At 43.8% G+C, this 103,406-nt stretch overlaps 2 protein-coding genes and 4 long non-coding RNA genes across 6 annotated transcripts; 5 read left to right on the top strand and 1 right to left on the bottom strand.

Annotated features, from left to right (window-relative positions):
• The first annotated feature begins 15,268 nt into the window (after nucleotides 1-15,268).
• LOC146699526 (uncharacterized) lies at nucleotides 15,269-16,274 on the top strand. The gene is made up of 3 exons (XR_014922928.1): nucleotides 15,269-15,608; nucleotides 15,695-15,807; nucleotides 15,939-16,274. It is a non-coding gene; the product is annotated as an uncharacterized LOC146699526 (long non-coding RNA).
• A 4,101-nt stretch (nucleotides 16,275-20,375) lies between these two features.
• On the bottom strand, nucleotides 20,376-67,553 carry LOC146699522 (collagen alpha-6(VI) chain-like). The gene is made up of 39 exons (XM_085472497.1): nucleotides 67,465-67,553; nucleotides 62,334-62,921; nucleotides 60,865-61,422; nucleotides 58,021-58,635; nucleotides 57,138-57,695; nucleotides 56,352-56,903; nucleotides 55,509-56,081; nucleotides 53,329-53,886; nucleotides 49,533-49,891; nucleotides 48,802-48,880; nucleotides 47,941-48,083; nucleotides 47,361-47,453; nucleotides 46,699-46,752; nucleotides 46,086-46,157; nucleotides 44,308-44,334; nucleotides 44,157-44,201; nucleotides 43,253-43,306; nucleotides 42,979-43,041; nucleotides 41,599-41,664; nucleotides 40,140-40,193; nucleotides 39,946-39,981; nucleotides 39,805-39,867; nucleotides 35,201-35,263; nucleotides 34,857-34,919; nucleotides 32,611-32,673; nucleotides 32,478-32,528; nucleotides 31,937-31,972; nucleotides 31,758-31,820; nucleotides 31,615-31,677; nucleotides 31,003-31,038; nucleotides 30,891-30,927; nucleotides 30,724-30,735; nucleotides 29,964-30,457; nucleotides 27,264-27,360; nucleotides 25,706-26,347; nucleotides 25,548-25,632; nucleotides 23,590-23,735; nucleotides 22,622-22,669; nucleotides 20,376-21,179 (listed from the first exon to the last, which is right to left on the bottom strand). Exons 1-39 carry the CDS (start codon nucleotides 67,541-67,543, stop codon nucleotides 21,004-21,006), a joined length of 7,464 nt encoding a protein of 2,487 aa, XP_085328623.1. The 5' UTR covers nucleotides 67,544-67,553; the 3' UTR covers nucleotides 20,376-21,003.
• LOC146699525 (uncharacterized) lies at nucleotides 33,389-34,121 on the top strand. The gene is made up of 2 exons (XR_014922927.1): nucleotides 33,389-33,711; nucleotides 33,798-34,121. It is a non-coding gene; the product is annotated as an uncharacterized LOC146699525 (long non-coding RNA).
• On the top strand, nucleotides 38,044-39,374 carry LOC146699524 (uncharacterized). The gene is made up of 2 exons (XR_014922853.1): nucleotides 38,044-39,112; nucleotides 39,198-39,374. It is a non-coding gene; the product is annotated as an uncharacterized LOC146699524 (long non-coding RNA).
• LOC146699523 (uncharacterized) lies at nucleotides 63,098-66,002 on the top strand. Its single transcript, XM_085472496.1, has 2 exons — nucleotides 63,098-63,484; nucleotides 63,896-66,002. The coding sequence occupies exon 2, from the start codon at nucleotides 63,900-63,902 to the stop codon at nucleotides 65,745-65,747; it is 1,848 nt and encodes a 615-aa protein (XP_085328622.1). The 5' UTR covers nucleotides 63,098-63,484; nucleotides 63,896-63,899; the 3' UTR covers nucleotides 65,748-66,002.
• A 7,046-nt stretch (nucleotides 67,554-74,599) lies between the features above and the next one.
• On the top strand, nucleotides 74,600-75,259 carry LOC146699521 (uncharacterized). The gene is made up of 2 exons (XR_014922926.1): nucleotides 74,600-74,984; nucleotides 75,192-75,259. It is a non-coding gene; the product is annotated as an uncharacterized LOC146699521 (long non-coding RNA).
• The last annotated feature ends 28,147 nt before the right edge of the window (nucleotides 75,260-103,406 follow it).

The raw sequence follows: 103,406 nt of genomic DNA, 5'->3' as shown, positions 1-103,406 counted from the left end.
AGTAGAATTAACAGTATTGTAGAAATTCATTTCACCGAAACAATAACGTGGCGCACAGTGTGACGTCAAAAAAGGCGCACACCTTTGACGCTGCGTTTTTTTCCGTTTTTCTCGTCCACACGTAAACGCAAAAACTGAGTTTTCAAAAATCTCCACCCTGGCCGGAGTTTTTAAAAATCTCCGTTTTCAGTGACCGAGAACGCCGTTTACGTGTGGACAGAAGGTGCAAACGCATAGAAAAATCTGCGTTTTCAAGAATACCCGGGTACGTGTGGACGTAGCCTGAGAATCACAACATTTAATTAAATACAGACAATTCTGAACAAAGCACAGTTTGCCTGCTGAAGAAGTGTACGTAGGACTATAACGTAGAATTAAAAGTCAAAATGCCTTAAATAAATTCTGTAGAGTGAAGTTAAATAACTACGGTCACATGAAAGTTTCTCAGGGCTGTGTGTAGTGCTGAGAAACCGTTCTTTAGCCACACAGCGCACCTGACCGACAGCCTGTCAGCGATCAGGTGTCAGTGCAGTCAGACGACACGCAAAATAACACAGATGAGTTTGTCTGATATTCTTGATGCGTCTCAGAAAATATTAAAGATAAATATAAATCAAGTTGGCGCTCAGCCCAGCAGCTAGATTTATATTTAAAAGACACAAATCTAATCTGGACATTTACAAAAAACGAAACAGCCTGCCTAAACCAACAAACGAACACTTCCAGGACGTTCGCTCTTATCTGAAGCAAAGAATTCCAGCAGTATCTTCCCTCTGAAGACAGATTAATGAGAGGATGATGTATCCATACACCAGATATTTGGCTGAAATGCTGCTCAGTAAATCACTGACTCCACGTTGAACTCGGTCATCTACTTTTACAGACCAGTTTCTGATCATCTCGGTCTTTGATGGCAAAGCTGTGTGAGCTTAGCAGCTGCAGGGCACCGACATGTTCATCGGCCTGGATCTCCCTGAGCTGTCCAGCACCATGACCAGCCAGCTTTATTACAAATAAATTACACAACAGTGAAACTAAAGATGTGAAAGTTAGCACCATCCAAACACCATGATGCACAAGCATCGTGGTGTTTACTACTCATGGTATGAGCATCAGTCGTTACCGTAACAGACGGCACAGCTCTTGACCCTCCTCAGGTCAGCAGCCGGCTCCTGTGGCCTCCTCAGCACCGTGAAGATGGAGTTTCCTGTGTCGTCAGCCTGAGAGGAGACAGCAGCTACCGTTACCGACCGCTTCGCTCGTTCATGACAAACAGAATTCCTCTTCGGTCCATCTGTCTTGTATGTGCTTTATAACTGACAGCCATGAGAGAAGGCTTCAGGCACCGCAGCTGTTTCTTCCTGTTGTACACTAACTTCTGGCTACACACTGTAAACATAACTGGAGCCGCACAGGGAGACTAAGTGCACAATGAGCTGGAACGACTTTGTGCTTTGCCGGCCAAACAGGCTGGGAAAAAGGCCCTCACATCATGTGCTGAGAAGAGTTTAAAAAGGGGATGATGACCTTTAATGAAAGATTGATAGAAAGGGTGTGATTAAGGGTGGGTCTAACTTTTGATTAAGAAGTTCCTAGCCAAGGTGTGTGTACCATCCCTCACTTTCTCACTCAGATCCACTCCACACTGATCATGTCAGAGACACTCCTCACTTTTTATCACTAAAACATGGTTTATGATGCTTCGTCTCTTCAGTGACACTTGTGCTTTCTTTTTCTAAATCTCAGATGAAACATTGGAGTTTATCAGCCGCTGTTAAGCCAAACTCGCCTCCATCGCCTGATTAATCGCAGGAACGTTCTAGTTACAAATGACTTCTGTTACTCAGTAAAATCCTACAAGCAGTTGGAGACATCCGTCCAAAACAACAGTTTCAGATAAAAAGGTGCAAATATGTTACTCTTGTCCCGATGATCTCAGTCAGTCGGCATCTGTGGACAAAGTCTTTGCACTGTGCTCACCATGTTTGTTCTCACTAAGAGGAGACGTACGTACCGTGTGAACAAGCTGTGTGAAGCAGAAACATATTCACTTATCACAGCGCAGTCTAAGGAGCTTGGAAAGAAAAGCGTGTGGACTTCTTTAAGTTGCTTGAAGACGTTTCACCATCCGAGAAAAAATGTGAAACATTGGCATCCTCGAAAGAGTGACCTTTGACCTTTAGATGCAGATGGACTGCTGAGTCTTGTCCTGTGGAGGTGGCTCTTCTATGTTGTGCCATGCGCTTGTGAAGTGGCTGTTTGGTCTCTCCAATGTAGAGGTCTGAGCATTCCTCGCTGCACTGTACAGCATACACCACATTGTTAAGTTTGTGTTTTGGCGTTTTGTCTTTCAGGTGAACCAGTTTCTCTCTGAGCGTGTTGCTGGGTCTGAAATACACTGGGATGTTGTGCTTGGAGAAAACTCTCCTGAGTTTCTCTGATACACCGGCTACATAGGGGATGACAATGTTGTTGCGTCTGTCCTTCTTATCCTCCCTCGCTGGTGTCTGGTCTTCTTTTCTGTGCCTCTTTGCTGACTTTAAGAACGCCCATTTAGGATAGCCGCAGGTTTTGAGTGCTTCCTTTACATGTGTGTGTTCCTTCTTTTTTCCTTCAGGCTTAGAGGGAACATGTTCTGCCCGGTGGTGTAGGGTCCTGATTACTCCAAGTTTGTGCTCCAGAGGGTGATGGGAGTCAAAGAGGAGGTACTGGTCCGTGTGTGTGGGCTTCCGGTAAACTTCGATGTTGAGGTTGCCGTTCTCTTCAATGTGCACAGCGCAGTCCAGGAAAGGCAAACAGTCGTCCTTTGTGTCTTCCCTGGTGAACTTGATGTTTTTATCCACAGCGTTAATGTGCGCAGTGAAGGATTCCACTTCGTGTGTCTTGATTTTGACCCAGGTGTTGTCCACATATCTGTACCAGTGGCTGGGTACTCTTCCTTTGAAAGAGCCAAGAGCCTTCCTTTCCACTTCCTCCATGTAAAGGTTGCTACAATAGGTGACACGGGGGAGCCCATGGCACAGCCATGTTTTTGTCTGTAGAAGCTTTCGTTGTATTTGAAGTATGTAGTGGTGAGGCAGAGGTCTAACAGTGTGCAGATCTGATCGGGGTTGAAGTTGGTCCTGTCCTCCAAGGAGCTGTCTTCTTGTAGTCGTTTTCTGACAGTCTCCACGGCCTCCGTGGTGGGTATGCAGGTGAAGAGAGAGACTACAGAGACTACTACAGGGGCAGGGATAGCTCAGTAGGTAAAGTGGTCGCCCCATGATCGGAAGGTCGGCGGTTCGAACGGCTACCCTGAGGTACCCCTGAGCAAGGTACCGTCCCTACACACTGCTCCCCGGGCGCCTGCTTAGTGGGCTGCCCACTGCTTCACTGAGTGAATGGGTCAAATGCAGAGAAAAACAAGTAATTTCCCCATGGGGATCAATAAAGTATCCATTATTATTATTATTATTATTATTATTATTACATCAAAGGACACCATGGTTTCATCTGGATCCAGGGTAAGTTTCTGGACCTTGTCGGTGAAGTCGGTGGAGTTCTTGATGTGGTGTGGGGTGTTCCCCACGAGAGGTGCAAGGATGGTAGCAAGGTGTTTAGCAATGTTATAAGTGGCTGAGTTTATGCTACTGACTATGGGTCTGAGTGGGACAGCTTCCTTGTGGATCTTAGGAAGTCCATAGATGCAGGGTATGGCATCCCCTGGGTAAAGGCGGTGATATGTAAGGCGGTCAATGATTTTGTCCTTTTCAAAGTCTTGAAGGCAAGGTAGCTCCTTTGACTACGATGACCTGGATGACTGAGAACCTTCACAGATATAAACAGTTTGTGTTTTCAGTCTTCTTTTTGTCTGTGTAAACTATATCCATAAAATATTCAATTAAATATTTTGAATAAAAAACTTTGAACTTTGGACGCCCCAGGACAGGAAGCCCCAGAGTCTCCTCTGCTGCTGAGGGTAAACTCATCCGAGCCACCAGCCTCAGATTAGAGCCCAGATAGATGCCACACAGAGCTCCAGTAGCAGACAAATCTCTACAAGTTCAGAGGAGACTGTGTGAATCAGGCCTTTATGGTCAAATAGCTGCTGAGAAACCACGACTAAAGATTTGTTTGGACCAAGAAATACAAAGAATGGACATTAAACCAGTGGACATCTGTGCTTTGGTCTGATGAGTCCAAATCTGATCGCTGAGTGATGGCAAAGGGCCAACAAGAGCTCAGCATCTCTGGGAACTCCTTCAAGACTGTTGGAAACCATTTCAGGAGACGACCTCATGAAGCTCACCGAGAGAATGACAAGAGTGAGCGAAGCAGTAATCACAGCAAAGAGTGGAAATTATGAATAGTCTACATTATCAAACATGTTTTGAGTTATTTCACACTGTTTTGTTTACTAAATAATTCCATATGAGTGTGCACTCGTATTTTTGATGAGAATCTACAATGTAAATAGTTGTGAAAATAAAGAAAAACCATTAAATGAGACGTTAAATTCCCTACCAGCATTGCTCTGGGTCCCTGTGATCCAGAATTACACCTGGATCTCCTGGTTGGCCCTGAAACAACAACAGATTGGTCAAAACATTTACGAACCATCTGCTCTCATATGTTAATATGTGTGAACGGAATAATAAACTGGGAACTTGAGATACAGGGAGCGTTATGTGCTGTTGGCTTTCTCTGTTGTAAAGGAACAGGAAGTAGTTCGACGTCATTTAGATGAAGATACAGAAACCACTTTCTGACTGAAGAGAGTCCGATGCAACAATATTCAATTTGAAAAACCTACAAACACAGTCACTTTTACAGCTGGGTGCCATAGGAAGTGATGTCACGACCTCCAGCTGGCCCTGGTTCCCCAACTGGTCTATGTTTACCCTGCAGGAGGAACAGCTCACACTCTGTTAACATCATGAGCAGTGATACTGTTTAAATCAGTCACTATAGGCTTATCTGCACCGGTGAAGTGACGCACTCACCTGAGATCCTGGAAAACCAGGCATTCCTTTGGGTCCTGGTTCGCCGCCGTTCCCCCGGCTCCCTGCAGCAACATTAATGCCTGATTACGAGTGTATATCCTTGTCATCAATATGAATGAATGACAATATTTAAAGTTGCGTACACACACACACACAGCTCCAGTGAATTTCTCTGGAAGTCTCTTTATGAGCCAAGTCCAACAGCTACACCACGCTGGAGTTAAACACATAACTGATGCCAAGGATCATTATTCATGAGAACTCTGTCTACTCGGCCAAAAACGACTGAAGGACTAAGTGTGTGCAGCTGCTCTGAATGAGCCTTTAGTGTTTGCTTCCTGGATGAGAAGTAGAGTAAAAAAGTGGTTAGAGATAGAAGTTTATATATCCCACAGGGACGTGATTAGGAATATGGGACCAAGGTCGTTTACAGCGCTCACTGGCTCAAAATGTGTTTCCGTGCTTGGGATTCGCTGGGTACTACAGGCCAAGCCACTCAACAACCTCACATGTGGATACCCATCCACTCACGAAAGCTCCAGAAATGAGACTTCTAAGAGCTCACAGTTTGATCCCAAGCAATCTTTGGTTCCAGGTGGAGTCCTGAATGCCACTTGGCTTTTGATACTCTCATTGACAAACTTAGCACTGCACCAGTTCTAGGTTTTGCTGATCCGGCATTGCCTTACATCTTCCACACTGACGCCAGTACCTCCGGATTGGGCGCCGCCCTTTACCAAGAGCAAGAGGGGAGACTTAGGGTGATAGCCTATGCCAGTAGGGCATTGTCATCCAGTGAAAGTCGTTACCCAGCTCACAAGCTTGAAGTTTTGGCACTGAAGTGGAGCGTGACAGAAACATTTCATGATTACTTGCATGGAGCAAATTTTACAGTGGTCACGGATAACAACCCTCTTACCTATATCTAGACATCAACAAAGTTGGATGCTACCGGCCATCGTTGGCTGGCTGTATTTCTACATTCTCGTTCAAGATACAGTATCGAGCTGGCAAGCAAAAACCTGAACCTGCTCAGAAAGATGAGGCACTAATAATCAGTTTGCTCAACAACATCTCTCAAGCAACAGTGATGATGAAATATCAGCTGAAGTCGCTGATGCGATTTGCCAAAGCTGTCAGGACCCAAGCTGAGAATAGTTTGGTCGAATCCCTGTCCATCAACACAGTGCTTCCTGAGAATTACTCAGAAGATTCCCATGGACTTCCTGTTATTTCCACCATATCTATTTATCAAAAACAGACAACCGATCCAACTCTCCGGGAGGTTATTCACCAGTTGGAGTCAGGAGAAAAGGTTCCCCCAACAGCCATGGAAGAGCTTCCTGAAATTCTCCGTAGAGAACTGAATAAATTGGAGCTGATTGATGGTATTCTCTATAGGAAGAGCTCAGTGGCCAGTGGATCTAAGAGCAGACCACAGCAACCTCCAGGTCCAAACTACTTGAAGGACTGTTTTGAGTTGACTGATATTTGTTGGATAACAAATGTTTTGAAGTTGTACAATCTGTATATTGCAGTTGAACTGTTTGTTAACCCAAAATGTGATGTCCACTGTTAAGAAGAAATTACCTGAAGTGCCTCAATGCTGTGCTTTATATTAATAAGTGTTGTGTAAAGTGCTTTGGGTCCTTAGGGACTAAGTAAAGCGCTGTACAAATGCAGGCCATTTACCATTTTACCCAACATGACAACACACCGCCAGCTCTACGTCAGTCATCTGTTTCCACCCCCCTCTCACACTGACCACTAGTAGTCTCCTCATGCCATCAGGGAGCGTTTGATTGGTTGTCGCTTACCAGCCAATTCGGTGCAGTGAAAGAGGTCGTGTTTCGTCACAAGCAGGGATGAACCACCAAGGAGCTGGTGGTGGACTTCAGAAGGGGTCAGCACAGAGACTACAAGCCCATTATCATCAATGGAGCTCCAGTGGAGAGGGTGCAGTCCTTCAAGTATCTTGGTGTCCACATCGTTTTTGTTGCTATAGATCATTTCTGCTTCAACAGCTGGAAGATGTTTTCTCTGAACTGTACTCAGGCTTAAAGTCTTCATTATTATTACAGGTGGACGGAAAACACAGTTAGCTGTGTGTGTGTGTGTGTGTGTGTGTGTGTGTGTGCGCTGTGTGCGTGCGTCTGCGTGTGTGTGTGTGTGTGTGTGTGTGTGTGTGTGTGTGTGTGTGTGCTGTGTGTGTGTGTGTGTGTGTGTGTGTGTGTGTGCGCTGTGTGTGTGTGTGTGTGTGTGTGTGTGTGTGCGCGCTGTGTGCGTGCGTCTGCGTGTGTGTGTGTGTGTGTGTGCGCTGTGTGTGTGTGTGTGTGTGTGTGTGTGTGTGTGCGCTGTGTGCGTGCGTGCGTGTGTGTGTGTGTGTGTGTGTGTGTGCGCTGTGTGTGTGTGTGTGTGTGTGTGTGCGCGCTGTGTGCGTGCGTCTGCGTGTGTGTGTGTGTGTGTGCGCTGTGTGTGTGTGTGTGTGTGTGTGTGTGTGTGTGTGTGTGCGCTGTGTGTGTGTGTGTGTGTGTGTGTGTGTGTGCGCTGTGTGTGTGTGTGTGTGTGTGTGTGTGTTCTACCTGACTGTGACTTGTCTCCTGTCTTCAGTGTTGTTGATGCTCGTCCGTCCCGCCTGCTCCTGACTGAACGCAGAGCAGAAGAGTCATCACAATATTTTTCTGGATGATACATTTTAACAGCCAACATCAGTTTACAGTCAGAGGTGCATCGTCCCATTGAAGCACACAGACTCGATGATTTGAATTATTGTCTGCTAACACTTTAGTGACTGAGAACCATGACAGGCTTTTAAAATGCAGCTCTATGATGTCCCCCCAACAATCCTAGCTCGGCCACGCTTATTGAAGAGAACACAAGTGTGGTTTAGAAGCTGATCAGATTTATCAGACTTGATTAATAAAAGCTGACTCTGCGGCTACGTCCACACGTACACGGGTATTTTTGAAAACGCAGATTTTCCGTTTTCGTTTAAAAAAATAATCCCGTCCACACATAAAGGCAGAAATGAAGGAAAACGCTGCTATGAACATGCCAAAGCAGCAGGTGGCGCTAGATTCCTAACCGTGCAGAAATGTTGGCCAATCAGAAGTCTAGAAGCCTCGGTGGGAAAAAGTAAACAAAGCTGGGGCATAGAAGCAGAACCGAGTCGTCTGTGTGGAGGGACAGTAACTGTGTGTATATGTAAGCATGTAAACACTGCAGAGAGTAGAATTAACAGTATTGTAGAAATTCATTTCACCGAAACAATAACGTGGCGCACAGTGGGACGTCACAAAAGGCGCACATCTTTGACGCTGCGTTTTTTTCCGTTTTTCTCGTCCACACGTAAACGCAAAAACTGAGTTTTCAAAAATCTCCACCCTGGCCGGAGTTTTTAAAAATCTCAGTTTTCAGTGACCGAGAACGCCGTTTACGTGTGGACAGAAGGTGCAAACGCATAGAAAAATCTGCGTTTTCAAGAATACCCGGGTACGTGTGGACGTAGCCTGAGAATCACAACATTTAATTAAATACAGACAATTCTGAACAAAGCACAGTTTGCCTGCTGAAGAAGTGTACGTAGGACTATAACGTAGAATTAAAAGTCAAAATGCCTTAAATAAATTCTGTAGAGTGAAGTTAAATAACTACGGTCACATGAAAGTTTCTCAGGGCTGTGTGTAGTGCTGAGAAACCGTTCTTTAGCCACACAGCGCACCTGACCGACAGCCTGTCAGCGATCAGGTGTCAGTGCAGTCAGACGACACGCAAAATAACACAGATGAGTTTGTCTGATATTCTTGATGCGTCTCAGAAAATATTAAAGATAAATATAACTCAAGTTGGCGCTCAGCCCAGCAGCTAGATTTATATTTAAAAGACACAAATCTAATCTGGACATTTACAAAAAACGAAACAGCCTGCCTAAACCAACAAACGAACACTTCCAGGACGTTCGCTCTTATCTGAAGCAAAGAATTCCAGCAGTATCTTCCCTCTGAAGACAGATTAATGAGAGGATGATGTATCCATACACCAGATATTTGGCTGAAATGCTGCTCAGTAAATCACTGACTCCACGTTGAACTCGGTCATCTACTTTTACAGACCAGTTTCTGATCATCTCGGTCTTTGATGGCAAAGCTGTGTGAGCTTAGCAGCTGCAGGGCACCGACATGTTCATCGGCCTGGATCTCCCTGAGCTGTCCAGCACCATGACCAGCCAGCTTTATTACAAATAAATTACACAACAGTGAAACTAAAGATGTGAAAGTTAGCACCATCCAAACACCATGATGCACAAGCATCGTGGTGTTTACTACTCATGGTATGAGCATCAGTCGTTACCGTAACAGACGGCACAGCTCTTGACCCTCCTCAGGTCAGCAGCCGGCTCCTGTGGCCTCCTCAGCACCGTGAAGATGGAGTTTCCTGTGTCGTCAGCCTGAGAGGAGACAGCAGCTACCGTTACCGACCGCTTCGCTCGTTCATGACAAACAGAATTCCTCAACGACTGAGGGAAGACGACAAGCAGCTTAAAGAAAATGATGTTTTATTAAACTTTCCCTCTTCGGTCCATCTGTCTTGTATGTGCTTTATAACTGACAGCCATGAGAGAAGGCTTCAGGCACCGCAGCTGTTTCTTCCTGTTGTACACTAACTTCTGGCTACACACTGTAAACATAACTGGAGCCGCACAGGGAGACTAAGTGCACAATGAGCTGGAACGACCTAATTGGTTAAATATGTTGTTTTTTTATTTATAAGTTGTGTACACAGGAACAAGAATAACTTGTATTTAGCTTACCTGGCATTAACATTTTAATATTATTTTTGTGATTTCTTGTTGACCCTGTTTATTTAATACAGGCCAGGTGACCCTTTTGGGTTTAAAAAGGATGGCGAGCCGGACTCGTTTTGATACAGATGTGTGTTATTTATGGGGAACATTTTTTGATTTGAGAACCTATATTGCTTAATATAAGCTACAGGATTATTTAGTTGTGTTTGTGCACCCCAACTGGCTTTTTCTTTGTTTTGTTGAAATACATGATACCTGCAAAAGCTTTTGTGTTGTATTTATTAATTATTGACAATCAACTCCAGTAGCCGTTCTTACATCTTCTGATTAATAATAGCCCGATATTTAGCTTAATACCTGATATGCATTCATTCATTAGCGCTTTGTTAGTGTTACATGAGCATACCGTCACGATAGGACTCACCTGTGGCCCAGCAGCACCTGGGTGGTTCTCGGGTTCCTCTCTCACCAGGTGAGTCACATATCTGTGCACAGTAACAGACCTTCTCACCACCGGGAGCTCTTCTTCCATTACGACCCTGCACAAGAAAGAAAAACATGAATCAAATGTATTTATTAACAGCGTTGTAAACCAGAGCGACCCTGTGCGTCACAAAAAAGGTCTTATAAAATCTTTAAAGTTGTATCTGTGCGATTAAGGCAACAGATTAAAATGTGACTGAAGACTTTCAGCTTCGGTTTATCAAAGGTTTTATTAACTGTTCAGGGATGTCAGACAGTTTCATGCACAGCCTCCAATTTTCAAAAGCTTTAAAAGCAATTGGAAAAAAAACACAATTCAATATAATTAAATAATATATTTATATTAATATAAATATAAGTTTTTAAACTTGGATGAAAATCCAATGACTGCCTGATGTCTGTAGAGACATCCAGGGACAAAACCCAAAAAACTTTAATTGTTAGTGCTTTTAATTGACAGGATTGTGTGCTGGGATTATGTGATCAATATGTTTTAGTCTGCACTTAAAATGAGCATTTGAATTAAAGTTGACAGCCTGTTCATTATTTACAGTCTTGCTGTTGTTGGGGGTGGGGAGGAGTGAGCAGGGTGAGTAGAGGAGGTGTCAGAGGTGGAGCAGCAGCAGTGGGGGTGGGTGAGGGTTGGAGACCGCCTCATGATGAATCAAACCTGTTGAAGTAATGATTCAGTTTGTTTGCCCACCTCGAGATGGCTCTGAGGCCCCTCCAGACCTCACCAACGTTGTTCTCTCGAAGCTGGTTGTCCATCTTCTGCCTGTAGCTGTCCTTCCCTTTCCTTATCAGTCCCCTCAGCTCTCTCTGCACCCTTTCCAGCTCCTCCTTGTCTCCAAATTTGAAGGCCCTCCTCTTCTGCTTGAGGACGGCTTTAATTTCTGGGGTAATCCAAGGTTTGTGAAATGTATTTATGTATTTATTCAAACTGGTATAATGTATACTGTGGTGGAAGGTTGGGATTTAAGAATTTACCTGAAAGTGGAATAATGGTTTAGTCTGTGACAGCTGAACATATTTAAGGCTGTCATTAGAGGGTTGATGTGCTGTGAAGAAGCTCGACAAGTGAATTGTTTGTAAGGAGCTGTATGGCAAATAAATACTTATTGTTCCACTACACTTGCCTTGGTCCATCTTACTGTGTTTCCAGCCGCTAAGGGCCGCCCTGTTACAATGCTCAACTGAGAGGAACACCGGCGGCAGACCCAGAACCAATGAGAGAGATTATATAGATCCGCTTGCCCGGGAATGTCTTAAATGTTCACTCCCCCAGTGCACGAGCTGAATGTGGAGTAGCAAAAGGGTCCAGCAATCAGTGATTAATGACACAGGTTTGATGCTACACTGGTACAACGAGCTTTACAAATACTCTGTGAAAGCTGCCAAAAACACTGAGAACAAACAAAAAGGCCCATGAATAAAAACCCTGTCAGACCGCAATACTTCACATACTCAAGACCAGTTATGTAACTAAATGAAAAACATCAGGAAACTCTTAAACAAATCTGTTTATACAAGAGGCCAAGTGCTTTGTAACTGCAAATCAGCCTTCATGTAACAGCATGAACGAGATGTCGTAAGTCTGATGAGCTCACCAGAATCATCTCCAGCATCCATCACTGATCCAGATGGATGTAGAAAAATGAACCTTACAGTTCAGCCCCAACATTTAACACTATAAATAACTGAGACCCCCAAAAGCTGCAGTTCGTCTAATGTCCACCCGATGCTCCTAAAACGAGTCTCCTTACCAGCAGACACCTTCTCGTGCAGTTACCTCTGATCCCCTAAAACTCGACCATAAAGTCGTGGCTTCAAAGGACTACTCCACCAACCAGTGGGTGATGTCATGGTCACTACTTCCATGTTTTACATGCAGAGTATGGATGTGTCTTACCAGTGTCCCTGGGCTGCCGGGGTCTCCTTTGGGTGCTGGTCTGGTGCCGTCGACACCCGGGGTGCCCCGTCAGACAAACAAATCCAGAGTCGTGTTCGGTTCTTGAGCTTCCAGCTGTTTGTGGAGCTGCTGTCGGCCTTCTGACAGAAGAAAGAGCAGATTTTACATTTTTACTGACATTAAAGACATTTAAGTTTCCTTGTATCTAGTCTGGTCACGTGTATGTTATCTTTCCATTTAGTTATTTTACTTTCTGTGTTTCGTCCTTTTGTCTCCTCGTGAAATCAGTCGTGTTTGTTTAATATCGAGTTCCTGCTCATTACTCCTGATTTGTGCCAGCTGTGTGCACAGCTGTCTGCCTGATCACCCTCACTGTCCCCTTCAGCGGTTTCTAGTTTTAGTGTTTATTCCCAATTACATTTAAGTAAGAGTAAAGCTGCCCTTTCAGTTTCTTATTTTGTGATTTTTGTTTACTCTTTTCTTTGTTTGGTACTTTGGATATTAGACTCAAACTGCTCGCCTGCGTCATCTACCAGCAAAGTCCTGCAGTAGTCCAGAGCTCTCCTATACCCCTGGGAGACTCGTAGTGCAGCCTAGATTCCGGCTAAGAGGTGACCGTGCTTTTGTCCTGGCAGCCCCGAGCTTCTGGAACAATCTTCCTGCTGCTATTCGCGCCTCTAATTCCATCTATTCATTTAACACGCTGTTAAAAACTTGGCTGTTTGACCGAGTGTTTTCAGCTAGTTAGTGCACATCCCCTATATTTTATCCTATAGTATTTATCTTCTACTGATGCTCCACTGTATAAATACCCCCACCTTATATTTATACTCAGTAATTCTCTTTTAAATTATATTCTGAAGTTTTATTGCTTATTTTATCTGTACTTTTTAGGGTTTTTTGGACTCCTATATCTTATATTCTAACCTTGTTGTGAAGCACTTTGATGTTTAAATGTGCTATAAATAAAGTTGTATTGCCTGCGATGCTGTGGTAGATATATCAATATCATATCATATCAAACATCCTTGAAAGAGTAGTTGTCAAACAGCTAACAGATCATCTGCAGAGGTTTATTTGAAGAGTTTCAGTCAGGTTTCAGAGCTCATCACAGCACAGAAACAGCTTTAGTGAAGGTTACAAATTATCTTCTTATGGCCTCTGACAGTGGACTCATCTCTGTGCTTGTCCTGCTAGACCTCAGTGCAGCGTTCGATACTGTCGACCATAATATCCTATTAGAGCGATTAGAACATGCTGTAGGTATTACAGGTACTGCACTGCAGTGGTTTGTATCATATCTATCTAATAGACTCCAGTTTGTGCATGTAAATGGAGAGTCCTCTTCACACACTGAGGTTAATTATGGAGTTCCACAGGGTTCAGTGCTAGGACCAATTCTGTTTACATTATACATGCTTCCCTTAGGCAGCATCATTAGAAGACATAGCATACATTTACACTGCTATGCAGATGACACCCAGCTCTATCTGTCCATGAAGCCAGATAACACACACCAATGAGTTAAACTGCAGGAATGTCTTAAAGACATAAAGACCTGGATGGCCGCTAACTTTCTGCTTCTTAATTCAGATCAAACTGAGGTTATTGTACTCGGCCCTGAAAAGCTTAGAAATATGGTCTCTAACCAGATTCTTCCTCTGGATGGCATTACCTTGGCCTCCAGTAACACTGTGAGGAACCTTGGAGTCATTTTTGACCAGGACATGTCCTTCAACGCACATATTAAACAAATATGTAAGACTGCTTTCTTCCATTTGTGCAACATCTCTAAAGTTAGAAATATCCTGTCTCAGAGTGACGCTGAAAAACTAGTTCATGCATTTATTACTTCCAGGCTGGACGACTGTAATTCATTATTATCAGGAAGTCCTAAAAACTCCCTGAAAAGCCTTCAGTTAATCCAAAATGCTGCAGCAAGAGTCCTGACAGGGACTAGAAAGAGAGAGCAGATTTCTCCTGTTTTGGCTTCCTGTTAAGTCCAGAATTCAAAATCCTGCTCCTCACATACAAGGTCTTAAATAATCAGGCCCCATCTGATCTTAATGACCTTGTAGTACCATATCACCCTATTAGAGCACTTCGCTCTCGCTCTGCAGGCCTACTTGTTGTTCCTAGAGTATTTAAAAGTAGAATGGGAGGCAGAGCCTTCAGTTTTCAGGCCCCTCTTCTGTGGAACCAGCTTCCAGTTTGGATTCAGGAGACAGACACTATCTCTACTTTCAAGATCAGGCTTCAAACTTTCCTTTTTGCTAAAGCATATAGTTAGGGCTGGACCAGGTGACCCTGAATCCTCCCTTAGTTATGCTGCAATAGACGTAGGCTGCCGGGGATTCCCATGATGCACTGGGTGTTTCTTCTTCACTCACTATGTGTTCACAGACCTCTCTGCATTGAATCATATCTGTTAATAATCTCTGTCTCTCTTCCACAGCATGTCTTTATCCTGTCTTCCTTCTCTCACCCCAACCAATCACAGCAGATGGCCCCGCCCCTCCCTGAGCCTGGTTCTGCTGGAGGTTTCTTCCTGTTAAAAGGCAGTTTTTCCTTCCCACTGTCGCCAAAGTGCTGCTCATAGGGGGTCATATGATTGTTGGGTTTTTCTCTGTATCTATGAAGCGCCTTGAGGTGACTTTTGTTGTGATTTGGCGCTATATAAATAAAATTGAATTGTTCCAACTTAATACCTCAGGCAGCAGAAACCCAAGAAAGAGGAGGGAGACGAGGAACCATCATGGAAGTACAGGCCCCTGCACGGTATGTACCACCGGCAGGTAGAGGAGATGGCTAATATCCAGAAATCCTACCAGTGGCTGGACAAAGCTAGACTTAAAGGGAAGCTCTAATAATATCAAGAGCTGGAGAGGATGTGGAGGGTGAAGGTAACAGTGGTCACAGTGGTAATCAAAGCACTTGGTACGGTGACCCCCAAACTAGGCAAGTGGCTCCAGCAGATCCCAGGAACAACATCGGAGATCTCTGTGAAGAAGAGTGCAGTCCTAGGAACAGCTGAGATACTGTACATAGTGATGTGACGTTCTGTATCGAGGCTTCGGAGCGTGTGTCGAGTAATGGAGGGGGCGTTTCCGCGATGCGCGTATCGAGGCTTGCTTCATTTATGGGAGGAGCTGAAAATGATGACGTCCGCAGCCTCGCTGCCCGGCTGTACCACGTGACTGGTTCATGAAGTGGTTCGAACTTTGCCGCGAGCTATGACAGCGATATAAACCCCTCAGACTTCATTCAAAATGTGGGTGTTTGATGGAGAGTTGTGGTTAGTGAGAGTTTGGAGACCGTTTGGAGGTTTATGAGAGTGAGGAGAGAAAGTCAGGAGAGAATGGAGCCAGCTAAGAAGAGGAGGATGTCCTCCCCTGTGTGGGAACATTTTGATCTTATTCCTCCCAACAAGGTATGCAAATTTCTACAGAAGATGTATTTTCATAATACTGATGGTGCAATAAAACTTATGTTAAGCTGTCGTTACTTTTGTACAAGGTGAAGTGTTTGCTATGTGCCAGGGAGCTGGGCTATAACAACAACATCCATGCTTAGGCACTACAGAGCTTTGCATGAGAATAAGAGGAACACCGATTGTGGAGCAAGACCAGGTGAGCCATCAAATGCAATGATAATATAGCATGCAGTAATGTTACTAAATGATATAACAATATTATACAACTGTTATAAGTGACGTGTGTGATATTTATATTTGTGCTTTGTCTTTATTGTCTTTCCTCAGGAGAACAATCTCAAATAGATGAAGACCTGGTCAGCATGGTGATTGAGGACTCCCAGCCATTTAGCATTGTGGAGGACAAAGGATTCAAAAGATTTGTTAAATCATTAAATCCCAGCTATGTTCTCCCCACTAAAAAGGTCATAAAAGCAGTGAAAATTTAGTTTTTACAGAATAAAATGTGAACAGGCAGGACTGAGGCTCAAAGCCTCAGTGTGTAGCTGTCCATACCTCAACGTTACAAAAGCACAACTACTGTCCACACCCCAACCACACCTCACCTCACAGTAAATGATCATTTCCATTTCAAGCATTTCCAAATAATCATTTCCCATACTGCCACTATAAATATACACAGTATACTGCATCACTACAATATACATGTTTTACACACTCCTTTTGTTGTTGACATTTACAGGCTGTGTGCAAAATGCCACACTCTTCAAATTCATGCCAGCTATTATTTTTACGTCCAGTAGGTGTCCTGCTAGAGCAAATGAAGCTTCATGAAGCTTCGCGCTGGGGTGAACCAATTGGATGAAAAGCTTCAGTGCTTCATGGGGCTTCATCTGCCCATCACTAACTGTACAGGACTCACACAGACAGGACTGGAACTCAAAACGCTGCCTTAATGCTGAAAAACCCTCATAAAAATAACTCAAAAACAAAAAGTAGAAACACTGGAACACGACAAACACACGGCATGGAGAAAGTACGACACAAAAGAGAGCAAAGGCAAACAGAGGGCTTATATACACAGGGAGTAATCAGGGAATGGGAAACAGGAGGGAGACACAGCTGGGAGAGATTAGGACTAACGAGACAGGGGCAGGTAAAACTGAATACACTGACATAGGACTGGGACTATCAAAATAAAACAGGAAATAAGACACAAATCACAAACACTCAAACGTGACACTGAAGGATAGACAGAAGGAATATAACCCATGAAACAGAAGACAGTGACTTAAACTAGAGGCCAGAACAACAAATGACACAAAGAGAACAAAACCCTTAGTGCACTGTATTGTTAATTTGAAGAAAGAAAGACAAAATCTGAGATCTCACAGTACTATTTCAGGATTAAAGAGTAAACAGTATTTCAACTTTAACCCTGAAATATTATATAATTTTATAATAATTATTATTATATAATTTATTTCATTACTGAAATATTTTTATTTTCAAAATTAACAAAAATAAAAAAGATCTTTGATTAAAGCACAAAGATCTGAGATAACAGTTGAAACAGCATGAGGGGCATAAGGCAGTGTCAGTCCATGCAACATTCATCAGGCAGCACATTCTCAATGAATCCCAATCTGAAGAGGCGGCTGCACAGGCGTGCCAAGGTAAGAACCACGCTCGTCTTTTTGGGCTGAAGCGTTAATGCCCGTCTGCTCTGACACACCGTGAGCTGCTGCAGCTCAGTCTGTAGGTTGAGCTCCACTAAAAGTCTCAGCAGACAAGCAGCTGCTTTCACAACAGACATCACAGCTGGAATCACACAAAACTGACCTGTGATCAGACATCATCAGGTGATATTTCAGGAGGAGACAGACGGTAAACTGCGCATGCAATCATTTCCTCTCTGACACAACAGGAAATTCCAAACTTCCCAAATTGACTCAGAAAAATCTGCATATTTTCTTTGACCGCAAGATCAAAGAGAAAAAGACGTGAACCCACTTACAGCTCTGCTGCAGCAGCATCAGCACCTCTGCAACCAAACAGCTGATCCAGAGCTGCAGCTCAGGGCTGCTTTTAGAGGAGGAGAGGGGCGATGGCGGGGGGGTGGAGGAGGAAAGGTGGCACCTCCTCCGGCTCCTCCCGTCATCTTCCTCATTAGAGGTGGATTTACATGTTTGACTTGTGAATCAAAAGGATTTTCTGGTCACACTGAAGCATCTGTTGTGAGTTTTGGAGAGAAAGCAACACATCGTCTGCACATAGACTGATTTTATGTTTACATTTTATGCCCTTAATCACTGTATTCTGTCTAATTGCTGCTGCTAGTGTTTCGACAAACACTGCAAACAGTGAAGGGGAGAGTGGGCATCCCTGCCTGGTGCCCCTCAGGAGACAGACGCTGGACGATGTTTGCTCATTTGTTCGGACACAGGCTGTTGGGGAGTTTTGTGTAAAGTTGCAAATAAAAATTTCCAGTTAACTCTTTAAAATGTGTGTAGAGACACGGGAGCAGAGAGCACGAGGCAGTTGGGAAGAAGACGTGGCACGAGAGCCAATGAACTGTTTACATCGCTGTAAATAAACGCACTCGTCATCATTAAGAGTCCTGCATCTGGGTCTTCACTCCCACATCCCCACGGTTGGCCAGCGCTAACCGTGACAAAGAAAGAATATTCCTTACTGTTGGGGTGAAGGGAGCGCCAAAGTTGCAAAGCCAGCATCGCTCATCTACAGTTTGATTATATTTGTGGACTGCGCTGACTTCCTGCTGTGTTGAGCCTTTCTCTCTATTTAGTCCGAAGATGAGGTCGAGTGAGTAATTTAGGTGTTCAGAGAGTTCAGTGGAAGAATGAGGCGTCGTCAACATTTGGGCCATATTCACTTACGATACACAGCTTGTTGTCAAGTATAGATCATTTAATAATTATGAATCTAATCTCTTGATCTATGACTGTGAGTACTTTCAAATCAATATTTTTATGTCTATTGCTAACCCCTTTGTAGCTCACTACATACATACAGGCTGAGAACACGTTAGGAAACCTGTGACAGGCCTGTGGGTCATGGTCTCGGTCATATCACCCAGTGTTTGGAGTTCCTTGTGTCCTTTGTCATGTTGTGTTACTATTTGTGTTTTAGGTCCAAGGTTTATTCAGTTTATTAGATTTCCCCTCGTGTCTTTGCCCTCTGTCTCATGTTCCTCTGTTTCCTGTTTTATTGTGAAGGTCTCGTGTTTCCGTGTTTGTTCCTCGTTATCCGTCTCTCATGTCAGCGTCTCCCTCATGGTTGTGTGCGTTTCCCAGTGTTCCCAGTATCGTTTTGTATTCCCTTTTCCATTCTGAGCAGTAAAGCTGTATTTTGAGTTCATGTTTCAGTGCATGAGTCTGCGTTTGGGTCCGCTCTGTGCTGCCTGCACAGTTATGTGTCTGTTGTAAGACAACGTCTGCCTGGAGTTTTTCACGCTGGTTAAATATCTTTCTGTGCATTTTTAATGGGGCAAAACTGGAATTCACAGACTAATGAATAACATCACATTTCATCTTTACAGTCTGTGCAAAGTGAGGGACATGCCTGCTTCCTGATGATGCTCCCTTTGGCTCGTAGCGCTGCTGGTGGACCGTCCTGGAGCGGTGACACCGCCGGCGCTGAAGGTCATGTGACAGCCTTCAAACCCAAAGACGCATGATTTTCTTTTACAAAGGCTGGAATCCAATAAAACAAAAAGACTTAACACAAATGAATAATCACACTAATCTTTCTTTGTATTATAGAAATAAAATAAGGTGGAATAAAATCATTACTTTTGCTCTGTGGGCCCGAGTAGTGTAGTCAGTGTTTCAGGATTGCTGAAGAATCCCACGAGGCAGAGCAGCATCGTCCTGTGTTATGTATCATGGTATTAAACCTGCTTTTTACCAACAGAGGGGGGAAACTCCTTTCAGGTGAGTTACTGTTATTACTTCTGTGCTCACATTTGGAAGTGAAATGTAATGTTTAAAGACAGCAAAGACGATTAAAACCACAACTTGTCTAATAGACACCAGTTTACTGAGCTCCAAGTCTTAAAATGATCAAATAAATAAACCATGAGACTTCAGGCTGATGGGGATGTTTGTGTTTCCATCTTTCTTCACAATAAAAAATGACCTGTGATAAAGTCTTTGAGCGTGTGATCACAAAAACATCAGATACCAGTCTGGAGGATAACTCCAGCCTTCACGATGGTGCATCCCAGTAAACGACTCTATCATCCTGTCACTGTTATGTAACTCGTTGTACAGTAAATTATCCAAAGGAAAACCCGTTAAGTTCAAAAACTGTTGTATGAAAAGACTGTTTTTAACAGGAAGCGATGGAGCTCAGAGCAGCGCAGCTTCCACTGCCGCACGCTGCAACGATCACTCGATGCAGAGACGTGTGGCGTCCCTGTGCTGCAGAGTGGGCAGCGTCGCTGCTGAGCGCTTACCAATAACTCATTTTTACTGAGTGAGGGAGCCTGGGCCTGCTGACTGCTTCTTAGGCATTGCAGCGCCACCTTGAGGCAGGAACACAGCACAGCAGTACCGTCTTTGACCTGAACGCAGAGGTTGAACCTCGCGTGACAGGATCACTGAATATTTCATATGAGCTTTAACATATCAGGTGGATAATGTTTTAAACTTTGTTGTGCTGCGTTTATCTGTTTTAATGTCAGGTTTGGGTTGTTTTCACTGAAATCCTGAAGAGGCACACAGACACGGACACATGTCGGACTTTTATCTAAACACAAACTTTTATTCAGAAACAAACAGTACAAAATACATGCAGCTGTTTCAGAGGAGCTGCTTCAAGGCGCCTGCGAGCTTTGGAAATATTTGGATTTTAAAGGCAGGTTTTAATATTTTCAACAGCAGGGGGCAGCGTTTCTTGAGCTGGCGTTGTTTTAACTTTAGTTTTTGATGTTTCTAAATTTTCTCACAGATTTTGTTTGCCCGGCTGCAGCTGCAAAGGCACTGCACCAACGCCTGGTAGAAATTTGCATCACAGTCCTGCTTCCTTTGGCATCTGTTAAACATAATTCATAAAGGTTTTAGGCATAAAATCATTTTTCAACACATTCTCGTGATGTCTTTTCTTGGAAGCATTTCAAGTATTTAAAAATGAAAATACCTTTAAAAATAGCACCCTGTGACATAAAAAAGATTATTCCATTTCAGTAAAGTAGTTTCAGAGGAGTGAACTAAACTAATCATACATGGGTGGAGGACAAGGCGGCTCCTTGTGTGTGTTTAAGTCTTTACACTTTAACTGCCCAGAACAAAACCCACTGTGGACGAAGCTGCTCTGAGGTCGCTCTGCTGCTGTGTCAGCTCTCAGTGCAGATCGGTGGCCCGGCGCCTCATCTGTGCTTTGACAGACAAACTCTCTCGCATTCTGCCTGCGTCGCAAAGCGGTTTTCGTTGCCTCCGCAGCCGCTGTACCAGAAACGGGAGCAGACGCTGCGTTTGTGGTCGAAGAACCACCTGACCGTGTAATTCACACAGTCGCCAGCATCCTTGCCGAGGAAGCAGATGCCTGCAAGAGGTGACAGGAGCGAGGAGGCAAAATCAGCTCACAGAAAAACAAACTCAATAAAACAGAACAGAAGAATAGAAGAGCCCTTTATTGTCATTGTACATGTGCAAAATTATGGGCGCTCTGCAACGGAGGAAGAAAATATATCAATAGTAAAGGGCTTCAGGAATACATAGCAGACAGATCGGGGTCAGCAACCTTTAACACCCAAAGAGCAGTTTGGACCCAGCTTGTTGTTACCATAGTTCATGGAGGAGCTGCTCACTTACGTTTGTGGATCCAAAGATCCATGCTTGGCCTGCCTGGGGTTGAAAGCCTCGATAAATCCACGGCGCTTCGGCGGGTACGGTTATTTTGAGCGATGAAGAATACTAACATATAATTTTATTTTTGTATTTCAAGATCACGATAATCTTCCAATTGCGAACTACAAGTTAAAAAAGAACCAAGACAATTAAAATACACTTCAGTTACTTGTCATTTTTTTCCAAACCACGTGGAGCCGCAGTATAAGGACTAAAGAGCCGCAGGTTGCGACCCCTGCTCTAGAGGAATGTGAGTGTGTGAGCGTCCTGAGTGATGAGGGTCACTCAGACCATGCCTCAGATTGGTGGGCAGGGGTCGGGGAAGAAGCTGTTAGTGAGTCTGGAGGTGTGGCAGCTGACTGACCTGAGGCGCAGACCAGAGAGCAGTGGGTCAAACAGGTGGGGGGCGGGGTCACCTGTGATGGCCCTGGTTTACTTGAGACAGGAGGATCTGGCGATGGCCTCCAGGTGTGTCAGAGGGCAGCCAGTGATTTTTTGGGGGGTGCTAATGACCCTCAGTGCAGCCTTCCTGCTCTCAGTCGTGGCCCCTGAGTACAAACACCTGGCAGGAGGATCACGCTCTCCACTGAGGAGGGTAGAGCAGCAGCTCTGGGCCTTCTTTGCCAGGGTGTTTGATTTGATTTTTGCAGACTATTATTAAATGCATAAACAATGAAGAGTGAACTGAACAGGAAGTCTGAGCTCGGATATCTGCCGTCTGCTCTGAAGGCTGGGAAATATCAGTCGTTGTCCTCACACGGTAGGCTAGCAGGACACTGGGCACAGTTTATGTATCGAGCTGCAAAGTGCAGCTGTGCTTCTTACTAATAACACTGTAACCTCCTGACACCCAGCACACTCGTTTATGTCCTCTGAAGGGGAATTTATTTTAGTCTGTATCTTTTGACCGGTTTGAGCTACCCCACTAAAAGACTTTCCCTCAGTTCTCGGCTGGTTAAACTGAAGTAGGCTGAATGTTTGTGGCTCATGTTTTGGTCAATGTCTCCCTATTTGATGATTGCAGACTGTAGGTGCGATGTCACTGAGATCATCTGCGTTCCTCAAACTCAGCGTTCTTCCCGTCATCGTAGCGAGGAAGAGAAAGGACAGTGTGACTGAGAGCAGGTGGATGCTCACCTGTGGACACAAAGCTGTCCAGCTGCTTCGTCGGCTCCACGTCCACATCTGTCAGAGACCAAACAGTCAGCAGGGAGTGCGAGCTAAAGCTGCAGAGCTTCAGTGAAGCAGGTTTCATTAGAGCACTTTACAACACCACAGGCTGAGTTACACCCACAGGGGAGAAATAAACAGCAACACAGACGCCATAAACAGGCCAGTGATCCGAGTGTGTGCTTGTTAATGATGTGGACTCACTGACGACTGAATGTGAACCATTCGTGGTTAAAATCTGTTTGTTTTTAACTAATTAGAAACATGTCTGTAAAGGTTCTCAGTCATCCAGCTCATCGTAGTCTGAGGAGCTTGGAAAGAAAAGCGTCTGGACTTCTTTAAGTTGCTTGAAGACGTTTATGCTTCTTCAGTTCTTACAGCAACTGGTTTAAGCCCCGGCCCAAGAGGGGACGACGGACCCCCTAATGATCCTGTACCTAATCACACGAGCCGAGGTATGAAAACAGGTGCAGGTCACAATCAGCCAAGGGTTTGGGTGAAACCTAACTCCACCCTATCATGTGATTTCATTCCCGACGCCTTAACGCCCAATCACATCCTGGGCCTTCTGACCTCAGGGAATCAGCCTCTTTGCTGATTTGATGAAAGCCCAATTAGGATAATCGCATGTTTTAAGAGCTTTCTTTACACGTGTGGGTTCACCCAACATCTTGGTTGATTGTGACCCCCACCCATTTTCACACCCAGGCAGAGGATCAATAGGAGGTCCACGACCCTCGTAGGGACACTCCCACAGGGCTTAAAAATCTGGGACGCTCCACCAGTCGCTCTGAGAACTGAAGAAGCTTCTCGGGTGAAACGTCTTCAAGAAACTGAAAGTGCAGATGCTTTTCTTTCCAAAATGTTTTTGAATGTTACTGAGCACTAATTAGTGAGTGTGTGTGTGTGTTTATGTGTGTGCGTGAGTGCTCTACCTGTGAGGTCAGCTCCTGAAAACAACCTCTTTCTTTTGCTCAGAGTGTTGATGACGCTCAGGTTTCTTGCCAAGATTCCCGTCTGCTCCTGGAACCAGTTTCTCGGCTGATCGGAAATCTCCAGCTCCCAGTCTGCTGAGCCCTGACTGGACACAGAGCAGCGGCACTCGCTGAGCCATCACAATAGCTTTCTGAATAACACGTTTAATTATTGCTGCTCCGAAACTGCTGTTTACTAACATTTATGTGCTTTATATTTCAAGGCATAGAAATACTACAGAGAAACCCAACAATCAGACGACCTCATATGAACAAGAACTTGGCAACGGTGGGAAGGAAAAACTCCCTTTTAACAGGAAGAAACCTCCAGCAGAACCAGGCTCAGGGAGGGGCGGGGCCATAAAAAACAAACTGGAGTCTATTAGATAGATATGATACAAACCACTGCAGTGCAGTACCTGTAATACCTACAGCATGTTCTAATCGCTCTAATAGGATATTATGGTCGACAGTATCGAACGCTGCACTGAGGTCTAGCAGGACAAGCACAGAGATGAGTCCACTGTCAGAGGCCATAAGAAGATCATTTGTAACCTTCACTAAAGCTGTTTCTGTGCTGTGATGAGCTCTGAAACCTGACTGAAACTCTTCAATAAACCTCTGCAGATGATCTGTTAGCTGTTTGACAACTACTCTTTCAAGGATGTTTGATATAAAGGAAGGTTGGAGATTGGCCTATAATTAGCTAAGACTGCTGGGTCTAGAGATGCTTTTTGAGTAAAGGTTTAACTACAGCCAGCTTGAAGGCCTGTGGTACATAGCCGATTATTAGAGATAGGTTGATCATATTTAAGATCGAAGAATTAATTAATGGCAGGACTTCTTTGAGCAGTTTTGTAGGAATGGGGTCTAAAAGACACGTTGATGGTTTGGAGGAAGTAATTATTGAAGTTAACTCAGAAAGATCAATTAGAGAAAAAGAGTCTAACTTAACATCAATGGTACTAAGAGTAGCTGTAGATAATATTACATCTGTGGGATGATTATTGGTAATTTTTTCTCTAATGATAAAAATGTTATTTGTGAAGAAGTTCATGAAGTCATTACTAGTTAAGGTTAAAGGGATGGTTGGCTCAACAGAGCTCTGACTGTTTGTCAGCCTGGCTACAGAGCTGAAGAGAAACCTGGGGTTGTTCTTATTGTCTTCAATTTATTTGTGAAGAAGTTCATGAAGCAATAAAGAGAAACTTATTCCAGTTAATTAGTGCCAAACAGTAAGAGATGACATTGTCTCCAGCTTATGGGTTATCTGCTTTAAGGTGTGTTTGTGTGAGCTACACAGATGTGTTGTTGATGACAAAGCTGTGTGAGTCAGTGTGAGTCTGTGTGAGTCTGTGGAAGCTGTGGCTCAGTGTGAGTCTGTGTGAGTCTGTGTGAGTCTGTGGAAGCTGTGGCTCAGTGTGAGTCTGTGTGAGTCTGTGTGAGTCTGTGTGAGTCTGTGTGAGTCTGTGGAAGCTGTGGCTCAGTGTGAGTCTGTGTGAGTCTGTGTGAGTCTGTGGAAGCTGTGGCTCAGTGTGAGTCTGTGTGAGTCTGTGTGAGTCTGTGTGAGTCTGTGTGAGTCTGTGGAACCTGTGGCTTAGTGTGAGTCTGTGTGAGTCTGTGTGAGTCTGTGTGAGTCTGTGGAAGCTGTGGCTTAGTGTGAGTCTGTGTGAGTCTGTGTGAGTCTGTGGAACCTGTGGCTTAGTGTGAGTCTGTGTGAGTCTGTGTGAGTCTGTGTGAGTCTGTGGAAGCTGTGGCTCAGTGTGAGTCAGTGTGAGTCTGTGTGAGTCTGTGTGAGTCTGTGTGAGTCTGTGGAACCTGTGGCTTAGTGTGAGTCTGTGTGAGTCTGTGTGAGTCTGTGTGAGTCTGTGGAAGCTGTGGCTTAGTGTGAGTCTGTGTGAGTCTGTGGAAAGTGTTACCTGTTCGTGTCCAGAGTGTCGCCTGGCTCTGACAGCTGGCTGCAGGTCAGTTTAAATGGGAGTGGAGGATAAGTGTTGAGTCCCTCTGAAATAAACCCGAACAGCCCGTCAGTGTGTGTCTGGTTACAGACGACAGGGAGATCTGAGCGTGCTCTTACTGTTGAGGGCGGAGAGGAAGACCCTGATGAAGCGCTGGGCGTAGCCCTGCTCGTCGGCCTTCAGCCTGTCGAGTCTGATCAGGTGCTGCTGTATCGGCACGCTGGCCAGCTCCTCCACCTCCATCCGGTTGTAACGATCACCCACCGTCACCACAAACAGCGCCACCCCCTCACACTTGGCCTTCTGGGAGATGTAGCGCAGCTTGGCCTGGTCTCTGTAGGCCGTCTTGGTGCCCACCACAGTCAGGACAGCCCTCTTGCTGCGCGGCTGGCCGGCCTTCAGCAGCACCTCCCTCAGGGTGTAGTCCAGCATCTGTCCCAGCGCCAAAGAGCCGCCCTGCTGCTGCATGTTCTGCATCATGTACGTCTTCATGTCTCCAGCATTCTGGTAGGTCTGCAGGCCGAACTCCACCTTGGTGCTCTGTTGGACCAGAGCTACTCGGGCCTGGCGGCCGGCTCGGCGGGGCTGTGGACTCACGGCCAGCTGCTCCACCACAGAGCTCAGCAGCTGCCGGGCACCGGCGTATTCATCGGCCTGGATCTCCCTGGAGCTGTCCAGCACCATGACCAGGTCCACATCCGCCTGCTGAGGCAGCACTGGTTCCTGGATGAAGGTGCACTCCTCTGCACGCCTGCAGGGGTCTGCAGAGACATCAGCAGCCACTGAAAACACCTTTATTCATCCACATACGCTGCTCGTGTATTTAACGTTAACTTCATTGTAAAAAGTGATTTTTCTCATGTATTACCAAAACTGAAACAAAAAAGTCTGATATTGTGTAAGTGTTTTTCATCCAGGGAAGGATTAGACACCTAAAGGCATAAAGTTATGTATCAACCAAAGTCTCTGTCAGTGTACAGAAGTTAAATATTTAACAGTTTTTCTACACGATGAACAAAGAAAGAAATGTGTGAAATCACAGAAAGAGTTCTGGAAGTTTTGTTTTTAACTGCAGTCGTATAAAAACCTTTCATTTGTTATTGCTTAATGACTCAGGGAGGTTTTAATCAGCAGGGAAAGTCGTAAAACTGCAGCAACTTGTTGGCGGTGAGCAGCAGATCCAACAAGTTAGAATCAAAAATGGCTTCAAGTGCACATTCAGGGCTGTGAGACTCGCAGGGGAGAACACGCATCACGTTTAAGGCCTGGACAAGTTGAATCGTTTTGTTCTCCATCGTGGAAAAATGGCTGAAAATAAAACCAGGCCAGCTTTAAAAACTCTGCACTCAGCTCTGCGGTCTCATCCCTGTGTTTCTGTCTGTGCACTCGGCCTGAAGCTACACTTGCTGCCTCGGAGTGTCGGCCCCCTTCCTTCTGTCACATATCGGTATAAATAAAGTCCCACCCCTACCTACTATCACAGTCACCTGCTGCAGAGCCGATAATGGCATCAATAAAAGTAGCCGCACGTCCTGAGAGCAGTGAGATGTGGCGATTTACATTTTTAAGAGGACTGTAAAGTCAAGCTTCCTCATATTCACTTTGATCCCACACAGCTCATCTAACTCGAACTAAAAAAGTGTGCAGTGCAGATGAGGTATGAGCATCAGTCGTTACCGTAACAGACGGCACAGCTCTTGACCCTCCTCAGGTCAGCAGCCGGCTCCTGTGGCCTCCTCAGCACCGTGAAGATGGAGTTTCCTGTGTCGTCAGCCTGAGAGGAGACAGCAGCTACCGTTACCGACCGCTTCGCTCGTTCATGACAAACAGAATTCCTCAACGACTGAAGGAAGACGACAAGCAGCTTAAAGAAAATGATGTTTTATTAAACTTTCCCTCTTCGGTCCATCTGTCTTGTATGTGCTTTATAACTGACAGCCATGAGAGAAGGCTTCAGGCACCACAGCTGTTTCTTCCTGTTGTACACTAACTTCTGGCTACACACTGTAAACGTAACTGGAGCCGCACAGGGAGACTAAGTGCACAATGAGCTGGAACGACTTTGTGCTTGCAGGCCAAACAGGCTGGGAAAAAGGCCCTCACATCATGTGCTGAGAAGGTCCCAGATGTATTGGCTCAAGTGAGAGCAAAGAGTTTAAAAGGGAGATGATGAAACCGTGGAACCCTCCAGAAGTCATCACACTGTAAGGTCTAAAAAGGAAACGGGGACACCCTGACTGTAGCATCAAGAGCCAAATGTTTTTTAATCCAAGGCAAACACTCCGATAATCTCAGGGCGCCGTTGCTGTAACAGTGCTTACTGATTTATGAAGTCCCATCTTCATCCAAACCAGATATTACGATATCGACTCCACACTCCTGTATGTTCACACTGAGAGGCATGGTAGGTTTTGTGGACAGATAGGGTGGCACGCTCGCTGCATTATTGCATCACTTCCTGCTCCTGGTGCACCACATCAGTGGTGCTTGTTCAGTTGTCTAAAGAGCAGCAACATCAGCAGTAACTGTCTGAGAAGCTGGCTCTCTTCTGCTCACTTTGTCGGTTGTCCAATTATTCCTTTGCCTCCTTTAGCACCTGGTCGCCTGGTTGTAGCTCTGGAGGCCTGGCTCCCCACAGAGCCAGCCAGGCCCTGTGGTGCTTTGCAAAGGTACTGTTGGCCTGGTTGACTGTGTCCAAAGTGGGAAATCAGGCCAGTTTGGTGACTACGAGGAGGAAGTGTAGCCTCAAACAGAAACCTTCAGTACGTTTCCCTGTGTACAGACTCCCTGGACTGCTTCCTGTGTGGTGAGTGTCGGAGAGAGAGGCTGGTCGCGTGTGTGGATTGCCTGAAGAGGAATGAGCACTTTGCCCCTGGATTTCCCTGGAGCCCTGACCCCTCACCTTTTTGTATATACACCCGGTGTGCATCAGAGTCCTGCGTGTGAGTCCTCCACCTCAATCGTAACAGCAGCTCCCATTTCATTTATTAACCTTTTCATCTACGCTAAAAAAAAGAAAAAAAAAAAGAGGCAGCACGGTGGCACGGTGGTTAGCACTGTTGCCTCACAGCAAGAAGGTCCTGAGTTCAATTCCACCATCAGGCCGGGGTCTTTCTGTGTGGAGTTTGCATGTTCTCCCCGTGTTTGCGTGGGTTCCCTCCGGGTACTCCGGCTTCCTCCCACCGTCCAAAGACATGCAGCTTGTGGGGATAGGCTGATTTGACAATCCAAATTGCCACTAGGTGTGAATGTGAGTGTGAATGGTTGTCTGTCCCTGTGTGTTGGCCCTGCGACAGACTGGCGACCTGTCCAGGGTGTACCCCGCCTCTCGCCCTATGACAGCTGGGATAGGCTCCAGCGCCCCCCGCGACCCTGAAAAGGATAAGCGGAAGCGAATGGATGGATGGATGGATCTACGCTAGTCCATGCTGGTATCAACATACTGAGTTATCCTGACCCACTGAGTCACAGCCAGACTCCTCATCGCACAGGCCGAGGAGGAGGAGTGGCAGCACTTCAGCTTATTAACCAACCAAAGACACAGTTTGAATTCATTTAAAAAACTGTTAATAAGCAGTTCTCCTTTGTTATAACAAACAAGACATAATATTTGGTTACAGATTATTACTTCAGTACTTCAGACTAAAGAAGAAACTGATAGTTGGGGTGACCCTGAATCCTTGTCGGTTGTATAAAATAATGTCCAGCTTATGAGTTTTCTGATCAAAGCTGTGTGTTTGAGCTACCCCAGGGAGTCACGCACTTCACATTCCAGGCTCTATTCTTTCTACAGAATCCAGAGTCAAGATAAAATGATTAGCAAGACACCAGAACACTTTTCTTAAAGGTAACGCAGTTTGCTACTTGATTGTTCCTGGGAAAAAGTAATTTGCTTCACTACCTGTTACATTAAAAAAAGCTGTCTCACAACCACAGTTTAGTAACATGAACCTCAGGCTGCACCAAAGCAAATCCCTAACGAGGACTCACATCTCTGAGATCTTTCTCTTAGCAGAACACGAAGCAAAGACTGATTCTACTTTAGAAACGTGAGCAGGTAGACAGGGAGGCTGCAGCCCGACTGCTGTTTGTTACCTGTGGAAGGTAAAGTCTGTCTGGGCAGCATCAGCAACAGGTTTCCTACAAAAGCTGTTTTTGGTTCCCATCCCCAGATGGTCTCAGTCAGGTTTTAAGTCAGACTAAATGAAAGATGATTTTGTGCATGATGGTGCAGTTTAAAGTGTTCAGGTTAATTCATCAACATCGTTTTTTCCAACAACAGAAAAACTATGAAACATGTTTGAGAATTCATTTGTAATGTATCGTCTAATTTTAGCATGTTCACCATGGACCTGATGGAGGCTAAATCAAACTCACCTCCATCGCCTGATTAATCGCGGGAACGTTCCTCAGGGAGATGATTGCTGGGACGATGTTCAGAGCCCGGTACTCCATAATGGCAGCAAGAATGTCAGTGTTGTCCTGAGACGCTCCATTGGTGAAAAACACGGCCACCTTCCTCACCATGAACCCAGCTCGCACTCGTTTGAAGATGTTCTGACCCACAAAGCGCATGGCGGCGCCCAGCTGGCGTTTGTTGGACGTCTTCTCTAGGGCGATGTTCTTCACAGCTTCTATCAGCGCAGTCTTGCGATGGTAGTCCTGGAAGTGGATCAGGTACTTGGTGTAGGCGCTGTATCCAACCACAGCCACGCGAGCGCCTTGTGGACAGTTGCTCTCAGCGATGCTCAAGTCCTCCAGCAGGTGGAGGAGGGCGGAGCGCTGCCTCTCGAGGGCCGTCGGAGTCACGTCGTCAGACATGTCCAAGCCGAACACCAGCTCGGTGGGGTAGGCCGGACACTGTGACTCACCTGGAGGAGGTAACGTCAGGAAGAGCTGAAGTGAAACGACCGCGGTGTTGGAAACACGCTCAGGCCGATTAACAGATACTCAAAGACGACTAGTTACAAGTTACAAAGGACTTCTGCTACTCAGTAAAATCCACCAAGCAGTTGGAGACAGTTTCAGATAAAAAGGTGCAAATATGTCCCGATGATCTCAGTCAGTCGGCATCTGTGGACAAAGTCTTTGTGCTGTACTCACCATGTTTGTTCTCACTAAGAGGAGACGTACGTACCGTGTGAACAAGCTGTGTGAAGCAGAAACACATTCACTTATCACAGCGCTCGTACTCTGCAGTTTGCTTCCACAAACGTTCGTTTTAGTTTCCATCCTCTACATAAAAACTCATAAACAAACAGCTGATCATTGTTTTGCAAACGTGTTTAAAGCGATGACACTTACCACAGTTGTCCCTGATTTTGTTGATCAGTTCGCATTCCTGAGACGACAGAAAATGTTCTTTGTAACAACATATTTATTTTAAGCAGGTGAAGCGATTTAAAGGTGGACTTACAGACAGGCCTCTGCTCCCAGGAGGACCTTTCGGGCCCTGGATGGAGGAAAAACAGAGATTATTGTAAGTTTATTTGGGAGGATAATCAAATGTGACTTTTATCTGTGGCTTCCACAGGGTGATGACCCGCTTCCTTTACATGGTGCCGGTTTTACGTTGATGTGGTCCCTCCCTGACAACGGAACAGGATGCAGCGTTACTGCTGGAGTCTGCCAGTCATGGATGGATCTTGTGTGATGTCTGTTCCTATGGACAGTGATCCCAGCAATTTGTGATGCTGTGTCATTACCAGCTTTTTGAACTGAAATCGTCCATCAGTAACCAGGACGTGCTCACAGCCATCTGCCTCCAGCTCAGATACCATCCTGCTCTGTCACAGCAACCCTCTGCATGATCTCGCCAAATACATCCATGAAACCTCTATGAGGTCTTTCTCTTTTCATCCTGCCTGGCAGCTCCATCTTTTAATATGTCCTCTGTCTAATTTAATTTAAAAACTAAATGAGCTTTTTCTTATTGAAAGATTTGCTTAGAAGATAACATCATTCAAAGAATTATTAGACGTGCTAATGAGAGTGAAGGTAGGCAGGTGAAGATGCAGTTTAAACGTACTTTGTGTCCTGGATATCCGTCACCTCCAGGCTCACCTGGCTTTCCTGGCATGCCTGAGTTCCCCTGTATGGGTCACACATAAATCACAGAAGAAGCAAAAAGCCAACGTCTCAGTGACGCGACATCAAAGAAACCTTTCTTACCCCACGACCCCGGTTCCCCTTGGATCCTGGATGCCCTTTCGGTCCCTTCGCACCGTCGTCGCCCTGAAGACAAAATGCCGTGTCTCAATCACCACAGAGTCCAACATACTTCTAGCTTACTTTGGCTGAACCACATGGTGGCATCAAAGTTTTAGTGTGTGGAAAATGGAAGGACTCACCGGTAAACCAGGGTAACCAGGAAAACCAGCATCTCCCTGTACAGAGAAAGGAAGAAGCAACGATTTCACGATTAAGACTTTCTAAAATGTTCGGCCACATGTGTAAATCTGTTTTACCCACATCATTGTCCAGCTGAACAGCACCAAAGACATCCCCATGCCTATGCAGATGATACTAAGCTGTATTTTTCCACTAAGCCCCCAAATCTCAACAGCCTCCCAGACCTCAATCACTTCACCACTGCCAGTGAAAAATGGACGAACGTTCCTTTTTCTGAATCCTGGTAAAACTGAGGTTCTTCAGGTTCTTATGAAAACTTGGGAGGGAACATTTTGGATTGTGCCAGCACAGAGCTTGGGTGCGGGTCACCAGTGACACAAACCACGGTGTATCCTGAGAGAACCAGAACATCTTCTCCTCCATCAAACGAATAGCTGAAACTAAAACCATGTGGCGTTCTTCTTACTGCTTTTCATTGTTGATGAAAACAGAATTCATTCAGTTTTTGTTGGTTGATGTCAAATTAAGGTTCAGCTCTACCTTTGAACCTTTCGGTCCTTCAGGTCCAAACCCGTCACGACCATCCAGACCCTGAACACAGAGAAAGTCTTGCATGAGATAACTGCATTGAATTACAGATATACACAAGCTCAGCTCATGTTCGGGATCCTACCGGCATTCCTCTGGGTCCTGGTGGTCCCAGAGCACCCTTCACACCTGGTTCTCCTGGTTGGCCCTTAAATAACAACCATGGACATTTCTCCATCAGAATTTACACCCCCATCCAACAAAACCCTGCCAAAATATCTTTCCATTTATAAATAAAGAGTACATTATTTACAGGCTGAATCCAGTTTTATTCACATTTTAAACGTTTAAACTGCTGCTGTGGTTTATGGCCACGATCCTGGGCCATTTGACCCAGCGTTTTGAGTTTTTATACATTTGGATGTTTATGGTTTATGTTTAAGTTCATCAGGTTATCTAAGTTCATTTCTGTTATACTGAGGTTGCTGTTGTTTATTACAGTCCCCTGGTGTCTTCACCCCGTGTGTTTAAGTCTCCCTCAGCCTTCACGTGTTTCATGTCTGCGTGTCATTACGCTTCCTGTTTTATTTTGAAGAGGTCTGGTGTCCCATGTTCATTGTGTTTAGTTTCACTTCCCCTGTGCCGTCATTGTGTTTCCGCTTCATCACCTCCTGTGTGTATTTAGTGTGTGTTTCCACTCATTCCTCGTCCAATCGTCTGCTTTGTTTCCATGCCTCTAGGTTTATGGATTCATGTCAGGTCTTCAGGTTTCTAGGTCCTTGTTCTAGTGTTTTTATATTTAGCTCACCCAGTTTAGGTTATTGTTAGTTTCTCCTTTGCCTTTTGTTTTTGTGCTGTTTACTAGTGATGTGACGTTCTGTATCGAGGCTTCGGAGCGTGTGTCCAGTAATGGAGGGGGCGTTTCCGCGATGCGCGTATCGAGGCTTGCTTCATTTATGGGAGGAGCTGAAAATGATGACGTCCGAAGCCTCGCTGCCCGGCTGTACCACGTGACTGGTTCATGAAGTGGTTCGAACTTTGCCGCGAGCTATGACAGCGATATAAACCCTCAGACTTCATTCAAAATGTGGGTGTTTGATGGAGAGTTGCGGTTAGAGAGAGTTTGGAGACCGTTTGGAGGTTTATGAGAGTGAGGAGAGAAAGTCAGGAGAGAATGGAGCCAGCTAAGAAGAGGAGGATGTCCTCCCCTGTGTGGGAACATTTTGATCTTATTCCTCCCAACAAGGTATGTACATTTCTACAGAAGATGTATTTTCATGATACTGATGGTGCAATAAAACCTATGTTGAGCTGTCTTGACTTTTGTACAAGGTGAAGTGTTTGCTATGTGCCAGGGAGCTGGGATATAACAACAACATCCATGCTTAGGCACTACAGAGCTTTGCATGAGAATAAGAGGAACACCGATTGTGGAGCAAGACCAGGTGAGCCATCAAATGCAATGATAATATAGCATGCAGTAATGTTACTAAATGATATAACAATATTATACAACTGTTATAAGTTACGTGTGTGATATTTATATTTGTGCTTTGTCTTTATTGTCTTTCCTCAGGAGAACAATCTCAAATAGATGAAGACCTGGTCAGCATGGTGATTGAGGACTCCCAGCCATTTAGCATTGTGGAGGACAAAGGATTCAAAAGATTTGTTAAATCATTAAATCCCAGCTATGTTCTCCCCACTAAAAAGGTCGTAAAAGCAGTGAAAATTTAGTTTTTACAGAATAAAATGTGAACAGGCAGGACTGAGGCTCAAAGCCTCAGTGTGTAGCTGTCCATACCTCAACGTTACAAAAGCACAACTACTGTCCACACCCCAACCACACCTCACCTCACAGTAAATGATCATTTCCATTTCAAGCATTTCCAAATAATCATTTCCCATACTGCCACTATAAATATACACAGTATACTGCCATCACTACAATATACATGTTTTACACACTCCTTTTGTTGTTGACATTTACAGGCTGTGTGCAAAATGCCACACTCTTCAAATTCATGCCAACTAATATTTTTACGTCCAGTAGGTGTCCTGCTAGAGCAAATGAAGCTTCATGAAGCTTTGCGCTGGGGTGAACCAATTGGATGAAAAGCTTCAGTGCTTCATGGGGCTTCATCTGCCCATCACTACTGTTTACCAGCCTACAATAAACAGCTCGCTTTCAGCTAATATTAAGTCTGTTTCCACTATTATCTACTCACATTCACACAGTTTGCTTCAACCAGACTGTGACACAAAATCTCATTGGGGTCATTAAAGCTTGTAGTTGGATAGGGGTTGGGTTTTGACCTCTAGCCGCGGGCTACATGGGTATTCTGGTTAAAAGCTTTCCTGAATGCAAAGAAAGGAAGCGATGTCACCCACCTTCTGCCCATTAGGGCCAGGACGTCCAGGTAGCCCTGGTTCTCCAACAGATCCATGTTCACCCTGTGGAGGAGCAGAGCTGCCACTGTTCACTCTATTCACATCATGCAAACACTGAACACTCTTTATGTTGCAGCCACTGGAAATACTTCTAAAGTCTTTAAATGTCTAAATGTTTAAATGACCTTTAAAGCAATAATAATAATAAAAAAAGCAATGTTGGTATTTTTCCTCATGCAAAACTCCCTTTAATCAGACACATGCTTCATTAGAAAAACACAATCAGTACATCATAATTGAACTCGTTGGTCAGTGCATGCATACAGCCTAGTTGATGAACGCACCTGATTTCCTGGAAAACCAGGTGTTCCTTTGGGTCCAGGTTCCCCATTGTCCCCAGCAGGGCCCTGCAGGGTCATCACAGTTTGATAACTGGTGATTATTTACACCTCTGCTCTTCCAATCAATGATGACTGATGGATAGTCTGCATAGCTGTACACTAGTAGTCATCTGTAGTGTACGCTGATAATAATATATATGTCACTACACTTTATTTGTATTGCTTCTAAAACAACGAAGTGTTGAAAAATAATAATAAAATTAGGAAATTAAAAGAACAAGAAAAAACAAGGGCGCTAGGATGTCAATCCTGGAAAACATTCCATCAAACAATAATTACAGAGCTATGACAAACACAGCAAATCAGTGCAATCTGATCAGACAGCGTGTGGTTGTCTGCATGCGCCTGCCAGAATCCTTTCTACGGCCAAACTTCATGACGTCATGCATGAAGTACATCCTAGTACAGATGCCGGGAGTCTATGTATATATAACAGGATACTGGAGTCAATTCTCTATCATCTCACACGTCGATTTAATCAGTTTCTGTTTGATGGTTATTCAGCTGTGTGACAACCCGAAGGATGCGGCCTCCGAAGGATGCGGCCTAGGTTTTGGGACACAGCTTATGGAAAGACCAGATGTTTTTCAGTCACCAGGGCCTGAGGCTAAGTAATTCACCTGGAATAATTTTGTGTGTCCCTGACCAAATGGCGTGGAACACCTGCCTTAAGAATTTGGTTGGTGTCATTTAAGCACTGTGTGCCAGGAAGAGGGAGGAGCCAACGCAGGACTCAAAACTCAAAAGAATTAACTAAGGCAGGCAAAACACCAAATACAAAAAAACGTAACTCAGACGTGAAACTAGACAACTGAGAAAGTGAGGAACAAGCAACTAAGAGCAAGGAAAAGGGGGGACACTCGCAGCAATATGGGACGATGCAACAATGGGCAAAGGCAAACGGTGGAAACACACGGGGAATGGGGGAGAGATCAAACATAATGAGGTGGGAGGAAGGAAAACAGATGAATGAAACTCAGAGACAGAACTTATACGAGAGACGTGACAGACTAACCAGGGAGGGAACAAACTAAACCAACAGGAAGTACAAATGATTACACTTGGAAGAACGAGGAAACTAAACAATAGCAAAGAGAACATAAGAAACAGAAACACTGTGTTAGCGTGACAGCAGGACGGCGTCATTCACACATCGTCACAGCCGCTCTCGTCTTAAAGAGCGCAGGATTTCATATGTTGCTTTGAGAAAACAGTCATGGTGTGGATCAGTGCAGTCATGTTTTGGGGAAGTACGATCTGACGTTGGCCACATTTCAGATCAACAGTGAGCTTATTTGTGTCTGTGTGATACCTCCTAATGCTTTAGCTCATCACATGAACGTACGGCGGCCTGAATGTGCAGACGGAGAATATCACTTTCTGTCGACGTGAACACTGCCCATGAGACTGTTATACAACATGTGTTCACAAATACACTCCACTAAATGAGAAACAGCTTTTCTTAAGTTGCTAACTTATACCAAGCAGAGCTGCAACTGCATCCTATCTGGCTTTGTGGTTTGACAGAGAAAAAAGAAATTCATGAATAGTTCCACTGAATTTCTCTGGAAGTCTGTCCATGGGCCAAATCCAGCACAAATCTGCCAAATCCAGCTGAGCGAAAGCCAAAGTGTAACCGGAGTGATGCAAAAACACAGACTAAACTGGCACCTCTCGAGTCCTGTGGGGATTTCTGCCTATTCAACTAAAACAAAACTTCTAAGGAATAATGTGTACAGTTACTGTCAATGATCCTTCAGGAATTTAATGCTAAATTCAACCAGATGCAGCCTGCGGGAGAACATTTACAGCTTACTGCCTCAGCTGTAAACTCTGTTAGCCTGGCTCTGAATCACGGCTCTTGAACAGTTGAGACTTCAATATTTGAAACAGCTTATTAGTTCCAACATATCGAGGGGTCTTACAACGCAGTGGAGATCCCTTTACAGGCCCAGCGACTTGAACATGATGCGTAGTGGTTACATACAGTTGTGGTCAGATGTTCATCACGGGCATGAATTTCAGGTCATTTTGGATTTTTAATGATTTCTTTAAACCTTTTCCAGTGTGCAACGATCGTAGAGAGTGTGCATTAGAGCAGGGCGATATGACCAAAAATATTTATCACGATATACATTTGAAAATTTGCAATAACGATATAACTGACGATATAATTGACACGAGACAAATTGAGATGAGAGATGAGATGAGATAGCCTTTATGTGTCAGTTGCAGGTCTTTTGCCCACAACCGAGATGACAGACCTTGCCGACCGTACCTACAATACACAAACCTCTCCTATCATTTCAATCCCAGCGGGCAGCCTTGTGGGGGTTTGAACAGCCGGTTCCGCTTTCTTTATTCTTTGATAAGTTAGGGCCAAGCCAGCTCCGATCAGCCAGAACCCTGTTATCATGGTTCCGAATAGGTAGATATCTTCAGCACTCAGTCTCACTCGAGCCCAAACTTCTCGTTGAGGAAGGGGTGTCAATTGCATTTAGGGACCAGTTGATCAAATTCATAATTCCTTTTTGTTCCCTCTCTGTTCCAGGGAAAAGGAATACAGAAAAAAAAGAGACTAGACAAGGACATAAGCAGGGAAGATGAGGGAGAGGAGAAAAAGTGCGTCCGCCTCCTCCGAGAGCCAAAGAAGAACTCCTCAACTTTATTAGTGCAAAAAAACAAAACAAAAAAACCTCATCAATGTGTTTTCACTTAAACAAGCAGCTGTTTTTTATCTGCATTAAAGTTATATAAACATTTAACAGTGCAAACTGACAGTTTAACCAAAAGGCGTTTCCAGTGGAAACTGGCCGACATATCCTCAGCATAACCATGTATAATATCCACAACACTTAAAAAGAGGTTATACACACACAATACGGTAACATTATGCTGAAGCACAGTACGTATCACTCTGCGAGGCTCCGCCTACGACAGCCGTAATGCTCCAACAATCCATCAAGCGGTGCGGCTTCGTAGCTTAGCAAAGTCGTACTGAAACATTTGACAGATTTTCGAGCGCCGTGCACATAAAATCGTTTTGAGGTCAGTAAACACAACCAGAGTTCATACATAAGGCGCACGGGATTATAAGGGGCTCTGTCGACTTTCAGACAAATCAAAGGATGGATTTTAAGTGCGCCGTATTTTCCAAACAACGCGGTAATAACGACGGCCCGCTAGCATGCGCTACCAAAAATAGTGCTTTGTTGTGTATCTGACGGACGAAAGCTAAACCAGTTCCACACCAGTGAAGCTGCAGCATTTTTACAAACCAGTTCTGGTTCATCGTTTCATTCAACGATCCACTTTCGCTCTTCTCCTTCTGCGTCGCCGCCATGTGCGTATGTAAACAAAGGCACAGCCCATGCGCGTTTTACCCATATTCTATCGCCATGTTTCATTTTCTTATCGTTGCCCAACATTACACCGGTGTTACCGTGGATGGTATGATATGGCCCAGCACTAGCGTGCACCAAATGGATTTTCTCTAATCCACACTGTCACGGACCCGGCTCTGGAGGACTCGGGGGTCCGTGACCAGTTTTGACTGTTGTTATTGTTGTTAGTATTATTAGTATTTGGTGATGTGTGCTTTCTCCACAATGCTGTGTTAGTCTGTGTCCCACTCGTATGTATAGGCAGGGTGTGGGTGTATACGTGTGTATGTCTGCGGGTGTGGCTGGAGGATGGAGCACAGCCACCTGCAGGCCTGATAGGTGTGGCCCTGCGAAGGACTGGCCACACCTGAAGTTCCTGCCACACCTGTTGGTGATCAGGGCTCGTCGGGGGAGCTACTTAGGAGAGTGTTGGAGCTCCCACCGGCGCGGGATCATTGAGTTATCGTACCAAGTTAGTGTGTCAGCATATGTCTGTGTTGTTCGTATATGCCCGCCGAGGGTTAGTGTTGACGGCTGCCTCTATGGTTTCCCTGCAGGAGGAAGAGTGGTCCAGAAAGGCAGCACGCACGGGGTGTGCGGAAACACAACAGCGGGGAGCACGAGCACGAGCACAGACGTCGGAGGGAAGCACGCACACGGGGTTCAAGGGAGCAACGGGGAGTTATTGTGTTTACAGTTTTTCACTGTGAATAAAGAGCACTGTTTGCATCGCAGAGTCTGCGTTTTGGGTCCTCCTTTCCCCACATCCCCACGGTCTGCCAGCCAGACCGTGACACACACAGGCTCAAATATAAATAAACATACTAATATTTGGCTAAATGTCTCAAAGTTCTTCACAGACGCTCTTGGTAGCTGTCGATAAGCTTCTGGCATAATTCTGGCTGCATGTTTGATCACTCTTTTTATCAGAACTGAGGACTTGACCAGAGGGTGTTCCCACTCTGAATGACCGTCAGCGTTCCCACAACATTCATAGTAAGAGCAGCGATGCGAGAGGAAGGCTGAGTGCGGGGAGGAGGGGTTAAACTACAGCAGAGGCAGTCGCGTCTTTTCTGAGTTAAATATATTCGGTCTCACAATTAAGGTCAACCTGCCGTGCGTCCAATCACAAAGCAGACCGTCACGACAGAACCGGACTCTCACCTGTGGCCCAGCAGCACCTGGGATACCGGGAGGGCCTCGATTTCCTTTCTCACCAGGTGACCCCTGCAAACAGAGTCAGACGTCTGTGTACAGTCACAGATATACGGTATAATCCTGATGCTGCTTCATATCGTCTTCTACCTTCTCACCACTGGGACCTCTTCTTCCATTACGACCCTGCACAAGAAAAAAATGTCACCATCATCATGCTGAAGTCTTTCTGCAGCACAGAGCAGCACCTTCCTACCCGAGTCTCTGTGTGAGGATCACTGCTCTTCATGAAAACAGCTTCTCTTAGAGAGAAACAGAAGAACGATTTTTCTGAGAAATCTCACCGGGTTTCCATCTAGTCCACTGTCACCCCCGTACCCGTCTGGACCAGGACCACCCTGTGGATTAAAAAACATTCTGATAACTGCATCCAGCCATCTGTCCTTCTGCCCGTCCATCCACAGAATTATATACTTTGGTCAAAATATTATAATTATATATTGTGACCATTTGGCCTGGCTTTCCTCAGACCGTACACCAGAGAAGGTCAGGGCTGCATGGTGTCAGTCACTGGTTGGTAATTTCAACATTTTGGTCTTTGTATCCTGAGTGAGCTACTCAGGACCAGCTCATATAGTCTTCACTCATTTGTGATGTACATCAGGTGGGCTTATTGATTTAAAAGTAAAATTAATCACATTTTATTCAGAAACACTTTAAATTAGCAACTGGAACCATAAATCCACCAAAGAGTGTTCAGCGCTCCTTTTGTCATAGACTTCTATCCAATCAGACCAGAGGACTCGCCCCCTGCCGACCAGGTTAGGATGCTTCTGTATTGGCTTCACATTCATGTTCAATCACTGGCCACATATCTGATCAGCCAATCACGTGGCACCAAATGAATGCATATAGGTGTATATGTGGCATGGTTGTTGGTACAGGACGGGTTGGTCTGACTATTCTGCTGATCTGTTGGGACTTTCCACACAATCATTTACAGAGGAAGCTCTGAAAAGACAACATGCAGCGTTAACAGCAGATCTCTGAGAGAAACGACCTCACTGATGTCAGAGGTCAGAGGAAACGTCTCTAAATCCACAACACATTAAACTTGAAGCAGATGTGTACTGCAGCAGAAGACCACACCACGCACTCCTGTCAGCTAAGAACAGAACTGACTGTCTGATCCAATGGCATCCTCTCTTCTGAAAAGAAAGTGACAGGGTGTCACATGCTCGCCCCGCGTCCTCCAGCTCCCTTCCACAGTCCGAAGGCATGCTCGTTAGGTTAACTTGTGATTCTGAAGGTATGAAGTGTGAGTATGAGTGTGAATGACTGTGTGTCTCTCTGGGACAGACTGGAAACCTATCCTCGGTGAACAACAGGCTCTGCATCCCCTGAAACCCAACAAATACTTTAGTATCAAAAACGCACAGTTCCTCTGATGCCCAGAAGAGGCAGCAGTGAGTCAGTCTCCATAGACACTCGTGTTGGCTGTAGATCAGGAGGTAGATCAGGTCATCTACTAACTGGAGGTTTGGGCAACATACTAACCCGAGCTGCTCCCTGATGCATCGTCAGAGGGTGAATGTTAGAGAGTGAAAAAGTGCTTGTGTGAATGAGGCATGTTGTACGAAGTGCTCTGAGCATTCAAGTGCTATTTTAGAGGCAGTCCATATTAAAAACGTTTACAGCCTGATAAGAAAATCAGCTTTAGTCTCTGTAGATAATTTACGGTAAACTAGTGGCATCATGGCGGCTAACGTTCAGCTTTTACATAAAGATGTGGACGTGTCTTACTGGTCTCCCTGGGCTGCCGGGGTCTCCTTTGGGTCCTGGTCTGTTGTTGTCGACACCCGGGGTGCCCTGTCAGACAAAAACAGTGTTCGGTTCTTGAAGTGGAGCTTCCAGCTGTTTCCCAGCTGCGATCAGCTGTCGGGTTTTCCGACAGAAGAAAGAGCCGATATTACAGTTTTAACTAGGGCTGTGCGATATGACCACAATCTCATATCCCGATATCTGACGTTTATCGTCCGATAACGATATAAATCACAAAAACGTAACATTTTCTGTAAAGTCTGTGAATCTCGGGCAGCTCGACTTGTGTGAAGTGTTTCCAGCTGTGCGTCGAGTGTTTTAACCGATGCATGAAACATAGACATAAGCTGTAACGGCCGCCGTTTTCTTTGTGAGTATTTATTACACGGCGTGCTGCGGGGAAAAGCCTGTTCTAACGTTGGAGTCTAAGCTTTATTTTTTAGCACCTGGCGGCTCTTTTTTGCTTCTCATCTGTAAATAATCTGCTCTTTCACGTGATTCAGTTTATTTTGAAAAGTCTCAACAGGATCTTGAGCTTTATTGTGAAAGGTTTATGTGGAACATAAACAAGCGGACACGCGATGCTGTTACCGTCGTTGTTGCAAACGACAACGCATAAAAACAGGCGCTTGTCCGTCTGTAGTGTGGTTATATTACATATAAGAGTAAGACAGAACTTTAAGAAATGAATATAGTCACTACAGTGATCAAAACCATGAAAAAATTTTGCCGTAAACACTTTATTTTGCGACACCACGAAACAAACGATAGCGTAAAATGAAAGAACGTTTTTATATCGTCATCGATATATATGGTTATATCGAACAGCCCTAGTTTTAACTGACATTAGTGACATTTAAACGTTTAAACACACAAAAACATCCTGAGAAAACATCGACATGCAGAGTTCTGTGATGGGTTTTTATGACAGCACGACGTTTGTGGATTATTGTTGTAAATAAAGTGTTTCATGAGTGAATGTAGTGTGTGATCACACCAGGCTGGAAAAGCTCTCGATAAATCCCAGCTTATTTGTATTTGTTAGACAGATCAGACGGGCACAGACAAACTACACGATCAAATATCTTCACCATAATCTTTGTATCATAAAAATATGTGCAGAAACTAAAGAGTCATTATTTCAGGACATTGTTCATATTCAGGCTGTTGAAACAGGTTTTCTTTGTAAAAACAAAAAACCTGAAATATGAAAGGTTTATTTTGCTTTAGCAGTCTGATCAACCTGAACTTGACCTGCCTCCTCCTCTTCCTCGTCCCCCTCCTGCTCCCACATATTAAATAATTAGGAAAAAAAGTCCATGTGACTGCCGACCTTTCTGAAATGAAAGCACCGAAACTCACCGGGTCTCCTCTCAGTCCCTTCTGTCCTTTCAGCCCCTTCTCGCCTCCTGTCCCCGGGATGCCCTAAAGATGATATTTCAGCCTGTCAATCAACCTACCCAGAGGTCAGAGGTCAACAGCTCACAGCTTCATTTTTACGAGCTGAAGTCAAAACACATTTAAAAAAACGAAAACAGAAACAATAACAGTAAAATGGATCAATCGTTTCATTAGGTAACAACGATCAGAGCTGATGCAGCACGAAGCAAAGAAACTTTGAGTGGTTTTTGTTTACTGGGTTTCCCGGAGGTCCTCGTTCTGCTTTCAGTCCACCGAGTCCCGTCTCTCCCTGCAAACAAAACCAGAAGAACGCGTCATCTCTTCTTCTTCCACAGTCACGTGACATAAACCATCATACTCTCCTACCATGATTTGTAAATCACTAGGATAATACAGCATGTGTAAATGTTAATATAAAGAATAATTTTCATATGTAATAATTCATTTATCTAATTTAAACTTATATGTATAATTTAATCCACAGTTGCATTCAAATGATTATATTGAACAGCAGGAGCCAGGTGATGATAAATTCACTGCTCATCAGCAGGTGTCAGCATGTCTGTCACAGCTGTGTTCAGGTGTGTGTTAACACAGCACAAGGAACAAAGGCCTCAGTCAGCAGTGGGACATTGTCCTCAGCCCAGATGTTTGTCAGGCTACATTCTGTTTCACAAAGAGGAGAAAAATCATTACAATATTAGCCTCAGCTAATGTTAGCAGCTAACATTAGCTGATGTTAGACATTAGCTACATTAGCTAATGTTAGCTGATGTTAGTCATTAGCTACATTAGCTAACGTTAGCTGAGGCTAATGTTAGCCACTCCAGGGCCTCCTTGACTCAAACCAGTGTGTCCACTGGCCTGCAGGTGCCCGACACAGAGTAACGGAGTGCGCGCTGTGCCAGGATTTATACATCAGGGAAACCAAACCCCCCTCTGGCTTCAACACAGAAGAGCCACCTCATCAGCCCCCCCCCCGCAGCTGAAGACAGCTTCAACTGTTTGTGTGTTGAAAAAAAGTAATTTTCTTGTTTTAACAATAGAAATAATTATTAGTTAGATTACTGGTTAGTGAAAAAGTAACGGTGTTAGCAACGCGTCACTGATCAGAAGGCCTCAGTCACAGATGTTCATACCTGCTCTCCATCGATGCCGTTCAGTCCATCCTCCCCGTCGTCCCCCTGCAGCGTTGGAGCACAATCAGCTGTTACGTCTCACTGCTCAATCTATGATAAACTGTCACTTCTCCAGTAAATGCAGCAGTGTCAGCAGACCTCAGTCACTCACCTTGTTGCCTGAGAGGCCTCGGTAGCCCTGCAGATACAAACAGCAGATTTAATGGTTAAAGCGCTCATGTTTGACTTTTTCAGCCCGGCTTCACAGGAATCTTTCAGTTATTTGGATTCGATTAAACGTCTGATATATTTAATATTTGTGTGATATATTTATAACAAACTATAAACAAACTTGTCAGGCTGAAGGACATCACGTCTGACACTGTGGTCAGCAGCACAGGAGCACCACAGGGAACTGTGCTGTCCCCTCTTCTCTTCACCCTGTACACCTCTGACTTCTGCTACAACTCTGAATTATGCCACATTCAGAAGTTTGCAGATGACACGGCCATCATGGGGTGTATCTGGGATGATCAGGAAGAGGAGTACAGAAGTCTGGTGAGGAACTTTGTCGCATGGAGTCACACAAACCACCTGCAACTCAACACCTCAAAGACTAAGGAACTGGTTGTGGACTTCGGGAGGTCCAGAGAAGGTCCACTGCCGGTTCAGATAGAGGGGGAGGAGGTGGAGGTGGTCAACACGTACAAGTACCTCGGGCTGTGGGTGGACAACAAACTGGACTGGTCATGCAACACAGAGCACCTGTATAAAAAAGCCCAAAGCCGACTGTACTTCCTCAGGAGGCTGAGGTCTTTTAACATCTGCAGGAAGCTCCTGAGGATGTTTTACCAGTCGGTGGTTGCTGGAGTACTTTTCTATGCTGTGGTGTGCTGGGGGAGCAGCACAGCAAAGAAGGACTCATCCAGGCTGGAGAAACTGATCAGGAGGGCTGGCTCTGTGGTCGGCATGAAGCTGGACACTCTGGTGACAGTGGCAGAGAAAAGGACATTAAAGAAACTGATGGACATTATGAACAATGCTGGGCATCCTCTGCACACGGCCATAAACAACCAGAAGAGTCTGTTCAGTGACAGGTTGCTTCTCCCCAAGACAAGAACCAACAGACTTAAAAACTCCTTTGTCCCACACGCCATCAGACTGTTTAACTCCTCTCTGGAGGGGAGAGGGAGGGGAGACAGGAGGACAAAGGAGGGGGGAACAACTAAGCTGTAGTGCCTCTGCACCTCACTGTGCAATACTTTTTGTTAATAGTCAACAGTGCAATAGACTCCATACTTGAAATGTGCAATTCATATCAGAGGACATAGTGGTGGTAGAGAAACAGAAGAAGACGGCCGTAGTGATCGACGTAGCGGTTCCCAATGACAGCAATATCAGGAAGAAGGAACACGAGAAGCTGGAGAAATACCAAGGGCTCAGAGAAGAGCTCGAGAGGATGTGGAGGGTGAAGGTGACGGTGGTCCCCGTGGTAATCGGAGCACTAGGTGCGATGACTCCCAAGCTAGGCGAGTGGCTCCAGCAGATCCCGGGAACAACATCGGAGATCTCTGTCCAGAAGAGCGCAGTCCTGGGAACAGCTAAGATACTGCGCAGGACCCTCAAGCTCCCAGGCCTCTGGTAGAGGACCCGAGCTTGAAGGATAAACCGCCCCTGTAACTCTGTAACTTCTGTCGGTGCTGTGCTTTTTTGGAAACAGAATTTCCCAGAGGAACCCACCCGAGGGATTAATAAAGTTTTATCTTATCTTATCTCTTGTTTTTCATGATAAGAACAAAAGTTAATGCTAAAAATCAGTCGTCACACAGTCTGACATGAAAAACATCTCCATGAACTCGTCTGTTCGACTGCAGCGTCATTTTCTCCACGTGATGGAGTAATGATCAGACTTCAGCAGTGCTCCTCTCAGAGGTATGACACATCGCGTACCTTCTGTCCTCTGCTTCCAGGACAGCCCCGGATCCCCTGAAGTCCAGGAAGTCCAGGAGGACCGCGCTCGCCCTGCAACACAAAAGCAAAGTCAGCGCACCTGGTTCGAGCTCTCAGTCTGCTTCGTCCTGTAGGTCCATCTTTCAGTTATCAGGTTATATGAATATTATCTCAATAATACATCTGCATTTAAGTAAAATGTAATTGCCAACTGCTTTTAGGTAGCCCCCATAAACAGGAGCAAGCAGCTGGCAATTGTAGGAAAAAAGAACTTTAACAAGAATTTTAAACTTTAACAAGAAGAACACAAACTACAAACTAGAAAATTCAAAATAAATAATTAAAAGCAAATTTTTTAATGGAAATGAATTCAGGTTTGAAGTTTTTTAATCAGGTTCAAGATCCTTTATTTGTCACATGCATAGTTACACGCAGTGAAACGTGTGCTGACGCGCTGCTCGACTGTGCAAAAGCAGAGAACATTATGTACAAATAACTGAATAAAATAAAACAATCTGGAAATTTTTACATTGAAAATCTGAAAATGTAGATTGTGCGAGTGTCTCATTTACAGCGGAAAGAGCTCGTGGTGGGATGAAGAAGAAGCACTTACACTGACTCCTTCTTCTCCCGGGAAACCCGGATGACCCCGCTCTCCCTCCTCACCCTGTTTATAAAGCAAACAGAACCATCAGAAAGAAAGCAAAGGGCTGGAAAAGCCTTCAGGACACATTTCACAACTAATTAGATTAAGTGGCAGCTGGTCAGTAACGTGATATATTAAAATGATATTTTAGTTATTAGAGTTTATGATATTTGGACAATCGTGTCATGGACACCAGAGCAGCTCCGGCTGCCGTCCACATGAACAGGTTAAAGCTCCATCGTGCAGAGAGGAGCTCGTTTAAAATGGACTGAGGCACAGTGGAAACTGATCTCAGGTCAGACCCATCCATGTGTGGATGGGTCTGTGGGAGAGGGAGCATCCGCCCTGTGGAGCTGGCAGCTGGCACATCTGGACAGGCTCCGTCAGTGCTGAAAGCTATACACAGGTATCAGAGCAGCAGCTGCTCCGTGCAGACGTGTTTTTCATGTTTGAGTGGGATGATGCTAAAGCGCAGAATGCATCTGTTGCATCAGCACGCCTGCAGTCCAGACCTCTGGCCTGCTGCTCAGTTTCATGCAATGATGAATTTTTGCAGTTGAAACGTGAGATATGTTCTCTGTGTTCTATAGTGAAACATTCCTGGTGTAAAGTTGGGGTTTCACACTCACCTTTGCCCCTCGTGGGCCTGGAAGACCACGGGGGCCTTTGTCTCCCCAACATTTGCACATCACTCCGCAGCATTCCCGGGCTGTCACGGTGCTCTGCAGTCAGACGAGGGGGCGAAGGACATACATGAACAATGCACGATCTTTGTGAAGATCTTTAAGAGGCAAACGTCGGTTACTGAACGTTTTGTCTTCAGAGAATCAGGACTCATCAAAATATTACTCGCTATAAACTTTAAGAGGAACGATTATGTCAGCAGGAAAAATGGAAACAGGGAACTGGTCCAATCACAATCCTCCCGTCAGCCGCCTCCTGAATGGCTGATGGGATTATTGTCCCTTTGATTTCTTTGTTGCTTACGTGACTTTTCTTTCAACCTACCCGCATGTTTTGCACTTGGGTCCTCTCATCTCACCTCATGACTCCTTTACTGGTTATTCTGAATAAAATTCACTCACATTTTTTACATTATATGAATAACATGAACGTGGCTCCTTTTTACTCAGACTAAAGATTAAAACTTGCTTTATTTGTCATTTAGAAAAGGTAGAAACGCACTCATGAGCAATGGGACTGACTTACAATCTGTTGGAATATGGTGCTGCCGATGCTCGGCATGCTGATTATGAGCTGATCGGTGTACCCGAATCCGCGGCCAAACTCCACCTTCTGTAGCTGAATGTGGTCAGTGCCCCTGAGAGCCACGGCCAGCAGGGCGCTGACTCCTGCAGACAGGACAACAGACTGGAACGGCGTGGCTTCACAAACACAGTGCACGTACATTTCCACTGGATCTGAATCAAGCAAACTGATTAGGTCTAGAAATATTTAGTAACTTCTCCTCGTAGATTAGATGGATCCAGTCTGATGGTGATCCAAGTGCTTCTTACCCCTCAGCTGTAAAAGGCATTGATGTGAACGCTACAGCTCGAGCTTCAAATTGATATCATAGCTGCTTCTATTAAAATCTTTGATTAGTTTGAATCTCAGTGACCTGAGAGCCACAGCAAGTCTGATGAAGATCTTGCGGATGTAATAACTTGAGAACAAGACGACGTAGGAAATTGATATCTTAGGTGTGTCTCCTCAGAGGCCGAGGGGTTGCACTAGTATTATATTCAGTTCTTTCAGCTCTCTGTCATTCTACACAAACCACTTTTTCCTGGTTGTTTAGGAAAGTTCTTGTGCTTCCGCTTGTTCTGCTCCACGGGACTTCCTCGTAGCCCAGAATTAAAATTAAAGCATGCGTTTTTATGTTTTAGGACACACATGGGACACTAGCCCATACATCTAATGTAATAACTGAAGAATTTGTGTGCTAACATCAGATCAAAGTGCATGGGGATGTCAATTAAGATGAGCAATGAAAAGTAAAGATGACACAATGAGAAAACCAGAAGCAAAGTTGGGAATGAAGTGATCTTAGTAAATGCATGTTTTTACCAGACTCTCGCAGCAGCTTTGATTCCCGCTGTAGACTCATGACGTTTTCATTGAGTCCATCAGAGAAGATCATCAAGACCTAAACGACAGAGTAAACCACGTCCGACAGTTTAATGTGGATGATGCCTCATGAAGTGGTAATGTTCAGGGCTGAACGATGAAGTCATAGCAGAAGCGCTAAACACTGCAGCTCCTCTAATGTCCACTAGAGGCTCCAGCAGTGAGTCAGTCCCCATATACTCCCGTGTTATAAACAAAGCTCTTTACCATTAGCAGTCTTCATGCTGGGTAACAGTAATTAATGTAATTGAATGTAGTGTGCAGTATTTGGCTACCCAACAGCCACGGCTGCAGTTTATGTGCTAAATTTTAACAAGATGAAAAATAGCACCGTTGCATGTTAACAACACAGGATATCAATTCAGTTACTCGGATAATTTCATGGTGAAAATGAGAACTGAAGGATTCTGAAAGGTCTAAACTAGGGCTGCCAGCGTTAATCTCCTTAAAATGACTTTAACGCCATAACCACATTAAAGCGGCAAATCTCCCTTAGCAAGTTACCGCAGATCACCCCACGGCATCAACGTGTTAGTGCGGTTAGCTCATTAACGTGTTAGCACCGTGCAGCTCACTAGCGCTAGCTCACTAACAGAGATTTGCTGCAGTCATGGTGTTAACATCACTTTAACGAGATTAACGCTGACAGCACTCATCTAAACATGTCTCACCTTGACAGTAGCCTTGGATTTGGTTTTGAACTTCTCCTTGTAGAAATTCAGCAGCTCAGAGTTAAAGTAGGTCGGCTGGGACAACTTCCAGCTCAAGACTTTCTTCAACACGTCTTCACTGAAGTCTGCAAAATTTGTATCATACAAGGCCCTGCCATCACTGTCTACCAAATGGAAGGCGATTTGGGTCTTGACCGGGGACTGGGGGACGCCAGTGCAGCACAAGTTTTCTTCTGTTGAAATATGTGAAATATGATGGACAATCTCTTCCAGGTGTTGGATGTGGTCACTGATCAGCATGTTGTTGGATCCACTCGTGTCAGTAATGTCGAATCCTATTGCAACGTCGATGGTACAATCTGAACATGGGAAGAAAAGCAGGGAAAGGATATTTGTCTTTGACCTTTTATAGCTAAAGACAGTGACATGTGGACAAGAGGGGCTCACTTATCAAACAACAGGATTAAACAATCAAAGGTACTGATGCTCATGCTGGTACTGCTAACTTTAGCCACATTAGGCAATAGAGTGGATACTGGATGATTTATGTTTACTGTGAATGCAGCACCAGCAACAGTCTTTAAATGATAAGAGGGAAAACATTAGGCATTGTGAGATCATTATGCTATTTTATGCCATATTATGGTTGAAGCTATAAGAATGTGAGAAATGGTCAGGTCACATCTCCCATCCGGATGGTTTATGCTCAAAAGTGTTTGTATGGAATAAAGAGATTGTTGATTGAGCATTTATACACCGAGTGTTGTTCTTCCTTCAGCCCACAGATCAAAAAATTGGAATATTTAACAGCATCTACAATAACAACAGCAGCTCTCGACAAACCAAGCACAAATTACTCAAACCGAAGACTGGGTGTGTTCATACTCGAGGACGTGCATTTCACTTACTAGAGTGGGGTGAATGCACGCAGCAAACCACCACCGGTAGATACTTGCAGGGCTGGACTGGGACAAAAAATCGGCCTGGGCATTTTGACTAGAGACGGGCTCACGAGGTATAGGTAAAGCCATAAAGCCTTTGAATGAAAACAAACACTGTTGTGACAGTGATTCTGGTATATATGTATCAATCTAATAAACCTACACCATCCTCCCTATTCTGGTATTCTAAACAGTACTTAGCTGAAACCAAAAGACTGCTTGGTCAAGTTAACCTCCTGAACCATCTATAACCAAGGGCATAGATTTGGCATAGACGGAAGGGACATGTCCCCACCAATATCCAGCGATTATTGAATTGTCCCCACCAATAATTTGATCTCTTCCAGTAATGAAAAACAAACCCGATTGTCTGTTGCTGTAACAGTAGTTCATGTTTAGAATAACAAATCCCAGCTCACTGACCTGATAGGGGCAATAGTGTGCCTGTATAAGAGGTGCTGGTGTAGTATAACTGAAGTAATGTTGTTAAGTCCTTAAAGTCATATTCTTTTATTGTCATGACTGCATTTGAAGCTATTTTTATTTTTGTATGTTACCTGATTTATATGGAATATGGCTGAAGTGAACTAAAGCCTAAAATACTTAGTCATTTGTTTAATAGTAATTTAACATTATATAATTCACATATAAAACTATGAATTTTAATTTTAAATGGTTTAAAAGCAGGTAGAATAGGCAAGTACATTTCTCCTTTATTTATCAAGAAGCAAAAACAAAAAGGAAAAAAAAAAAGAAACAGGGCAGGGTTGGGTGGTTGAATCATCCGTCCCCCCCAACACCAAAAACAAATCTACAACACATGGTGGAAACCTGAAATCCAGACAGAGAAGACTAGAGATGACTTACATACATTTGACCAGAGATGAGTAATACTTACTTTACTCATTACTTGAAAAAAGTAATCGGGATTACTATTGCAAAAACAGTAATTAGATTACCGTTACTTTCCTGTAGGAACGCTGCGTTACTGCGTTACTAAAACCATAATTTTTTTGCGAGAATGTCTCATGACAGTAAGCGAGTGTGACAAGCGAGTGCGACATTCGTGACAACAGCTGTGTGCAGCGTTTAAAGCGTGGAAGCACTGACCTTACTTTGAGTTTGATTCCATAAAAAGTGACAAAAACATTAGTGTCCGCTGTGCGTGGGAAGAAAACTTCTTTTTACAGTGAAAAAACCCCTAAACTTCCAACAAGCAACTCGCGGATTCTTCCACTGACCGCGGCACACCTGCACCAGGGTAAACCTCCGCCTGCCCCACTCCTGCTTTACAGGTGAAAATAGAGCAACAGGACCGCTGAGTCTTTGACTTTATTTATTTTCTGCTGTGTTTCACTTGCATCTATTTGAAAGACTGAGTGTAAACACAAAAAATATTTTATTTTATGTGCAGAAAATAGGTTTAAATGTTAAACTAATTTCTTCCAGTCAGAGAATGTTGCAGATAATTAAATGTTTGCTTGATGCATAAAGTTAAAAGATTAAAATTAATAAAACAAGTTTTAAAAAGAGACTTTTCCATTTGATTACATTTTGTATGATGGATTATGTAGAAAAAGTAGAATTGGGCTGAAAGATCTATCACGTTATCACCTATTCAGGTTGTAAATCGTGTTTTTAAAAAGTAACTAAGTAACTAAGTAATTAATTACTTTTGAAAATAAGTAATCAGTAAAGTAATGGGATTATGTTTTTGGGGAGTTACTGATTACCTTTTTCAAGTAACTTGGCCAACACTGCATTTGACATCACATGACTACTTCGATCATAAGATTCAGATAATTATTTAATAAAAACGAGACATTTTAAATGAGAATAAGAAAGAAAAGTACTTCTTTGTGCCCCCCTCTCCCTGTTAATGCCCTACCTGCCCCCCGACAACACTTTGCTAGACCCGCCCCTGCACAGTTACCAGCTGTCAGCTACTTAACTTCAACTCATCCATGTCACCTAAAAGGTAAACCTGTTTCTCCATCACCTGTTCAGCTCTGATGGTTCAGTAAGGACATCTCCTGGTTTCATCTTCATGTTTCCCTCTCACCACATAACCAAACCGACATCATGACCAGCAGCTTTACAGCTGTGGCTCCAGCAAACATCAGCTGATACTAGAAATTAATATTAAATAAATTCCAACAACAGCTGATCAAGCTTAAACGTGCTGCTGTTGTTTAGCGCAACATCTGCTGGTTTCCTCTTTCTGGTGCAAAGTGGGCGATAAACAAACAAGAGAGCCGATCAGCTGATCATTGATCAGTTTCATGATTGAAGTAGAAACGGGAGAGGGAGGGGGGAGAATGAAAGAAGAAGAGGCAGCTGTGCAGCAAAGACAGAATAACTCCAGCTTTGTGTCTTTTTCATTGTAGCTGAAGTCCGGGACAAATCACTTCCTTTTCACCTCAGTACCATTTTCTTCTCTTTGTCTACGATAAGATTGCTTTCAGAGTCGTTGCCCAAGCAAGGGGGAGGGTGCATCAACCTTCTTGGCTATAACTGGTCCAGCCCAGAGTCAATCATGACCAATAGGCTACCACCTTTCACTCTATACACCGTTACAAACAAAAATGCCCCATAAAAACGAAAAATCACCATCGGGCAGTTGCCCGGTATGCCCGATGGCCAGTCCAGCTGTGGATACTTGTCCCCTGAACTATGTGGTGTGAAAGCAGTTGCTGTTATAAATGGTGCCCCACATTACGTCACCATTTAAAATATGGAAATTGGATCTTCTGACTGTCTTGGTTTAGTCTCTCTTTTAAAGGATTCACTCAAAGATTCTCTGTTCGCCTAATTATGAAATTACTAGTCATGTACATCTCTTTTTTCCAACTTACCAATTTTGGGCTCAGTGTCACAGATTTCATCAATGATCTTTGTCTTGATATTTGCCAAGCTGTCGAAGTTCTCGACATCAAAGACCTTCTCTGGTGTGCCAGTGATCTGCAGGAGCTGTAGGTAAAAGACATCTCCAACAGCAATGGCGAATACTGTAACCCCCATTTTCCTGAGCGCTTCTGCGGCATCCTCCACGTCATCATGAGAGTTACCATCTGTGATCAACACCAGGTTCTTGGGAACACCTGTGCGGCCTCCATTTGATTCACGAAAGTAGTCCCTAATGTGATCCAAGGCTTTTCCAAGATTAGTGTTTCCACCGTTATAGTTCATGTTAAGGATATGCTCAATCAGCTTCGTCTTGTCGTTGTACGTGTTAAGGTAAAACTCATGTTTAGGATTATCACTGAACTGTGCAAGTCCGACATGTGCAAACTCTTTTCTGACATTAAAGTTGTCCACCACACTTGCTGTGAAGTTTAACATAATTGTGTGCTGGCTTTGGTTGATGCTGCTCGAGTAATCGAGTAGGAAGACCAAGTCTGTCTGGTTGCAAACTGCCAAAGAAAAAGCAAGAAAGAGACATTTGATGCCATTAATACACAACTGTGCTGTGAATTTAACACTGTGGCATCGTCAGGCTTCCATCAATCAGCCAACCAACAACCTGATGCCATCTTTGATTAGACTTTTGTATCTATTGTGACACCGGAAGAAGGGTTGACCAAAAAATTAGACATTAATGAAAAACTTGGGAAACATTAAACATACATATATTATATAATTATTATAATATATTAATCAGAATCAGCATACTTTGATTCCTAGGGGAAATTATTTTATATCATATAATATAACAAATGTCCCACGTGTGGGACTAATAAAGGTTATCTTATCTTAATATAATATAATATAATATAATATAATATAATATAATATAATATAATATAATATTATAATTGTCACAGTTTGCCAAGGCAAACTGCGTGGAGTGGATCCAGGTGCAGACATTCTCAAACTCAAACTTAACTGATGATGAACCATTTATTAAAGCAGACAGAACAGTACAAAATAAAAGGGCGAAAACAACACAAACTAAGCAATAACCTAAACTGGGTAAACTCAAAAGGAAACACGAACTATGAAAAACCCTGGCAAATAGAAATACACACAGGAGGCTAAGAAGAAGTGGGAACACACGGGGAACAGCTGACACACATGAACACAACGACATAACGACATGGAAGAGTAAAACTGAACACGATGAACACAGGAACACAAGACCTCTTCAAAATAAAACAGGAAACATAAGACGCAGACATGACAACCTGAACTTGACAAAGTAAGACAGACATGAAACACATGAAGGGCAAGGGAGACTTAGCAGGGGAGTAAGACACAAGGGGAATCTAATAACAAAGAAGTATAACAACCTAGGCATGAAAAAAAATGAACGTAGAAAACCTGAAGGGCTTAAACTAAAACTCAAAACGCTGGGTCAAAAGACCCTGTGGAGGACCACAAGAGCCACGCGCGTCGAAATAAAGATTTCTGTGCTTCAATAATGAATTGTAGAATAAATTCTGCATTTGTAAATTCATTTTGGAATTCCAATTTAATAAACTGCATTTCAAAATCCATTTCCCTTTCCTGTTCGCTCCGGGATTAGCTGCTGGATTAGCTGCTGGATTAGCTGCTGGATTAACAACTTCATTTTAAAAATCGTGCGGCTATTCAAATTAGCCACACCGTGGGATGTAAGGAGCTCTCTGATTGGTTGGACAGACCTCTCTGTATGCTCTGTGATTATAAAGGCCTTAAATTCTGTGATATATACTGTCAATGATTTTCACAGAGGTCCTAAAGTACTTAAATCTCTGCTGATAGTCTGGTTGTTTATATTTTCACATGTTTTTGTGTCTGTAGGGCTGTTTGATGACGTTTTGGACTCCACAAATACAAAATTTATTCTACAATTCATTATTTAAGCACAGAAATCTTTATTTCGATGCTCGTGGCTCTTGTGGTCCTCCATAAGACCCAGGATCGTGACAATAATATAATATAATATATAAAGCAGCTTGAGGTAATTGTTGTGCTCTGGTGCTATATAAATAAAACTGAACTGACTCAAAGACAACTAAAGGGAGCATAATAATTCCCTTTGGGACACTCTTACCTCGCTTAGTGGAATTGCAGATGACAGAAGAAATGTTCTGGTACAGAGTTTCCAAATCCTTAAAATTATCGACAAAGAAAACTTTGGATGTGTCACCACCAGCCATGGTCTCCAGCTCGTCCCTCTTTGCGTCCTGCACTCCGATACTGATGACTGTGATCCCATTTTGTCGCAGAGCATCAGATTCTGCTTTCAGTCTGTCAGAGTCTCGAGCTTCTCCATCTGTGATCACCATGAGAATCTGAGGCATTTCTTTCCGACCACCATGTTCAGCGTTGAAGTACGGCAGCGAGTATGCCAAAGCAGCACCTGTGTGGGTGCCTCCGCCTGGTTGTACCAGCTGCTGCAGAGCTTCAAGGACTTTTCCTTTGGAGTAAATTTCATTTAGAGTAAAGCTGGATTTGGGTGTGTCAGAGTAGAGAATGACTCCAAAACGAGTCAGATCTTTACCAACTGTGGTCTGGTTCACAACTGAAGCCATAAAGGTGTGCATACTTTTGAACTGTTCCTTCTTTATGCTTTCAGAACCATCAACCAGAAAAATAATATCAGCCTTTACTGTCTTTTTACAATCTGGATGAAGGAAAAAGAGAGGAGGTTAGCAAAAACAGAACTTTTTGTTGTCACAATAAAAACTAAAATAGCAAAACAAACATTTTAAAAGTCATTTTTATTTTACCAAATCAATCATTAACCATTTGTGCTGAGGTATTAATGGGTTTAATATTTTAAAAACTTTTTGAGTTAATTGACTGAATGATTTAGCACCTCCACAGACTCCACCTTTGGTTGTACCTTTTAGACAGTCACACATCACAGATGGTTTTAAACAGCCTCTCTTACCTTTCTCACAGAACTTCAAGGCCAGCTTGGTCTCTAGTTCCTTCAATGCATCAAAGGTATTCTCAATGAAGACCCTCTGCGATGAGCCACTGATCTCCGACAGTTCCTGCTTGTTAGCCTTATCCACTCCAATGGCATAGATCACCACTCCTTTGGCCCTCAGAGCATGAGCTGGTTCTCTGACGCTATCTTGGGATTTACCGTCTGTTAGAACGACCAACCACTGCTTCATCCAAGGCCGCCCTCCTCTGGCTGCATCAAAATACTGTGAGACTTCTGTGATGGCCCTGCCAGTGCGAGTGCCTTCTTTCATCTGCTCCATAACATCGATGGTGTTTAGCATTCCTTCCAGGTTGTAGTGTGTGGTGAGGTCGAACTCCAGGCGTCTGTTGGTGCTGTACTGCATAAAACCAACATGCACCTTATCCTGTCCAATGTTGGACTTGCTAATGACAGATTTCGTGAAATTTTTCATCTTTTGGAAGTCTTCCTCAGAGATACTCTCAGAACTGTCAGTTAAGAAAAATATGTCGCTTGGTATGTCTTTACAAGCTGTGGATGAAAAACAAATAGAGGTTAGTGTGGTTTTCTCTTTTTACAGTTATTTCCCTACCTAAATCTAGAATTGGCAATTTTGAACATGTGAAAGTCCCATAAAAGAAAGAGGAAATCATGTATACATCTAATCAAGTTTTTGAAATAGTTTATGGTCCTGTTCTCTATCCTCTCCTCTTATTATCTCAATGATGTGTGCTACAAAGCAAAGCCCAACTTAATTTAACTCACTTTCCGAACAGATCTCTCTGATGACGTCATTTTTGATGGTTTTCAGGGCATCAAAATTACTGACAAAAAACTTTCTCTTTGGATCCCCAGCAATCTCATTCAGCTCATTATCATTTGAGGCATTCACCCCGATGGCGTAGATGATGACCCCCTGCGCCCTCAGTTCTTCTGCAGCATCTTTAACTTTATCTTGGGATTCTCCATCAGTGATGGCGATCAGGTACTCGGAGACTTTGTAGCCACGGCTCGTCTTTGCGTTCTGAAAATGTCCTTTCATGGATGACAGTGCTTTTCCTGTGTTTGTTCCACCTCCTTTGTGAAAGATTTCCTTCACAGCCTTTTCCATTGTCTTAGCATCTGAGTGCTGTGTTAGGTCGAACTGTAGAGAGGGGGAATCTGAATATTTAACAAGACCCATGCGAACATGGTCTGGCCCAATACGGAAGGTATGAAGAAACTCAATGATAAACTTCTGCATGTCTGAGAAATCTGCATTTTCAATGCTCCCTGAGTCATCCATCAGGAAGAAAATGTCAGCCAGGTCCTTTTTATCACATGCTGAAGAGAAGAACAAAGAGTTAGATCTTCTCACACAGTCAAAGAAAGCGAGTTTGAACTGAACATTCAGAGTCTGAAATGTTTGAGAAACCATGTTTACACCCAGCATTTTTACAGGCTGCTTATGAACAACTATAACTTAATAATGGATGAGCGGTTTCTTACTCTTTTTTCTTATCTGGGAAATTTATCAGGTAAGATCCAGTCACCCACCTTGACATACCTCTAACACTAACACAGAGCATTGCATCAATAATGCTACTACAAAAGTTAACATTTCTCAGGGAAAACTAACGGCAACTTATCAGGAAAGCTTAGTTCAAACCTTCTTTAGTCTCTGCATCACTTTCCTTGTCCTGGACCCCGATCTGGAAGATGGTGTTGCACAGGGTTGCCTGCAGAGTTTCTTTCAGGGGTTTCAGCTTGATGAAACTGTCCACAGTAAAAACAAACTTAGACTTGGGGTAAGATGCCATCTCCAGCAGTTCGGCTTTATTGGCGTCTTTGATTCCGACAGCAAAAACTGTGACACCAGCTCGACGGAGAGCGATCGCAGGTTCCTTCACATTATCCCGGGATTCACCGTCTGTGATTACCACCGCTACCTTCGGGACATCCTCCCTGCTGCCCTTTTTTTCAGTGAAGATGTTTTTCAGGGCGAAGTGTAAGGCAGCTCCAGTGTATGTATCACCTTGACGGTAAGGCAGGAAGCTGATGAACTGCAGAATGTCTGCCTTGTCTCTGAATGAGTTGAGGGAGATGTGTGCAGTCGACACGTTGTTGTATGTAACAATGCCTACTCGGATTTTAAATGGACCAGTTTCCAGGCTGCTGATGACCGAGCGCAGGAAATTACGTATCAGCCTGAAGTTTTCCTCTCCAATGCTTCCAGACTCATCAACAATGAACACAATGTCTGCCTGGTTAGCCGTTTTGCAATCTGTGAAAGGAGCAGACTCAGTTTAGTCAACCCAACTGAAACTGTATGTGATGTGAATCTGAAGCCTAGACTGTCACATGTACCCCAATCAGAAAACATGGGTGAATAAGGAAGTGCAGCTTCTACTAAAGGCACGTACCAATACCGTCAGATCAGGGGACGCTCAGACCTACAGTACGTCCAGGAATGACCTGAAGAGGGGCATCAAGAAGGCGAAGCACAGCTACAATCCGAAGAACACTTTGTCAGCTCTGACTCACAACATATGTGGATGGGCATTCAGGCCATGTCTGACTACAAGCCCAGCAATTCCACACAGACAGCCATGGATTTGTCCTTCCTCAATGAGCTAAATGACTTCTATGCTCGTTTTGTTAATGACAACAAAGAAAAAGAAACCCTACCCCCTGATGACAGCATTTCAGGACGTGTGCTTTGAGCATGTGCAGAGCAGCTTGCAGGGCTCTTCACAGACATCTTTAACCTGTCGCTTGCCCAGGCAGACATGCCAGCGTGCTTCAAGACCATCTTCATCGTGTCAGTGCTAAAACACTCATCACCAACTAGCCTGAACCACTATCGCCCTGTTGCTCTCACGCCCATAGTTATGAAGTGCTTTGAGCAACTGGTCCTGGCACACCTCAAGGCATGCTTGCTCCCCACACTGGATCCTCACCAATTTGCCAATCGAAGCAACAGGAGTACAGAGGATGCTGTACCCACAGCGCTGTGTACTCTCACACCTGGACAACAAAAATACTTATCCAAGAATGCTGTTTATTGACTTCAGCTCAGCATTCAGTACAGTTATTCCCTCCAAGCTGATCACCAAACTTGTGGATCTTGGAATCAGCAGCTCCACCTGTACCTGGATCATGGACTTTCTGACCAACAGACCCCAGCATGTTAGGTCAGGGTATAACTGCTCTGCTGTGTGCCGAGCCCGTTCCTCTATGACTGCAGACCTAGGTGAGTCTGCTACAGTGAAGAACTAAAGCTGTGTGGTGCTGACAATAACCTGTTCCTGAGTACCAGCAAAACCAAAGAGCTCATTGTGGACTTCAGGAGAGAGGAGACAGACACCCATGTCCCCATCTACATAAATGGCACAGCTGTTGACCGGGTGTCCAGCTTCAAGTTCTTGGGGACCCACATCTCTGAGAATCTGTCCTGTTCAACTACAACCTCCAGCCTGGTCAAGAAGGCCCATCAGTGCCTCTTTTTCTTGAGGACACTGAAGAAAAAACACCTGTCTGCTGTCATACTGAGTAACTTCCACCACTGAGTGATAGAGAGCATCCTGTCCAACTGTGTCACAGTGTGCTGTGGGAATTGCTCTGTTGCTGACAACAAGGCACTGCAGCAGGTGGTGAAAGCTGCGCAATGCATCACAGGCACTCCACTTCCTGCCACTGAGGATGTCCACAAGACGAGGTATCTATGCCGAGCACGCATCATTCTCAGGGACTCCTCTCATCCTGCCAATCAACTCTTCCAGCTCCTGTCCTCCACAAGGCGCTACAGGAGCCTTCAGTATATATGTATATATGTAGCACATCTGTATATCTGCTCGTCTGTAGAGCAATATAAATATCTGTATACTTAACTTATATGTACATAATCTGTCATAACTATTTCCATCTTTTATCCTACACATATCTGTATATAATCTGCTCCTATTGCACTTACTGCTTTTGCATTTCTGATTAGATGCAAACTGTGTTTCGTTTTCCTGTGTAATGATAATAACGTTGAATCCTGATAATGCTGCAGGCAGATTTCAGGCATGATTGAGTTTCACTCACCAAACAAAGCATAAAACCTAAGCAAAATATTAAAATGTTAGCCTCATGAATAAAAGAACAGAAATGGTGGATTTCCTTCCTTCATTGAGTCTTTTTATGGTCTACTGTGACATGCGAGTGAAAAGGCTAGGCTGACATGTTCCAGATCCAGGTTTTTGCACACCTGGATCACAGTTGATAGTAACGGGTCTTAAACTACAGTGAACGGCTATTTAGTTTTAAAAGAGCAAAGGTACGTTGAAAAAAAACCCCTCAGGTGATTGTGTGGAGACTTTCTGCATCGTTAGTTGGGATGATCTGACTGCTTCCTCTGGAAAACTCTGGCTTACTTATAATAAACCATCGTTGCATTTATAGCTGCTTCAGAAACACTGCTGTGTAGTTACTGATGATGATGATGATGAACTGATGGCGGCTTTCTCACCTTCAGTGACAGTCTCCACTCTCCGGGCCGTGAGCAGGTCAATCAGCAGAGTTACTCTTGAAGAATCAAAGATATAGCCAGGGCTGGCAAAGCGGTACAGAGCAGCCTTTGTCGCACCTGCGTCCATCCCCACAATAATTACCCCCTCGTCTTTCAGATTTTCAGCAGACCAAAACACAGGATCATCCGAGTCTTTTCCAGCCACTACAACCAAATACTGTGGGGTTCCCTGTTGTGCGCGGCCTCCTGCCTCAGCAGTGAAGAAGTTCTCTTTAGCGTAGGACAGAGCTTGTCCAAGATTTTGTGGTTGGCCTGTTTGTGAACGCAGTCGGAAACGTCGAGCAGCGGTCACGATCTGCTGCTTGGTTTGATAAGTGTTGAGACGAAAGTCAACTTTGACGTCCTGACCGTACTGGGCCAAGCCGACACGGTAACCAGACGCTCCAACTTCCAGTCGATTCAACAGTCTGGAAAGCTCATTTCTAAACAGGGTAAACTGATTGGAAGCTATTCCACTGTCCACCAGGAAGAAAACATCTGCAAACCTGTCGACCAAAGCTGAGGAAGACAGAAGCAAAAGTGTTTTAGTACAAGTTCATGTTCAGTATACAACAAGCCTAGCGCTCATGTGATCTACTACCTGTCATGAACTGGCTGTGCGCAGGCTGGAGAGGACCCAAATGCGAACTCTCGGAAGAGAGGACGTGAACTCAAAATATAACTTTATTTTCTGAACGGAAAAAGGCAATACAAAACTAAACTGGGAAATTCTACTAATACTAGACCCAGGAAAACAGGGAGAGGCACACAACCATGAGGGAGGATGTGACATGGAACTGAGGGAGACGCTGACATAATTACACAGAAGACAGCGAGGGACGTGGGAGCACACGGGGAACACAGCTGAGACCAATATTCATAACAAGACAGGGGAAGAGCGAACAGAGCATGACGTACAGCGACAGGAGACCATCAATGTAAAACGGGAAGCACACAGAGACGCAGACTGGAGGGGCGAGAGAGCACAGAGGAGCACGAGAGAGAGAGGACAAGACGAGCTGGGGAACATAGGAAAACATGACAAAATCAAACAAGGAGAAACACGGCGCAAGCACTCATACAACTAAATGAATATACACAGAAGGAGACACAGGAGTCAAGACACGAGGGGAATCTAAAAGGTTAAACAGAACAACCTAGGTTCTATAGAATAAACACAAGGAACCTAAAACATAAATAATAACACCAAATGACGAAAAACGCAAGTGAACACAAAACACTGGGTCAACAGACCCAGGACCATGACACCACCTCACAGTGCTCAGAGGCACAGCTGAGGATGGACCAAGCAAAATGTGCATTTTCAGCTTTCTGTTGATTCTTGTGTCAAAACTGTATTCAGGTGCTTCTTAGATATAATTAATCGTGCAATAAAGAGATCACTGTATCAACCAATCAGCTTTCTTTACCTAGCGTCTGATCCTCCAGACTGAGACAGACCGTTTTCAGCAGGTTGTTGGTCTGGTCCTGGAGCTTCTGGTAGCTGACAGTGGTGAGGACGAAGCGCTCCGAGGGCCAGTTAGCGATGGTTATAAGCTGTGTCCTGCTGAATTCTCCGACCCCGATGGCGAACACGATGACACCGTGCTGCCTCAGTCTCCTGGCAGGTTCCAATACGTCATCTGTTGATTTGCCATCTGTGATGACCACAGCAATCTGAGGCACACGGCGCTCGGCTCGGCTGCCGGCCTCTTTGGTGAAGTACTCCGTCCGGAGGAAGTCTATGGCTTTGCCGGTTTTTGTGCCGCCTCCTCGGTGGGCAAGGTTTTGCACTGCAGCCAGCAGGGAATTCTTGTCCCTGTGATCCGTCAGCTGGAACTCTGGATAAGGATCGTCGCTGTACTGCACCAAACCGATCTGAACCTTGTCGGGGTCGATTTCAAAGCCCTGGATGGTTTTGCGGAGAAATGTGCGGATCTCCTGAAAGCTTTTATCATTGATGCTGGACGAGCCATCAACTAGGAAGACGATGTCACCGACGGTGACGTTTTCACACTCTGGATAGCAGCAAAAGAAAATCAGTGTTCATACACAAGTATTACAGGGAGATGACACACAGTCCCAGAATAACATTATCAACTGTAGAATAAGGAGGGGAGGTTTTTCTCATTATCATTTAATATTTTAATATGGCATTATTAGTTCATTAGAAGTATATAACTAGGGTTGCAAAATTCCCGGAATTTTCAAAGATGGAATCTTTCCATGGGAATTAACGGGAATTTATGGGAATAAACGGGAATTAACGGGAATTTATGGGAATAAAGTGGGAATTTTCAAAATTGAAGGTTGGCTCTTCTTAGGGAACTTAAATATAGTTGAGGAAAGTATATTTTAGCATAATATTGACAAAAACAAACAAATGCAATTCAAATACACTTGAATATCCATGCCATTCCTTAATCACATGTACAGAGCACAAGCTTGCTGCATGGCTATTGAGACCACCTACTGGCACTGTGCATGCCTCCATCACATGTACACATGGACCACACTTTTGAGCCTGAAGGACAAAGAGTATTAAAGGCACACATTTGAGCCTGTGGACTTAACAAGTGAGGTAAGTTTTGATGATATTATGGGAAAATATATTCATTAAATGTTTAAATTGTGAATATCACATAAAATGTATTAATCTGGTAGATAGCAATCTGATAAGATGCTAAATAAAATGCTAGCATCTGATAAGATGCTAAATAAAATGCTAGCATCTAATCAGATGCTAAATAAAATGCTAGCATCTGTTAGATGCTAAATAAAATGCTAGCATCTGTTAGATGCTAAATAAGCCATAGCTAGTATAACATAAAGAAGATGCTAGCTTCCTCATTTGGTTGTTTTGTTTTGAAGATCATTCCAGTTGTTTAGCTAGCCTTACTATTTATATCTGTTTATTATCATATTGCAATTGTATTATTACGATCTCTTGCATTGCATTAGCATTTTTACAAGCTCTTGTTTTATTTTACAGAAAAATGCCACGTGCGCTATCTGATGTGTGGAGACATTTTACACCAGCTAATGTACGAGGGAAATCTGTATATATGTGTAAGTATTGTGATAAGACGTACGTGAAGAATGCCACAAAAATGCAGCAGCACATTGCAAAGTGCAAAAAAATTCCTCAAGGCCCAACACATGCAGCAGCCAGGAGTTCCACTCAAGGGGAAAATGAATCTGTTTCAGCTGTATCAGAGTCAGATACCCACTCATCAGCTCCTGGTCCCTCTGGCATCAGAGGATTCTTTGATTTTATGGATGACACTAGCCAGAAAAACGCAGATGAGTGTTTCGCTCGTGCAATCTATGCAACTGGCTCACCCCTGATGCTGACATCCAATGTGTACTGGAAGAGATTTTTGAATGTTCTCCGACCAGCATACATTCCCCCAACCAGACATGCATTGTCTACTCATCTACTGGATGAAGAGTTCAGTCGAGTTCAAGCAAAGGTGAAACAGACCATTGACCAAGCTGACTGTATTTCAGTCATCACTGATGGATGGTCCAATATCAGGGGACAAGGAATTATTAACTACATAATCACCACTCCTCAGCCTGTGTTCTACAAGAGTGTAGACACAAAGGAAAACAGACACACAGGCCAATACATTGCAGATGAGCTAAAAGTGATCATCAATGACCTTGGACCAGATAAGGTTTTTGCACTGGTCACTGACAATGCAGCCAACATGAAGGTTGCCTGGGCACATGTGGAGGAGACCTACCCTCATATAACTACTATTGGCTGTGCAGCCCATACACTAAATCTTCTCCTAAAAGACATAATGGCACTAAAAACAATGGACACTCTGAATAAGAGAGTGAAGCAAGTTCTGAAATATGTTAAAGGCAAACAAGTAACTTCCGCTACATTTCTGTCAAAGCAAAAGGAAAAGAACAAGAGTACTACACTGAAGCTTCCCAGCATAACACGATGGGGTGGTGTTGTTATCATGTTTGACAGCCTTCTGGAGGGAAAGGAGTCTCTGCAAGAGATGGCCATATCCCAGTCTGTAGGCATCGACAGTGACATCAAGAAGGTCATCTTGGATGATGTGTTCTGGGAAAGAGTATCTAGCAGTCAGAAAATCCTCAAACCTATTGCAGCAGCAATAGCGAAGATAGAGGGGGATGGTGCCATCTTGTCAGATGTCCAGTGCCTTTTTGCAGAACTCAAAGAAGAAATCCAGACAATTCTGCCCACTTCCCTACTACTGAAAGCAGAGGAAACGGCTGTGGTCAAGTCATTGGAACAGCGGAGGGAGTTCTGCATGAAGCCAGTGCATGCAGCAGCATACATGCTGGACCCCAAATATGACAAGGGCATACTTTCCGGGGAAGAGATCAACGGTGCCTATGCGGTCATTACAGCCATGTCTGACCACCTGGGTCTCGATAAAGGCAAAGTTCTAGGCAGTTTGGCAAAGTATCGAACAAAGCAAGGCCTTTGGAAAGGGGATGGAATATGGCAGTCATGCCAGCACATATCTGCAGCCACCTGGTGGAAGGGACTATGTGAATCTGAGGCCCTTGCACCTGTAGCCTCCATCCTCCTCCAAATCCCACCATCATCAGCCGCCTCCGAGCGCAACTGGTCACTGTTTGGCAACACCCACACAAAGGTTCGCAACAGGCTCACAAATGTGAGAGTGGAAAAGCTGGTCGGCATTCGGGCAAACCTACGGCTCTTTGAGCCTGACACAGAGCCATCCTCAACAAAGCTGGAAAGTGACACTGAAGAGGAAGACTCAGAGTTGGATGCTGAGGAAGTGGACATGTTGTTGGATGATGATGAGGTCCAGGAAGAGTCTATTGACTGAGCAAAAATGAGAAAAGAGGATTGCTTGAAGGAAGATTTGAATGTTTAATGGGGCGTTTTGGAGGATAAGTGGCATTTTTCATTTAACCTTTTGAATGGGACTTTGTGGAGATTTTTGGACAGGGGGCATTTTTGAATGAGCGGGGTTAGGGGATGGTAATATTGAACTCAACATTTCTGTTTTTATTCATCCATGAAACAAGTTATTGAAACGTGTTCTATTCTACTGTACTTACAAATAAATCTGTTTAAATATCTGTTGAAAACATTTTGCATGGAGGTTTTCTTATGATTTCTGTTTATATTTATGCTTGGAAATAATATATTCCCAGTTAGTTCTCCTAAATTCCCATTAATTTCCATAATTCCCATTATTTCCATGGACAGTTTCCAATATGGAATATTTCCAAAATTCCCAAGCTTAACTTACCATGGAAATTTACCGGAAACTTTTCGGAAATTTACCGGAAATTTTCCGCCCCTTTGCAACCCTATATATAACCAGCTTTGCATTAAGCATGAATTGAAGTTTTTGATCTTACATTATTCTTTGCATTACAGTGATGGTGATAACTTTAGTTTGATCTTTTCTTACAGGTACCAGAATAATAACATGATTTTTCATTGCAGATGTAACCATGATCATTCCATACACATTGCAGTTTGTTGCTTATTCTAGAGTTGTGCTCAAGGTAATTAAAGGTTAAAAGCTACAGCCAGCGCGAGTCTGGCTGATCTATGGAGGGCAAAGGCTTTGAGCTTGGAAGGCCGCACGCGCTTACACAGCACTTATAAGATGTTATTCTTGGTGATTTTGTGCTTAGTCATGTTTTAATATGTTTTAAGTAGAAGTAGCTGATCCAGCAATATTCATTTAATATTATATACTTGATTTAGAGCAATACACACTGATGGTCTTAATAAATGAAAGAGTCCTTGTAGCTGCCATGTTGTGTCTTAGCAGGGTACAGACGGTTCCAGGAGACGGGGGCAGTCAGCGTCTGCCCTCGGGAAGGAGACAATGTTATTCTTTGTGTTAAATAAAATTGTCAACATTGATTGTATTACACCTGTCACTACGCATGAGGGGGCGTTCTAATACCCTGATTTCATAAAACTATGGAGATGTGTTTTTTGAGATGAGATCTGAGACCGTCTGCATACAGTGTCCATCTCCCACGTGTGTGATCATTAAATCATCGTTTGACTCAACCCGACCGGACCAGTGTTGTTATTGTGGGTTTTTCCTCTGGTGTCCATCCCCAATATTTTGAACCTTAACACAACTAAGCTCCATTAATTGTGATGAACTCATGAAACAAATGTTCTGTCTCCTGTTCTCTACTATTAATCCCACTAACCCTCTACGGCACACGCTATGAGCTCACCGAGGAATCAAATAGTCATGATTTGTTTTTGGTTTTTTGCTGCTTACTATTGGATGCTATACCATTGTGAAAAACGGAAAAATATCACACTTTAATGGAGTAAACAGAAATATATCAGCAGAAAAATGAATTAAATTGGTGTCTCAATTCCTTTAGAAAGGATAAAATAGACTTTTTAGTCTGGAAGCAACACCGTGCCCCTGATAGTTAACAGTTTGTCTTTGAAAGCAATCACATGAAATGTACAAAAGCACATGAGCACCTGGATTATCCTGTATCTAAACTCAGGTTTCAAAGACACAGCCCGGCATGCTGCGTTCAAGTACCGACCTCTGACTGTCTGAGCAGCGACGCCACAGAAGAGTGCCGCCGTGATGAGGCTGAAGAGAAGACCTGCCCTCCCCGTCATGTTGGGACCGCTCACGTAGTTCTCTCCTCCTACACCAGCAACAAGACGGAAAGAGTGCCAACAACATTGTAGACATTATAAATTACGTGAACTTGCTTTCACGCATAATGACGTGACTTTATTTTTTAATCAGTTCATTTCACGAAGTCTAGTCGTTTGTCCAGATGAAGCTTTGCAAACCTAAGCCGTGCTGCCGTGCACGTTTTTGGAGCGAACGTTCTCCTGTGACTCTGCCCACGGGCGGATCTACAGGGCTAGCATGGGCTGGCATGTGCCTCCCTAAAATAATAATAAGCTAGCATTAACACTTTGAGCCTAGCTACAATTAACAGTTAATGTGAACTCTAAAACAGAACATATTACATAGTGAGCCCCTCCCCCCCACCCCTCCACCAATGAAATGGTTCCTCCTGTAGCTCGGGACCAACTTTACATCTTTATGTGAGTAACAGCCGATGCTTGTGGTTGTCCCAGAGCGCATTTGAATCAACACCGTGGGCATTTCCAGATTTCACACACGAGGTTTATTGTTCCAGTCTGGAAATGGAATGAAGGTTATTGCTGTTAATGCCGGCGCCTCCAAATCACATGACCGATGTATAGGCTTTGGAGCGTGATGTCACGGGAGGGGGTGTGACCAGGATTTTTGGTTGAGGCGCCATATTTCTGGGCCAAACAAAGCGCTAGCGAAAGAGGAGAGAAAGCACACGGTTAACACGTACTTGCTGTGTGGTCGTAACGTCAGACGCACAACCGGCAGGAGAATAAGCTTGAAAATAGTTTATCTTTTCATTGTTTCCCCACCTGGAAGCATCATGAGGGTAGTTTTATTTGCGATGGGATCTGGGGTCATAACAAATTAGAACAAACATCCTAATGAGTGATTTTGCAGAACTATGTTCTATTTATAGAGTTGCTATTTGGCATTATTGCAGAAAAACTTGCCAATGAAATGGATGAAACACATCGTGACTGGTTTCCAGCGCTACACATGGGGCACTCTGAAATCCCTGCTTCAAACGTACCACCATGCCAATCAGATTACTTCTTCCATGTGAGGGTGAAGAGGGGACCCTCCTGGGTAAGATGGTGAAGGTTTGCTGTGTCTGCTGAACAGTCTGGTAGTAAAACCAGGCACAAATGAAACTTGCTCTTGTTAAATACTCTTAAAAGTCTTGTGCTGTAAATACCGGCAATTTTTCAAAAGATACATTAAACCGAGTAGTGTTAGTGGTGGGTGATATTATGTAATTTGAAAAATGTGTTTCTTTATTCAACAAACGTGGATGTGTCCCTCCAGAGGTTTATAATTGTGAAACTGGTTCACCTTGTACGCGCTGACTCCACAGACAAGATAAGAAAATATATCAGGCTGGGTGACTAGCGGTTGGTCTTCAGGGTTTCTACTCCACGGCTGTACTTCATACGGGTCCACATTTCCAGTGCTCGATATTTTTGGCAAATACCGTCTCTTTGCATCTGGACACAATCTGTCCCTGTACCGTCCTTTTTCTTTTGAGCTGCTTTTAAGCATGTTTCTAACAACCTTCCTTCCAGCTCACGCCAGAAATATGGTGCCACGCTCCCACAATACATTGTGCCGATACGTCAGTTCCAAAGCTCTATACTTACTGCTTTGATGTATTGTAACCATATATGTACAATGCACATTACAGGACGTAACAGTAGGTGTAAAAGAAATGGCTTTGGTTTCCATGCCACCCTGAGAAATCTTCTCTAGTTTTCTAATTCTACTGTTATGAACTTTAACCTTTACCACACTGAGGCCTGTCCACCTGACCTCCTATGTCAGGCGTTACCGAGCACTGGTTAAAGTTTTTTTTGGTGTTTAGGGCAAATAAAAAAGGTTCGCTCGAGTCAGAGAATAATCTGAAATGCAAAGATGAGTTAGTTATAACACAGACAACACAAGAACCAACATTTTTATATTCTGCCAGTTAGAAATATTTCTTTGATTTTTAATCATTCTAAAACACTCAAATCAGAATCGTTAATCAATTCTATGAAATACTGAAGAATTTCAAAAATAAATAATAAATAAAAAGACGAGAAGTCAAACCTCATTCATTCTGCAAATGCAAGCTCGCGCAAACGTACTGTAGCAAAATGTCGAGAAAGAAAAGTAAATATAATATTTTGACTTTATTCTTAAAATTACTATTAACAACAGATTCTGGAGAAAAGGAGTGAGATTAGAGATCTAAAATCCAGTTTCAACCTTTTTCATGAAATATAAACTTTGATTAAATGCTAAAGCAAATAAAAAGCAAAAGTATAAGAAAGTAATAACATTATTTAAACATTTCTCGATGCATGCTTAGTCATCCAGGTACACAGCAAAATCTCCAGTGTTAAATGAACACTTTTGACAGTGTTATATGTTTAAAAGTAACCTAGTCAGTTTTGAAGATTAACAATGGCTAACACTGAGCAGTGCTGATTTTCTAACACTGGAAAATAACTCAAAATGTTAGAAATATTCCAGTGTTAGAAAATCAGCACTGCTCAGTGTTAGCCATTGTTAATCTTCAAAACTGACTAGGTTACTTTTAAACATATAACACTGTCAAAAGTGTTCATTTAACACTCAACAGTGTTGTATTTAACACTCAGAGGTGTGGACCCATATAGACACTCTCCAGTGTTAATTTAACACTGGAGATTTTGCTGTGTATAAGTAACTCTCCAAAAGTTGATTCTGTTCATCTGGACGGAGCATTTTCAGTGGAAATTATGCACATTTACATAATCACGATGAAGGAACTGCCTCCCAGCCCATTGTTCCTCAGTGGGCTGTTTCAGTCATTATGCAAATGTATGTTTATAAGATTGAGACCTGCAGTCAGCTGAGACTGAAGACGTCACCTGGATGATGACGAAACGTTTCTCCCACAAAACGCTGCGTCCAGATGAACAGAATCAGCCTTTGGAGATTATTTAAATATTCTTTTTTAAATATGGCCCTGGTACTCCTTCGTAGGCAGAATGAGTTTTTACACATGAGCTGATGAACATAAGAACACACAGGCTGCATCTCTGTAGCTCATCAACAAACACCATCACACGCAGTCACCACAAAAGCCCGCTGAGGTAAAACAGCACGTCTTAATTCTCTACGCCAGGGGTCAAAGTTCAGTCCTCAGGGCCACATGTGCTTGCTGCGACGCGCCTGAATAAAATCAGTAGCAAGACTCTGTAGAACCTGACTGCATGCTGACGTTGCAACCCTACTCAGGTTAATTTGATTAAATGTTTGGAAAAATGTACTTTTACTGCACTGTGTTCATTCACTCATGAGCTGCTGTAACATGAATCAAATGGCTGAATTGCACCTCAGCATTAGGGCTGGGTTTTGATAATCGATTTATTGATTAAAAATCGATTCTGGCTTGGATAACGTAAAATCGATTCATTAAAATTCTGAATCGATTTTTTTAATATAAATTTATTTTGCCCAAAACGCCAGAATCTCAGGTTGAACCTCACAAAATTTCAAGAACCACCAAACAGCTAAAACAGTAAATGAGAGCAGGAACACGGCTTCTGCACATAGACGTAAACACACAGCGCGACCCGCGGATCAGAATCAGTGAGATGTGACTTTCTCACGGTCGGGGCTGGAAGCCGACAGCTCGCTGACTCTGATCTGTCGGCGCTTTGTGTTCACGTCCTTTATGAGCCGATTCTAAAGCTGTTAGTTTGATGTCTCTCCAAACAATATTGACCGAACCAGCAGCAAAAGAAGATCCAAACTACGCTTCACATAAACATCGTCATGATTCACTCTTTTACTGTTTTGCTTCCACCGCGATGCACAGCTCTCCCTCTCTCTCTCTCTCTCCCTCCCTCTCTCTCTGTTTTCTGCATTATTCGCTTGCTTGTTACGCACCAGTCTACCGTTGCTTACAGGCTGTCGGCCGCTGGTTTTTTTTTCCTTTTACTTACTTCCAAAAAGAAAACCTAATTTCTGCCGTTCAATACTGAACAAATTTAAACTTTTTAAAATTATGCAAAATGCAAAATGCAAAACGCTCAGCCGTGTCTCTAATAAAACCGCTGTAACGTCAGAGGTGATGTTCATGTGTTGATTAATGGTTTTCTTTCGTTTTTGATGTACTGCAGAATATTTTTATAAAATCCCAGAACAGGAAAATCACCTTCATGTTTTTCTGTTTTATCTTCAGCTACTTTGACACAAAGGCCTCGCTGTGATGCTCACACCTTTGATAAAGTCTCGAAAGTGTCAGCTTCCTTTTTATAGATACAAAAATATGTAAATGTACCGATCTGAATTATAATATGACAGATATGGGCAGATCTGAAAACATGCTCAATAGTCATCTGAATCTACAAACTATAAATAGCTGCTGCTCCAGTGATCTGAGTCAGCAGTGTCAGTCCATCCAAGCAACATTCATCAGGCAGCACATTCTCAATGAATCCCGTCTGCTCTGACACACCGTGAGCTGCTGCAGCTCAGTCTGTAGTTTGAGCTCCACTAAAAGTCTCAGCAGACAAGCAGCTGCTTTCACAACATCACAGCTGGAATCACACAAAACTGACCTGTGATCAGACATCATCAGGTGATATTTCAGGAGGAGACAGACGGTAAACTGCGCATGCAATCATTTCCTCTCTGACACAACAGGAAATTCCAAACTTCCCAAATTGACTCAGAAAAATCTGCATATTTTCTTTGACTGCAAGATCAAAGAGAAAAAGACGTGAACCCACTTACAGCTCTGCTGCAGCAGCATCAGCACCTCTGCAACCAAACAGCTGATCCAGAGCTGCAGCTCAGGGCTGCTTTTAGAGGAGGAGAGGGGCGATGGCGGGGGGGTGGAGGAGGAAAGGTGGCACCTCCTCCGGCTCCTCCCGTCATCTTCCTCATTAGAGGTGGATTTACATGTTTGACTTGTGAATCAAAAGGATTTTCTGGTCACACTGAAGCATCTGTGCGCTTTTAGCTTAAAACCTTTAGCTTAAAATCTCAGAGTCGTGCCGAAGAGTTTCTAACTGCTGGCTTCTCTGAGCTTCTTACTCTGCCCTATCCAGTCTTTAAGTCTGACATCATTAGCTGTGCCTGGGCCCAAACTCTGCTGCAGGTCTCAAAGTCAAACGAACACTGCAGCATCACTGAGAGTTAAAAACTGTCTAAATTCTTTCATCTTCAATAAAATGATCAGCGTTGCTGCTTTATCAGGTGTAACAATTAAGTTTAACATCCAAGCATCCATGAAAACAGGATTTACGAAGTTTAACACAGTTAGCAGGAAGTTAGCTCGCTAGCTTCCACCTAAGCATGATATAGCATGCTCTGACTGAGAGATTTATGAAAAATTCAAACGTACAGCTCTGCTATCACTTCAAACATAAATGAAGACAGAAAGCTAAACAGCAGTGACGTTTGTAGGGTTACTGAAGTTGGGCTAGCTGCTATATAATGATATGCTACGTGGCCGCTAGCGACACAGCTATGTTAGCATAAACACAGTGAAGCTGGAGGATGAACGCTAACCTTTTTCCACTTGATAAAAGTTAACTTGATGGTTCGGGACAAATGCAATCGCATGGCAGGATGCTGTAAACGGACCAAACTTCAGTCAGGAGAACAACTGAGATAATCCATCCACAATACGAGGTTAGTCATTAATATACTGCTGCTGGGCTGGAGTTACATCGTGAGGTTTCAAATCTGAGCTTTAAAATGAAGAGCGATAATAAAGCGAGAGAGGCCGACAGTGATCACTGTTTTTAGGGGCTTGTTCAGATTAAATACATACAAAACATTCAAACATGTTAAAAACACAACAGCCTTATTAAACGCAGATTCGTTTGGGCGGAAGCAGGACTCATCACGTCATCACTAAAGACCGGATTCTTACAGCATTTGGAGCCCTAATAAATGTTTTAGAAACAAGGCGTCCACATGAAATTCTCAGGGACCAAGAACACTTTGAAGTTCTGTTTTAAACAGAAGACACAGGGAGAGGGCTCAGTACACACAGGGGTGTGTACTGAGCCCTCTCCTGTACTCACTCTACACCTACGACTGCACAGCCACTAACAGCTCCAACATCATTGTGAAGTTTGCGGACGACACCACAGTGGTGGGTCTTATCACCAACGGTGATGAGACGGCTTACAGGGAGGAGGTCAGCGCCCTGACCCACTGGTGTCAAGACAACCATCTCACCCTCAACGTCGCAAAGACAAAGGAGTTGATAGTGGACTTCCGGAGGTGCAGAGAAGTACACACCCCCATCACCATCAACGGCGCTGCTGTGGAGAGAGTGAGCAGCTTCCGGTTCCTTGGAGTACATCTGGCTGAGGATCTTACGTGGTCAGTACACACAAACAAAACAGTGAAGAAGGCGCAGCAGCGCCTCTTCTTTCTCAGGAGACTGAAAAGATTCGGCATGAGCCCCCGCATCCTCAGGACCTTCTATCACTGTGCCATTGAGAGCATCCTCACTGGATGCATCACCACCTGGTACGGCAACAGCACCGCCTACAACTGCAAAGCTCTCCAGCGAGTAGTGCGGTGCTCTGAACGGATAATTGGAGGTGAGCTTCCCTCCCTCCAAGACATCTACAGGAAGCGCTGCCTGAGGAAAGCGGGGAGGATCATCAAGGACTCCAGTCACCCCAGCCATAAACTGTTCAGACTGCTTCCATCAGGAAGGAGGTTCTGCAGCATCCGGTCCCGTACCAGCAGACTGAGAGACAGCTTCTTCCATCAGGCCATCAGACTGCTGAACACGTCATAGACACCTCAGCTTCACTACTGGAACTTCAACATTATGCACTCCATACTGTATATAAATGCCACTTGTTTTGCACATATTCAACTCTGTATATTTTATATATTTTATTATTATTATTATTATTATTATTTATTTATTTATTTTTTTACTATTTAATTTGTAAAAATGTGTATACACACACACACACACACACACACGTAGGAAAATATTTAGTATACACATCCAGAAATGCATACACTATTATATATTGTACATATATTTTGTAATGAACCGCTGATCTGTACCATAAGTCATCCTTGCGGGGGTTGTCGGAACTGTATGCGCAGTCGCACTAAGGACAGATGTGATCAGAGGCATGCCCCGTAACGCGTATAGAGCAGTCTGTCGCGGCAGGAATAAGTTGTACAAAGTCCATGTAAGTTACGATAATACTTTGATAAGTATGATAAGTGTGTTTCTAATGTAAGGTATGTTGCTGCGTTTGTATTGTGAGCTATCTGAAAACCCTTTTATTCTTTATTTATGTTACTTACATCCATGTGCTATTTTTTAGCTAGACATGTGTGTCATGCAAGCTAGCAGCACCCCATGAGAAACGGGCCGAAGTGTTTAAGTGTTTACCGGAGTTTTGCACCCTTGGCAAGCGGACTGAGGTATGTGATGAGAGATGATCTGTTGTTATATTTTATTTAACTGAACTGTGTAATCCCTTGATGCTGTTTGAAGTAACCCCTTTTGTTTTATTTAATCTGTGACTGTATATCTCAGAATTACTTGTTTGAACTTGCCTGAATTAACTTAAGCTCATTGTTATAGTTCAAAGGGTACTGTACAGGTATCAATTTTTTCTTATTTTATAGTTTTCACGGTGCTCAACGTCCAGAGAATGAGCCGTGTGTGGTGAGGAAATAAATGGCTGCACCCGTTAGAGACTCTTCTGTCGTTCTTGATGCCAAGGGTTGCTACATATTTATTAGTTTCAGGTTGGCCATTCTTGTATTTTGCTCGTTTGTGTTGTTGTGTTTGCACATCTCTGTTGCTTGTGGGGCTCGCACACAAGAATTTCACTCGCATGTGCTGTGCCAGTGTGCCTGCACATGTGATGTGACAATAAAAGTGATTTGATTTGATTTGATTTTGATTTAGAAAGTGCTGGTACCCTGTTTTCTGTCAGTTCAACAGACAAAACATGCCAAAGCATCTCAGTCTGATTGAAGTCCAGGAAAGATCATTATTGTCTCCTGATGGGTGGACATCCTCCTTCAGGGTTTTCTGGTAGAGAGCAGAATTCCTGCAGAGCAGCCCAGACCGTCACACTACCGCCACCGCGACCTCCTGGACGAGTTGTCGTTTTTGTGGGCAGCTCGCTCCGGTGAAGGTTCCAGGATTGTTCCAGGTTCATGTGCTTCATGTGCTGAGGTGTTTTTTCCTGTTCTCAAACTGATCTCCCTGTTGGAGCTCAGTCTGGGAGGAGTTCTTTTTTTCTCCTTGTCTTTCCTCATGTTGTGCATTTTCCATTGTTATACCTCCCTGACCTGTCTTCCCCATGTGATGTTTGTCTAATGCATAGGTGTCAAACTCTGGCCCGCGGGCCAAATTTGGCCCGCAGCCTGATTACATTTGGCCCGTGAAGCCATACCAAATTACTATCAGAGCTGGCCTACTGGTATTATACAGCTAATATATATATTGTTCAGTATTAAGCTTTGCTTGTTCCATATTCAGTTTTTCAGCAAAACGTGTTTGAGTCCATAAGAAAAGATTCATTCAATAAATATTAACGTTAGCCCGCGACTTTGTTCCAGTTTTGAAATTTGGCCCACTGTGTATTTGAGTTTGACACCCCTGGTAATGTATGTATGGTCAGAAGGGTAAGATGGCGCTGGCAAAAGTCGGTTAAACAATTTCCTTCGGGGTCAACCTTCAGGATCAATAAAGATTTGTTGAATTGAATTGAAGTGGTTTTCTGCATGTGTGGGTAACGACTCCACCGTGGTTCACTGGAGTCTCACAGCTTTAGAAACGTCTCTGTGACCCTGTCAGGCTGCAGATGGTGCTGTGATGTGCTGCTGTCTGAGGTCTTTGTCCTGAGTGTGGCAGTGAACATGAACTCTGTCAATCACATGAATTCATTATTGAAACAGGGCGTTACTGTTCCACACAGGAACAGGTAGCTTTGGATTACTTTTCCCCTTAAAACTACACTTTGTGTTTCATCTTTGTCTAACATTAAAATCTGTATCTGACAGAATTCACGGAGTGACCAATTAGCGTTGTGCCTTTTGTGCAAAGTACAATATCGTGTCTGAAATGTAGAGAACAGTATGCAACCCGTCTGCAAGCTAACACACAGCACAAATACAAACAAAAACAGATGTTTAAAAAAAACTTTACGGCGGCCGTGATGTCAGATGCTTTCAGTTCACGATGACTTTTGTTGAAAACCTCACAAAGACAATCTTATCATTAAGAGAATAAAAGAAATGTGAAGAAAAATAGCAAAAAGGCTTCTGTGTCACATTCCCATGAATCCAGAGCTCCTCCTTTCCCTTATCTTTGCCTGTTTCTCCCACTCTCCCCTCCCCTGTGTGCAGATGTTGATCCCAGTAGGCGTGTCTTCCAGCTGCAGCAGCACATCTGTCACTCATCCTCCGTGTCCCCGACGTTTCCTCTCAACCTTCACCTCATCGTTACAGCTACGGGACGTGGTGGCTTCGGACTCGCTTTAGCTTCTATTTCTCGTCTAGTTTTCAAGCGACGCAACTGAATCCAGACTCGACCCGCCCACCTGCTCCTCTCTGTGAATGTTAGGTTCTCGTGGTCTGAGTCTGTGCTCGGTCCTTGTGTTCATTATTAAAACGCTATCGTTACATCACCTAGGGCTGTGCGATATGACCAAAATCTCATACCCCGATATAAGACATCTATCGTCTGATAACCATATAAATCACAAAAATGTAACATTTTCTGTAAATTCTGTGAATCTCGGGCAGCTCGACTTGTGTGAAGTGTTTCCAGCTGCGCGTCGTGTAGCTGGAGTCGAGTGTTTTAACCGATGCATGAAACGATACATTTTTGGACATAAGTTGTAACGGCGCCGTTTTCTTTGTGAGTATTTATTGCAAACCGGATTCCAAAAAAGTTGGGACACCAAACAAATCGTGAATAAAAACTGAATGCAATGATGTGGAGATGGCAAATGTCAATATTTTATTCAGAAGAGAACGTAGATGACAGATCAAAAGTTCAATCCGAGAAACATTTGAAAGGAAAAATATGTTGATTCAAAATTTCACGGTGTCAACAAATCCCAAAAAGTTGGGACAAGTAGCAATAAGAGGCTGGAAAAAATAAAGTTGAGCATTATGAAGAGCTGGAAGACCAATTAACACTAATTAGTAGGGATGGGTATTGTTTAGGTTTTATCCGATACCGGTGCCAAACCGGTACTTTTGAAACGGTGCCGGTGCTTAAAGAATGGAGAACACAAACTTTTGTAAAAAGATAACAATGTTAGCCTTTTCTGCAGCTATAGGGCATATATGGCATCACTCTTGGCTGGAAGCAGTGCTTAAACAATGGAAAAAACACAAACCTTGTCCAAAAACCTCTCATGTTTAGCTGTTTTCAGCTTTTTCTTTGGTCATTTTAGCCTTTTTGGCCAGGGTGAAGGGAGTATCTGCCATCAAACTGTTAAGTGACGGCTGTGTGCAGACAGGAATAGGACCCAAGGTGCAGACTCCAGAGACAAACTTAAACCGAAACAGCTTTAATGCTGAACTCAAACATAACATAACTGGAAAACATCAAAAATAAACTAACACCGGCAGACTGACAAAACACACAGCAAAATAAACGGTAGATCACGACACAGACACAAAGAAACACAGGGCTTAAATACACAGAGGGAGCAATCAGGGAATGGGTAACGGGAGGGAAACACAGCTGGGGCAAATCAGAACCGACGAGACAAGGAAGCGTCATCTGAACATACTGAGATAAGACAGAGACCTTCAAAGTAAAACAGGAAACACAAAACACAGACTGAACAAAGACACAGACTCACATGCAGGCACTACAGAGGGAACAGAGATGTGGGACCAAGGCAGACACAGACACTGACTGGACACGGGGATATAACAAGAGTAGCTGTAGATAATATTACATCTGTGGGATGATTATTGGTAATTTTTTCTCTAATGATTAAAATTTTATTTGTGAAGAAGTTCATGAAGTCATTACTAGTTAACGTTAAAGGGATTGTTGGCTCAACAGAGCTCTGACTGTTTGTCAGCCTGGCTACAGAGCTGAAGAGAAACCTGGGGTTGTTCTTATTTTCTTCAATCAGTGATGAATAGTAAGATGTTCTGGCTTTGTGGAGGGCTTTCTTATAAAGCAGCAAACTATTTCTCCAGGCTAAATGATGATCCTCTAAATTTGTGACACGCCATTTCCTCTCCAGCTTACGAGTCATCTGCTTTAGGCTACGTGTTTGAGAATTATACCACAGAGTCAGGTACTTCTGATTAGAGACCTTAGTTTTCACAGGAGCTACAGTATCCAGAGTCGTACGTAGTGAGGAGGTGAAATTATTAACAAGATGATCGACCTCTGTTGGAGCAGCGTTCAGATAGCTGCTCTGCTCTGTGTTGGTACAGGGCATTGAAGATGATAACAGTGGGTGGATTATATTCTTAAACTACAGCGCTTTCAGAGCAGCACCAACTGCAGGCCAACATGGCGGAGGTGGAAGGAGAAATTACCAGAGGAAATGATGCTGAGGAGCACCAGAACAGCACCAAGGGAGCCAGTGGGGAAACAGGAAGCAGTGACTGAAGTTTCAAAGTAAGAGCCAAGGGATGGACCAGTAGTAAATCAAACAGTGATGTTCTTACAGAAGAATAAAAATGAAAAATGGCTAGAATGAGTCACTAATCCTTGGGTGGTCAATACCTGAGCAGCCCTCCAAAGTAAAAGTGCAACCAAGAAAATTATCAGTGGACTCAATGATGTCAGACACGTGAAGCTGGTGGGAAGAAATCCCTGCAGACGCCGTCAGAGCAGGAGAACAGCTGGAGCATAGACAGGATGTCCACATACTTTTGGCTGTTCAATGATCTGATGTGGTTTTTTTAAGCACATCTCCATCAGGGAACATTTGCACCAACCAGCAGGTGGGTGGGCTGAGAAGAAGACGTGAAAGTTTACGTGAAGAAGACATAAACTTTCAAAAAGAAAAAACGCGCACAGTCTGAGTCACTGCAGTTTTAATGTTTAGAGTGAAGAATGCACAGCTTGAAGCTCTGCTGCATGATGTAAAGTCTCTGTCAAACTCACAGGACCCCCGGGCGCCCGTGGGGGGATGATGCACTTCCCTCCCTGATTGAAGAAGTGTTTGAAAGCCAGATGTTTGTGCTCTGGATAATCTAAACCCAGGAATTTGTTATTCTGATGTATAGAAACCAAAGTTTGGAGCAACTCTGACAGAAAGCAGCCTCAGCTCTGCTTTCAGCAGCTGATGGGAGTTTAAACCTTCAGCACCAGCAGACGAATCTTTATGCGTCTACTCTGTGAGGTTCGAGGAAAAGCACTGATGATGGAAAACTGCACCGGCTCATCTCAGTTTTTAAACCCACTCTTTGAATAGAACAATGAAACACCCGAGGCAGCTAAAAGATGGATGTGACAGATTTGTTCAGGACTTTGGAGACCTGTGAAACGATCCAGATGTTTCAGCCACTCAGCAGCTCGTTAACACACTTACAGGCACAATCGAGAAAAATATGGACTTCCAAGAAATCGTTGCAGTTTTTCTCTGAACTCATGTGGTGAGAAAAATTACTTCAGGCAGGTCCGACCAAGAAACGTCTTCAAAACTATGCGAGTGTGCGAGCCTTCGAGTCCACCGTTCATCATTTTGTGCTTGTTCTAACTCTGATAGAGGAGGCTAAACTGGTCAGGCTAAACTGGTCAGGCTAAACTGGTCAGACAGGCGACACTCTGAGACATTTAAAAAAGTCAAAGTTTGGTTGGAAAGCAAAGAGTCTTTTTTCTGTTCCAAGGAACAATTTTCAGTGTGACACAACATCTTTTTCTTTTAACAATCTGAAATGCAAATCCCTGCCCGCTCATCTTATCTCTACCACTGACGTTTACATCAGTTATTAGAGGTTTAGATTCCCGGGTCGCACAGATCTGTCATATCTGGTTTCAGTCCTTGTTCAGGTTCTTCACTCAGCATGGAAACCTGTCAGCGTGTTTGTTCACGCAGGGAAAGCCGGCGTTTCCATGGCTACAAACTCCAGGGGCTGGTTATTCTGACCAATGAGAGCAAATCCAGCCCTTCTGTTGCTTTTCACTGGAAATGCAGATCTGAGATCTGTGCCAATTTCTCTTACCAGTCCGTCAAACTGGATCCAACCAGTTAACTTCAGGATGTTTTTAAAGTACAAACTCAGATGCACCAGTTTGCTAAATCAGATTTTAATTATAAGGGAAAATTTCACCACTTCAAAAAGAGCCGAGGAGAAAAACGCGCCATGCATTTGTTATTCATTCGCCTCGTCAGCTCATGTCAGCTCTCTGCTTTTACTAAAGTGGCTCTGACTCACAAACAGTGTTGGTCAAGTTAATTGAAAAAAGTAATCAGTAACTAATTACTGATTACTTCCGCAAAATGTAATCCCGTTACTTTACTGATTACTTATTTTCAAAAGTAATTAGTTACTTAGTTACTTTTTAAAAACACGATTTACAACCTGAATAGGTGATAAAGTGATAGATCTTTCAGCCCAATTCTACTTTTTCTACATAATCATACAAAATGTAATCAAATGGAAAAGTCTCTTTTTAAAACTTGTTTTATTCGTTTTAATCTTTTAACTTTATGCATCAAGCAAACATTAAATTATCTGCAACATTCTCTGACTGGAAGAAATTAGTTTAACATTTAAACCTATTTTCTGCACATTCCAGCACATAAAATAAAATATTTTTTGTGTTTTCACTCAGTCTTTCAAATAGATGCAAGTAAAACACAGTCCACCATCCCTGGACTCGCACCAGTTTGCATACAGGGAGAACCGGTCAACCGAGGATGCGATCGCCACAGTGCTGCACACATTACTGAAGCACTTGGAACACAGGAACACCTATGCACGGCTCCTCTTTGTAGACTACAGCTCGGCTTTTAATACCATCCGGCCATACAAACTCCGTCCCAAACTCCACCAACTGGGACTCAACTCCTCTCTGTGCAACTGGATTGTGGACTTCCTCACTAACCGTAGACAGAGTGTCAGAGTGGGTAAGAACACCTCCTCCACCCTTGTGGTCAACACCGGTGCCCCTCAGGGGTGTGTTCTGAGCCCTCTGCTATACACTCTCTTCACCCATGACTGTATTTCCTCCTGCGCGTCCAATCTCATTGTTAAGTTTGCAGATGACACTACAGTGCTCGGACTTATATCCAACAATGATGAGACAAACTATAGGACAGAGGTGCAACAACTAGAGTCATGGTGCCACGACAATAACTTGGTCTTAAACACCAAAAAGACCAAGGAGATCATTGTAGATTTCCGGAAGAGGGGTCATAACAACCATCTGCCTCTCTTCATCGGCAGTGAGGCGGTGGAGAGGGTGAGCAGTTTTAAATTCTTGGGGGTAACTGTGACCGAGGACCTGTCCTGGGGCAACCATATCACCTCAGTTGTACGGAAGGCCCAACAGCGCCTCTACTACCTGAGGAGACTGCGGAGCGCACACATTCCCAGATCTCTGATGTTGAACTTCTACAACTGTGCCATCAGCAGCGTTCTGACGTATGGATTTCTAGTGTGGTTCCCCAGCTGCACCAAGGCCGATCAGCAAGCACTCCAGCGGGTGGTGAAAGAAGCTGGCAGAATTATTGGAACAAGTCTGCCAGAGATCAGTAATATCTTCCCCACTCGCTGTCTGAGGAGGGTGCACAGTATCCTGCGGGACCAACATCACCCTGCGCGCCACCTTTTCCATCTGCTGCCCTCAGGGAGAAGGTACAGGTCTATACAGGCCAGAACATCCAGACTGGCCAACAGCCTGTATCCACAGGCTGTGAGGCTCCTGAACTCTCTGCCCCCCTCTCACGGACAATAACCATATCCAACTTCTTAATAGCAATGAACTGGTCTGCATTGGTGCATCATATCTTTATTCTCTTCCCCCTCCTGCCCCCCCCCCCTCTTTCTTAAATAGATAACTATCATATCTGATATCATATCTCACAGTACAATAATATTGAATGGGTTGCATTGTTGTATTTTGTCATGTTTCTCAGGTCTTTGTCTGAATTTCTACGAACATTATTGCTAAGGATTGTCTTATTGCATTGGAGTCACACTGGGTTAAATATGTACACTTGGGTTTTAAGGGGTATTTATTATTTTCTTCTTTTTTTTGGGTTGTATGGAAGCCCCAAACGCAATTTCATTGTTCTTGACAATGACAATAAATAAATACTACTACTAAAATAAATAAAGTCAAAGACTCAGCGCTCCTGTTGCTCTATTTTCACCTGTAAAGCAGGAGTGGGGTAGGCGGAGGTTTACCCTGGTGCAGGTGTGCTGCGGTCAGTGGAAGAATCCGCGAGTTTCTCTGTGAGTTTCCCATCACGTCGTAGCTACTCGGTGCTTGTTGGAAGTTTAGGGGTTTTTTCACTGTAAAAAGAAGTTTTCTTCCCACGCACAGCGGACACTAATGTTTTTGTCACTTTTTATGGAATCAAACTCAAAGTAAGGTCAGTACTTCCACGCTTTAAACGCTGCACGCTCATACTCTCTCTGCACTCGATATATGATCCATTGTTGATCTGCACACAGCTGTTGTCACTAACGGCGCACTCGCTTACGTCACTGTCGTGAGACATTCTCGCAAAAAATCACGGTTTTAGTAACGCAGTAACGCAGCGTTCCTACGGGAAAGTAACGGTAATCTAATTACTGTTTTTGCAATAGTAATCCCTTACTTTACTCGTTAGTCAAAAAAAGTAATCGGATTACAGTAACACGTTACTGCCCATCTCTGCTCACAAATGACCTTTCTCCGGCTCTTCCTGCAGCCTCTCAGTCCTTCGTGTCTGAATCTTAAACTCTGAACTGAAGGAAACCCGACTGTTTCACCTCATCCGAGCCTTTTCTTCTGTTCTGAAAGCTGGCGAGGCCTGGCTATTCCTAGTGGGCTCATCACCTTGCAGGTGGCCCAGAGACTTGACCACCTACTCTACCCTGACCAGCTGACATCTGCGACGAGGTGTGGTCAGATTTAAAACTGAATATTCAGAGCCCAAACGCCTGGGATTCGTTTTATGCATGTTTCTCCTCTTATTTCAAATTCAAATTTATTCAAATTTTATTTGTCACGTACACAGTCATACACAGTACGATATGTAGTGAAATGCTTGGACAACTGCTCGTGACCTAAAGAAAACAAAAAAGGAAAAGGCTATGAATAAGATAGGAAATAAATATGAAAAATTAAAAAGGGTAAATTTAACTAGGAAGGAATAAAATATAAATTAAGGTTAAAAATGAAATAACTGTACAACACAAATTAGAATGAAGGGTAAATTTAACTGGGAAGAATAAGATAAAATATATAAATTAAAGTTGAAAATAAAATAACTGTACAACAAAATACACAATACACAATATAGAACTATATAAGAATGTATGAAGAAATCTAAATATAAATAAATATATACACAATAACAGCAGCTGTACAAGTATTAACTGGAAATGAAGAATATAGTGACCAGTGTTGTGCAAAAACAATGTCCAGAAAGTCCAGTGTGTGTGTAAGAACCATATGTGTGGGTCAGTACTGTGTGGTGGTGTGATTGAGAGACCGTATCGCCTGCGGGAAGAAGCTCCTCCTCAGTCTCTCTGTGTTGGTCTTCAGGGAGCGGAATCGCTTTCCTGACCTCAGCAGAGAGAACAGTCTGTTGTTGGGATGGCTGAGGTCCTTCACCATCTTCCTGGCCTTGGTCCAGCACCGCCTGCTGTAGATTGAGTGCAGGTCAGGGAGCTCGGAGCGGATGGTGCGCTCAGCTGACCGCACAACCCTCTGTAGAGCTCGTCTGTCCTGCATGGTGCTGTTCCCGAACCAGGTTAAGATGTTTCCCGCCAGGATGCTCTCTATGGTGCACGAGTAAAAGTTCCTGAGCACCTTGGAGGGAGATGTGAAAATAAAAATATGCACAGCTGTAACAGTGATACAAACACAAAGGAAGCATTGTAAGCACACGTTAGCTAACCAGCAGACTGGTGTTACCCACAGAGTTATAATCATAAAAAAAATCCCCCCCTCGTGTCTGGCAGCTCTGATGAGGCGTCTCGCATTAGCTTAATTTACTGAAAGTGCCTCTAAAGCTGAACGAATGTTAATGGAGCCTGAAAAGAGGGCAGTGAGGGTCCAAAGAGGAGAACTCCATAAAACTAAAATCCCTCAGCATGTTTTTGTTCAGAGTTAGGAAACCAACCAAAGCTCTGTTACTTAAAAATATTTGTGGTTTCGCAGAATTCTCACCGGGGCTAAAATCTGATATCGGTAGTCGCCACTGAAAACAAACAACATAAATTACGGAGTATTGTTAATGCACCGAGGACATAAACTGGCTCAAACATCAGGTCGGTGCAGCCAGAGACAGCAGCAGGAGTCTGGGCTGATTCGGTCTCTGTGCTGAAGGTGGTTCAAAACCAGGAAGTGATTATGTTAGTAACAGGAAACTGACATGAACCTAATGACAGGACAGGGGAAGTGAAACTAAATACATTGAACAAAGAACACAAGACTCCTTCAAAATAAAACAGGAAACATGGAGAAAAAATACAATAATCAACAAAATAAAACTAAAATGTCTTGGTACTGGGTCGCACCGTGACATTTTTCTTCCTGTGCAATCGACTGGAAGGCAGACAATGGAGCACTACAGCAATACAGCTTTTGAAGAGCGGAGATGTGGACGTTACTTTTATTTTTATTGCACAACAGGACAAGAGTGTGACAGTAAAATTGGACAGAAGCTGCTAACACAGCTTTGGTCTTTGCAAGTGCCTGCACAGACAGCATGCTAACGCTAAGCTAGCCAAGAACCCAGACTGGTGTTAGAGCTGAGCGCACGCCGACCCGAGCCCGCAGCCTGAGCGACGAGCACGCAGCCTCCGTTTCTACCTGTTCGTGTTTGTAGAGTCGTCTGCTGGTTTTCAACTTTGCTTTGTGCGTTTTAAGTTCAGACGTAAACACTAAGACAAAGATGTGAATCAGGCGGCTGGTGTGGATATTGATGCAGTGCCATAGCAGCGGATTTCAGGGCGAATGGTTAGTATTTAAAATGCATGTGTTTGTCCCAGGCAGTAAAAACATGAAAGTGCTGAAGTATCATTTGATTTTTGTGTTTTACTCGAACGCAGGCATTTCACCAGAAATTACATTTCTGTTGCAGGGGAGGACTGCAAGACCGTCCACAGAACCACGCGGGCCTGGTTCTAATCTAGGACCACATGAACACTGACATGTGATGAGGAGCTACAGACACAGAGCTCTTCATTGGGAGCCTTCTGTGTTTCAGGTTGCTGGAAACTGACTGAAACTAAATCCTGTATTTGCAGATGCTTTTTATGTTTTCCTTTTGAACACTGGAGCAGCTTTTTCAGCACTTTTTAATGTGAGAAAACCACTTTTGACTTGTTTGTTTGCATTTTCACAGCCAAATAGTCTCAATGAATTCTTTGTAACTGCTGGACCAAATTTAGCAAGAACAATCACTCATCCTGGGAAAGCACAGGAAAAACCCGATACACTGATTGACAGAAATCCATATTCTATGTTTCTCACAGCCGTTGATGAAAATGAAGTTCTTGAAATTGTCAAAAAATGTAAAAATCACAAATCTTTGGATTGTAATGATATTGATATGATAGTGGTTAAAAGAGTCATTGAGGCTATTATAAAACCATTTACATACATCTGTAATTTATCATTTCAAACTGGTCGATTTCCAGACAGAATGAAAATAGCAAAAGTTATACCTCTATACAAATCTGGAAACAAACACCATTTCACAAACTACAGGCCTGTCTCTTTACTACCTCAATTCTCAAAAGTTCTTGAAAAACTGTTTAAAAACAGACTGGAAAAATTTATAGATAAACATAAACTACTCACTGAGAGTCAGTACGGATTCAGATCAAGCAGATCAACATCATCGGCACTATTAGATTCAATAGAATACATCACAAATTCCATAGACAAAAAGCAATATGTGGCTGGGTTATTCATAGACTTGACAAAGGCATTTGACACTATAGATCCTGATATATTAATAAGAAAACTGGAACGTTATGGTGTCAGAGGGGTAGTTTTAGATTGGGTCCGGAGTTATTTAAGTGACAGAAAGCAGTTTGTGAAAATAAATGGTGGTTGCTCCTTATGTATGGACATTGCTTGTGGTGTACCCCAAGGGTCAGTTTTGGGCCCAAAATTCTTCAACTTGTACATTAACGACATCTGTAAAGTGTCCAAAGTATTAAAAAATGGTTCTCTTTGCTGACGATACAAACATTTTTTGCTCTGGTGATGATCTGCAGAATTTATTGGAGGATATGAAATAAGTAAAGTGAAGTTCTGGCTTGATAAAAACAAATTATCATTAAATTTGAATAAATCTAAACTTATGTTATTTGGAAATAGTAGTTTAAATACAAATGCAAAGATTCAAATAAATGGTGTTGATATTGAAAGAGTCAGTGAAAATAAATTTCTGGGGGTAATAATAGATGAAAAACTTAACTGGAGAGCTCACGTAAGATATATTCATTCCAAAGTATCACGAAGCATTGCAGTACTAAACAAGGCAAAACAGGTATTCGACAGAACATCACTTCATATTCTCTACTGTTCACTGGTTTCACCATACTTAAGCTATTGTGCAGAGGTCTGGGGCAATAACTATAAAACCACATTACATTCACTTTTTACTCTTCAAAAGAAAGCAATTCGAATCATCCACAATGCAGGTTATAGGGAACATACAAACTCACTATTTTTGCAGTCTGAAATATTGAAAATTGACGATATAGTGAAATTTCAAACAGCACAAATTCTATTCAAAGCAAAAAATAAAGAACTGCCAGGTAATAGTCAGAGTATGGTTGTTTTGAAAGAAGGAAGTTATAATTTAAGGGGTTTTTGTAACTTCAAAACAATGAAGGTACGTACTACAAGAAAAGGCTTTTGTGTTTCTGTTCAAGGAGTGAAACTATGGAACAAACTGAATATGGAATTAAAGCAACGTCCAAACATAAAACTGTTCAAAAAGAGTTATAAAAATATGATCTTCTCGATCTATAAAGAAAAGGAAAATATTGAAATTAAGTGAATGTCTCTATTTAAAAACAAACAAACAAAAAATTCATGATGTGATATTATAGTATATAGTATATCAGAAATCTGTTCACTATTTTTATTACAAATTATATCAGTAAGGAAGCTGACTAAATATTCACTGATAATTTATGGGACAGGGGTGGGATTAAATAAGTGTATACTTCTTCCCTTTCAACATGTAAATTAATCAGAATGGTTTTTTGTATGTAATTTGTATAGTATATTTTTTTTTCTCTCATTTCTTTTCTAAATGTACTTGTATATTGTTCACATGTTGAAATAAATTACCAATCAATCAATCAAAAAAGTACAGATTATGGCGCACTGACGAGATTTCCATTCATGTGAGGATGAATCCATCAGACGGGGCACTGCATAACCACTTTTCAGTTTTTGCTTCACCTTCCAAAGCTGCTGCTGATCCATCAGTCTCACATGTGTACACAGAAAATACACAAAACCAAAGGAGCTTCCTGCTGCGAGGCCAGCGTCCTGCCCGAGAGCAGATAAACAGGAAAAAATAAATCAGATGTGAGCGGAGGAGTGGCGTGTCTGCAGGGACGTCTCCGCTTCCCCCAAACACACTCAACATGTACACGAAAGCCTCCATCGCACCTGCTCGGCTCATCTGCTCTCAGGCGACTGCCGGGACGACGAGGTCTTTCCTAATTTGGCATCTCGATGTATGCTCCAGGACAAACTGTCATCGGTGCCTCTCGAACTGTCGCTGAGTTTGTACCTGGAGCTTTTTTTAGATTCTAATTATTTAACACATGTAAGTGGCACAAAAAGGTCCCAAGAAGGCAGGAGGGTTATTAAAGCAGCAGAAAATTAAAGAACACAACATGTCTGTATGTCCGTGCCATCAGCTGATGCTCTGTGAATATAACACAGGCCAGATGCAAAAACTGAGCCAGCGAGAGTCACATCCTCCCATCATAACAGAGCAGAGCCCGATGCACAAGTTTCAGCTCAGAACATCAGCAGATGTTAAAAAGACTCCAAAGGTCCATGTCCTCCAGTAAGAAACTCGCTCACGGTTTCTGTTCATGCGCCAAAACTAAAGCATTATGAGACCCTGGCGGCGGCGGCTGCTGGGTTCATGTTTCCCAGAATAAAACAATGAAAGTTGGACAGATTCAACTATGGTGAAAACTCCCACTTCATAATCCCTCCAAGTGGGATGATTACACGTACAAGTATGATTGTGTTTCTTTAGTGAGACAGTGAATGTGCCTCACACCGTGTCACATGATGCAGTGGGAGGCATTCGTGAATCATGACCAGCTGACAAACTGATTTAGTTTCGAGAACACTCAGGAGCTCAGTTCAGACCCGGGCCCAGCCCGCTCCCCGTACAGGTCTCGTTTTACTATCAAACACATGCATCAATGTAAATATCACCATATCACGTTAAATTTTATAATTATATTAAATTCAAAATAGAGTATTTACAGTAGAATGGGAGGCAGAGCCTTCGGTTTTCAGGCCCCTCTTCTGTGGAACCAGCTTCCAGTTTGGATTCAGGTGACAGACACCATCTCCACAGCCTCCACTTTCTACTGCTAGTGACCACACAGGTCGTCACAGAAATTTATGTTGCTCTGTGCTGCTGTTATCATGCTGAACTGTCATGATGGATGCTTTGTGAGAGAGCGCTGCTGGCTGCAGTCAGCTCCGTGTCTGCTTCACTAAAAGTATCCAAACATGCCTCAGCACGGCTGCATTAATGACCTCGCTTATAGAAAGACCAGACCCTGAATCACACAGGAGGAACAAGCAGCCCACACATCCCAGCATTCAGACACACCGAGGAGCCAGTAACCACAATACTGATACAGTGTGTGTGTGTGTGTGTGTGTGTGTGCGCTGTGTGCGTGCGTGCGTGTGTGTGTGTGCGCTGTGTGCGTGCGTGTGTGCGTGTGTGTGTGTGCGCTGTGTGCGTGCGTGTGTGCGTGTGTGTGTGCGTGTGTGTGTGTGTGTGTGTGTGTGTGTTCTACCTGACTGTGACTTGTCTCCTGTCTTCAGTGTTGTTGATGCTCGTCCGTCCCGCCTGCTCCTGACTGAACGCAGAGCAGAAGAGTCATCACAATATTTTTCTGGATGATACATTTTGACAGCCAACATCAGTTTACAGTCAGAGGTGCATCGTCCCATTGAAGCACACAGACTTGATGATTTGAATTATCGTCTGCTAACACTTTAGTGACTGAGAACCATGACAGGCTTTTAAAATGCAGCTCTATGATGTCCCCCCAACAATCCTAGCTCGGCCACGCTTATTGAAGAGAACACAAGTGTGGTTTAGAAGCTGATCAGATTTATCAGACTTGGTTAATAAAAGCTGACTCTGCGGCTACGTCCACACGTACACGGGTATTTTTGAAAACGCAGATTTTCCGTTTTCGTTTAAAAAAATAATCCCGTCCACACGTAAACGCAGAAATGAAGGAAAACGCTGCTAGAAACACGCCAAAGCAGCAGGTGGCGCTAGATTCCTAACCGTGTAGAAATGTTGGCCAATCAGAAGTCTAGAAGCCTCGGTGGGAAATAGTAAACAAAGCTGGAGCATAGAAGCAGAACCGAGTCGTCTGTGTGGAGGGACAGTAACTGTGTGTATATGTAAGCATTTAAACACTGCAGAGAGTAGAATTAACAGTATTGTAGAAATTCATTTCACCGAAACAATAACGTGGCGCACAGTGTGACGTCAAAAAAGGCGCACACCTTTGACGCTGCGTTTTTTTCCGTTTTTCTCGTCCACACGTAAACGCAAAAACTGAGTTTTCAAAAATCTCCACCCTGGCCGGAGTTTTTAAAAATCTCAGTTTTCAGTGACCGAGAACGCCGTTTACGTGTGGACAGAAGGTGCAAACGCATAGAAAAATCTGCGCTTTCAAGAATACCCGGGTACGTGTGGACGTAGCCTGAGAATCACAACATTTAATTAAATACAGACAATTCTGAACAAAGCACAGTTTGCCTGCTGAAGAAGTGTACGTAGGACTATAACGTAGAATTAAAAGTCAAAATGCCTTAAATAAATTCTGTAGAGTGAAGTTAAATAACTACGGTCACATGAAAGTTTCTCAGGGCTGTGTGTAGTGCTGAGAAACCGTTCTTTAGCCACACAGCGCACCTGACCGACAGCCTGTCAGCGATCAGGTGTCAGTGCAGTCAGACGACACGCAAAATAACACAGATGAGTTTGTCTGATATTCTTGATGCGTCTCAGAAAATATTAAAGATAAATATAAATCAAGTTGGCGCTCAGCCCAGCAGCTAGATTTATATTTAAAAGACACAAATCTAATCTGGACATTTACAAAAAACGAAACAGCCTGCCTAAACCAACAAACGAACACTTCCAGGACGTTCGCTCTTATCTGAAGCAAAGAATTCCAGCAGTATCTTCCCTCTGAAGACAGATTAATGAGAGGATGATGTATCCATACACCAGATATTTGGCTGAAATGCTGCTCAGTAAATCACTGACTCCACGTTGAACTCGGTCATCTACTTTTACAGACCAGTTTCTGATCATCTCGGTCTTTGATGGCAAAGCTGTGTGAGCTTAGCAGCTGCAGGGCACCGACATGTTCATCGGCCTGGATCTCCCTGAGCTGTCCAGCACCATGACCAGCCAGCTTTATTACAAATAAATTACACAACAGTGAAACTAAAGATGTGAAAGTTAGCACCATCCAAACACCATGATGCACAAGCATCGTGGTGTTTACTACTCATGGTATGAGCATCAGTCGTTACCGTAACAGACGGCACAGCTCTTGACCCTCCTCAGGTCAGCAGCCGGCTCCTGTGGCCTCCTCAGCACCGTGAAGATGGAGTTTCCTGTGTCGTCAGCCTGAGAGGAGACAGCAGCTACCGTTACCGACCGCTTCGCTCGTTCATGACAAACAGAATTCCTCTTCGGTCCATCTGTCTTGTATGTGCTTTATAACTGACAGCCATAAGAGAAGGCTTCAGGCACCGCAGCTGTTTCTTCCTGTTGTACACTAACTTCTGGCTACACACTGTAAACATAACTGGAGCCGCACAGGGAGACTAAGTGCACAATGAGCTGGAACGACCTAATTGGTTAAATATGTTGTTTTTTTATTTATAAGTTGTGTACACAGGAACAAGAATAACTTGTATTTAGCTTACCTGGCATTAACATTTTAATATTATTTTTGTGATTTCTTGTTGACCCTGTTTATTTAATACAGGCCAGGTGACCCTTTTGGGTTTAAAAAGGATGGCGAGCCGGACTCGTTTTGATACAGATGTGTGTTATTTATGGGGAACATTTTTTGATTTGAGAACCTATATTGCTTAATATAAGCTACAGGATTATTTAGTTGTGTTTGTGCACCCCAACTGGCTTTTTCTTTGTTTTGTTGAAATACATGATACCTGCAAAAGCTTTTGTGTTGTATTTATTAATTATTGACAATCAACTCCAGTAGCCGTTCTTACATCTTCTGATTAATAATAGCCCGATATTTAGCTTAATACCTGATATGCATTCATTCATTAGCGCTTTGTTAGTGTTACATGAGCATACCGTCACGATAGGACTCACCTGTGGCCCAGCAGCACCTGGGAGGTTCTCGGGTTCCTCTCTCACCAGGTGAGTCAGATATCTGTGCACAGTAACAGACCTTCTCACCACCGGGAGCTCTTCTTCCATTACGACCCTGCACAAGAAAGAAAAACATGAATCAAATGTATTTATTAACAGCGTTGTAAACCAGAGCGACCCTGTGCGTCACAAAAAAGGTCTTATAAAATCTTTAAAGTTGTATCTGTGCGATTAAGGCAACAGATTAAAATGTGACTGAAGACTTTCAGCTTCGGTTTATCAAAGGTTTTATTAACTGTTCAGGGATGTCAGACAGTTTCATGCACAGCCTCCAATTTTCAAAAGCTTTAAAAGCAATTGGAAAAAAAACACAATTCAATATAATTAAATAATATATTTATATTAATATAAATATAAGTTTTTAAACTTGGATGAAAAGCCAATGACTGCCTGATGTCTCTACAGTCCTGCAGGGACTGTAGAGACATCCAGGGACAAAACCCAAAAAACTTTAATTGTTAGTGCTTTTAATTGACAGGATTGTGTGCTGGAATTATGTGATCAATATGTTTTAGTCTGCACTTAAAATGAGCATTTGAATTAAAGTTGACAGCCTGTTCATTATTTACAGTCTTGCTGTTGTTGGGGGTGGGGAGGAGTGAGCAGGGTGAGTAGAGGAGGTGTCAGAGGTGGAGCAGCAGCAGTGGGGGTGGGTGAGGGTTGGAGACCGCCTCATGATGAATCAAACCTGTTGAAGTAATGATTCAGTTCGTTTGCCCACCTCGAGATGGCTCTGAGGCCCCTCCAGACCTCACCAACGTTGTTCTCTCGAAGCTGGTTGTCCATCTTCTGCCTGTAGCTGTCCTTCCCTTTCCTTATCAGTCCCCTCAGCTCTCTCTGCACCCTTTCCAGCTCCTCCTTGTCTCCAAATTTGAAGGCCCTCCTCTTCTGCTTGAGGACGGCTTTAATTTCTGGGGTAATCCAAGGTTTGTGAAATGTATTTATGTATTTATTCAAACTGGTATAATGTATACTGTGGTGGAAGGTTGGGATTTAAGAATTTACCTGAAAGTGGAATAATGGTTTAGTCTGTGACAGCTGAACATATTTAAGGCTGTCATTAGAGGGTTGATGTGCTGTGAAGAAGCTCGACAAGTGAATTGTTTGTAAGGAGCTGTAAGGCAAATAAATACTTATTGTTCCACTACACTTGCCTTGGTCCATCTTACTGTGTTTCCAGCCGCTAAGGGCCGCCCTGTTACAATGCTCAACTGAGAGGAACACCGGCGGCAGACCCAGAACCAATGAGAGAGATTATATAGATCCGCTTGCCCGGGAATGTCTTAAATGTTCACTCCCCCAGTGCACGAGCTGAATGTGGAGTAGCAAAAGGGTCCAGCAATCAGTGATTAATGACACAGGTTTGATGCTACACTGATACAACGAGCTTTACAAATACTCTGTGAAAGCTGCCAAAAACACTGAGAACAAACAAAAAGGCCCATGAATAAAAACCCTGTCAGACCGCAATACTTCACATACTCAAGACCAGTTATGTAACTAAATGAAAAACATCAGGAAACTCTTAAACAAATCTGTTTATACAAGAGGCCAAGTGCTTTGTAACTGCAAATCAGCCTTCATATAACAGCATGAACGAGATGTCGTAAGTCTGATGAGCTCACCAGAATCATCTCCAGCATCCATCACTGATCCAGATGGATGTAGAAAAATGAACCTTACAGTTCAGCCCCAACATTTAACACTATAAATAACTGAGACCCCCAAAAGCTGCAGTTCGTCTAATGTCCACCCGATGCTCCTAAAACGAGTCTCCTTACCAGCAGACACCTTCTCGTGCAGTTACCTCTGATCCCCTAAAACTCGACCATAAAGTCGTGGCTTCAAAGGACTACTCCACCAGCCAGTGGGTGATGTCATGGTCACTACTTCCATGTTTTACATGCAGAGTATGGATGTGTCTTACCAGTGTCCCTGGGCTGCCGGGGTCTCCTTTGGGTGCTGGTCTGGTGCCGTCGACACCCGGGGTGCCCCGTCAGACAAACAAATCCAGAGTCGTGTTCGGTTCTTGAGCTTCCAGCTGTTTGTGGAGCTGCTGTCGGCCTTCTGACAGAAGAAAGAGCAGATTTTACATTTTTACTGACATTAAAGACATTTAAGTTTCCTTGTATCTAGTCTGGTCACGTGTATGTTATCTTTCCATTTAGTTATTTTACTTTCTGTGTTTCGTCCTTTTGTCTCCTCGTGAAATCAGTCGTGTTTGTTTAATATCGAGTTCCTGCTCATTACTCCTGATTTGTGCCAGCTGTGTGCACAGCTGTCTGCCTGATCACCCTCACTGTCCCCTTCAGCGGTTTCTAGTTTTAGTGTTTATTCCCAATTACATTTAAGTAAGAGTAAAGCTGCCCTTTCAGTTTCTTATTTTGTGATTTTTGTTTACTCTTTTCTTTGTTTGGTACTTTGGATATTAGACTCAAACTGCTCGCCTGCGTCATCTACCAGCAAAGTCCTGCAGTAGTCCAGAGCTCTCCTATACCCCTGGGAGACTCGTAGTGCAGCCTAGATCCCGGCTAAGAGGTGACCGTGCTTTTGTCCTGGCAGCCCCGAGCTTCTGGAACAATCTTCCTGCTGCTATTCGCGCCTCTAATTCCATCTATTCATTTAACACGCTGTTAAAAACTTGGCTGTTTGACCGAGTGTTTTCAGCTAGTTAGTGCACATCCCCTATATTTTATCCTATAGTATTTATCTTCTACTGATGCTCCACTGTATAAATACCCCCACCTTATATTTATACTCAGTAATTCTCTTTTAAATTATATTCTGAAGTTTTATTGCTTATTTTATCTGTACTTTTTAGGGTTTTTTGGACTCCTATATCTTATATTCTAACCTTGTTGTGAAGCACTTTGATGTTTAAATGTGCTATAAATAAAGTTGTATTGCCTGCGATGCTGTGGTAGATATATCAATATCATATCATATCAAACATCCTTGAAAGAGTAGTTGTCAAACAGCTAACAGATCATCTGCAGAGGTTTATTTGAAGAGTTTCAGTCAGGTTTCAGAGCTCATCACAGCACAGAAACAGCTTTAGTGAAGGTTACAAATGATCTTCTTATGGCCTCTGACAGTGGACTCATCTCTGTGCTTGTCCTGCTAGACCTCAGTGCAGCGTTCGATACTGTCGACCATAATATCCTATTAGAGCGATTAGAACATGCTGTAGGTATTACAGGTACTGCACTGCAGTGGTTTGTGTCATATCTATCTAATAGACTCCAGTTTGTGCATGTAAATGGAGAGTCCTCTTCACACACTGAGGTTATCAGAATCAGAATCAGAATCAGAATCAGAATACTTTATTGATCCCTGGGGGAAATTATTTTTTGTTACAGTGCTCCATTTTAAACCAACATTAAGACAAGACAGACAATACGCTAACTAAGAATAGTACAATATATACATATATATACATACATACATACATAAGTCACTCATAAATAAATATTTGGAAAAGAAACATGTGTAGCTGTAGCAGCAAACAGTGTGTTAAGTGGATGCGTTGTACAGGGAGATGGCCACAGGCAGGAATGATTTCCTGTGTCGTTCAGTGGTGCATCATGGGTAATCTCAGTCTCTCACTGAACGAGCTCCTGTGACTGACCAACATGTCATGGAGTGGGTGGGAGGTGTTATCCAACATTGTCTTTATCTTGGACAGCATCCGCCTCTCCGACACCACCTTGAGGGAGTCCAGCTCCATCCCCACAACATTGCTGGCCTTACGGATCAGTTTATTAAGTCTGTTGGCATCTGCGACCCTCAGCCTGCTCCCCCAGCATGCAACAGCATAGAGGATCGCACTGGCCACCACAGACTCATAGAAAATCCTCAGCATTTTCTGGCAGATGCTGAAGGACCTCAGTCGCCTCAAAAAATAGAGACGACTCTGGCCCTTCCTGTAAAGTGCTGTGGTGTTTTTAGCCCAGTCCAGTTTATTGTCAATGTGTACTCCAAGGTATTTATAGTCCTCCACAATGTCAACACTGACCCCCTGGATTGAAACAGGGGTCAAGTGTTTCCTGGTCTTCCTGAAGTCCACGATCAGTTCCTTGGTCTTTGCCACGTTGAGCTGCAGATGATTCTGCTCACACCACGTGACAAAGGAGTCGATCACAGCCCGGTACTCTGTCTCATCATCCCTGCTGATGCATCCAACCACCGCAGAGTCATCAGGAAACTTCTGAAGATGGCAGGTCTCTGTGCAGTGGCTGAAGTCTGTGGTGTAGAGGGTGAAGAGGAAGGGGGAGAGGACAGTCCCCTGTGGTGCCCCTGTGTTGCTAATCACCTTGTCAGACACACACTGTGGGAGACGTACATATTGTGGTCTTCCTGTCAGGTAATCAACAATCCAGGACACCAGAGAAGCATCCACCTGCATCGCTGCTAACTTATCACCCAGGAGGGTCGGCCTGATGGTGTTGAAAGCACTGGAAAAGTCAAAAAACATGACCCTCACAGTGCTCGCCGGCTGGTCCAGATGGGTGTAGACACGATTGAGCAGGTAGATGATGGCGTCCTCAGTTCCGAGACGAGGCTGATAAGCGAACTGAAGGGGATCCAGATGTGGTCTTACTATGGGTCGCAGCTGGTCCAGGATGAGCCTTTCCAGGGTCTTCATGATGTGGGAGGTCAGTGCCACGGGCCTGTAATCCTGGGGGCCACTGGGACGTGGCGTCTTTGGTACAGGGACGAGGCATGATGTCTTCCACATCACCGGGACCCTCTGCAGACTCAGACTCAGCATAAACAGTTTATGAAAGACTCCACACAGCTGGGGGGCACAGGTCTTGAGGACAAGGGGACTCACTCCGTCTGGTCCAGCAGACTTGCCTGAGTGAAGTCTCCTCATTTGCATCTCAACCTGGTATTGAGTGAAGGTGATGGGTGGGGGAGGGGTGTCAGGAATCTCACAGGAGGCAACATGTGAAGAGAGAGGCTGGCACAGTGGTGTGGCTCTGGATTCCAGGCTGACTGCAGGTGAGGTTGTGGGGGTGGGAGCAGACACTGTGGTGTCGAATCTATTGAAAAACAGATTCAACTCGTCGGCTCTATTCTCACCTCCCTCAGCTCCCCTGCTGTTGGTTGGCCTGAATCCAGTGATGGTCTTCATGCCCCTCCACACCTCTCTCATGCTGTTCTGCTGGAGTTTCCACTCCAGCTTCCTCCTGTAATTGTCCTTAGCCTCTCTGATCTTGTCCTTTAGTAACACCTGGACCTTCCTCACCTCCTCTTTGTTGCCCCCTCTGAAAGCCCTCTTCTTGTTGTTGAGGAGGGCTTTGATGTCCTTAGTCACCCACGGCTTGTTATTTGGGTAACAATGAACAGTCTGAGCTGGAACAATGGAGTCGGTGCAGAAAGTTATGTAGTCTGTGATACACTCAGTAAGCCCATTGATGTCCTCGGCGTGAGGCTCACAGAGTGTTTCCCAGTCGGTCACCTCGAAACAGCCCTGTAGTTCTGCTAAGGCCTCCTCTGACCACCTCCTAACAGTCCTGGTGGTCACAGGTTCCCTCCTCACAATTGGCACATAGCGGGGGGTGAGGTGAATCAGGTTATGATCTGACCTACCAAGTGGGGGGAGGGAGGAGGAGCTGTATGCATCCTTGACGTTAGCATACAGTAAGTCTAAAGTTTTCTCTCCCCTGGTGGGACAGTCCACATATTGTTTGAATGTTGGTAGTGTATTGTCCAGTGATACATGTTTGAAGTCACCCGAGATCACAATAAAGGCACTCGGGTGCTGAGTCTGTAGCCGAGCTATGGCAGAGTGGATAGTGTCACATGCAGCTGTGGGGTTAGCAGAGGGGGGAACATAAACAGCCACCAAGATGACGTGAGAGAATTCCCTGGGTAAATAATACGGCCTGAGTCCAACAGCACACAGTTCAGTGTCCGGGCAACAAATCCTTTCTTTGATTGTTATGTTGGCAGGGTTACACCACCGGTTGTTAACTAAAACAGCAAGCCCACCTCCTTTACGCTTACCGCTAGCGATGCTGTCCCTGTCCGCCCGAACAGTGTGGAAGCCTTCCACGGAAGCATTCTCATCGGGAATGACCTGGTGCAGCCATGATTCGGTGAAACACATCAGGCTACACTCTCGGTATTCCCTCTGACTCCGTACCAGTGCTGAGAGCTCGTCGATTTTACTTGCCAACGATCGCACATTTCCCATCACGATAGACGGCAGACACGGTTTAAACCTCCTCCTCGCTTCGAGCCTCCGCTGTCTCACCGTCACCTTTTTTCTTCTCTTCTGTCTTCTGTTAATTATGGAGTTCCACAGGGTTCAGTGCTAGGACCAATTCTGTTTACATTATACATGCTTCCCTTAGGCAGCATCATTAGAAGACATAGCATACATTTACACTGCTATGCAGATGACACCCAGCTCTATCTGTCCATGAAGCCAGATAACACACACCAATGAGTTAAACTGCAGGAATGTCTTAAAGACATAAAGACCTGGATGGCCGCTAACTTTCTGCTTCTTAATTCAGATCAAACTGAGGTTATTGTACTCGGCCCTGAAAATCTTAGAAATATGGTATCTAAGCAGATTCTTACTCTGGATGGCATTACCTTGGCCTCCAGTAACACTGTGAGGAACCTTGGAGTCATGTTTGACCAGGACATGTCCTTCAACGCACATATTAAACAAATATGTAAGACTGCTTTCTTCCATTTGTGCAACATCTCTAAAGTTAGAAATATCCTGTCTCAGAGTGACGCTGAAAAACTAGTTCATGCATTTATTACTTCCAGGCTGGACGACTGTAATTCATTATTATCAGGATGTCCAAAAAACTCCCTGAAAAGCCTTCAGTTAATCCAAAATGCTGCAGCAAGAGTCCTGACAGGGACTAGAAAGAGAGAGCAGATTTCTCCTGTTTTGGCTTCCTGTTAAGTCCAGAATTCAAAATCCTGCTCCTCACATACAAGGTCTTAAATAATCAGGCCCCATCTGATCTTAATGACCTTGTAGTACCATATCACCCTATCAGAGCACTTCGCTCTCGCTCTGCAGGCCTACTTGTTGTTCCTAGAGTATTTAAAAGTAGAATGGGAGGCAGAGCCTTCAGTTTTCAGGCCCCTCTTCTGTGGAACCAGCTTCCAGTTTGGATTCAGGAGACAGACACCATCTCTACTTTCAAGATTAGGCTTCAAACTTTCCTTTTTGCTAAAGCATATAGTTAGGGCTGGACCAGGTGACCCTGAATCCTCCCTTAGGGATGCTGCAATAGACGTAGGCTGCCGGGGATTCCCATGATGCACTGGGTGTTTCTTCTTCACTCACTATGTATTAACAGACCTCTCTGCATTGAATCATATCTGTTATTAACCTCTGTCTCTCTTCCACAGCATGTCTTTATCCTGTCTTCCTTCTCTCACCCCAACCAATCACAGCAGATGGCCCCGCCCCTCCCTGAGCCTGGTTCTGCTGGAGGTTTCTTCCTGTTAAAAGGGAGTTTTTCCTTCCCACTGTCGCCAAAGTGCTGCTCATAGGGGGTCATATGATTGTTGGGTTTTTCTCTGTATCTATGAAGCGCCTTGAGGTGACTTTTGTTGTGATTTGGCGCTATATAAATAAAATTGAATTGTTCCAACTTAATACCTCAGGCAGCAGAAACCCAAGAAAGAGGAGGGAGACGAGGAACCATCATGGAAGTACAGGCCCCTGCACGGTATTTACCACCGGCAGGTAGAGGAGATGGCTAATATCCAGAAATCCTACCAGTGGCTGGACAAAGCTAGACTTAAAGGGAAGCTCTAATAATATCAAGAGCTGGAGAGGATGTGGAGGGTGAAGGTAACAGTGGTCACAGTGGTAATCAAAGCACTTGGTACGGTGACCCCCAAACTAGGCAAGTGGCTCCAGCAGATCCCAGGAACAACATCGGAGAGCTCTGTGAAGAAGAGTGCAGTCCTAGGAACAGCTGAGATACTGTACAGGACTCACACAGACAGGACTGGAACTCAAAACGCTGCCTTAATGCTGAAAAACCCTCATAAAAATAACTCAAAAACAAAACAAAGTAGAAACACTGGAACACGACAAACACACGGCATGGAGAAAGTACGACACAAAAGAGAGCAAAGGCAAACAGAGGGCTTATATACACAGGGAGTAATCAGGGAATGGGAAACAGGAGGGAGACACAGCTGGGAGAGATTAGGACTAACGAGACAGGGGCAGGTAAAACTGAATACACTGACATAGGACTGGGACTATCAAAATAAAACAGGAAATAAGACACAAATCACAAACACTCAAACGTGACACTGAAGGATAGACAGAAGGAATATAACCCATGAAACAGAAGACAGTGACTTAAACTAGAGGCCAGAACAACAAATGACACAAAGAGAACAAAACCCTTAGTGCACTGTATTGTTAATTTGAAGAAAGAAAGACAAAATCTGAGATCTCACAGTACTATTTCAGGATTAAAGAGTAAACAGTATTTCAACTTTAACCCTGAAATATTATATAATTTTATAATAATTATTATTATATAATTTATTTCATTACTGAAATATTTTTATTTTCAAAATTAACAAAAATAAAAAAGATCTTTGATTAAAGCACAAAGATCTGAGATAACAGTTGAAACAGCATGAGGGGCATAAGGCAGTGTCAGTCCATGCAACATTCATCAGGCAGCACATTCTCAATGAATCCCAATCTGAAGAGGCGGCTGCACAGGCGTGCCAAGGTAAGAACCACGCTCGTCTTTTTGGGCTGAAGCGTTAATGCCCGTCTGCTCTGACACACCGTGAGCTGCTGCAGCTCAGTCTGTAGGTTGAGCTCCACTAAAAGTCTCAGCAGACAAGCAGCTGCTTTCACAACATCACAGCTGGAATCACACAAAACTGACCTGTGATCAGACATCATCAGGTGATATTTCAGGAGGAGACAGACGGTAAACTGCGCATGCAATCATTTCCTCTCTGACACAACAGGAAATTCCAAACTTCCCAAATTGACTCAGAAAAATCTGCATATTTTCTTTGACTGCAAGATCAAAGAGAAAAAGACGTGAACCCACTTACAGCTCTGCTGCAGCAGCATCAGCACCTCTGCAACCAAACAGCTGATCCAGAGCTGCAGCTCAGGGCTGCTTTTAGAGGAGGAGAGGGGCGATGGCGGGGGGGTGGAGGAGGAAAGGTGGCACCTCCTCCGGCTCCTCCCGTCATCTTCCTCATTAGAGGTGGATTTACATGTTTGACTTGTGAATCAAAAGGATTTTCTGGTCACACTGAAGCATCTGTGCGCTTTTAGCTTAAAACCTTTAGCTTAAAATCTCAGAGTCGTGCCGAAGAGTTTCTAACTGCTGGCTTCTCTGAGCTTCTTACTCTGCCCTATCCAGTCTTTAAGTCTGACATCATTAGCTGTGCCTGGGCCCAAACTCCGCTGCAGGTCTCAAAGTCAAACGAACACTGCAGCATCACTGAGAGTTAAAAACTGTCTAAATTCTTTCATCTTCAATAAAATGATCAGCGTTGCTGCTTTATCAGGTGTAACAATTAAGTTTAACATCCAAGCATCCATGAAAACAGGATTTACGAAGTTTAACACAGTTAGCAGGAAGTTAGCTCGCTAGCTTCCACCTAAACATGATATAGCATGCTCTGACTGAGAGATTTATGAAAAATTCAAACGTACAGCTCTGCTATCACTTCAAACATAAATGAAGACAGAAAGCTAAACAGCAGTGACGTTTGTAGGGTTACTGAAGTTGGGCTAGCTGCTATATAACGATATGCTACGTGGCCGCTAGCGACACAGCTATGTTAGCATAAACACAGTGAAGCTGGAGGATGAACGCTAACCTTTTTCCACTTGATAAAAGTTAACTTGATGGTTCGGGACAAATGCAATCGCATGGCAGGATGCTGTAAACGGACCAAACTTCAGTCAGGAGAACAACTGAGATAATCCATCCACAATACGAGGTTAGTCATTAATATACTGCTGCTGGGCTGGAGTTACATCGTGAGGTTTCAAATCTGAGCTTTAAAATGAAGAGCGATAATAAAGCGAGAGAGGCCGACAGTGATCACTGTTTTTAGGGGCTTGTTCAGATTAAATACATACAAAACATTCAAACATGTTAAAAACACAACAGCCTTATTAAACGCAGATTCGTTTGGGCGGAAGCAGGACTCATCACGTCATCACTAAAGACCGGATTCTTACAGCATTTGGAGCCCTAATAAATGTTTTAGAAACAAGGCGTCCACATGAAATTCTCAGGGACCAAGAACACTTTGAAGTTCTGTTTTAAACAGAAGACACAGGGAGAGGGCTCAGTACACACAGGGGTGTGTACTGAGCCCTCTCCTGTACTCACTCTACACCTACGACTGCACGGCCACTAACAGCTCCAACATCATTGTGAAGTTTGCGGACGACACCACAGTGGTGGGTCTTATCACCAACGGTGATGAGACGGCTTACAGGGAGGAGGTCAGCGCCCTGACCCACTGGTGTCAAGACAACCATCTCACCCTCAACGTCGCAAAGACAAAGGAGTTGATAGTGGACTTCCGGAGGTGCAGAGAAGTACACACCCCCATCACCATCAACGGCGCTGCTGTGGAGAGAGTGAGCAGCTTCCGGTTCCTTGGAGTACATCTGGCTGAGGATCTTACGTGGTCAGTACACACAAACAAAACAGTGAAGAAGGCGCAGCAGCGCCTCTTCTTTCTCAGGAGACTGAAAAGATTCGGCATGAGCCCCCGCATCCTCAGGACCTTCTATCACTGTGCCATTGAGAGCATCCTCACTGGATGCATCACCACCTGGTACGGCAACAGCACCGCCTACAACTGCAAAGCTCTCCAGCGAGTAGTGCGGTGCTCTGAACGGATAATTGGAGGTGAGCTTCCCTCCCTCCAAGACATCTACAGGAAGCGCTGCCTGAGGAAAGCGGGGAGGATCATCAAGGACTCCAGTCACCCCAGCCATAAACTGTTC

This window comes from Copadichromis virginalis, linkage group LG11 (assembly GCF_057382275.1).
Source record: "Copadichromis virginalis isolate Kocher_CV1m ecotype Utaka linkage group LG11, C_Virginalis_male_GT1.1, whole genome shotgun sequence".
Taxonomy (NCBI): domain Eukaryota; kingdom Metazoa; phylum Chordata; class Actinopteri; order Cichliformes; family Cichlidae; genus Copadichromis; species Copadichromis virginalis.
The sequence above is the reverse complement of the archived record's forward strand: the minus strand, read 5'-3'. Positions and strand labels throughout refer to the sequence as shown.

Excerpts from the sequence above, each read along its gene's own strand:
- LOC146699523 (XM_085472496.1), top strand. The coding sequence starts at position 63,900 with ATGCCACGTGCGCTATCTGATGTGTGGAGACATTTTACACCAGCTAAT.
- LOC146699522 (XM_085472497.1), bottom strand. The coding sequence starts at position 67,543 with ATGACGGGGAGGGCAGGTCTTCTCTTCAGCCTCATCACGGCGGCACTC. Across the intron at positions 31,039-31,614 it reads ACGGATATCCAGGACACAAA|GGCCCGAAAGGTCCTCCTGG; the intron begins GTACGTTTAAAC and ends TCCTCCATCCAG. Across the intron at positions 26,348-27,263 it reads GAGCTGTGCCGTCTGTTACG|ACCCCTGCAGGCGTGCAGAG; the intron begins GTAACGACTGAT and ends ATGTCTCTGCAG.